This window comes from Cryptomeria japonica, chromosome 4, assembly GCF_030272615.1.
Source record: "Cryptomeria japonica chromosome 4, Sugi_1.0, whole genome shotgun sequence".
NCBI lineage: Eukaryota > Viridiplantae > Streptophyta > Pinopsida > Cupressales > Cupressaceae > Cryptomeria > Cryptomeria japonica.
In genome coordinates, this window is record NC_081408.1 from 608,919,642 (window position 1) to 609,057,245 (window position 137,604).

The 137,604-nt window shown below is 35.6% G+C and overlaps 1 protein-coding gene across 3 annotated transcripts; it reads right to left on the reverse strand.

Annotated features, from left to right (window-relative positions):
- Nucleotides 1-50,302: 50,302 nt before the first annotated feature.
- Nucleotides 50,303-101,499, reverse strand: LOC131032181 (uncharacterized). Of its 3 annotated transcripts, XR_009103392.2 has the most exons (10): nt 100,409-101,499; nt 97,353-97,444; nt 97,115-97,237; nt 96,003-96,866; nt 95,667-95,877; nt 94,565-95,584; nt 92,723-93,431; nt 92,404-92,552; nt 50,594-50,761; nt 50,303-50,511 (listed from the first exon to the last, which is right to left on the reverse strand). XR_009103392.2 is itself a non-coding variant. In XM_057963117.2 (6 exons), the coding sequence occupies exons 1-6, from the start codon at nt 100,686-100,688 to the stop codon at nt 94,710-94,712; spliced, it is 2,445 nt and encodes an 814-aa protein (XP_057819100.2). In that variant the 5' UTR covers nt 100,689-101,499; the 3' UTR covers nt 94,270-94,709. The 3 variants fall into 3 exon arrangements, 1 of the variants encoding a protein (XP_057819100.2); XR_009103393.2 differs by lacking the exons at nt 50,303-50,511; nt 50,594-50,761; nt 92,404-92,552; nt 92,723-93,431 and adding an exon at nt 94,039-94,201; XM_057963117.2 differs by lacking the exons at nt 50,303-50,511; nt 50,594-50,761; nt 92,404-92,552; nt 92,723-93,431 and having other exon boundaries at nt 94,270-95,584.
- Nucleotides 101,500-137,604: the final 36,105 nt, after the last annotated feature.

The window sequence follows — 137,604 nt, forward strand, 5'->3', positions numbered from 1 at the left end:
TGCTTTTACCCATGATGACATTGATGTACTTGTATTGATGATATACAATGTATTTTTACATGATGATATTGATGTAATTGTATTTATGATATACAATGTATTAGTATTCCAGTATATTTAGAGGTCAAATTTTGTACACGTAAATGAAATTTTGTGGTATTTTTTTTGTGAAAGAGATGTATGATTATGCGTGTTCACGATGGTCACCTCTATGTGTAATTATGATTATGATTATGTTAGATATAATATAGTTGAAGTTATAGATAATATAGTTGTTGGCACCGATGGTTCACGCCCATGACGAATAGAATGAGAATTGGGCTTTGTTGCAACCTTTCACTGAATGTCTCTGATGATTTTTGTGTCAATAAAAAACCATTGCCATAGGAAAACCACTCTGAATCTTGAAAATCCAAGATAGGATATTGTAGAGGGCCCTCACGTGACTCTTTAGGTTTGGATGGATGATTTTCAAGTGCCATGGATTCCAATAAATAGCCTGTCAAATTCTGACAATTTTTTGCACTTAAGGCACTCAAGGGTTAGTGTTGCCAAGGTATGGTACTGAGTGTTTGGTTGAGTAGGGAGGAAAATTAGGAGTATGCCTAGGGTAAAACCGCCTAACTGGACATGTTGGCACCGGTGGTTCATGCCCATGATGAACATAATGAGAATTAGGCTCCATGGCAACCTTTCATTGAATGCCTCTGATAGTTTTTGCAACAATAGAAAAATCACTACCCTGGGAAAACCATGCTTCAAATATTGAAAATACAAGATAGGTTATTGTGAGGGGCCTCACGTGACCCTTTAGGTTCAGACAGATCATTCACAAAGGCCACATATTTTGAGAAATATCCTATCAAAGTTTGACATTTTTTTGCAGTTAGGGCACTCAAGGGACAGCGTTGCTAGAGTATGGCACTTAGCGTTCGACCAAGTTGAGAAGCAAAACAGGAGTATGCCTAGGGTAAAATTGCCTAACCGAACTTGTTGGCACTAATGATTCACACCCACAATGAACAAAATGAGAATTGGGCTCTATTGCAACCTTTCATTGAATGCCTCTAACGATTTTTGCCTCAACAGAAAAATTGTTTCCTTAGGAAAATTGCTCCAAATATTGAAAACTCGAGATAGGTTATTGTAGAGGGGCCTCATGTGACCCTGTAGGTTTAGATGGATCATTCACAAGTGCCATAGATTTTAAGAAATAGTCTGTCAAAGTTTGACATTTTTTTGCGCATAGGGCACTCAAAGGACAACGTTGTTACGGTATGGCACTAGACGTTTGGTCGAGTTGAGAGAAAAAATAGAAGTATGCCTAGGTGATGCTGGAGCATCCCCAATTCTTGGCAATCTTGAATCAACCAAAAATATTTGCTTTCTATTTTGCAGTTTCAGCATTTCATTCCACATTTTCTGGCATTGGCTCACCGGATCTTAAGGAGTTGGATTTTGCTTGAGGGCTTTATCATCTTCCTTATTCCTAAACTGTAGAGCATTTGGATCATTTTCTGGCAAGTTATCGATTCCAATTTCCGAGATAGTTTTCTAGTACTGATTGCTTGGACCTATTTGCATTAGTAATCTATTGGATCCCTTCCATAGATTTCGGAGCCCTGAGCATTGATTTCAATGTTCCTTGACATGTGTTCAACCTTCCCTTTGATCTACACTTCATCCTTTGGATTTTCTAGAGGAATTTATTTGGACGAGGCCGACCTTGTTGTTTTTACACGTTAGGTCTTGTTCTTCAACATTTGATCCCTTTTTGGGCCGACTGGATCCCCTTAGATCATATAAATCATTGTAATTAACAATTAGAATGCATATGAGAGAAAAGATAGAATATAGAAGCTAGTTCAAGAGTTTTGAGGTCCCGATCGTAACCTGTTCTATAATTGAGCATGTTTTAGTACGCCAGTGAACCGGTTTCTGTAACCTGGATGTTACCGGTTGATTATAGTAAGTTTTCATGATATAATTCATTCTGTTCTTCTTTTCCTCCATCATATCCTTGTATTTTTGTTGTGCTTACTCTTGCTGACCAGTCTGGACTGATCTCTTTGAGGTCCCTCCTAACCAGTGATTGTACCACTAGGGTAAAACCACCTAACCAAATGTGTTGGCACTAATGGTTCATGCCCATGATGAAAAGAATGATAATTAAGCTTCATTGCAACCTTTCATTGAATGCCTTTGATGATTTTTGCGTCAGCAAAAAAATCATTGCCCTAGGAAAACCGCTCTGAATATTGAAAATTTGAGATAGGTTATTGTAAAGGGGTCTCACATGACCATGTAGGTTCAGATGGATCATTCACAAGTGCCGCGGATTTTGAGAAACAACTTTTCAAAGTTTGATAATGTTTTGCACTTAGGGCACTCAAGGGACAGTGTTGCTAGGGTATGGCATTAAGCATTCAGCTAAGTTGGGAAGCAAAATAGGAGTATTCTTATGGTAAAACTTCCTAACTAGACATTTTAGTACCAATGGTTTGTCACAACCCTCCTTTATCACTTTTTGATTTGATACAATCTATTATATTTTTGGTTGAACTATTGAAAATGATTGAATAAATATTATAGAAGAATAAAAATGGACACACACACACATGGAGAATATAATTATTTTTTATTTTTATTTTCCCACTCCCAATTATGGCACATGTTGTAGGAGGAATTAGAAGCTTCTAGAGGAATCTTCAATGCCTTGCACGTAACTCCCCCACTAGATTTTTAATCAATTTGCATGAGTCCACTATTGGAAAAGAATCTCATTCTTAATTAATTTCTCTAGATAGTGGAATTAAGGGATTTTTCCTAATATTGTATGCAAGTTTTCAAAAAAGGGAGTTGATTATGTTTTGAAAAAATTTCCCAAGTTTCTTTGTTGTTAGTAGTAGGATCTTCTTTGTTACTCTCATTTTCGTTGTAAGATTGTTAAGTTGTTCTTGAAGATTTCTCTCAAGTTGCAAGGAAGGATCTAAAAAGGATAGTTAGAATATTGGAGAGGATTCAACACCGAGCTTTCGTAAGCCAGGTTCTCTTCTTTTGTCATCTTTCATTTAGATATGAAAAAAAAATTGTATTATACAAAAATACAGCTTCTAGATCTTCCTTTTTATAAATTAGATTGCAAATCTTTTCTTCTTATTTAGGGATAAATATTGATAAAAGTACTTTTCATATAATGCATGTAAAAGATAGCTTTTTAATTTTCTTTAGAAAAAATATATATATATATATCAGATTTTGCTTTTGTTTTTCCAAAATTTTTAGATCTGTGCAAAAATCATATTTCCTTTATTTAAATTTCTTTTTCTGAGATTGAACTCTTCTCTGTGTGATTAAATGATAATCACTTGTGTATGAATCTTGTTCCTTATTAATCTTCTCTTAAATTCATTACTCTCGCTCTTGGATTGGAAATCTGAATGTAAATCTCATTTCTTTAATTAAATCTTACTTCCCTATGAATAATCTTACCTCTGTGCGAATACAAGTTTGATCTTCTGCATATGAAGTTATTTAAATATTTTTTTCTTTTTCCTGTGAGTAAAAATCCATTTCTCTCTCTGGATGTAGATTTTATCATAAATCTTAATTCCTTAAGAGCAGTCTTACTTCTCTGTGAACAGAAAAACGTCTGGAAATAAAATATAACTTCACTGTATCCATTATTCTCTATGGAAATAAAATATAAATCTGTCTCTGTGAATATTAGTTCCTGAAAATCTTTCTCTGAAAGCTTGTTTATCTCAGTATAATCATCTATTTTTCAGTTATCTGTACATTGCTGAAACAATTTAATCCTTTGTGTTATCTCATCCCTATGAATAATTTCTTATTCTCATTTGTTTTACATTAACATTTTTGTTACACATATATTTGTTTATATACTTCTCTCTTATGCTATCAAATAAGCTAGAGTGTAAAAAAAAAAAAGGAAATCATATATATATATATATATATATATATATATATATATATATATATATATATATATATATATATATATATATTATACTTTGCAATTATTAAACTTAACGCAAAAAAAAAAAAAAATTCAAAATAATGTGCAGTGTTATCGAGAAATTCAATGTATAGCGGTCAACCCACAGGAGGTGTAGATATGGTAACCATCGGGGCAATGGTACCCTCGACTACCCCTATGGTCACTGTCACGGTAGTGGCCGCAGGGGGAGTGGAGGGGCCCATGGTACCCCCTGAACCCTGTGGGCCTGCACCTGCAGGACCGCATGGGTGATGGGACCCGTAGTCTCCACCACACCCCCCCCCCCTCCCCCTCCCCATTAACTATTAAAAGCAAAGTTCGTTTATTATTTTTTCATGTATTTTGATTTTTTTTTTAATATTAAATTGTAAATTGGAATTTGTTAATAATTACTTTAGTTTAACTTTTAAGTTTAATTATTAATAATTGCTTTAGTTTAAATTTTAAGTTAGTAAATTTAACTTAGGAAAATTTATAAATAATTAGGATTATTGTGTAATAGATTTGTAATTTTAATTTATTGTGTATAATTGGAATCTCTCAACCCATTGAGGATTTATTGGGTTACTTGGTCGGTAATTTTAGGCTCACTTAAAACAATTAAGTCTTATTATTATGGTTTGATCCAAAATTGCCAGAAGTATAAACTAATTGCTCATTTTGAACTAGTAACGCTATAATTAATTATTCTTGTGATAGAAGTAAATATTGCTTAATTTTGTATGTAAATGACACTATTTTTGCATCATGCGCATTACTTATATATTAATTTGCATTCATTGATGAGCAAGTTGCATTTCCATCATTTTCATGCAAATTACATGTTTTAATACGTGAGTTCATAATTGTCATTATCGTGCAATTATATATTAATTAGTTTAGTTGTATGCCATCGAAGTAGTTATTTCAATTAATTAAACTTTGCAATTATGTACATTCAATTCATAATTGTTGGTGTGCGTGATGTTTTTCATAGCTTCTTAGTTAGAAAACTAAATAAAGGAAGTCGGAAAACCAAAACCTAGCAGTGTTCGGTATATACAGTGCCTCTGGGTCACGCTTATGGGTAATGTCATCATGTTGAACTACTGCACTTAACGCCTAATAAAGTTGCATCAACGATGTTTGTGGCATCGTCCCTATAAATTGTCGGGGAGTAATAAGGTACACTTGGAAGTTAAAATCCAAGGGGCGAGTAATCCCCCTTGGATCGATAATCTAATAAGATAATTCTAAAATGATCTTTCATCCGCTGAGTTAAACCATAGTAAACTCCTATAGGGATGGTTGAGTGAAATGCTTTTATGAAATTGATTTAATCTCGAAGAATTGTTGACGATTGACAATTGGTCAAGGGTGACGCTTATGATAGGTATTAGGATCTAGTTGTTTTAGGCCACAAGCAACAGGCCATCTTGAGCCTTTGCTTAAGTGCTACCACCGTGGGTAGCAACCGTAGAGAAACTGTCTGGGACATTGACCCTAGAAAGGGTTGCGTACCCACTAATTAGTTTACATCAAACCATAGAGTAGAAAATAGAACTACATACTTTACGCCTTGATCCCATGCTGAAACAGGTATGTAGGTAGTCTAGGGACAGAGTTGTCCCTAGTACTCAAGCATTTGTGGGTGGGGTCTAGGCTTGATAAGAAGAAGGATTGAGTAGAATCCTAATTTGAAAGATAAGTATAATAAAAAAGAAAAAGTAATTCAATGCATACTCAAAAGGAATCTCGTATGGATTCGCTTGACTTCCCGAGGCTTTAAGCCAAATTTTGAGGCGGAATTCAAGCTTGCATTATGTTATTTTGATTTCTCCTAAGGACAGCGACCTCGGTGCACTCCTATTAGAAGAGTGTAGTACTTAGTGAGTGACTCAGGACCCGAATGGTCCTGATGAGTCTAAGTCTCTGGCCAGAGCACCTCCTATCCCAGTTGGATAGATGCCTACCCTGTATGGGTAGATGCCTATACTATATTGGATAGATGAAATCCCCTGCTTCGTAAGGGCAAATGCATGTCCCGTATGGTTAGATGCTCATCCTAGATGGATGAATGTCTAATCCTTATGGATGGATGCCTAGAGTATGCAATTGAATCAAACACAAATGATTAAATTAAACAAAAAAAAATGGTCAAATTTTGTTGGGTTATTACATGTGGTATCAGAGCAAAGATTCAAATCTAGGCCTTGTGCTCACTTCGATTTACACAACTAAGGGAATGTTTTGTAATGGTAGAAATTAAATTTTAAAATCTTAAATCAAGAACTAACTACATAATTTAACTTTCAGGTAGAAACCCTAGAATGGCTAGAGGAAGAGGAAGAGGAAGAGGAAGGGGTAATGGAAGATGTACTACCACTAGGAGACAAAGGGAAGCTAACCATGAGGAAAATCATGAAGAAAACCATGAAGAAAACCATGAGGAAGACCATGAAGGTGATCAACATAACCCAGGGAATAACAAACATGGGGTCGAGGCTATAATCAACCTTCTAACCGAACAAAGGGATAAAATCAACTTCTTGGAACAATCAATGCGAGACCTTAGGGCATGGCAGAATGACATTGAAAATCGAAGTGGTACTGAAAATGGAAACCCTGGTAGCAATCAAGGGAATATGATGGGCAATAGAAAAGAAAATAACATATTGGAACTCTCTAAGGATTTGAAGAAAATCATCCCTCCTAAGTTTGATGGAAGGCAAATTGGTGGAGTTGAGAATTGGTTAAATGAAATGGAAAAGTACTTGAACTCAGAGAGTTTAGCAAAACAACCAAGGCCTTATGGGGTTCCTATCAACTCACAGGGGAGGCGGCTAGTTGGTGGACCAACACCAAGGAGCAAAATGGGTATAGCAGGGATACGATCACATGGGATCAATTTGTTCACCACTTCTGAAAAAGGTGGCTCCCTCAATTGTTATTTGATGAGAAGGTGACAAAAATCCATAATCTATGTCAAGGGCCCCTATCAGTCCAATAATATTGGGATAAGTTCACCAAATTTCTTAAGTACATACCAATGTACCAGAAAGATGAAGAAGGCCAAGCGAGGAAGTTCATTTTGGGACTAAATACCAACATAGGGGCAGAGGTTGACATGCATGGACCCAAAAACATGAACGAAGTACTTGAAAAGTCCCTAAGGCAAGAGAGGAAGATTCAAACACTAGCAGGGAATAACTATAATGGGAACCACTCTTTTATAAGGAAGCAAGAATTCAAGGGGAACACTAACTTCAACAAGAGTCAAAGGAATAATTCTTCCGAAAGAAGGCCACCCCCTAATCAATATCAGAGGAATGAAAATAATAATAATAACAGGGGCAATAATAACAGAGGCAACTATAATAGGAATGACCAGCAGAACAGGATAACTTATCCACCGAGGGCCAATGAAACAAGGAATGATCCCCCTAGGAATCAAGGCAGGAGGGGTCCTCCAAGTGGATGCTTTATGTGTGGAGGAAACCATTTTGCTAGAGAATGTCCCAGGATGCAAGGTTAGATTAGGGCCAACCAACCATAACAAGGGCCCCAACAAAGGATTCATGCAGCAGTTAGGAACCGAAGAGCAAGATTCCAGAATGTTCCCATGGAAACTACAGGTACACTATTTGAACAACCAATTTCAATTCTAATTGACACTAGGTCATCTGAATGTTTCATCTCACCTAAATTAGTAAGCAAATATGAATTAAAAGTTAATCAAATGGAGTCATCATGGACGGTTCAATATGGGGATAAGGCAACTAGGGAAGTAACTAAGTGTTTGTCGAGGGCAAGGGTACAATTTCCTGAGTTTGAAACAATGGTAGATCTCTATGTGGCACCCCTAGGATTATATGATGTAATTATTGGATTGAGTTGGTTAACAGATCATCAAGCTAATGCAGATTGCTATAACAAAGTTTTTGAATGCTTGGATGATGGGGGGAAAAGGGTCAAAATCAAAGGAAAGTTTAATCCCATTAATATAGAAACCATATCAGTCATGCAATCAAAGAAGGAAAGAAGAAGGGGAGGCCTAATCTATATGGTTGAAATTGATGAAGGAAAAGAGGAAAATACGCCAACCTTTGAAAATACCCCTTTCTTAAAAGAATTCAAGGATGTATTTCTAGAAGAGTTACCCGGCTTACCCTCTAAAAGGAAGTTTGACTTTTCTATTGACGTACTACCGGGAGCTGAACCAGTATCAAGGGCACCTTACCGAATGAACACAACTGAATTACAAGAGCTCAAAATGAAATTAGAGGAACTCTTAGCTAAGGGATTAATAAGGCCAAGTGTATCACCATGGGGAGTACCAGTCTTATTCGTTAAGAAGAAGGATGGAACCTTAAGACTATGCATCGACTATAAGATGTTGAACAAGGTCACAATAAAGGATAGGTATCCCTTACCTCGAATAGAGGATCTTTTTGACCAAATGAAAGGAGCATCACTTTTCTCAAAGATAGACCTCTGATCAAGATACCATCAACTCAGAATTAAGGAGGAGGATATTCCGAAGACAGCTTTCAGGACTAGATATGGGCATTATGAATTCACAGTAGTTCCTTTTGGTGTAACTAATGCCCCAGCTGCATTTATGAACCTAATGAATAGTGTACTCCATGACTACTTGGACAAATTTGTTTTGGTATTTCTGGATGACATATTGATTTACTCTAGGAATGAGGAGGAACATCTAGTACACCTACAAATTGTTTTGCAAAGGTTGAGGGAACATAAGTTATATGGGAAACTGTCAAAATGTGTCTTCTTCGAGGAAAAGATTCACTACCTTGGGCATATAATATAAAAGGAAGGAATAGCAGTTGATCCAGATAAGATAAAGGCAATAGTAGAATGGTCGATCCCTAAAAACATTTCAGAGGTAAGAAGCTTTATGGGGCTAGCAGGGTACTATAGGAGGTTTGTGGAAGGATTCTCTAAGATAGAAAACCCCATCACCTCACTACAAAGGAAGGGTAAAAGGTTTGTGTGGACAGAACAAAGTGATAAGGCATTCCAAATTTTGAAGGGGAAACTAACTTCAGCACCCATTCTAAAAGTACCAGATCAGAATGGACACTTCACAGTCGTAACTAACGCTTCTATCGAAGGTTTAGGAGGAGTACTTATCCAAGATGAAGGGGTAGTAGCTTACGAATCTAGGAAACTAAAGAGTCATGAAGCTAATTATGCTCCCCATGACTTAGAGTTAGCAGCAATTGTGCATGCCCTACATAAATGGAGACACTTCTTACTAGGGAAGCCCTTTGAGTTAAAGTCAGATAACCAAGGACTAAAGTACATCTTTACCCAACCCCACTTAAATGCTAGACAAAGAAGGTGGTTAGAGTTTCCAAGTGAATATGATTTTGAAATTGAATACATTAAGGGGAAGGAAAATAGGGTGGCAGATGCTTTAAGTAGGAGGAGACACTTGATGACTATAGCAACATTCAAAACTTCTTTCAAAAGGCAAGTAATGGATGAGCAGAGACATGACCCCTGGTATGAGCAAGTCAGATTGACTTTAGAATAAGATCCAGCCGATCCTAAGGTTGAAGGGTATATATTAGACTAAGATGGGTTGCTCAGATACAATAATAGAATCTATATTCCTAATTCAGGAGACTTAAGGGAAGTAGTCTTGTCGGAGGCTCATAATGCCCCTTACTCAGGGCACCTGGGAGTTAACAAACTTTAAGAAGATCTAAAGAAGTTATACTTTTGGCAAGGGATGAAGAATGACATAGTCAAGTATGTGGCTAAATGTTTGGAGTGTCAAAGAGTAAAGGCAGAGCATAGGCATCCAGCTAGATTATTACAGTTACGCGATGTACCTCAACACAAGTGGCAAGTTATTAGCATGGATTTTGTGCAAGGGTTGCCCATGTCACCATCTAGGCATGATACAATAACGGTGCTAATTGACAAACTCACTATGGTGGCACACTTTATACCGGGGAATCTGACGGATGATGCACCTACCTTGGCTAGGTGCTTTGTTAAGGAAATATTTAGGTTACATGGAATGCCAGAGAAAATCATATTAGATAGAGATGCTAGATTCACTTCAAGGTTTTGGACAACTCTTCAAACAGCTCTAGGAACTCAACTAAATTTTAGCACTGCATACCATCCTGAAATCGACGGTCAAACAGAAAGGACAAATCAGATTTTGGAAGACCTCCTTCGCATGTACTGCATGGACCAACAGAAGAAATGGGAAGATTACCTACCTCTGGTAGAGTTTGCTTACAATAATACATATCAAACATCTTTGGGAATGGCACCTTTCGAAGCATTGTATGGTAGGCCATGTCGAACACCTTTGAGTTGGGATAGCCTTGAAGATAGAGTAATTGTTGGACCAGATATGTTGAAGGAAATGGAAAGGAAAACCAAGGAAATTAGGCAAAGATTGAAGGAAGCCTCAGATAGGTAGAAAAGTTATGCAGACAAGAACAGGACACCAAGGGAGTTTGAGGTGGGAGAGAAAGTCTTCCTAAGAGTTAGGCCACACAAGAGTTCCATAAGGTTTGGGAAAAAGACTAAGCTTGCACCTCATTATGTTGGACCCTTTGAAGTATTGGAAAGGATTAATCCAGTTGCATACCAGTTGGCCTTACCTCCCCAGTTGAGCCGAATCCATGATGTCTTCCATGTATCTCTTCTTCAAAAGTATGTACCTAATGAGAAACATATTTTGAATTGGGATGCCTTACAGGTCCAAGAAATGGGAGGAATAATGATAGAGCCATTCAAAATCTTGGAGAGGCACCAGTGCCAATTGCGCAACAAAGAGGTTGATCAATGCAAAGTACAATGGAATCAGTATGATGAAAAGAATGCCACGTGGGAAGATACTAGGGAAATGCAACAGTTGTTCACTTTTTTGTTTTAAACTAATCATGAACTATAGACTCTTTTGGATAAATTCAATAAGTGCATCGGGACAATGCACAAATTAAGGGGGGGAGGATGTCACAACCCTCCTTTATCACTTTTTGATTCGATACAATTCTATTATATTTTTGGTTGAGCTATTGAAAATGATTGAATAAATATTATAAAAGAATAAAAAATGGACACACACACACACACATGGAGAATATAATTATTTTTATTTTTATTTTCCCACTCCCAATTATGGCACATGTTGTAGGAGGAATTAGAAGCTTCTAGAGTAATCTTCAATGCCTTCCATGTAACTCCCCCACTAGGTTTTTAATCAATTTACATGAGTCCAATATTGGAAAAGAGTCTTAGTCTTAATTAATTTCTCTAGATAGTGGAATTAAGGGATTTTTCCTATATATTGTATGCAAGTTTTGAAAACAGGGAGTTGATTATGTTTTGAAAAAATTTCCCAAGTTTCCTTGTTGTTAGTAGTAGGATCTTCTTTACTAGCCTCATTTTCGTTGTAGGATTGTTAAGTTGTTCTTGAAGATTTCTCTCAAGTTGCAAGGAAGGATCTAAAAAGGATAGTTAGAAGATTGGAGAGGATTCAACACCGAGCTTCGATAAGCCAGGTTCTCTTCTTTTGTCATCTTTCATTTACATATGAAAAAAAAAATGTATTATCAAAAAATATAGCTTCTAGATCTTCCTTTTTATAAATTAGATTGCAAATCTTTTCTTCTTATTTAGGGATAAATATTGATAAAAGTACTTTTCATATAATGCATGTAAAAGATAGCTTTTTAATTTTCTTAAGAAAAAGAATATATATATATATATCAGATCTTGCTTTTGTTTTTCCAAATTTTTTAGATCTGTGCAAAAATCATATTTCCTTTATTTAAAATTCTTTTTCTGAGATTAAACTCTTCTCTGTGTGATTAAATGATAATCACTTGTGTATGAATCTTGGTCCTTATTATTCTTCTCTTAAATTCATTACTCTCGCTCTTGGATTGGAAATTTGAATGTAAATCTCATTTCTTTAATTAAATCTTACTTCCCTGTGAATAATCTTACCTCTGTGCAAATACAAGTTTGATCTTCTGCATATGAAGTTATTTAAATATTTTTTTCTTTTTCCTGTGAGTAAAAATCCATTTCTCTCTCTGGATGTAGATTTTATCATAAATCTAAATTCCTTAAGAGCAATCTTACTTCTCTGTGAACAAAAAATGTCTGGAAATAAAATATAACTTCACTGTATCCATTATTCTCTGTAGAAATAAAATATAAATCTGTCTTTGTGAATATTAGTTCTTGAAAATCTTTCTTTGAAAGCTTGTTTATCTCAGCATAATCATCCATTTTTCAGCTATCTGTACATTGCTGAAACATTTTAATCCTCTGTGTTATCTCATCCCTATGAATAATTTCTTATTCTCATTTGTTTTACATTAACATTTATGTTACACATATATTTGTTTATATACTTCTCTCTTATGCTATCAAATAAGCTAGAATGTAAAAAAAAAAAAAAAAAAACTATATATATATAATACTTTGCAATTATTAAACTTAACGCAAAAAAATATATATTCAAAATAACGCACAGCGTTATCGAGAAATTTAATGTATAGCGGTCAATGCACTGGAGGCGGAGATACGGTAACCATCGGGGCAGTGGTACCCTCCACTACCCCTGCGGTCACTATCACGACAGTGGCCACAAGGGGAGTGGAGGGGCCCATGGTACCCCCTCAACCCTGCGGGCCTGCACCTGCAGGACCGCAGGGGTGATGGGACCCGTAGTCCCCTCCCCCCCCCCCCCCATTAACTATTAAAAGAAAAGTTTGTTTATTATTTTTTTATGTATTTTGATTTTTTTATATATATTAAATTACGAATTGGAATTTGTTAATAATTACTTTAGTTTAAATTTTAAGTTTAATTATTAATAATTGCTTTAGTTTAAATTTTAAGTTAGTAAATTTAACTTAGGAAAATTTATAAATAATTAGGATTATTGTGTAATAGATTTGTAATTTTAATTTATTCTGTATAATTGGAATCTCTCAATCCATTGAGGATTTATTGGGTTACTTGGTCAGTAATTTTAGGCTCACTTAAAACAATTAAGTCTTATTATTATGATTTGATCCAAAATTGCCAAAAGTATAAACTAATTGCTCATTTTGAACTAGTAACGCTATAATTAATTATTCTCATGATAGAAGTAAACATTGCTTAATTTTGTATGTAAATGACACTATTTTTGCATCATGCGCATTACTTATATATTAATTTGCATTCATTGATGAGAAAGTTACATTTCCATCATTTTCATGCAAATTACATGTTTTAATACGTGAGTTCATAATTGTCATTATCGTGCAATTATATATTAATTAATTTAGTTGTATGCCATCGAAGTAGTTATTTCAATTAATTAAACTTTGCAATTATGTACATTCAATTCATAACTGTTTTCAAGCATGATGTTTTTCATAGCTTCTTAGTTAGAAAACTAAATAAAGGAAGTCGGAAAACCAAAACCTAGCAGTGTTCGGTATATACAGTGCCTCTGTGTCACGCTTACGGGTAATACCGTCGTGTTGAACTACTGCACTTAATGCCTAATAAAGCTGCATCAATGATGTCTGTGGCATCGTCCCTATAAATTGTCAGGGAGTAATAAGGGACACTTGAAAGTTAAAATCCAAGGGGCAGGTAATCCCCCTTGGATTGATAATCTAATAAGATAATTCTAAAATGATCTTTCATCCGCTGAGTTAAACCATAGTAAACTCCTATAGGGATGGTTGAGGGAAATGCTTTTATGAAATTGATTTAATCTCAAAGAATTGTTGACAATTGACAATTGGCCAAGGGTGATGCTTATGATAGGTATTAGGATCTAGTTGTTTTAGGCCACAAGCAACAGGCCATCTTGAGCCTTTTCTTAAGTGCTACCACCATGGGTAGCAACCGCAAAGAAACTGTCTGGGACATTGACCCTAGAAAGGGTTGTGTACCCACTAATCAGTTTACATCAAATCATAGCGTAGAAAATAGAACTACATACTTTACGCCTTGATCCTGTACTGAAACGGGTATGTAGGCAGTCTAGGGATGGAGTTGTCCCTAGTACTCAGGCATTCATGGGTGGGGTCTAGGCTTGATAAGAAGAAGGATTGAGTAGAATCCTAATTTGAAAGATAAGTATAATAAAAAGGAAAAAGTAATTCAATGCATACTCGGAAGGAATCCCGTATGGATTCGCTTGACTTCCAGATGTTAGGATTCCCACAGATACTGAGAGGGGGAGTGAATCAGTATCTAACCGGTGAGTAGAATTTATTATCTTAAAACATGCAAAACATATTATAACAGTGTATCGGTATGCAAGAAATAATGAAATAAACAGAATTAAAAACATCCACATGAAAAGCACACCATGACACAAGGATTTAATGAGGAAACCCGGTGTGGGAAAAACCTTGGTGGGATTTGTGACCCACAATATCCACTTACTGGCCAATAAGAGAATATTACTTACAAGAGGGGCTTGCACATGCAGGAAGGCCAACTACCTAGAGCTCACTGCTCAATGGGAAGTCTCACTGACTTACAATATGGATTATACAAATCCAATATCTTGTACTGCTTTACAATAGCATCTATAATGCCTAATTTAGTATTGGTTGCTGCTTTGCTTCTTACATAAACCCTTTAACCTATATTTTGCATAATAGGTCTGCCTTAATATTTTTCCCTTTCGCTTACATCACTTTGTTAACTTACTTACAAAATTTCTACAATGATCTCTTTTATATATAAGAGTCATTTTACAACATGCCAAGTCGGCTTACAAAGTTTTTACAACAAGATATAATATAACAAAATCCTATCGGCCTCTGTGCTAGTATACTTCCTTTCTTTGTGCTAGTGTCGGTGTCCTGAGTGTCGGTGTAGAGTCTGATCATTGATGTCGGTAAACTATATTGTCGGTGTAATGCCTTGCTGGTGCCATAGGATTGTAAGGTTGCCATCAATGACAAAACCTTCAATCACCTACAATGTCTCATTGGAGTGTGCATATGCCAACACCCGAGACTTTAAGCCAAATTCTGAGGCGGAATTCAAGCTTGTATTATGTTATTTTGATTTCTCCTAAGGACGGCAACCTTGGTGCACTCCTATTAGAAGAGTGTAGTACTTAGTGATTGACTCAAGACCCGAATGGTCCCGATGAGTATAAGTCTCTGGCCAGAGCACCTCCTATCCCAATTGGATAGATGCCTACCTCGTATGGGTAGATGCCTATCCCATATTGGATAGATGAAATCCCCTGCTCTGTAAGGACAGATGCCTAACCCGTATGGTTAGATGCTCATCCTGGATGGATGAATACCTAATCCTAATGGATGGATGCCCAGAGTATGCAATTGAATCAAACACAAATGATTAAATTAAACAAAACAAAAAAAAAAATGGTCAAATTTTGTTGGGTTATGCATGGTGGGTTATTACACGGTTCATGCCCACGACGAAGAGAATTAGAATTAGGCTTTGTTGCAACCTTTCATTGAATGCCTCAAATTATTTTTGCATCAATAGAAAAATCGTTGCCCTTGAAAAACTACTCTGAATACTGAAAATTAGAGAGGTTATTGTAGAGGGGCTTCACATGACTATATAGGTTCAAATGGATCATTCATAAGTTCCACAAATTTTAAGAAATAGCATGTCAAAGTTTTATATTGTTTTGCACTTAGGGCACTCAAGGGATACCACTACTAGGGCATGGCACAAATCATTCAGATGAGTTGGGAGGCAATATAGGAGTATGCATAGGATAAAACCACCTAATTGAAGTGTTGGCACCTTTGGTTCACACCCACAACGAACAGAATGAGAATTAGGCTCTGTTGCAACGTTTCATTGAATGCCTATGATGATTTTTGCGCCAACAAAAAAATCACTGCCCTAGGAAAACCGCTTCAAATATTGAAAATCAAAGATATGTTATTGTAGAGGGACCTCACATGACCTTGTACGTTCAAACGGATCATTCTCAAGTGCCATGGATTCTGAGAAACAACCTCTCAAATTTTGACAATTTTTTGCACTCAAGACACTTAAGGGACAATGCTGCTAGGGTATGGCACTGAGCATTCGGCTAAGTTGGGAGGCAAAACAGGAGTGTCCCTAGGGTAAAAAATCCTAACCGGATGTGTAAGAACTAATGGTTTGTGCCTACGATGACTTTTTAAATTGTACAATTGCTTGTCCTCTGTCATTACTAAACATAATTAACCATACTTATTACATCCACATAAACAATGAAACTATTTTGCTCAAATATGTCAAAGTGCATAGGAGATAGCACATGAAATCAAATCCGATTTTGTTTACTTGTCATTTTTCATTACTAAGCATCCATGTTATGATTATTAACAATACCAATATGGTCATTAAATTTGTTGAAGTTGCCCAAGGAAACCAAATTTAACACTTAAGATTTAGATGGAACAAATTATATCAAATCTCAAGATTATATAATATAAAATGCTATTGTTCATTATTTAACCATTGTTCACTATTACATTCAAGATTAAAGTTTCAAAGAATGAAGACATGCACATGAGGAAAAAAGTATATTGAATCTCAACTTCTATATATGAGATTCTCAAATAATTGAAAGTGCATGTCCATATACAAAAATGGAATAAACGCCAACTCAAACAAAGTGTAGGTCCATAAATAAGTGTATCCATATGTAAAATATACATGTTGAATAGCCATTTATGTATCCCAAAATGTCTCTATCACATCCTAATCTACTAATGGATCATCAAAATCTATGCTCTTCGAAGCACTCTTTGGCTTTGAAGGATACTGCACAAGAAAAATTGAAAACCGCAATTGAGATTAGTTATATTATATAATTTGCTTTCAAAAAATTAACATCAAAATCAATATACATTGAACTATAATTGAACTCTAAAATTGAATTCTTGATTACCTCAAGTCTATGTCTTCTCCTTGGATGATCGAGAGTACTAGAATATGCATGTGGTAGAGAAGGGATGTTATCGACATTTTTCGTAGGCAACCTATATATGTTCACAAACATAAAATTGATACAAGTTAGCATACAATTATCGGTGATAGGAACATATTTACTAAACACAAAATAAAATAAACACATACCTAAGGCATCTCTTATGTTTCTTCTTTAGGTATTGTGGAAGTAGTCAACAAGGATGTGAATCCAACAATTCCCTATACATAAAAATGACAAGTATGTGAAACTATCAATCTATGTAGACATGTATAGTCATTATAAGTTCTTTAAACTCTTAATTCAATTAAATTTACATTCAATTACCTTTCCCTTGTCGATGATTGCACTTCCGGAGTTTGGATTGCATGGCACCTCAATTGCACTAGGTGTGTAAGTTAATATATAATTTAATTAATGATAATTCAAATGTCAAGCATGTATACAATAAAAAATGTAAACGACTAAGTGCAAAAATATACACTGTGTGGTTGTGAAGGCCAAATGAAATGACCAAAAGGGTGGCGTCTTGGACCTATGATATCTCCTCCTCAGACATGATTTGTTAAATAGATCATGTATATAAACATTAGTAATTAATACTCTCTTATAAATATTAGTTTAAAACAAAATGCACTATGAAATTACAAGTCTTACCACTATATTGTCATTGTATGATGAAGGTAACTCCTCGTTTGTAGCATGCAAGGAATCCCCAGGGTGTGGTCCAGTCCATGTCATCTCATCTGGTGCACCGGCCATATCATGGATCTCGTAATCAGATGTGTCAATTGGATGATCAACAGGTTGTCCAAGAGGACCTAAGCATGTGTGATTGCACATAGTGCAAATATGCAGCACACAAATATGTGGATGGGAGAAGGATGTGTCAAAACCACCCGGTCCACTACTAGCATCAAGTTCATGTGGCTAAGCTAGTGTCACAGCCAACCTAAAGGCCACTCAAAGAGTGAATAGACAATATAGTATGTGACACTACCTCTGCAATAATATCTGGAGGTTGTATTGGAGGTGGGGGAGCAATGAGAGGAGGGGGAACATATGGGCCTTGTACTGCTCAAACTTCCTCAAGTCTATCCTAGGGCATACCTCCCCCCGTGCCCTGGGAATTATGTCTGATGTCAAAGTAGTTGACATGCTTGCCTAAAACAAACTTGGCATATAATTTCTTAATAAAGTAAAATAGCACATCGAGATTGTTGCTGGGTGGTCTATCAAAACCATCAACCAACGATCCCAAAATTTATCTCGCATAGCAAGGTAAAAGCACAATGTTGTGACACTTTTATAAAGGCATTGACCAATAGAACTAAAACTATTTAACTTCAACCGCAGAAAAGTGACATTTCTAAATTAAATTTTGAAATGATGTAAACTGACCAAATGTAGAAATATTAATGAAATTTATGTTTGTTATTTTTTAAATTGTTTAGGAAAAAAATTGTTAGATTTTTTATAATTTCAAAGATAGATTTTTCATTGCTGAAAAATGTTAAAAATCAGGGGTTCTAGTCGGTGCCACACAAGAAATTGAAAATGGACTAATTTTTTTTTTCCAAGTAGAGAACATATATATGCAGTGTTAAATAAATTAAAAAAATTGATGTACATTTTTCTCGTTATAATATTTTGAAGTCCAACATAGCTAAATTTGACAGTTTTTGGTCGGCGCCACCTCTTGACTAGTAAATTTATCATTAACCAAAAACAAAAAAAATACCCTTTTCAAGAAGATTCTCTCACCTAGTGAAAAAAAAATTAATTTTTTTTAATTTTATTCAATATTTATTTTTTAATTTCGAATCAACCTCTTTTTTAACTTTAAAAAGATACTCGCTATGTTTAATTAATAAAAAATATTCAAAATTATCAAAATAGTAAAAAATAATTATATGAACGGATTTGTGACTTTGAGATCTGCAAAAGGGTATTGTTGGTTTTTTGAAAAAAAAAAAATCAAATCGATGAAAAATTAGCCAGAAGTTGAATTTGACAAAAATGCACAAAAAGTGGCCTTTTTGGTGCCACATGGCAGGCCACATAGGATAGTTCAGCCAAACTTAGTTTCAATATTTCAAAAAAAAATGATTTTTTTATGGTGGCTTTTCAACTAAGGGAGTTCGCTCGAACTCCTAGTGCCATTTCCGCACCACGGAGGCGCCACACAACCGAGGAGTAGTCCGGTTGAACTGAGTTTGGTCGGACTCATTTTGGTTGGACTACCCTTCGTTGGCCCAAAGTGTGACACAGCTACATGCTTTTCCCTACAATCATCTTAACACCATTTTATGGAAAGTTTTGGTTTTTTAACATCTATGGGTTGTCCAATGTGGATATTAACAAATAGGACAACTATTTCGGCTTTAGGTATTTCGAGGTTCTTCACCTTGCCATAGTACAAGCCATCTGCATATCATTCCTCATGGCATTGTGCTCAGCAATGATAGTTTCTACATTAGAGATTATTGACTTTAATGCAGCTAACATCGACAATAAGTGAGGGACTGTACTATATAGGCATTAGCAATGCCCCTCAACTGATCCAAAGTTTGAACAATTAATTCATGAATTGAGAGGGGGGTTAGTACCAAAGGGTTCGGTAGTTGTGGTTGTCATGGATTCTCATTGTCCTCAGCCATATTACCTCATTGAAGTTGAAAATTTATATTTAACTAAGATATTTTAAACAACAAAGTGTATTTCAAATAAAAAACCTAATTTATAACTAAAAAATCAAAAAATAAATTAAAAAATGCAAATGAATGATAAAAAAGAAGGAAATCGAAAAAAAAAATTATATCTGGTGCTTGGATTTGATGAAAAATTGTCAAAGAAATCGAATATTGGATATATTTGGATATTGGATCACTACAAGCTCCAAAACCATGGGTAAAAATGACCCACGGGTGGGCACAGTCTAGGTATATAAAATACCCACAGGTATCGGATATCCAATAACTTTTTTAGGTTTTCCATAATATATATTTAATATATTATTAATATATAATATATTATTATATATTAATATTATAATTATTATTTAATATATTATTAATATAAAATATATCATATATTATATAATATAGATCGTATATTAAATATTATATAATATAGATCGTATATTAAATATTATATAATATAGATCATATATTATATAACATATATGATTGATAACTGGGATGACCCCACAACGTAGTGGTTAGATACAAGCCTCCTACATGGGAGGTCTTGGGTTCGAGTTTTCTCAAGGCCCATGTGCCCCACACATAGGCAATGGAGAGATAAGGTGATGCTTGGGCATGGAAGACAGGATGACACAAGGAGATATAAGGGTGTTTGTGTCAAACAAATATGAGGATGAGGACCCTCAAAAATGTGGTCCCATTGGTTTATAGCTCCAGTCAAAAGTGGTTCAGCTTCGGCCCATTACCAAGCAAAAATATATATAAATATATGATTGCTAATATCGAATATCTGATATTATCGGATATCCGATATTTTTTCATGATATTCATTATTTTTTTGCTTTTTTCATGGCTGCATGTACTGACATCCAAATCAACATATATTTTTCATGTTTTTGGGCAAATGGAAAAGGCATTTTTTTCATATCGCCACTTTTTGGCCCCTTGGGATCCTACACATACCCATACACAAGGATTTCTGATAAGGGACACATTCGCTTCCTACCATATGTAACAACATCTAGGAGGCTTTCTCCCTCACTACTTAACTTGATCCATATTGATTCAATTATTGACTCATACAACTAACACTTATGCAACATGTGCTAATTACTATTTAACTAAAGGGTTCTACAATCAATCATCCCAACTCAGCAAAGTGAACTCAAGGCCCTAATGTTGAACCTAGAGCTCTTATACTAGAAGTAAGGTTCCCAACCCTTTAACTATATCTCAAACATAAATAATAACTCAATTTCACATAAATATAGAAACAGAATGAAACACCTTCAATGAAAACATGTGGCTTTGGCCAAAACACTTAAATGAATATACCGATAGATCTCGAAAAGAGATCAAGCTTCTTTTTTAGCTCATATTCAACACTCATCTTAAAAGATAAACCCAAAACACACATAGAAAAGTAAACTAATTTCCTTAACAAAATCAAATTCAAGCATAACATGCATAAGCCAAATCATAAAAATACTCCTATTCTATTCATGCAAAAGATAAACAACATGATATTTAATGCATTTCAGTTCAGCCATGATTATGTAAATGCATTATTCTTTACATCCAAAAAATGATAATTTCATGATACCTTAAAGTAAAGAAGATCTCTTCTAATAAACTTACTATATAGAAATTATGATCCACAATTACTTTAATATCAATTTCTATCATTACAAAAATAAGAAATAATTTAAATAATCATATGAATAATAATTTTCTTTATAATTTTCTTAAAAAAGACAAACTTTTATATTTTTTAACTTATTTTGATATATCTTCTAATCATAATAATAGTATAGTCTAAAGAATCAATATTACTTCTTTAAATAAGAAACCCTTACTAAAAGAGAGAGTGACCCTTTAACTCTTACTAAGACCATTTATACTCTTACATATAAACCTGTATTCCATAGAAGAATAAACTTTACAGTTATTATCAAAAAAATGTTGTGAAACGGCGCGATGGAAAGTTTGAAACAGTTCGCGCATGATTCTCCCGCCTGTTCCCCTACAGGCCCCCATGCTGGTGATCGCCCCGCTAGTTCGGATAGGGATGTTGGTCCCTCATGGGTGTTTGTGGCCATTGGGGGCCCTCACCATGAAGTTGAACGTTGTTTTGCTAGGGTTCCTTCTTCATGCAGAGGGGTTGGGAGAGGGCTTGTCCATGTCTCTTGTGTCACTTCTGTTAGCATGGATAAGGAGTCTGAACAGTAAATTGTGAATAACGTGAAGGTCTTCACGGAACATAGTGTTATCTGTAGATTGAAGGGTATCTAGCCAAGCCTCCCGAAGTTGCACAACTGGATTTCCCAGAACTAGGATCCCCTCATTTCTGGTATAGTTCACATTTTCCTTATGGCTAAAGTTTTATTTGTTGCTAAATTTGAGGATGCTAATGACAGAAGAAAAATCCTATGTGAATTTTTTTTCTATGAGAAAGATAATATGCCGTTGTTGGCCAAACCTTGGTACTCTGATTTCCCCCTTTCAGAGACATTCAACAAACTTCCGATCTGGATTAAGCTCCCTTACCTTCCTTTACACTTGTGGGTTGATTCTCTCTTTGAGGATATTGGTGATGTTATCAGGACCTTCATTATGGTGGATAATGAATCCTATGGGCTTTATCGTACTATCTTTGCTCGCATTTTGGTTGAGCTAGATGTTTCTAAGGGTCTTCCAACAGAAATTGTTATCAACTCCTCTTTTGGCAGCTAGGTCTAGACCTTGGATTATGAGGGTATTCTATTCCGGTGTCGTAGATGTTTCAAAACTAATCATGCGGAAGGGAATTGTGGGATTGAGAAGAAAAATTCTTTGGCTTCTTGGTGGTCAGGGGCCTCTCACCAACATTATACAGTTAGGAAATCTCCTAGTGATGTTGGGGTTTCTACTTTGGTTGGATCAAACTCTTTGGTGACAATGAAAGATTCTTTGGTTGTAACTAAGGATGCTTCTATGATTCATGTTGTTGTGATACCAAATGTTGTTGTCCCTTCTATTGAAAACGGATTGTTGCCTCTTACCCCACCGGGTTCTTCGTGCATTGATAGAACTTTTGTCGCTCCTGTTAGTGGTGATCCTATGTTCGCAACAATGGTACCTCTTACCTCGCTGACTGCTTCAAAGGGTGTTGGCACAACTTCTACTGGTTGTGTCTCTATGCCCACAATGGTTGTTGCTCCCTCTTCTGGCACCCTTTTTTCCACTCCGGAAAGATCGATGTTGGGCCCTTCGGATTAGTATGTTGCAGCAACTAAAGTTGAAGATGGTTGGATTACTATTAAGGGAAAGAATTCAAAGACGTCCAAGCCCTCTTTTGATATGACTCTTTGTTCCCACAAGGCCAAATGAGGGCCTTTGTAGTTGGTTGTTTGGGTTGGTTTTACTGGTCATGTTGTCTTTTGGGGCAGTCCTTGTCTTTGTTTTTGGTTGTTCTATCTAGCTGGGCTTTCAAAGCTTTATCTTTCTTTTAATCTGATGTAAAGGATTTCGGGGCCCCTTCAAAACTTGTTTTCACTTAATCAAAAAATTTACAGTTATTATCAATGTCGATATAGTAATATGAAAAAAAAAATTGAGAGAAGACTATATCCTTATATATAGCCCGTAGTCGATAGGCTTAATTTAATCTTCCTCGCATAGAATGAATAGTTAAAAATGAAGAGAAATTTGATAAATCATCTTGATTGCAAACATGCACAAAAACTATTCAAGTTTGAATTGCACTATTGCTTTTGGAGAGTTTTCTCATTGTGAAGGAATACAAGGTAAAGGCATTGGTTTCAGCATGTTATTTTTGGGTCAATGTTAAGGTGTAACTGCAAGAAGTAAATTAGCAATTAAATTAGTTTTTACTCGTATTTAATGCAAACTGTATTACTTTTAATAGTTAAGAATTCTTGTTTTTAATTTTGTCATAAACTAGCACTTGCATTCAAATGAGGTGCAATGATTATGTCATAGTAAGATATGTTTGGGAAAATATATTGTAAAATTAATTGTGATTTTTTATATTTGAAAAAGTTAACGCAATGAATATAAAAAGATAATAATAATGAACCTTGTGAGATTTTGCCAAGATCAAGAGCTCAATGAAAAGTACAAAAGAGAGACAAAATATAGGACGAGAATAAATTGTATTCTCATCAATAGATAAATGATCAATAGTTGTTCATACAATGTAGATGAGCATGCATATATAGGCAAGGCTATATGGATATGTGAGCACAAAAATATGACACGTGGCTCAATAAGAAACAAGGGTAGGTAGGAAATAGGTGTGGTAGGTAGGAGAAACAATAAAATATTCCACATGAGGTGGATCACCCACCGAAGGTGGAATTATCACTCCACAATAAGTGGATATGATAAAGTAGTAACAAGATCAACACCATAAAAGGTGGAAATTCTCCTACACACTATCCCAATGTGGCACAAACACCCAAGTGTCTCATACCCAAACTACTATGAAATGCATTTCCTAAGTAAACTTAAGTAAGGTGTAATAATATCCAAGATGAATAATTATTTACACCAACAAACCTTTATTTCACTTTTCTCATTTAATTTCTCTACTAAGAACAAAAATTCTATATATGATAATGTTATATATTCAAACTTTAAAAACCTCTAGACATAAAACATGAATATACTAAAGTAGCATTATTTATACTATACAGGTTTTTAGTACTACATATAAATTTAAATTAATGTTTACAATATACATTAAATATTGATTTGTGTATGTACATTTTGATTTTTTTAATTGTTCTTTAATAATATAAATCATTATTTGGTTTATTATGATGCCAATAGTGGCATGTTGTGATGGTTAAGTTGTTGTGTCATTGTTCTTGCCATCAAGGTTCAAGCCCCATTGGTTCATAGCTCTGGGTTAAAAGCGTTTACCCCTTATAAAAAACATTATTTATTTATTATGTATGATTTTCTTAACTCAAACATATACAATTAATTTGAAGATATGTATGAACTCTTTTTTTGTATGGTTTTTCTAAAGATGTATAATAATAAAACTAAAGAAATATAATATAAAATTACAAATAATTTAATTAGTAATATTAGTATAGTAACATTTAATATTATTAAAAATTTAAAACCTAATAATATGATGTAATTGTATTATTTTGTGTTTTATTATTATAATTATATTATAGTATACTATAAAATTGTCTCTCATCGTGAGTTGCATCCTTGTATGTGATGGAATATTTCTTCACCTCGAACGACTCTTATCAAGACAAAAGATTTTGCACTTGTGTATCGCCAAATTGCTATTAGTTTTTAGTCTTCATGTTCAAATAACAAGACTTGAAGGATTAAAAAAGTGCAAAAAATAAAATTTTATTGTAGCTCTAGTATCAATATCAATCCAAAACATGTACTGCAAACGAATTTGAAAATAAAGAGAAAATTTTGTTTTTCATTTACTTTGAAATATTTTACAAATCCATATTTATTTACATATTTAACTATCATATATAAAGTGTGTTTGTAAACACTGTCAATTCATTATCAAAATTTAACTATCAAGTTTTAACCAATTTCTTATTACTAGAGTAAATAACATATTTTAACTCTTCATATAATACATGGATGTGAGGAATGAAACCTCTATACTCTAATGGGGGGACCAACATTTTCAAGTGTTGAAATAAATTTCCTATCATTTGATTGATCATAATTTAGTTGAGGGTTTACTATCATAATAGATGAATAAAATCATAAATGTTCTACCATCTCTTCAAGTTTCTTCTCAATGACATACTTCAAATAAAAATTTTCAGTATCATAATTCTCAATATACTTTTCAAACTAGAGAAATGAACTAAAGGGCAAGCTTAATAATAGTTTTATGTATTCTTGATTACATCAATTGGGTTCATTGAATATCATCATTAAAGTCACAACTTATTGAACTCTCTCTCATCTTGATGATGGATCATGTAATGTGACTCGAAATGTGATGTTCTAAAAATATTCATACACAATTGAATCCAAAAACATAATATTGACATTCAGATGAATTGTGGAAATTTGTTGGCATGAAAAACTATATCTTTGCTATCAACTTATGAAACTTTGTCTATATATTGTTGAAATAGTTTCCTTTATTTGCATAATGAGCTAATTTGAATATTGATTTTGTTCACAAGTGTGATAGTAAATTGTTCTTGCCATAAATAGAGTCCTAACACAAAGTGGCAATTATATGACAATCCTATTAAATAAACATTGCAAGGAACAATGAATTGTTTTTAAGAAAATCATTTCATTGGGTGCTTGTAATCGATGCAGATTTCTTTGATTTTCAAGTTAATCTCTGAAAAAAATATTCTTGTCATTCAAGACTCTTTTCTAAAAATTGTATCAAACACACTTAAAAGGCTGAAGAAATAATATTGAAAGGATCTACAACACTTATCTCCATGCTGAAAAATGAACACAACATAATGAAAAGCTATAGCTGAAGATAATACCTCCACATAACATATATTATATTATATTTGTACCATAAAAGAATGTTTACAAACAGTCCACTCTATTGCATTTTAGATTAAACTATTATTATTCCCAAATTTCTTTGATCTTCCAAAACCTTTTACAAAAACTCCCAGTAACTTCCTCTTTTCTCTCAGCAATGCACCACACAAACAAGTAAAAATCCCACACCAAAAATGAGCAAACCCCACTTACAGGGAATTCACAAATCAAACAAGAACTATAAATCATTTTATAGACACATTATGGAGGGAACATAATTTTTCCACATTATTTAGAAAATTAGGTTACAGGTCGCCTTCTAATAAGTTAATCCAAAATAATAGGGACCTTTATATCAATCTTCATACATAGTGAAAGTATCCATCTAGATAACGATATAACATTTAGACTAATTCCTAGTTAAAAGTTGAGAAAGAGCTCATATTGAAATGCCCATATTTAAAACAGTGCTCATAAATGTCAAGAAGTGAGTTTGTATTTCCCCATATTTTAATAAATAAACCCATCACTAGTAATTGACTGATTACACATTAAAACTTAGACTAGCACTCAAATTCACAGGCTCAAATTGTGTTTACATTAAATAATCCTTTAGGAAACACTTTGATATTAAGATTTCATCATCAAGTGTAATATTTAAGATAAAATCATAGCAATGGTTCCTACTTCCTTATTATTTCAAGTTGTAATAAAACATTAATTATAGAAGAGCAAAACGAAGCATTAGAAATAGCACCCAGTTTCGAACTTCCACTTTATTGTGGAAAACTTGATAGTTCCCTAATTCACTTTTTCATACTCATGCTTTATGAAAAAAGAGTAAATAACTCTACATGAACTCCCCAAAATAATTTCATTGCCTCTTTCAAGTAGTCTATCAAAACAATGACGTGGACTTGAAATAATGTTCTAGAAATAATAAGCAAACTAAAAGATTCAATAAAGTTTAGGAAACCATTTGTGTTTAACACACTAGTCTATCCATAAACAAGCCTTAAACAACAATGTCAAGATTTTAATCTATACTTTAACAATGAACATTAGTGAACATGTGAAAATTGATAAGAGGGCATTGAATTGAAAAACCTAAGGGCGGAACTTAGTTCAATTGACTCAATTAATATGCTTCTAAAGGTGTGTGAGGTGTGTATCATACCCAAGCATTATCTATTGTCCTTTCAATGGATATGCATTTAGATCAAGACTCTCAAATCCTTTGTTCCTACAAGAGAAAAAATTCTGAAGTGGGCTAAGCCTCAACAGTTTTTTTGACAAAATATTGTAATTTGCTTCAAATCATCTAGAATCATTGAAAATTCTAGTTACCCTAATCATTTGCAAAACAAACAACCACCAAAATAAAAAAACTTAATCCAAAGACCACTATACCAAGCTAAATTTTTGTTTGTGATGCACATCACGTGTGCCACACAAAAGATGATTATAATTACCAATCTCAAAAACAAGAATCTTAGAAACTAAGGCACTATTTAAAATCCACAATAAACTAATTTAAATTCAAACAAATGTTAAAACCAATAAACACATCAGTATCATATTCCTAAGAAATATCCTAATTCTCTACACACACAAAAAGAAAACTTAGTATTACAAATTGTTACAACTAATTGGGTTGGTTTTATAAAATTGAAGATAATTGACAAATTGGATACCACTGGATGGGAACTAAGCTCGTTCATGAATCTCCTCCATCTCCATATAAAGTCGAAGGTATAGTTTGTTTACTTGCAGGACCCCATTTTAGTCAACCTCCTCAACAACAAAACCTAGAACACAAGGAAGAAAATATTTCACAAAGACGGAAAAAATTTCTAGCAGTGACTTTTCAACCTATAATACCTAGTGGCTAATAAGATACACTAAATTTCAATTTTATAAACAAGACTTCATTTATGAATCTATTATAGATATTGGTTATGTTCTTTATAATTTAATATTTAAATTTAAATGAATTTCTATCTATTTCAACAAGTATTAAATTTTATGGTTACGAGAGTATCAGAGCCTAATCAACTTTTCAATGAAGCATTAGTTATATCTTTGATCATGCATGCATCAGAAGATGTGTGGTTTATAGACTTTGAGATATCTTTTCACATGACTTCGCATAGAGATTGGTTCTCAAAATATGAAGAATTTGATGGTGGAAAGGTGTATCTTGATGATGATTCTCATCTAGTAGAGTGAAGAGAATTGATGGTGTATTGCATATCTTGAGTTTGGTATGAAACCTCTTTCAATGAGTAAATTGAACAATTTGGGTGTGCAAGTTGTCTTCTTGAGTGGAAGATGAAAGATGACAAGAGGATCTATGATTTTGGTTAGAGGAGTTTGAATAAGAACCATGTACAAGCTAGATGCATGCATTGTTCAGTGCAATAGTTCTTCAAATAAGTCGAAGACAAAAACTTTACATTCTTCATTCTCACTATATAGTAATTTAAAATAATTTTACATCATAAGTTTCATATGTTGTGGTAATTAGGGTTGAATAGTAATTTCGTGGAATATTAATGTTTATGATAATAAAATATAATTTTACATGTACTCCTAATGAATTAGGGAGTTTCATGTGTGGTGGTAATTAGGGTTGAATGGTAATTTCTTATAATGTTAAGGTTTATGATAATAAAAACATAATTTACATGTACTCCTAATGAATCAAGGGGTTTCATATATTGTGGTAATTAGGGTCAAACATTAATTTCTTGGAATATTAAGGCTTGTGATAATAAAGACATCTCACGGACTATTTGTTCACTTTTATTATTTAATACTTAGTTACTTTTTAACGAGTCATATATTTGAGAGGTTTTATAAAATTCATGTTGTACATTCTCACATAAACTCTCAATAATATTATTATCATTTTTTTTTTAAATGTCTTGTTATTTAATTTTTTAATATATTTTTTTGTATTAAGTATCATAGAATCACAAAGCTCATTTTTTTTGCTCATTCGAGCATCCATGTTACAAACTTGTTACTCCTTTCGAGCACCAAACTAGAAACAACAATCAAGGGTCACAACTTAGAAATCCACTTTAAACAACAATGGAAGACCAAGAGTCACAACTTAGAATTCTACACAAAGGTGTCCCTCGTGGGAATTGAACTTTGGTCTCCACATTGAGAACTCAATGCTTTAACCATCTAAGCTCAACTCCTTGGGCTTTTTAATATATTTTACAAAGATTTTAAAGAAATAAATAATGTCGTAATTGATTTTGAAAGGAATCTAGACTTTTAGTATTGTTAAAAAAATTATTATTTTTCGTAATTTTAAAATAATTTATATATGAAAAAGAATTGAAGAAATATATTACTTGTGAAATTCAATAAGTGAATAAATAGCTAGGTAATTAATGATTTAGACTTTTTAATTTTTATTGTGTTTTTTGAAATATAGAATATTACAAAATGTTGATAATAGTCACAAAGATTTCAAAAATATATAGATTAAAAGACTTCAAAATAACTAATTACAATTGATTATCCCATTTCAAATGATACTTGTGTGTTTATTACTTATTTTTCTGTATAGAAATTCAAACCCTTTGGAAACCTAGAAAAATGTCAAAACCATCTCTCATAATCACTCTGTTCAAGTTTTCAACCATTGTATGAAGGCATTCACGTGATGAATGTATTGAAGCAAAAGATGAAGAGGATCCTAAACTCTCAAAAAAAAAGTTATTACAATATATACTATTGAAAAGAATTATCCTATCATTTAGAGGCATGAGTTCTCCATAGATACAACTAAGTTCTCTACGGAAATGGCTACTCAAAGCCACCAAGTTTAGTTTTTTTATTAGTAATTGCGTTAGGTTAGTACAAATATAATAAATTTGTGTTTTTCATACTTAAGTAATTATTAAAAAGAATTATTTGAAACAATTAGAAGTAGATTTTTTTTTACATATTTTCTTCAAGTTTACATATAAAAAAAATTGTTTATAAATTATGAAAATTATTTTTTTGTACAATGATTGGTTTATAGTCTAGCTCTTATACACACAAAAAATTGGAAATCATAGTATAAATAATTTTTTTCGCAACTTTTTTAACTATTCATGTTGTTTTTAGGAATTTTTTCAACTATTAAAGTCTCCTAAACAACTCAAGACTATTGAAACGCTTAAAATGTTGGATAATTTGTCATTTTGTCATTTATTTTTTTTATTTTGTTGCATATTACCCGTCATTTACTTTGCAAACTGCCTTTTTGTTGGTACGGTTAACAACACAAAGCATTAAATGCTTTGGGAGACGCACCAAAAGCTTTATTCAGTGTTTCAACTTTGCATCATTATCTATTTGGTGGAACAAACTTGTTAAGTACCATAACCAGTCATTGGCTATTTGCTTTCCTGAACATGCCACTTATTTGTATAAGAAAGGCATTCGACATTTTAAGGATATTTGGAACTTTAAAACCCTTGAATGGGCTTTGTGGTTGAGTATCAAGAGTCAATATGGATTGAATGGAAAATATAGAGAAATTCTTATATTTGTGCAATCGTAGTTCTACTTGAGTTGTTTATTAAAATTTGTACTTCTGGTAAATTACAATTTCTTAAAAGACTGTAAGTGGTTTGCCTCATCTCATTTCAATCATCCTCCACTTAAAAGAATATATCTTAATTCCTTATCTCATTGGGAGATCCTTCCTTGTCTTAATCAAAAATGGAAGTACAAATTTAGTGCTAAAAGATGAACTAAAATGACTGCCCAAATATGGAAATCTAAAGTTGATGCAGAGACTCAATTGTGGCCTAGAAAGTCTTACATTTTAAGCTGCTCATGGGAGATAGACTAAAATGTATTACAATTTAGCTAGCTAATTGCCCCTTTTGCATGTGTATTGAAAATATTAAGCATATATTTTCGAACAATCCCTTCATTAAAAAAAATGGAATGTTGTCTTTAATATTTTTTCTACTATTTTTCGTCATAAATGGAACTAGAAAGAAGTTATATTTGGTGTTGGTTTGCATGATGATGTCATGGTTGATTCTATTCAACAAGTTATTTTGAGTCATATTTGGAAAGTCAAGTGTTTTTAGGAAACTGGTATTCTAAAGCTTTACTCTAACATAGTTTTTCAGGTTGCCTTTTTGTTGTCATAGCTTCCATATTTATCCAAAATGAATGCTTCAGCCATGGCACAGCTTCAACAAATCCAAGATACGGTGATTCAACTTCAGAATTGTTGCAATATGAACCTATGCAAAGTGTTTCGTCATGTTTCCTCTTTGTAATGGTTGTTGGCCTATTGTAATTGTTTGTAATTTGCAAGTCTTTTTCCATTTTAACCCTCATGCACGTATTGTGCCTGCAATTGTTTTTACAAGTCAATTTTTTTTTTAAGAAAGTGGATTTTTTTTAATGATATTTTTTTTGGCCAACCCAAAACCCATATTTATGAAGGCAAATATTAAAAATCCCTTCGATATGTTGCTATCGATGCAATGTTAATTTAATAGACATTTGGAAAAGTAGATGTTCTGCAGTGTTTTCTAATCACATTGTGCATCAAGAAGTAGATATTCTAAAGTTTTATTGTGACATTATGTTTCATTTTGTCTTTTCATGTTCACAATTAAAGAAGAAAACTTGCATCAAACACCTGGATGAGATAAAATGTCGATTTCTACAACTTAATGAAGGAGACATTAAATGTGTTAGACAACTATAAGACATGTGCAAATTTCAAATGCAATATGCTACTTTATTTGATGAGTTTGGTTCAGTTGTATGTAGTTGTTTATAATACAATTCTTTTATATCTGGGTATTGATAGAGTCTTGTTTGACTATGTTGTGGTTCCTTCTTTCACGTGCAGTCCCATTGGATTGCAATTTATTTCTATTGTATTTATTCCTGCTTTGATGAATACAAAGAAAATGTCAATTTAATAGCTTTTAAATCTATAAGGAAGACTTCAAATGGGGTCAAAAATAACATGTCGATTATAATTAAAACAAAGTTAAGAAAAGGGAAAAAAAAGTTATAAATCATAATATATTATTATATATTTTAAAAATATATATTATAAATTTTAAAAATATATATTATAAATTTTAGTTGAAATTATATATTTAGTTCACTTCTTTGGTTTACATAAAATTTATACTATAATTATACTTATTATTATATATTTTATTATATAATACAAATATAAGATTTTTTATCCGTAATATTAGATATATTTTTAATATAGTTAATAAAATTATATATTTAAATATATTTTGTTAGTTAATTTTATTTATGCATATAATATAATATTATAAATTAAATTTATTTTATATTTTGTGTACTATAAATTATTAAATATAATATTAGTTAAATTAATACAAGAAATTAAAAAAATATATATTTGAGAAAAATGATATGAAAATATTTTTAGTTTGGGTATGAAACCAAATTGAGAATTCCCATTTGAAGGTAATGGAATCTTCAAGCAATCCATCAAAATTAAAATCCAAATACAATACATATAACTTCAACCTACAATATATATATAATTTTAAATTATAATTATAATCACATTGACCATTTCTATTTCTAAATTATATAATTTCAACCTTATGATTTCACTTTTAAAAAGTTTTACTTATAAACTAAGAATCAACTAATTCAAACAATCATTCTTATTCTTAACATTAAAACATAATAATAGTTACAAAAAAAAAAAATCTTAGATACTTATCTTATTAGTTTTTTTTATTTGAAGAAATCATTAGAGGATTTTATCCCCACTGTAGATTAGAATGGTTCTAATAATACATTGGAGCTAGACTCTGAGTCAGAATCCAAAGACCAGCCCACTTTCCACCTCAGAGATTTCATCTTCAAGAATCTCAAGGAAACTATGTCGGAATATTTGAGAGATCTGAAAGTGGGGAGGGGGAGGATTAGCATCGGCTCTCATGTATCCATAATTGGGCTTTCATGTTTCTTCGTGGTCATAACAATAGCTTTGAGCAATGAAAAGAACACAAGTGTTCCAAGCCCCTGGGCGATCGAGCCAACCACACTAGAATGGGTTGTACAAAGCCCTTCAACTTTTCATACTTTTGAAGAACTTCCAGACTCAAAGAGACCGACTCTTCATCTCTAAGCGACACAAGGATTTGTCTCTAAGTGGCACCCGTAGAAGGCTCTTCATCTATGGTGATCTATTCTAATTATATTTGAGGAGTCCCCTATCCTCAGTAAGGTCCAATGTTGTGCTAAAGAGAAAAGGAAGAGTGGTGTGGGGAACTGTAGGGGGCTAAAGCACCTATAAGAGCAATCTCAACCTCCCACCCAAGGGTTTTGAGCTTTCTTTCTTTCTCTATAATTGTTGAGCAAAAGTGAGTTTAGTAGTGTACCCTATCTCTATCTGTTGACCTCCCAGCAAAGTAAAGGCCCTGAATTTGGTTTCCTCTCCATCAATGCCCTACCCTATTATCAACTATAGTGTCGAGGTGGGGGGCCCTACTACTATTTATAGGGTTCCCAGGGCATAAACTAAATTAGTTCTTATTTTAGCAAGTTGATTAATTAAGTTGAAGGAAGATAAAGTGACTCTCTTATCTGGGATAGTTTTGTTGCAAGGTGTGTCCTTGGTCTCCTTGTGCTATGCAGCGCAACGCTCGAGTTTGTGACATGACTTAACCGACTCTTGTGGATTCTACAAGTCTAGTGGTTGTATCGGGAATTAATAGGTTGATCTTTTGGTGCAACGGCAACCGCACTTGTAACAAGTTTGATAGTTGACCAGTCAGATTCTATGTGTAACATGCTTGTAATTAACTAATTAGGGTGGGGGGATTTTATTTCCCTAGCTTAGAATACAAAAGTGAAGCCAAATTCTAAAGAATAGGCCAATAATTTGTTACTCGTGTCAGCATTGGTTTCTATCTCCTAGCTTGCCCTACTATTTATAAGGGGAATGTGAGCACGAATTAAATGAAATGTCCTACTATTCTAAGGGCCCAATTATCGGCCTATCAAGGCTTCAAAACCCTAATATAGCTGGGGCAAATCAACTACTATAGTTAGGGTGAAGGAAAATATTTGGGTCGCTTCCATAGTCATATGAATCAGTTGCCAAACAACAATATATAGAAAGGGCAATTGTCAGCCAGATTCTATACATAACATGTCGAAATAATTAATCCACCCATCCCCTCCCCACAGAAATAGTAAAATTTTGAATTCTAGTTCCCTCAAGAATCGATCTCTTCTTCGATAATGGCAAGGTGGATTCGATACTTAACATGTTAACTATCATCCACCCATCCACCCACCCACCCACCCAACCCTGGAGGTGATAGTTGATTCTTGAATGTGTTGATTCTAGGATCATAGGGGATGTTGAACCCTAGCCCTACAACGTCAACGATCTTAGGGGCAACCAGCGGCATCTACCTAAATTTTGTAGTTCATTCTATATGTAACATGTCTTCCATAAAATAGTAGGGGTGAATTGATTCTCATAGCAGAGTGGGAGGGCCCCTACTTTAGCTAATACCAAATCTCGGCCTATTTTATGGGGTGGGGGGGGGAAGAGCCCTTAGAATAGTAGGGGTCTAGGTCATATGATTATTCTAGCAGACTACTTGAATGTTGCCTATCAATCCCCACCCTATCATTAATCAACCTACCCTCTATCATCCCATGGGGATATAGGGAGACTAGCTCAATTCTAGAACTACTTTAGAGTGCAACCTGATGCCATTTGGTGGATCCTTAGAATAGTAGGGGATTGCTTGAATTAAGAATTATAGGCTCGATTCTAGAACTATTTTAGTGTTACTCTAGCCCCCTACTATTCTTAAGGGCTAACAGGCTTCCCGAATCTACTACTCCCCTAAAATTCATCTACGGGGAGGGCTAGTATGTTCTAGTTTATTCTAACAGATTCATTAATGAACTGATAAATGAACGAATCACATGAACTTATTAATGGTCGAGGTAAATTAACTACTCGATTCTAGAAGTATTTTAGCCTTACTCTATCCCCCTATTATTCCAAAGGGCTAGTAGGCTTCTCTAATCTACTGCTTCCCTACAATTCGGCTTGGGGAGGGGGGGGGCTATCTTATCAGCGCCCTTTAGAATAGTAAGGTTTGCCCCCTACAATAATCTACTTCCCAGTGGGGGGCCAAGGGCCCATGCCCAATTCTATGGGGGTTTATTAATGAACACATTAATGAATTGATGCCATTAACAGGTTTATTAATTAGGTAGTGAGACTCCCTACTATTTTAAGGACCAGAATCATAGGGTTCCTAATTTATTACCGTTTCATTAGAATAATTAAGGCAATGAAGGGTGTTCATGCGGTTATTCTAGTATTACATCTATTACAACATTAAAACATCACCACAATATGGCACTTGTTTCATTGGTCCTGCAATATATGTTTGATCCTATATGTTTTAGCAACTATAGAGCTCTTGACAAATTTATTAAAAAACTCTATATAAATTACAATCAACACAACTATTGCACCTCCTTTGATGCAAGTGCTAGTATATCCATTGATGACATAGCAACAAATATATGAATTTGTAATTGATGGTTGGTTGTGAGAGCAAGAGCTGGAGTGAAATTGTTGGCATTTCATGAAGATTGTATCAATGAAGTATAAGTGTTGTCATTGATGTCAATTGTAACCGGTAATGGAGTTGTATTGCAACCGAACATGATGTAGAGATGCAACCAGTAGTTGAGAAGTGAAGGAAACCGATATTACTATTGTAGCAGTGAGATCAACTGGTAACCCTTACCTGTTGATATGCCAAACCCTAACCAATGGAGCTTGGTGAATCAGTTGTGTTGATCTATAATTGAATGTTGATCAGAGATAATTATGCCATGTATGCATGATGCACGTGATGAGTTTCAAGTTTTTTTGGGCACGTAGAGAACTGTTTTATCTTGGGAATGAACAAGTACATTGCATGAAGTGGAAACCGCATGATGAGTTACAAGATTCAATGAGCGGTGATCAAGGAGCGATCGAGGTTGTCTAGGACAATGTGCAGATGATTGCTATGTAATCCAACGGTCATGTCTGAATTGATTTGTTTGTAATCTCTATGAGATCTTAGGTTTTGTGATGTGTTACCGACCTATTGTTTTGTTTATAAGGTCGATGAGTTGTTTTGTAGTAGTGTTGGCAAATTTTGGTTAAGTGTCAATGTGATTGATTTTCGAACCAGAAGGAGTATCTGCAAAATGTTTGAAGGCAGATAGGAGCATGAATAGGATTTTATCAAGCAGAGTAGTGTTATTACTAGGTCAGCAAACACCCTATTGTTCTCTAACAATTACAACAGTTAAATCCCTTACCCAAGTAAGCTTTAATAGGCTTGGTTTTTTCTAAATCTTCTAACCAGGTGATCCATTAGCTTGGATTTCAAATCCTCTATCTAGGTTACTCCTAACAGGGTATTGCCTTTAACAGGGTATTGTAGTCAATCCCTTAATCGAGTGGTCCTTAACCGGATTTGTTCCTAACAGGACATTTTTGTAAAGTTTCTAACAAGGCTTGGCTCCTAACAGGGCGAACTTCAGAAGAGTTCAGAATACTTGTTGGTATTCATCTCCACCATGGTTTTTCCCATTTATGTTTCCACGTCAAAAATCATTGTGTGAAGTGGTGAATGGTTTTTGTAGTTATGTTTTGATATTGTTAATCTGTTTAACTAGTAAAGCCGATAGTTTTGATACTTAATGTAAGTACAAATCCAATAGCCAACAAGATGAGAGGGGGGGGTGAATCATACAAACTTAATCTTCCATAAAAACATCAGATTCAACCTCGATAACATATACTTCAGTAATATAACCAAAACTGCTAAACATGCAAACTCAAAAGCATATAAACATCATAAACCTCATAACACCATATTTAATGTGGAAACCCAAATAGGGAAAACCACTGTGGGATTTCGGACCCACTAAGAAATATACTCTTCTAGAGTATGCTCGGTTAAAAGCAAATCCTGTTAAAGATTACAAACACATTGCTAGATGTGACCCGGTTAAGGGATTTCCCTCAGATCTGTTAGGATCTTCACCTTGTTAGAAGTGACCTTGTTAAAGGATTTCAAACACTCAATCAGAATGTCACCTTGCTAGAGGGTTTTACAAATAAGACTGTTAAGTCCACTCGGTTAAGAGATTTTCTGTCACTTCAACAAAATAACAATAATAAAAATCTATCTGCAACTTCACATCTAAAATGCTAAAGCAGATTTTTATTTGCTCAATACAATCTAGACATAGAACTAATCTTGTCCATCTGCTGGGCTTCTATACTCTGTTATTCAAACAGGTCTTCAAGCTTCTATGCTCAGTAATCACTATGTAGCATCCCTGTGCATACATTTGCCCGCATGCATTGTTTATCAACAGTTCCCTATTTATAAACAATTCGCCAACCGGTTAATCTCCTTGATCACATTTCCCATGATCAATCATAGCCATCAAATCTTCAATCTTGTTCAGGTTCAATGTATCCTTCGATCTGAAAAACATTTTACCCCGCCTAGGAACTTGCATACATTTCTTGGAACTTGTGCAAGGGTAATGCGGTTCAATCTGCGTTGTAGATCTTCATGTCGATTTTCCTTTGCCATAGATTCTTTAACAAACTTCATGCACGGCATACCAATCATTTAATCAGTTCCAGCTCATCAGCTTCCTTCATTAAATAACGCATGTAACCATTTAATGTATTTTGTTACAGCTCGGTTACAACTCGGTAAATACTAAACTTCACTTGGTAGACATTCCGCCTTCATTAACCGATAGCGATAACCTTAGGGTTTACCGACTAGGTTCTTTGCTCGGTAACATAGTATAGTATTAACCTTACAATTTACAACATATGTATGATGTTAAAACAATCTAAACATCATGATCTCATCATTGTCTGACTCGGTAATAGTTGCCCATTGAATACCTTATTCATCCTCTTATTCATCATATTCTTTCTGTGTCTTTTACCGCCATCTTTATACTCATCAAATCATACTTCTCAAGATATGGCAACATCATACTGAATTAGAAAATCAATTTCTTGACATCAATGACAAAATAATAATATTAAGACAGTAAACATCATCATCAACAACCTTCTCAATATCCTTATTGAAATGCCAACAATCTCCCATTGTCTGTTATAATGCCAACAAAAGCCACTTAAATGTGTTAAGATGATCGGAAGTGATCTAAAAAGTGCTATTACTATTGTTAGTAAAGTGTTTTGATGTTTCAGTTATATGGTTTGATAGTTTCGGATTTGTTTCAATGTTATATTGGTATTCCAATCAACCGGTAATCTTGACAATGCAATTGAAGTTTATTGTTCAATGTTCAGTGTTGAACCGATTATTTCAGTGATTGATTTATGAGTTGGGTTTGAGTTTGGTGAAAGTTTAAGATTCTTTTCTAACTACTGATTCACCCCCCCACCCCCCCCTTCTCGATAGTTGTCTGGATCCTTATTGATTCATCATATCATTAACAACCCTATAGGGCAGTGGCAAGGGTGAGGGCAACTTCTCTGATGCAAACGATCACGACAATGAATTTGTGGCAACATCAAATCACTAGAGGGAGTGGGATATTGCAATTGCAAATGTATGGTGTTTGAAGGGGTAGGAGTTAGCATTGTTAGCTAAGTGGTGGACAAATGGGGTCACAATCTAATGGAGGATGAGGATGAGGATGAGCCGCTTCTTAATGTTTTGTTGAAAGCCCATCTACATGCTCAACTTAGTCTTCCATTGACAAGGTTGCTCCTTGCAATGGTGGAGGTTCTAGTATCTTCCTCTTCGTTGAGGACACTTTGGGTTTTCATGAGGAAGATGTTGCAATGTTACACACCAAGGAGGATGTCTCACCTGAGGAGGAAGATGAAATATTCTTTGATATTCTTTGTCACTACTCACAAGGGCAAGGTCGGCTAGGAGGATGACTCTATCGTATCTCTATCTTCTCATGTGCGTCGTTGTTTGAGGGATGGTTCAAGGGACCTAGCCCATGCTCTTTAGAGAGATTTTTTTCTATCCTCTCCCAAGTTCCCAACTAAACATCCATCGAGTGTTGGCAATTTTGAGGCTTCGAATGTGGTTGTGATTGAGCTTTGTGATCCTTCATCTCTAGAGGCGTTGAAAACCCTCCCTCTTCGAATGTGGAGTCTCCTTTTGTTGGACCTCCTATTGTTTTTGTAGTGCCCCAAACTCCTCTAAGTATTCGTAAGGAATGGAGAGAGAGAGAGAGAGAGAGAGAGAGAGAGAGAGAGAGAGAGAGAGAGAGAGAACAATTGACTGGCATGCTACCCTCAACATAACTCTTTTAAGGACATATTATCCTTCAATTATTGGCATGAAACAATTAATCAAAAGATAGTTGTTCTATCTTCCTCTCTCACAATAAATGTTTAATTTAGATTTTAAGTTGGCATTTATTTATTATAGAAATTAAAATAAAATTTAAATATAATTATTATACATTAAATAATTTATTCTGATAAGACAAATAAAAATAAAAATTAACTCTTATGTCTTTTAATTATTTTTTGTAATTCAAACATATATAATTAAAATTAAAAAAATAACTTAATATAAATTAAAGCTTAAAAGTAGTAGAAGAATTAAAATAAATTAAGAACAAGATAGAATATCTAATAAAAGATGTAACATTAAAAAATATTCTTATCAAAAGAAAAATAGTAATAAAAATCTTCAATATATAATTAATCTACAATAATAGAAATTTTAATAAACAAATAATTGAAATTAATTTTAATATTTTTTAATTATTATTTGTAATTTTATAAAAAGACAAATAATTAAAATAATTTTATAATAATAATTAATCCTTAAAATAAAAATAAAGAGGAATTAGAATAAAGCTAATTCTTTCTTTAAAAAAAAAAATGCTTTCAACTGAAGAATAAAAAATAAAAATAAAAAATTGAACATTCTAATAAAAGAATAATATTAAAAGATATTTTGATCAAAATAAGATAATAATGAAATATAGAATTTTTTATGCACATTCTTTTTCTATTTAATAATATTTAAATATAAAATTTTTATTTTTTTTATCATAAAAAACATAAATTAATATATATTTGAACATAAGGTGACATTAATTCTCTAATCTTGCATCCATCTATATTTTTAAACAATTGATTGATAATCAAAACAAATATATGAATTTCTTTGTTCGTGTGTTGTCAATGAATTAAAAAAAAGGTTAATTTGTGTCCTATATGTTCACTAAATACAAAATTTTAACTTACAAATAGCAATAATTTTGTAAGAATTTTTTTATTTATTGACAATATAACATATTCCCTTTTCTATGTGATATCCAATTCTATTGTCCTACTTGGTGAATGTGTGTTGGCACACCATGTGAGTATACTTACCACTTATAGGGGAGAGGACCCAGTAGTTGTGCAACCTAACTTCGCGCGTCTCAAAATATTTCAAATCACCTCCAATTTTTTACAGCAGCGTACTTGGCAAGTCCAAAACAGCCCCAAAAAAAGTGAGACCAATAGGGCATGCAATGCAGCTGATGTGGCATCACATGATTGGTTACTTTTCACAACAAATGATATATTTCATTCAATTATTCCTACTTGTCATCTCAACTAATGGGTCATTTCCCCTATAGACCAATGATCGAAAATCGAAAAGAGAAAAAAAAAAAGTCTCATTGAAATACTTTCCAAGGAAATCATAATACATCTCGAGAAGCCTACCAGTCGTTTGAAAGTGGAATGCTTGATATCAAAGAGCTTTTTTATTGTGAATTATGTTAATCTTATCACGAATAAAACTTTGACAAAATATAAACGTAGTTTTGCTTTCCCGTAAATTGTGAGGCTCTCGGTGCTTTATTTTATTTTCTTTCCAACCCACGATTTTGCTAGCATAAATATTTGCCTCGGAATGATTGTGTTTTTCATTGGAACCCTCTTTATTAAGGAAAATATTTCCGTCTGAGAAGCAACACCATAGAAATTGCAAAACCTTAAAAATATACCATATATGGGAGCACTATAAACTTCTCTGCATAGAAATTTCCATTTACAATGTCTACAACTTTGGGAAACATCAAACATTGAAACAATAAAAGTTCTCAAAAATAATTTAGTGTAAAGGGATTGTGCAAAAGCCCAATTGCCTTCCTCTGTTAAAACTGCAAATATAAAGAATACCTAACAACTCCAAAATAAAACGAATTAATTAACTTCATAACTCCTATGTTCTAAAATTAACTGATGCTTCCACGAAGAAATTGTTAAATAGTTATTTTTTTCCTGACCTTACAACTACAGCATCTCCAAAGAGCGTAAATTGTCGACTCTGGGCAGGATATTTATTATCTGAGCAGAATTGCCCTAAGATTTTCAATTTAGGTGACCTCCCCCAAAAGACAAGGTAAAGGACGAGTCCAGTACACACATCGATTAATTTCACTCATGGATCTTAATGAACAAAATGATGATTTTTTTGAATGTAAAAAGGATAAAGTACTTTTGATAACTCCGTAGTCATACAAAAATGTAAATATTATCTTAAGAACATTTCAAGGGAAGCATTGCCCATGATCTTCGCCTCTGGGCAGGATATTATTATCCGGACAAAATTGCCACAGATTTTCATTCGGGTGACCTCCTCAACAGAACGGAAAAGGAAAATGTTAAGTCCACTACACAAATAATTTCACCTATATATCTGTATGGATAAAATGAAAGGTGATTATTAAATGTTAAAAGGATGAACTGCATTTGATAACTGCATAGTTTTACAAAATATATGTGTTTATCTTGAAAACATTTCAAGGGAAGCATTGCCCACAATTTTCCACGTTTACAAATAAGTTTTTCAATCTAGTTATACTGAAGCCAACTGCCAAACTTTATTCATACTTCTGCTCAGAGTCTTCAGAAGCTAACCACCCTTCAGTTGACACAATGAAATGTTGATATACGTTCAAGAAGAAAACAAATTCACGCTGTTTTAAGATGTGCATTAGACATTGGCCCCATTTCCTGCTTAGTTTTCATGGCAGATTATAGGTCTGCCATCAAGATTTCCATTTGAGCAAAGTTTGCCTAAATGCAAAATCTGAACTAAAAGAATTCTAACTATTGTTGTAGTATGATGTGTATTAAACATTGTCCTGATTACCTCCTGGCTTTCCAAGCAGATAATAAGCCTATCATAAGGCTATCTATAGGAATTATGTAGCCCGACTCTTGAAGAAGCCACAAGGCTTCTTAATTCATTATTTTTGGTATGCCAAAACCTCCCAGATCGCATAGCAAACCAAAATAGCTTTGTTATGCATTTTTTTTTGTATTGAATCAAACCTGATTCTCCAAAATGATGGAACACAACCACTTTGTGCGTTCTTACCTGGAGTTTAGTATCTTAAGACATGGACTGAAAAATGTAAGTACAACCAAATAGCTTCTTTATGTACACTTTTTGTTGTTCTGAATCACCCCTAACTTTCCAAATGGAAAAGCACATCCAAATGACACTTTTCTACATAACCTTCTGAAATGACACGCTGCACCAAAATGCCTTCTTAATTCAACATATTCATTTGATATGTTGAATTAGGTTCCAAACAAGTGTCAAATTTCATAGTAAATCCAAGATCCATACTTTAGATACTGTACAAGAACAATGAATTGAAAAACTAAATACCCATAGCTTTCAGCATCAATTCCTTGTTTGGCCATCTAAAGGATAGACTGGAACTCGAAGCACACCCAAGTAATATCTTATGCATCCCTTCTGTTATGCGTATCACACATCCTGCCAAAAAAGACAAATTATAGTGAAATGTCTTCTTTTGGTACATCAAAATGGATTCCAAATCAACCTCAATTTTCATGGACATGTGATGGACCAAATCATTTGTGCTCGGTAATTATGTACAGAAAAAAACTAGATGACAATAGCTTTTAGCATCATTTTGTTATTATAAAAAAATGTTGAAGAGTTTTCTTGACACTCTATGAACCATAGCAGCATTAATCGTTTGGAGAATTAATCGGCAAATCAGAAGTATAAAAAAATTCTGAAAAAATCGGATTTACCAAAAACGTATAAATTTGCAAAAAAAAAAAAATCAGAAACTATTTTTTTTTAAATTTAAGAGCATTTCCATAGCATAGAGATATTGTAAGCAAATAAAATAGAGACTCCAAAATATGAATTATAGAAAATAGATCATATTGTTGAATACATTGCAGTTTGCACAAAATATACCATAACATATTTTAATAACTAAATGGTGATAGTTGTCAAAATGTCAATAACAATATAGTTTGCGACTTTGTACAAAATCAACCTATAAACTAAGTACAAAGTTCCAAAAAGTCAAATGTAGCCAATAACATGCTAGAGGGCAGAAGGCCCTAATGATGAAGCTCCTAAGTTAGAGCTTGTCCTAATTCATTCAACCCATTCAGGATCCATGTTGGCCTGCCCCATGATTTCAAAATCATCAGGCTCAAGCAAAGTAACATCATCATCATCAGCAATCCAATCAAACTCAGGATCTATCTCATCGAGGTCAATTGGCTCATCTTCCTCAATAGTTACTATTTTTGCCCATATAGAAATTAGTCTTTACCTTACAAGTGAAAAACACAATGAATACAGTTTCAACTATTTGCAAGTATATTTCAATATTTTTACCTTGAGCTTTCTTTAGCTTCAGGCGGAAGTTGTGGTGAACAAACACCAAGTCATTCATCTGTTGTTGTGTTAAGCGGTTGTGTTTCTTAGAATGTATGCGATCAAAAACATTCCGATTACACTCACAAGCAAATGAGCTACATGGTTGGGTCAAAATGCACACTGCCATCCACCTAAGGTTTTTGCATTCGTCACCAAAACAAGTCCACCATTGAGCTAGAAAACACATTATATGGAGATGATATTGTAAGAACATCTTAAAATCTTAACAAACTTAATGACCATTTTGGCAAAATAAAGAGACTATCAAAAGTTTATAGAGTCTACCTGGTTGGAAGGTCTTTCTACCTTCCCTGGCAGCCCTAGAAGAGAGAACCCCTAGCTTGCTTATAAATTTTCATCTCCGACATAGCTGCATTAAATTTATCCTAATTTAGAAACATTTTGTCAATGCACTTGAAGAAGCCTTGTTTGATCTCAGCATCAATATCCATAAATGGAGTCTTGTAGAATAACGATGGATTGAGAAAGTATCATGCAGCATAGAGAGAAGAGTGCATCTGTCCATCCCATCTCTCATCAATTATGTCCCACAACGTCATATACCTCTCCTTGTGATTTTCTAATCTACTCCTCATCACCTCCTTGGACCTATCCATGGCCTCATACAAATATCCCATGGGGGATTTTTCCCCATCCACTAGTTTCAAAACTTTTACTAGAGGCTTTGAAAATTCTAAAATTTGTTCAATCGATTCCCAAAAACTGGTACTCTGCCACTGCTATGCCATTTGATTGACTTGTGAAGCCAAACTCCATCCACTCAACTGAAACAAACCTTCGTCTCAATTTACTTTTTTGTTCACAGTCCTTGTAATGCAAGGAAGTGTGTTGCAAATCTTGTCACCCATGGTCGAACTAGCTCCTTAATTCATATAAAAGAGCGCATTATAGACAAAATCCTTGTGTGATTATAAATAAATTTGGTAACCTAGTGAGCCTTTTGCATCGCCTCCTTAGCCCATTCAATTTTTCCAATGTCCTCTAGGGTTAGATCAAGGCAATGTGTTGCACATGGTGTAAAAAATATAGGGGGGTATTTATCTGTCAGAAGTCTCCCAGCAACAACACAGGCAGAAGCATTGTATGTGATAAATTGAACCACATTTTGTGGCCCTACATCATTAACTACCATGTCATACAACTCGAACAATGCAACTGCAGATTTCATATATCAAATGCATCCAAATTTTTCAAAAAAATAGTGCCAATCTCACAAGAGACAAGGAAATGAGGGTTTGGTTCCTTCTATCTGTCCATCCATCTGACATAATGTTACAACCACTAACAATCCACTGTAACCAATGCTCTTTAACATCTTCAACATCTCGTATTGCATCTTTGAGCATACCAACCTTCAGTGACTCATAAGATGGGGCTTGAAACCCAGGACCTGCAATTGCAATTGCATCTACCATAGCTTGTCAATATGGAGATCTAGAAGCATGGAATGACAAACTAAAGTACCAAAAATTACCAATTGCCTTCTTTTCTTGTTCATGGACGGTTTTCTTATATCATGTACTCTCCAAAGTGGTTTGTGATCCTGGTGTAGTACTAGGCTAGAAGAAATCATTAATGTTTCCTCCACCTGTGTTTGGTCCACGTTGTAGAAGGTGCTGACCTAGATTCCCTAAAAACCCCATCTTCACCATCCTCACCCAAACGATTCATCCTAGCATCTGCAAAAGTAGAACCTATTTCAACCCCAGATCTCACCTATTTGACCTTACTCTCAGCAATCCCATCAAGAAATTGCTTTGGTTAATACGAGACATTTGCAGGGCATTGTTTGCAAATCTTGGTGTTATTTCCTCGTTCTTTTGACAAATGTCATTTGAAACGATAAATTCCACCACTGATCTCATTTAGACACCAATTGCATTTAACCTTTGTGCTACCAGCAATAGGTGTGCAATGTGTCCACACAAAGTCTTTCAAACGCAGCATTGTGATCAAGAATCAATTCTGCAAAAGCACTTTAATTCAGCCTTTCAGCATTTCAATGCCACTACATCTATACAAATTCAGCTTCCTACTTTTAAACAGGAAATTGATGATTTAGAAATTGGCTGAATACTAAACAAGAAAATGCAATGATGATTGATAAAATCATAAGAACCTGAATAAGCAGCTAGTTTCTACAGGTTTGGCTTGAAATTGTATGATTGAGAGATGAACGTATCATACTTCCATTAACAAATATTTGTTAATGAGCAACCTAGATGAATGTGAAACAATATATTTGTTTAAATAATCAATCTTATAGTATGATACATTTATACCAAGATTGGTACTTCTAGCACTATAATTCTCTTTTATAATAGGTAACCAATTTGATATTAATTCTGGTCTTTAATTAACAGAGGGTCTGATTCAAATCCCCTCAAAGATAATTGTTATGCAGTGAATCTGCTAGTACATTCTAGATGATTCTACAATACAACTTGCTTTTTAAATGACAAGGTTTATGGTTATTGATTACAGACTTACAGTTACACAGCTCCAACAAACAAAATACAAGTTAGCTCACTACCTAATGCCAACAAAACATAACAAGTCGCCTACAATAAGACATTATTAATCCAACAATCTACAATCTTAGTCTCTGTCAATTGATGGAAAATATTAGAAAAAACATATCCACTTCATCCCTCAATTTTGTTAAATAACTAAGATTACCAGCAAAACAATACAAGGCATTACCGTGAATGAAATATATTTCTTCCAGCCATTCTTTAAATAACTAAGATTACCAGTAAAGCAATACAAGGCATTACCGTGAATGAAATATATTTCTTCCAGCCATTCTAGTATTATTGACCCAATTTCACAGCTCTACACTTTGGAATTTGAATGGATGCTTAAGTCATCGCATTGGATGGATTTCAAGTTGAATGGTCTAGTTGCTTGATGGAGTAGCGGAAAAAACCCACAAACTGCAAAAGGTTATTTATTTCTTTTGTTAGGTTTTAGCCTTACAAACATACCCTTTGCTAGCCTAATAAAGACTAAAGCTCTGAAATGATTTTCTTTACAAGTCTTCCTAAAGCTCTAAAATGATCTTTGGCCCTGGATAGGCCCCCACGAATCCACAAATGAGACTCTTTTCTTTAAGGTGTCACACAGTCTTCTAAGGATATGGTTGTGTATGAGACTATTTGTGTGTATGGTAGTGTATAACACACAAACATACAGACATACACAAACATACGTATAAGACACAAACATACAGACATACACAAACATACGTATAAGACACAAACATACAGACATACACAACCATACACGAACATAAAGACATACAAACATATATTGCAAAAAAGAAAGAACAGTAAAAAAAGCTTAAGAAGCCTACCTCAACTAATTCACAGAATTTGAAATCGCTGGTGAAGCCTCTATCACGCAACCAAAAATTACTTCATATTCACTTTGACTTCGACTTCGTTCTCCTCTGCAACAAGCTGAATGAATAACCTGCTGCCGCACGATGTGATAATTAGCAAATGTCATAGACTTTTTAGGGTTTCCACGGCAGTTTTGTCTTTTGCAGGCTTTGCGAGATTTTCACCCGATTAAACATGCGTTTTTCCATGATTAAAACACGAAATAATCGTTGAAAATCAGTGAAAATCATTGACCAATTAATTCCAATTTTTGGGGGAAAAAATCGGCTCCAGTGACGATTCCCGATTAATCGGGTATGAATGCAGTTTATTGCTTCAATGCTATGAACCAATTTATATAGTCCATGCCTGTGGAATAAACTTCAATAGAATGACTATATCCTTAAACCTGGCATGACTGTGAATTCCACTTTGAGCCTACCAATGCTACTATCAACATTAGCATGCCCAGAATTTTTGGCAACGTATGTTTTAAAAACAAAGATGTTGCTTTTGCCAAAACCAATCTACCAACTAATCTTATGCATTATGTCCCTGTGAAATAAATATGACATTTGAATCAATGCCTTCTCGCTTGTGAAACCCAACATGACTGAAACTTGAAACCCATATAGGACCTTCCATGCTACCATATGCACCATCATGACCATAATTTCCAGCATCCATTCCTCCTCAGAAAATAGCAATATTGCTCTTTCTAAACATAATCCTACCAGCTTCTCAATGCATTTTGTGATTGTGAGATAAGCTTGTCAAGGCATTTTGTAATTGTGAGATAAGCTTGTCAATGGACCAGTCTTCCCAACCCACTTTGTGATTCTGAGATAAGCTTGTCAATGGCATTTTGTGATTGTGAAATAAGCTTGTCAAGGCATTTTGTGACTGAGATATGTCAATGGACCAGTCTTCCCCACCCACTTTAGGCCTCCTGCCATCTAGACCCTTACTCCCAAACACTAGCACCCGTGCACAACACTTTCCATGCACAAAGCTAAAAAAACTCAGTCCCCCTCCTGCCTTGAAAAACGAAATTGTTAGCCTCTGGGTGAGCCAAACCGACTTGGCAAACTTCAGGAGCCAGATAGAAGGCAGAATCCTGATGCCCACTATTTTGAACACCCTCTGCCCCAAATCCCTGAAAAGTACTTCTTAATATTAGGACGCACACTTAGAAATTACACCATACGAATGAATATGGGTCCTCAGCCCTGAAGTCCTGGAACTCTGAATAGCACTCAAAAGCTTGTATTTTTTGCGATCCAGGACATAAGACAACCCCCCAAGGAAATTAAAATCCTACCTCACAAAACGCCAAAACACATTATTGAAAACACTCTATTCAAAAGCATATTTCTTATGTAATCTTTTGGCATACCTGATATCAGGATGTATGAAATAGGCAGTAGAATTCAAGTACTATTTTGCATTCTTCCTCAGACCAGTGAAGAGCTAGTTGAATCCATGACATTCCCTGGATGCCTCCTGAATTGTCCTAGCACAAAGCTCAATGCTCAAGCACCTGTCAGATTTCTCCTACAAATATTATCCAGTTTGAGATTAAATGCATTCAATTTTCTCATCTCTTTCTTGATCAAATCCATCTGTGTCCTTGCTCTGAATATCAGCTTCCAGCTTGTTCAACTTCATTTCATAGGTTCTGAGCATGTGCTGACTTACATGCACCTGTGCCTCCAGTTGAGTTATTAGGTAAGGGGTCTTGTACCCATTTCTATAGCTTTTTTAAGGTCTGGGAGATTCTGAAGATGTGTAATAACTGCCATGTCTGCAGTTTGTATGGTTTAAACATCGAAGGGTGTATGCCTGATCTGTGGTTGCATATATGCAGCCTGACAGCCAGAAATGTTAGCAAGGATTCGAATCTACTTAAATGACAGATTAGAGCTATTTTCAGTCCTTTTTGAATTTTCAGAACCATTTTAGTTGAGATTTCTTGACATTGGAGGTTTTAGGCATTTAGGTATCCATCAGGAAAGTCATTGACATTAGCCAGAAACTCCATGGAGTGTAATTTACAACCCCTATGAATAGAATTGTTTTAGTGATCATCCTTTCAATCCCATCCATTGATTGTGTACTGTGGATGTATTTGCATAAAAAATTTCACCCAATGGGAAAACCTATCTACATGCAAAGTTGTCCACAGGCATGAGGGTGCCCCTAAACCCCACCACAATGTCTCCCCAACCAATCCTAGACATATCTCACTCATTCATGCAAATGGTCATAAAGCCTATGAAGCATGTTTGTCCAACCAATAATTTTTAAGCCATGAAAGCAATCTTCAAGGGAATATTTTTTTGTGCATCTTTTGATCTCCATCTCTACATAAAAAATTGTTTGGAATTGAAATGCTTCTCTCAATTCTAATACAACCTCACCCGTCATGGGCCTCTTGATAGAAAGTGCTGAGGTGCAGGCAATGGCCAACTCTACCATTTTCCACATTGCTTCATTATTATACACTTTCACTATACTAGCATATGATATGCTCTCTATGTCTCCTTTTAACAGCACTTCTCATATCTGCCATAAACAACAATTTTAAATCGTTTAGATTCCTCAGATGTAACTGATCTTGTGACATTGAGATGTTCACGTCATATAGATTACTGTTAGAATTGCCCCACTAGCAATGTAGTCTTCCACCCCAGTCAAGGGGTCTAGAAATAAAGCATGTCACCCAAATGTTCAAAACAATTCAAAAGCTTAAAACATTGCTTTTTTCTAAGTCAACATGTAGTATAACACATACACATCTTAGAAGAGATTTTTTTTTTGAAGTTTCATCTGAAGATTGCATGGATTTAAAATAGAAATTACTTTAAAGCCCAATTACTCAAGATCTACACATCCAGTTTTGCCCTTTACAAATGTGGATACATGTGTAGTTCCATCCAAACGTTCCATCTTTGACAATCCAAAAATCTGCAATATCCATTCTGACAATAAGGAGGATGTTACAGCTGTTAATGTCTCTGCATAATGACTGAGCACCAAGTGCAAATAAATTAATAATCCAATCCTGCTCAAAAACACACAAACAACATCCCCGTCAAGATCACTTTCATGGTTCCAAAATTATTGACCATTACCATCACACATACCTTGTGTTTGAGCCCCACATCATTGAGCAGTGTGGTCATTGGGTGCTTGCAGCCAAGTGTAGTCTCAAGAGTCCAATTTTAAGTTGAAAGCATTACATGCTACCTGGACACAATCTCAAGACCCTGCTCTGTTGCACAGAACCATGCCCTCTGGCAGCTGTGGCTTTCCTGCACCATCAACAAAACATCGAAAAACACTAAATCAACAGGCAATATAAATCTGAAAGGAAATTAAGAATTACATGCTAGATCAAAGAAGTTTATTTCTAAAATCCAACAAAGAAGATTGCCATGTAAAATATAGAGACCAGATTGTTTGAATGGTAGTCCTCATTTCTACCCTCATGGAAAAACTGTCCATGTACTTGCACAAAGCTCTTCCTACAATGGTAAGGAATATAAGCATAACCAGTCGCTGGATGATACTGCTCCACTTTTTCATAGCAAAAAATAGTGTTATAGACTTTCCAGTCCTTATTCAGCGAGTCGAGCAGGACAGGGGAGCAGGGTAAGTGGAAAGATGGAATCTGGGATGGTTTCCAGAAGAAAAATAGTGGGCAGGCTCCTGATGGTAACAGAGAACAGATCCTTCATTTCGCTACTGGAGCATATGACATACCACTGGGCTGAAGGAAAGAGGGAGCACAGACATTCCGCTACAATAGGAACAAGGATCAAGTAAGGATTATTGGCAGGGGAAGAGATGGGCTCCGAGAGGCGGCCCAAGATCTCAAGTTGCATGGTCTAACAGAAGACAAAAGGTATTGAATAGCAAGGCCATGGTCATACCATCAAAAAAACTCCAATTGGTTAAGAATCACTTGAAGAAATATGCCTTTTTTTGCAAAATGTTGCGGTTGATGTGCAGCAAGAGGAAAGCTTGTAAAATGTGTTGATACTTTATAGCTTCGGTAAGATAAATGATTGAATGGGAGATAAATGAAGTCTCCCATTCAATCATCTATCCCATCGATAGATAAATCCATCTCAAATGATTATTCCTTTATCTATAATTGCTCTCCTTATCCTGTTACAGTCAATTACGTTACACATGCAAACTGATCGAGTGCAAACTATTAAGACTGATAAACCGATAATGATCGGGTCTTATTCTAACCCCCCCGATTCATTATCGGGTTATCACCTTAGTAGCCACCGAGTTTATAACTATCGGGCTTAATGCATTTCACCAAATAACTAATGTTATCGGGATAAATTGATAAACCGACTAACTTATGTTATCGGGTTTAAACAGATTAATAGTAACCACCAGTTAATATTGACACCGATTGATATTGCCACCGATTATCTTCGGATTAATTATATGAATAACCGAAGTGACTTTGGTGCTTTTGTATATGTGATAAACACCGATTAAGCAATCGGTTAAGGAGGGACACGACCAAGGGGTATCTTGGTCGGTCATGTCCAAGGGACATGATCGATCAAGGTACCACTTGATCGGTTCCCTCCATGATATACACATACCCAATGATATGTTGTGGAGAAAACATAGAAAATATAAAATGTTCTCTCTCCACCTGCAGTAAACAAAAATCAGATTCATTATATTGAGAAATAACATATACTTGAAAGAAAATAACCTTGAATATAACTTGCTCCTTAAATTGAAAATTGAATAACATTAACAAAATGGTGGTCAGATAGATGGGAGGCAGATGTTAAAATTAAATCCTTACCCAGCAATTATCTCCTAGTGGAATGTTGATCAGAGGAGCTGAAAAAAACCATTATGGAAGAGTCACCATTGTTAATAAATGGAGTAGGGTTTTACCTCAAAAAAGGTAGCCTAATTTTGATCCATTAACACATAAGATGGGGAAAATTCCAGTATAGTTTAAACTTTTCAATATGCCCTCAGAGCACTGGAACAGAGAAGCACTAGAGTTGATAGGGGAAGAACTCGTATCCTTTGTGTGTCTGAATGAGAATTTTCAACAAGGGGAGCATGGCTCATATGCAAGGATCTGCATGGAGATAGATCCTAAAGGCACCTATCCTTTGGGACAAACTAGAGATCATCGCAGAGGCAGATTTCTGGAAGCAGAAGGTGGTAATAGACTCTTCCCCAAAGGTTTGTGGCAATTGCAAAGGATTAGGGTATTCACAGATTGATTGTGTCAGACCTAATGGTGCACGAACTAGAGATCATCACAGAGGCAGGTTTCTGGAAGCAGGAGGTGTAATAGAATCTTCCCCAAAGGTTTGTGGCAATTGCAAAGGAATAGGGTATTCACAGATTGATTGTGTCAGACCTCATGGTGCAGGCAATCTGAAGAAGCAAATGGTCAATCGGCAAGTAATGAAGAAGGCAGAGATCTATCTCTGGCAGTTATCAATGGGGTAGAAGGATGGGATCCAAGAGGCAGAGGCATCTCCATTACTGCCAGACCAGCTAGTTGCAGAGGACGCTTTGGATGATTCTAACGAAGGCCATAAAATCCCAAAAGGAGTAGAAGATCTTGACCCAACAAAATAACAAAGCACGAAGTTTTGAAACAGGATATTAATGAGGTAGACACATTTTTAGAGGTATGCTGTGAGTTTCTTGGATTCTTGTAATTTCCCCTTATGGGGAATGCCCTAATTTAGCCCTAAACCACAATTTCCAAATAAACAAACTGGTTTAGGAATACCTCTCACCTGTTTGAAGCCCTGTAAAACAGGTTAGAAACCATTTACAACTACAATTCAATAGACAGACTATCTTAATTAAGCATCATTAAGTTCATGGCAAAAATATTAATTTCATCATAAAGCATTTTTTAAGATGTTTGGAAGGCTCAACAACAAGAAAGCATAGGATAGGTTGACTTCGATAGGGTGTCTCAGATACTGTACCCTAGGCCCAAGAGCAGATATACAATCCCTCTTGGCCTCATGTGACCCATGCCATCCATATGAGGTGGTGTACCCAATGAGGTATCCACATCCTGTTCCCCCTCATCTTGCCATCCATTTCCCACTCCCTATGATTGGACTTCTTGTGCTGATTCAACATGATAGAGGGACAAGGTTACAACAGGGTCCCTGTAAGCCCAAAGAGGCAGTACCCTCCATACCCCTTGGCCTCATGGGACCATCTGGTCCCGACATGAGGTGGCATACCTAGGAGAGTACCCCATCACCATACCCCTCTTGTAATCCTCATTTTCTCTATCCTGGCTTGGAATATTCAATACATATGAAGGATCCAGTATTGTTCAACTTCAGACATTGTACATATAAAAAATAAACTGGAAAAAAACCATCAGTTGGATACAATATATAATCAATCATAACAGCAGTGCATTGTAATCATTAGTATGCATGTATATTGATACAGCATTTACTATGTTATGCACAGGAGACTCATACCAAACTACAATATTCAGTTGAACTGCTGAGCGTTTAGTATCTTATGAAATACCAAGTCTTGTGATTCCCTGATCCTTTCTTGAATGCTGACATGTTCCTCTTATACCCCTCCATTGGGTTTGTCGGGTGGTGACTTTCCTTCGGAGTTGTGACCGATGAGATGAAATGTGTCTACTGGATGCCAATCGCATCCCTTCAGTATCTAACCGCCTCTCTTAATTCACTCTTTTAAGTATAATTAATTTTAATCGATTTAGGGAAGGCCGCTTGTTAGGAAAAGGAAGGCGATCCATAAGGCAATCATTGTTTGCTATGCACACAGTAATGATCACGATCTGCACACCATAATAATCACAGCTTGCTCACAGTAATAATCATGATCTGCTGCTTTTACTCGGGTCAATAAGAAATTGTGAAGTCTTACTGTAGTAAGATAATTTCTTGGTTTGGATCTGCTGATTAAGGAATGAGACGCTAATTATGGCATATCAAATCAGGGGCATGACAATCCTCCAATGATCTACGAATGGGTTTGGAGAAAGCAGATTTTTGTGAGTCCGATAAAATTAATTTGGGAGGCTCAACATCAAGGTAGGAGACCTGCTGGAAGAAGGTGAATTTTGTGAAGAGGAGAGTTTTTCCACTTTGAAAGGAATAAATGGGGCCGCAGTCTTGGAGTTACCCACTTTGGTCAGAAAGAAGCTGTGGATAAAACAAAAGGATCCGATAATCTCCATATTGTGGCGACAGAGGGAGTAAAGGCAGGAAAACAAATCAAGAATAAACAACCATTGATGGGGATGCAAAGGGGTAGGTTAAGATCACTAGAATGTTGAGATCGGAGAAGGGAGTTCCCCTTCCTAGGAAGCCATGAGGCTCCTATCTTGGAATGCTAGGGACTTAAAAACCCGTAACAAAAAGTGCATGGTCAGGCACCAAATGGAGGTGTCTATGGCAAAAATCTTCACGATTTAGGAATCTAAAATGACCATTTTGGAAGTTGATTTATTTAAAAGCTAAGTTACCGGTTCCAGTTCGGATTCAAGTTCGGATTCGGGTTCGGATTCGCAGATTCGGCCAAAAAAAAAAAAAAAAGTTGGGTACGGGTACGAGTTCGTCCATACATATACATATATATATATATATATTTTAATATATATATATATGTTCAAACTTCAAACATCAAAATTATATATGTTCACAGTTCAAACATACAAATATGAAACATACAATGTAACTTTCCCATACAATGATACATAAATGATAACAGATAAATGCAAGTAGAATAGGTTGAATGCATGTTTTGATGCATGAAATGCATCGTAGAGGGGCGGATTAGGGTTTAGATGTAAAAATAAGATTAAAAAAATTGTTTTTTAATTGTTTTTAATTGCTTTCTAACCTGTGGGCCCCGTTTTTGGGAACCCACGGGCTTGGGTTCACCCGGGTCCTCTTGGGTTCACCCGGGTCCTCCTGGGTTCGCCCTGGGTCCCACCCGGGTCCTGCCCAGGCGGCTGGTTCCCTGTGGGCCCTGCGTGACAGGACCCACAGGGAACCCAGCCGCCTGGGTAGGACCCGGGTGGGACCCAGGGCGAACCAGGCTGGGACCAGGACCGGGCAGGGACCAGGACCAGGACCCAGCCAATTTAGGCAAGAACCGGTAACTGAGTTTAAAAGGAAGCTGAAAATTTGGAATACTGAGATAGTTGAATCAGGGTACTTCAAGAGGCTTGATCACATTTTGGAGACAACAGCGAGCAAGCATTGGTTGGGTTTATGGCAAGGAGCCTTTCCTCGAACTTGCAGTTTTTCTAGTAAATGTATATGCTCCTACTTCCTGCAATATGAAAAAGGAAACTTGGTGGGAAACTGAAACCTTTTTAGCCTCATTTCCAAATGAGTTGCACACAGTGGGAGGGGACTTCAACACTATTCTCCACAGACATTATAAAAGAGGAGGTGTCCAAAGGAAGTATCAGTCACAGATTGACTTTGAAGAGTTTGTGGGTAATAATCTCTTGCTGGAATTCCAAATGTCCAATGGAACTCAAACGTGGACAAATAGGAGGGATGGGCTTCAGCAATAATGCCAAAAAACTAGACAAGTTTTTCTTCAAAGGAAATTTGGGATCCTTTCCTTTCTCTTTGGAAGGCAGCATTATCCCATGTCCAGATCCAATCACTACCTGATACAACTTAATATTTTAGGGCATAAAAGGCCAATCAGATGCCCCTTCAATTCTGAAAACATGTGGATGAAAGACCCTAACTTCCTCAAGTTGATTGAGCAATGGTGGAGTGAAGCAAATCCGATGGGATCCAAGATGTTTTGCTTACTAACAAAGTTAAAACTGATCAAAAAGTAGTTGAGAGAATGGAACAAACTCCTTTGAAACAAAAAAGTGTTAGAAGAAGAGCGGAGAATGCTTAATGAAGAAGTCTTTACTTTTGGGAAGTGTTAAGAAAATAGTGTCTCAACCTTGCAATAATAAAAGGTTACTGTCGATACATGAGTGACAGTCCCCCGACTATCATTGTGAATCCTTACCATTTATCATTAGTTCATAGATCTAACAGTGCATATTTTGTGCACTTTGTTTGCCCTAGAAGGCAACCCTATTTTATGAGGTCATTGTATTACAGCTATGAGTATGATGTATTCGAAGAGTATGATAGCTATTGAGTTGTCTCCAGATCTTCGTTGGTGATGCTCATGTATGAAGTTTGCTCTGCAAGTATATTGTAATCTGTTGTTCATTTCTGAATATGGATCGGAATCTATACATCCAGAAGCGGTGGGTGGACAAGAAGCTGAAATTGTTCAATCGTCGTCTTCTAGGTCATGCTAAATGGATGGGTCTGCAAAGTTGATGGAATGTGCTTGATCAACTAGGGATACAGGGATGGGAGATGAGAGGCTCAACCTACCAAGGATTGCGGCTTTTGGAGTGTGCGGTTTTTCTCTCGAAAGGGTTTTACCCACATAAATCACTGTGTTGTGGTATGCATGTTATTTATGTTTATTTTTGTTAAGTTTTTGTGGCTGTTGTAAAGATTTGTTAATGTTTTTGCATTACCCTCCTTTCAAGGTTAGTGTAGCAAGTTGTTCCACCCCTTAACTTACTTACAGGAAGGACCGAAAAAAGTGTAAGAAAGAGAAGGAATTATTAAGGGATTATAGGTGTCAGCCAAGGAAGAAAAATTTTGAAGGCAGAAATCCAAGAAACTTGGATCGATGGAGATAAGAACTCAAAGTATTTTCACAATGCAACTAAAGTGTGTAGGGACATCAATAGAATCACAAAAAACAAGAAAGCTGATGGAGAGATCCTTGAAAGCCCTAAGGAAACAATAGATATTTTCGTAGATTTTCTTAACAATTGGGTTGGCTTTGATCTAAACATTCAACAAGAGATTTTTCAAGGCAGCCATCAATTAGTCTCAGAAGAGTAGAATGAATATTAGTCTCACGAAGGAGGAGATCAAGTTGGCTTTGAGCCAACTTCATTCGGACAAAGCACCGAACCCAAATGGGTTTCCTGCTAGTTTCTTATCAAAATTGTTGGAGTATCCTAGGAAATGATGTGGTGGCAGCGATTGAGGATTCAAGGAAATAAGGCAAGTTGATTAAAGAAATCAATAACACATTCATTTCCCTCATTCCCAAAAAAGAAAAACCTTGGTCTCTTAATGAATTATGTCCCATTTCTTTATGTAATACCATTTACAAGATAATAGCAAAACTAGTAGCAAACAAATTAAAGAGAATTCTACCAAATATTATTTCAGACTAGCAAAAAAGGTTTGTGTCGAGTAGATCAATCTTGGACAGGGTCATTATTGCTCAAGAAGCAATTCATTCCATTCAAAGAACAAAAAACAATGCATTCTGATTAAGTTGGATATTGAAAAAGCATATGACTGCGTGGAATGGCATTTCCTTTTTAAGGTGCTTGAGGCTTTTGGATTAAACAAGAATTGTTTAGAATGTATATTTAACTATATTGCTTGCCTTGGATACTTGGTACTTATAAATGGTTCCCCTGAAGGTTTTTTTGAGGTTGAGGTATCTAGAGGGCTCAGATAGGAAGAGCCTCTCTCCCTTTCTCTTCATTAGCATAGCAAGGGCATTGGGTATAACCATCACACAAGCCACTACAGGTTGCATTGGGTAACCAGCAATGTGTCAGCCATCACACAAACAATTTGCAAATGACACAATGTTATTTGGGGTGGCAAAAAAAAGCGAAGCTTTGCAATTTAAAGAGATTTTGGATTTGTATATAACAGCCTCGAGACAAGACATTAGTGAAGCCAAATTATAGTATTATTTCTTTCTCACAAACCCTCAAAAAAACAAGAAATTGTCGAATCTCTCAATTTTAAGAGAGGCCAACTACTCTACACTTACCTTGGGCTATCCCTTGTTTCTGTTTTGAGAATGGGAAAACTTCTGGAACCTCTTGGAGATAAAATCAACAATCGGTTGGCATCTTGGAAAGGGCATTATATTTCTTTCTCACAAACCTCGAAAAAACAAGAAATTGTCAAATCTCTCAATTTTAAGAGAGGCTAGCTACTCTACACTTACCTTGGGCTATCCCTTGTTGCTGGTTTGAGAATGGGAAAACTTCTGGAACCTCTTGGAGATAAAACCAACAATCGATTGGCATCTTGGAAAGGGCATTGACTGTCTTCTGCCAGAAGAATAACCAAGCTCAAGGTAGTTATTTCTGCTATTCTAATTTATCTGTTGTCTTGCCTTTCTCTTTATGCAGGAGCCAGCCAAAAAGCTAAATCAGAGTATGAGAAAATTCTTTGGTAGGGACTTCGGATCAGAGTAAGATTGGGCTCGTTGCATGGGACAAGATTTGCAAAGCGAAAGTTGCAAGGGACATTGGACTGGGAAATCTTTTAAAACAAAACAAAGCTTTAGCAGCTAATCTAATTTAAAAGATGCATACAAAGCATACTTTAAATTTGATCAAATACTTCAAAACAAATATCTGGATGGCAGCAATGCTATGATGATTCTCACTTCACGTTACTTGCCTCAAGGATCAAGGATTTGGAACTTCAAGGGAAGTTGTAGGCCTCTTATCACAGATCATTTGACTTGGGACATCCACAATGGAAAACCTGCCCTTTTTTGGGAAGATTCTTGGGGAGGCTTTCCAAGCTTGGACAGAGTCATCGAATTGGCATGGACAAAAAGATTCTCATTGTAGGTCTAGGGGTCATATTTTAGAGACTATATACAAGTAAGCATAAGGGATGGGGTCTCGTTTTGGCATTGAAAAGATTTGAGATCAATGAGGGTTGTCAACCAATGAAGTAGAACAATTGGAGGTAGTTCTTACAGAGCTATTACAATTTGAGAATGCAAGGATAGAATTGTTTGGAATGGCTCAAAAACCGAGCAATATAATGCAAAAGATGGTTACAGGGTCCTAGATAAGGACGATGCGGAAACAAGCTTTGCCTCCCAAAAGTTGGAACCTTTTCGTGGGCAGCTATGCAAAATAATATCTTCACGGCAGAAAACATTGTTAAAATGGGATACCATGGAGCACTTAGGTGTCTTCTCTGTAAATGCAATGAAGAAAATGTGAATCACCTATTGTTAGGATGCCCCTTCGCCCAGGAGTGTTGGAGATGGTTGTGAACTAAACTTGGTTGGGTGGGTGTGCTTTGCCAACAACATTCTCAACCTTTTCAAGGCTTGACCCATAATCTATAAGGCTGAAATGTTCTCGAGTTTGTGGATTATTAATCCTTCCATCCTTCAGTGAGAATTATGGAAGGAGAGAAAGTAATGTCCCTTCCTGTAATTGCCCAAAAAATAATAGTCCTATCTAAGTATAAGGAAAAATTAATTTTAACATTACCAAAATCATGTAAAGCTGTAACACTAATTATCATTTAGAAGGGTAGGCTCGCATAATAACACTTGGAGATCTGGAGTGGAGTCCTGCAAACAGGTTAGGAGGGATGAAATATATATACAGTGTTGCATACATGATTATGACCGATTCTAATAGATGTGCTAAGTAAGACATAAATTCGTTCTAAAGATTTATTCATGTAATGAACATAGGCTAGATTGGACAAGTGTGGTGCCCAAGAGACTCCCCCATCTAAGCTCAAGGGCGCACTAAGCCCACTTGACCCCACGTGGCCCATGCCATCAATAAGGTTGCCTAGCTAGTGGAGTGTCCTATCACCGTTCTCCTCCACTTGTCACACTTATCCTATGTTCCACATTTACATCTTCATTCAGTATGACAGAGGGAGGAGGATTGTCACAGTAAGGTGCCTAGGAAGTCTATACTTCACAGGCCCAAGGGTAGCACCCTTGTACCCCCTTAGCCTCATGGGACTCCCCAGTCTTAAACCATGAGGTGGCATGCCTATGAGATAACCCCATCACCGTTATCCTAACTGTAACTCCTCTCCCTACTTAGAATATGTGATTCAGGCCCAGTAGATTGATAATGACATAGTGTATTTTAAGAATATTAATCAGTATAAATATGCAGAGTGTCTACATGATGATCAGAAATATATATATGCTGTATGCGCTGTATGCAGAAACTTTATCATAACTATTGCCACAGGATTCTGTGTATGTATACAGGGATGCAAACTGTTCGTTTTTACTCACTGGATTTTGGAAGAGCTTAGTATCCTCTGTTTATTCCGATCTAGAAGTGCTTATCTTTGCTTGTTATTAATGGACGGATGGATTCTTGAAACCTTCGCTCTATTCGAAGTGCATGTGCGTTTCTTCCCTTTCTGACGTCTTTTTTCTTCTTCTATTCTTTCTGCCAAAGTTCTGAGTATTTTGTTACCTTTCTCAAGCCTGCAGCCCGATCCCATTTATATTCAAAACTCCTCCAACCAGAATGACAGTGTGAACATTATAAGGTTTCCTATTAAGCATACATATTAAGTGCATTCCTATGCATACCACCAAGAACAAAGATGTTACTGCCTGTAATTAATAGCAGTTCTGATCTGAACTGATCGATGGTGATCTTACTGGATGCTTTGATTCCTTTCCTTTATATTTCTCAATGTGAGGGAGAAGTCACACCTCTTCATCATGTATGCTCTTTGGCATGAGACACACCCTTTCACCATTAGTACTCTTTGAAAGAGTGCAACTCTTCATTATTTTTGCCCTTTGAAAGGGACACAACCTTTCACAATCAGATCTGTGCTTCTTATTTAAGTCAGATCTACACTTCTGATTCCCCAAAATTATCCCCTCTCAAATGAGGCCCTCTTCTCCCTTTTATACCTCATATTTGAGAGAGTCACAACTTATCATTTCATGCCTTTTGTCCATTCGGTAACTTAATTAAATTTTTAAGTATAATTAATTATATTATTTTATATTTTCATTTTAATTTTTTTTTTCTTCTTTTAAATTTTAATTTTATTAACAATATTTACCATTAAATTCTACGTCAAAGTGGGGACATTACAACAAGGCTTGACCCATAATCAATAAAGCTGAAATGTTCTCGAGTTTGTGGATTATTAATCCTTCCATCCTTCAATGGGAATTATGGAAGGAGAGAAACAAAAAGACTATTTCAAGAGGAGGAGATGTGTTTGCCTTCCTTTTTAAAAAATAAGAGGCAGCCATAATTGAGGTGGTGAACAAGGCTTTGGGACAATAATTCGACCTTCACTAAGTGGGACTCTAGAATGCAGAAGTCTTGGTTTGGTCTTCGCATTCCTTCCATCGTTGGTGTGGGAGGAATGGAAGCTCACTCTATGAGAGGTAGTGCTACATGGAAACCACCCATCCAAGGTTGGTATAAGCTGAACTTTTATGGGGGCTTCTATAGGCAACCCAAGGCCTTCGAGCACTAGATGCATCCTGAGAAAACAGGATGGGCAGACGATTGATAGGATGTCGATGCCTCCCAAAAGTAATAAATAACAACGCAAAATTTCAAGCCCTCATTCGCAACATTCATTTATGTGAGGAACTTAAGGTTGAGAATGTTGAAATCAAAGGGGATTCCACTCTAGTAGTGGATGTGATCAGGATCTAAATTGGAAGTTGCAGGCTCTTTTGGATATGGCCATGGAGGTCCTTTTAAACTTTAAAAACTACAGTACAAATCATGTCTACAAGGAAGCAAACATGGATGCAGACAATTTAGCCAATGCAAGGGCAGATGGAGTTAAACAAAAAGACTTGGGTTTGATCAAGTAGTGAGTGGCATCCACATTTGTGCAATACCTTGTATGGGATCTTTATGTTTGCTCAACTTCATTAATGGAGGTATTGTTCTCGGCTTGACACATGGTTGGCTGGATATGATGGTAATGTTTGCATTTATTGCCTATATGTGGAGTTATTTCAGCTTGAGAGATCCAATGCATATAGGATGTTTGCAACTACATTTATATCCAATTTGCGGGTGGCTTTGGGACCATTCTATGAGCTTCTTGTTATGGACATGCCCATTAGGTTGATTTGCCAAGTCGGTTGATGGTGTTCCTCAATGACAATACAAACCTCAAGTTGAGGTCAATCTTCATGGTGGAAGGTTGGCATTGGTAGCTATCAAGTTCGTATTGGAGAGGGAGTTCTTGCACATGGATAATAGATACATAGGTGAACTCTACATCTCCCGTTTCATAGATGCTCTTTTTTATTTGAATGCTTCAAAAGGAATGGCTTTGGCTATTGCGCAACTCTTGAATAACCAAAGTTCTTGGTGGGAGCACAGAATGTCATAGTGGCAGCTCTACCTAGAGTTGGAATATCGTGGCTAAAGGATAAACCCAGACTTCTTATTCATGGCACGGTTGTAAACTCGTATCACTTCTTGCTAGACATCGATGTTGTGGATTTGGCATCGTAGGATTAGAGCAGAGCAAGGATTTGGCTTTCTCAAAAAAGTTTTTCACTCAAACCGATGCAAAATTAGGAGTGGATGGGGAATTTCTTCGAGGTCAACTAGGTGATCGCCAATAGATTAGGCTCTTGGGACTCGAGCATACCTATTAGTTTTGCATTGACAATAATTATTAAATGAGGATAGTTTTGTCTGCAATTGTGGGACTTCTTTAGCTAGATGGGCCCTATGTGGCTATTTTTTTCAGTCTCGGGTGGTTGGGGATTACAGGTTTTTTTGGGGTCTAGCCTACGTAAGTTTGTGATGCCCTGATTCCATCAAACAATGTAGAAACCATTATTTTATCAATACAATTTACCTCTTTTACATATCATAAAAAAATCTCCAATCATAATGATTGGTATCCATATATCCTATCTCTCTCCAATAGGAATTATCTCCAAAAGTGACCAATGATGGCTCAGATGACTCCTCTAGTATTGTTAAATGAAACTTTCTTCTAGTCTTCACTAGCACATGCTTTTGGCCTCTTATTCCCCATTCATTGCTATTCAAACTTGCATGGGCACAAATATAGATACAAATACAATCATTTTTAAGACCCCCAATATGGAGATGACATTCATAAAAGACACATACACATATTTAACACAATTTTCTAGGTTAATAGAGGAGATTTCCATTACTTTAAAAGTAACATAGACAAATAATTGCTACATAAATAATTATAAGTTGATTTAACAATTTGCAATATGCAAAAAATAGTAGTGTTGCATTGGAAGATAACCCAAAAAATAGGTGGCTGAAATGCAAAAAGCATTTCATTTGTCTTGCACATTTGGTGTAGATTTTGTTTATACCCAAAAAAAAATTGCATGATTGAAGTTTTTTTTTTTAAAAACAAATCACACAATATCCAACACAGTTGGAAAATCAGCGTTTGGTCACACATGACTACGATATCTGACATGTATTAATGACATATTGGATACGGGGATACATGAGCCCGAGGAGGGGCAAAGGCAATCAAACTATTCTATTGCTATTGTTAGCAGCACAATGATTTATGGTATCTTATACACAATATCCAACACAGTTGGAAAATCAGCGTTTGGTCACACATGACTACGATATCTGACATGTATTAATGACATATTGGATATGGGGATACGTGAGCCCGAGGAGGGGCAAAGGCAATCAGACTATTCTATTGCTATTGTTAGCAGCACAATGCTTTATGGTATCTTATGTATTTCTATGCACTATCATTTTGATTCTAGGGTTCTCTATTCCTATGACTTTTTTTTGTTTATTGTTGTAACTTGTAGTCCTATTGACCTAATTTTGGGCAATAAATTAAGTTACTTTTTTCTCACTCCCAAGTTATTTTTTTCTCACTCCCAGTTTGTTGATCTCCTCCATGTATCAGCCTTTACGGTTTAAGATGACCAAAATCCATATCATGATTATAAAGGCCTGTTCCAGCAGTCTGTCTAAAAGTTCCATCAAGTCTCCTCTTTTAGCTGTATTCTTGGATAAGAGTGAACTTGTGAATGTTTCAAGCTATTATCAAATGCCCTATAATGCTATTGTTATTTGATTTATAATATTTGTTTTCCCAAAAAAAAAAAAATTGTTCATGTGTACGGTTATCTCCAAGACCAATTTCATTTCACAAAAGGGCAACATATTTCTATTTTTGTTTGATATGAAATATATGTTGTACTGATTAGTGGGGAACTGAGACCCCATTATATTCCATGAAGAAACTTAGTTTTACCTTCAGCGTCTCATGTCTTTCCTAAGTCTGCTGATGTCATTGGCCTTTTTATATATTTTCACTGCTAACTTTGATTCATTATGTACTGTAACAGACCTCCTATATCTGCAACTTTCCTTGTGCTGTGTATCTTAGTGTGAACATGTATAGGGATGCCTCCACTCTCGAAAATGAGTTTGAGAGCCACTAGATCTCTCCTTCGCAAATGCATGAGGAGTAAAGTTTAATCTGCTCAGTAAAAAGTTTATGTTGCAATTTTATAAGAGATTGGGTTAGTCATGGTAAAGGCACATGCACTACAAAAGAATCACCTTTTGGAATCCAAATTTGGGTTTGCTTGTAGATTTTAAAACAATGTAAGGTATAAATGGAAAATAATCCCCTTGCAGAAAGCTTACATAAAGGGGTCATGTAGGTCAAAATGGTGTGTCACTTGCCAACAATCTTAAGAGGTCCCATACACCTGGTGTCACTTGGCAATGACCTTAAGAAGCTACCTTTGCCCTTTAACTTCTCTTTAATTTTCCTACACCTATTAAGCTCTTCCAGCTATTCTTCTTTAGTGCCACATTCTAGAATCTATGTTGTTTCATTTACTCATTTTTGATCAATCTCACGAGAAGATTACAAGAAACTTTCCTTCCTTAAAAAACTAGCAAAGTTAGACATTGAAACTCCGCCAACCGGCAGTGGCTCAAAACCTATTATAAAACACTTGAATTGAACTTCAACTCCCACTTCAAGGCTAGCAACCTCTTTAAAGCTACCCTTACCACTGGATTTCCAGAAAAATCTATTTAAGAATACTTAGTGAGATGCATCTTCTGTCCTGCTATTTTTTATATTGAATATAATTGATTGGCCAGGGTATTTGTTCACCACTTCTTCATCTAACCATCCTTTAATCATATTGTTAGCTGGACGTATGCTAGCAGCCAGTAGTGATTTCATTATAAATAGCAATTATAGTCTGTGTAGTATAGAATTTTCTCATTGCTTGTCTTACCATATTAATAACCAAAAATCTAAATTGAATATATTAAATTTTATTAAAATTAGAAAAAACCAAAAAGACAAACCATGCAGTACAAAATTAAAAGCAAAATAATAATAAAAATATTGAGTTGTAGACTATCTCTGCCTCTCGCAGCCCTGCCATTCGACCAGTGAATCATAACTATCTATAGTCAAGAGGAGGCCAATTGAATGAATTGCAAATCTAGTTTCCTTGTAGTCTGTATTTCCACACCAGTGCTGAGCTTCCATAGCAGTGAGCAGCTACACCAGCACCATGTCTACAGCAAGCCACCACCATCACCAGTACCATGTCTGCAGTGAGCGGCCAAGAAATGGTCAACAAAAAAAACTGTCTCTAATTGAAAATGTAGGTGCCAATTGGCAACAACAAAGACTCTCTGGACAAAGATTCACACAAATCAAAACAAGCATTTGCAAGCCCCCACGAAATAACAAATCAAAAATGTTATTTAAATATATATTAATTATAAAACCTTAAGCTCTTTTCCATACAAATTTGAGGGCGAACCTGAAACTATTTTTTTATATTTTCTTACTCACACTACAAGCTAATAAAGTATGATGCATATCTAGCCTCTACAAGTCTATATGTTTCGAAAACACCTTAAAGAATGTTTTGAAGAGTGCATGTGAAGTATGGTGGTTGCAGATAAATATTTGCACATCTCTAGCATCATGAATTGAAATCAGCAAACCCTGTAACTAGGCATACAGTGGTTACATTCAAAACTACAAGAAGTGCAGCAAATATCCCTTAAGATAATGAAAATCTCCCTCCAAAAAATTCTAAAGCTACCAATACCACTTTCCTACTTGCTGGCAAGCATAATACCTTACAACAAATATTTTTGTATCTTGATTTCTAATCCACCAGTGACATGTTCATACACTATCGCTATAAAGATCTAACAGATATGCAAAACAACAATACAAGGATTTGGCATTAGAAAAAATTGCAATAATGTATTTACAATGCAAATTCGCTTAGATAGCCATAGCTACCAAGTTTGGAAATCAGGATTCATATCGGACAGTAAAAAGCTGAAAAATAAGAAATCCAGGAAAAATTTTAAAAATTCAGTTCAGGAATAAAAGGAAATGATTTCAGTGTAACCCAGTTAAGGCATGGATTTGCAGGTCAATGAAATTTTATTGTTTAAAAAAGACAATTATTTTTAAAATGTTCAGATAGGACCAAACAACACAATATGTCTAAAACTCTGCATACAACAAAATAAGGGCAAGATTTGCCAGTATTTGGTGACAAGGAAATAAATGTATTTCAGTACTTTAGGCTACCCCATGTTTGGAGGATGGGAATGGAAGAGAAAAGTTGGACATGTTTCCATGACAGGGTCACTTTTTGGCCATTATTTAGGGGGCAGCATAACATGGCTATTAGAAAATGGGAAGAATTTTAATAATATAGAGAAATTGCAAATATTCATATCATAACATTGATAAAGCATTCATCATAGACATTATAGAGGTTTAATAGATAACATTAGACATGAACCGGGATTCACATGAGAATCGATATGAAGTGCTTCCATGGAATAAAATGTTCTTAGGATATGCACAAACAAAATTATTGGAAGGGATATATAAACTTAAAACCATATGCAATAGAAAAGTCTCCAATCTGATTGGTTTACACTTACCAGCATACTCCTAGCCTGAGCTAAATGGTGCTTTGGACAAAACATAAGAGAAAAAAAAAATTCAGTTGAAGTTGCTGGCCTAAGAAACAAGAATGCAAAAATTGAAGCCTAGACTAGTATACAAACCAGAATGATTGATTTCCTTGAGAAATGGAGTCACATATATGGTAAACGATTGTAAGGTATAAATAATAAAAAAATAAAAAATAAGAGCGATGGAAACACAGTAAGCAATTTGGTGCTAGCCCAACTCCTCAACCTTTGTTAGCATTCCAACCTTTGTACCTGAGCGGAAGTATGGACATTCTTGGGCATATAGTTGAAACCAGATTTGTTTTATAGAATAAAAAATAAAGCGATATGTAAACTCTAGATGACATGCATACACAAAGTGGAAACACAAACACGATAAGAGAGTTGATTGAGAAGCAATTTTATAGACAAATATCTCCTGATATAATTTGATACCTAAATTGAATGTGGCCTAGTTGTATGTAATTGTTTTTTTCACAAAACAGCCTTGATGGGAGACTTTTTGAGATTTCCAAATAAGTGGATGTCCTCTCAAACCATTCCCAAAACATATGCTAGAATGTAGTACAAGGATCCACAAAATAATTTGAAGCCCTTTCTCCTTCAAGTATAGATTTTACTACAACGTAAACATGTATGAAACTATAGTACTAACTATTCCAAGAATCCCTTAATAATAATAACTATCTTTCCTTATATTGCTAATAAGATCATATCTAATATTAATTAAAAATGTATGTGTTTTTTTTAATTGCGTGTCAAGCTTTGCTAGGCCATAGGCATCCCTAGAACTGTCAAGGGGCACTTGGATGCCCCCTAGCTGACTCAAGAATGGCTAGCCATCCCCTCATGTCCCCTGAAGTTTCTGAAACATGTCAGAATTGTTAAAAAGGGCAAGGAAAGGGAGCGTTTCCTAGGCATCCCGGAGTCCCCAAAACATCCCCTACAAGGAACAGGGGTACTAAGGCAAGGGACATGTCCTCGAGGAGCATTAATTAGGTAACAAAAGATGTGGAGGGTAAGAATAGAATAGGGCATGGAAGCTAATAATAAAAGTTGGATCCAAAAGAGAATGCAAATGAGCATACATTTGAAACAATATAGGACCTTTTGTTCAAATTCTCAAATCAATAAAGCTCCAAACCAAATCAGCAATTTGTTGATGGTGTTTTTACGCACTATGCGACACAAAATAAAATACTAAGTATTCTATCCTCTTGAACAAAGACTCCCAAATGCTAAGCTGCATGATCAAGTGGGACGACTCCAAGGTTCTCACATGTCAAGTCTTGACATGCTCTTGGATAGACTGAGTTGTATGTGATGTGATATTGCCGGGATCACAAGGTGGCCTTAGGTTGAATACCTGAATGATTGGATGACGTTGGAACATGGAATTTGACTTGATTTCTTAAAAAAAGGGAAAAAGGGGTGAGGGTTTAGGAAACTAATCTAACTCTAAGAATGTAAGAGCAAAGGACAATATTTGGTGGAATTCAACTAAGTCTTGCTTTGACATGCTATGAACATCTCCACAAGGATAGTGCAATCTCTTAAGGATAGCTTTATGATTTTCAAATCATCACCACAAGCATAGACACCATCATGTTGATGCATATCAATGAAGGAATGATAATTGAAGTTAAGCTAAAGCTAAATATATCCAGTTGACTACGCAGGGCACTTTACAATCAGCAAAGTGTTAGTAGTATGGATATACGAATTTCACCATTGATCATACACAAAGTTCTTCCATTCATCTAAATAACATGAAAAACAAATGGAGAAGTAGAGACCATGCAAATTGTTGAATCAACATATAGAATTCACCATATCTTCAATGAAGTTTACATGCCTTTTACAACAATGTCTTGGCAACAATCTTTGCCTTCTCTTCCTACTCTAATTATTTTCTACTCTATCACCTACTCACTATTTGCCATTCACAATTAATTTTACAAATGAGACGTGGAACCTTATATAGTGCTCTCATTACAATTCAATGGCTCAGATCGATTCACAATCAATGGCCAAGATCGAAAGATAGAAACCCTAATTAGGGTTTGTTGAACCCATTACAAAGCATTTAGTGCTTGACCAATGATATATTTACATTTGATGGGACATATGTCCTTCTGTAAAAATTCAACCAATAGATGACGATGGTAGGTGCATCGAACTTTGTGCCCATGTGGTAATTATCTTCTTTGTAGGATGAGTCAGATTCACTGAATCTGGACGCCTTATCTTAGAATGATACGATTGGATAAGTGATGACTATGGGCCACCTCATCCCGTTCTTTGTAACTCATCACAAGTGTGTGAATGAATGAGGCATATCTCTTGATACTCAGTGTTTCCAAGCTCCCGATGTGATGATGAATTTGCTCAAGTTGATCTTCTAACTTTGATTAACTCTTCTGAAACTATCTCTTATCTTGACCTCTTGCATTCTTGAGGTTTCGTCTGGTCATACTGGCAATGATTCTTGGATTTCCAAAGTAAATTCAAGATTGTGAAAAATTTCCTCTTTGAGTGCTTGATGTTGATGCTACCCTTTGCCTTGATGTTGCATTTGGTGTAGACCTTGTCTTGCCCATACTTGATACTCATTGTGCCTTGAAGTGCATTGATCCTACTTCTCCTGGTGTGTTCTTTGTGAAATCCTTTCCTTAAAGCAACCTCCTTGTATCCTTCTAAGACTTGAAGTGTTGCAATGAATCATTACACTAATCACGTCCTTGGTCCTTGTCTTTGCTTAAAACGGATGGTGTCATTTCCTAGGACAGATCTTGTATTCCTCTTGATGTTGTATATGACTCCCATTCCTGCCTTGTGTGGGCTTGATGCTTGACGATCCCATCAGCTGCCTTGGACGGACTTCGTTCTATCCTAGGATGCCTTGATGAGAGTTTGTCATGCTCCGGCCATCCTGTAAGAGTTGTCCAAATTAGTTTCATGATATATATATTTGAAATCGCCTACCTAGGCTTAGAATAATAATCTCTCAAAAATCCTTAAATTCAAATTCAAACCCTAGGTGCATCCTTAGCCAAGTATGATATGATCATCATGATAATAACCAGTCCTTGTGAATGTTTAAAGATGACCGAAATAAACACATCTAAGATGAAATCCATAAATGACAAAGAAGACCAGCATTATAATAAGGTCTGGAATGACAGAACTAATCTATCTCAGACCTGCAAACAAATCTCAGATGGGCTGGTAATTGACTTTCATACAATATTGTCTCCCTCTAAGGCCAATGTTGATGTGAAATGGATAGCCTTGCTTTCAAATTCACTGTTGATAAGTGCATCCTCTTGGACTTAATTCATTGTCATTGAGCAAGATCCACCATCGCTGTCTTCATTAACAGATTTACTGACTAAATGCCTTGGAAACATTTTGCTCTCATCTCTAAAGTTGGTGGGGCGGAAACAATACCATACATACTGCCTTAAAAAGCATTTTCAATTTCCAGGTTTAAAGTTGGTGGGCCAGCATGTTAATACCTTTAAAAAAATCTTTCCTAGTCCTCACGTTAAGAGCTTGTGGGTCCATACAATGCCACAGTAGTAAAGGGGAGGGGTCAAAGGCAATTGCAATGCCTTAAAATCCATTTTAAATTTCCAAGCTAAAAGTTTGGTGGGTCCCAGCAAAAGAGTTCTTGAAAAACTTTTTAACTCTTTCATTTTAGAGTTTTGGTGAGGCTCAAGCAATACGTGGCATGATTGTGGAAGGGTTGAAGGCAATGAGTTTGGACAGGGGAGTGCGACAGGAAGGAAAAGATGAGTGTAAGGAAAAGCTACGGGGTATGAAGGTGGTAGGAGGGAGTTATAAGGGCTGCGGTGGTTGTTATAAGGAGTAAGGAAAGGTAAGGATGTAGGGATGTAAGGTGGGTGATGGGAGATGGGGAGGCATAAGGGATATGCCAAGGGAAAAGGTTAGCGAGGATAGGGGGTAGGTTAATATGGGGTTGGGGTTTAAATGATAGTGAGGGAGTATAGGATAGGTAGGATAGGGGAGTAATGGGTATGAAGGTAGGAAAGGAAGGGTAGTGGGTAAGGAAGTAAAGGGAGGTTTAGGATGAGTAGAACAAAGGAGTAAGAGGTTAGTGAAGGGCATGCTAAGGAAATAAAGGGATAAGGAAAATGGGATGAGGGTAAGAGGGTGTAGGAAGTGGTAGTTATGAGGTTAAGGGGAGGGATGTGAGATATGGGATGTAGGGATGGGAAGATGGAAGGGAATGGATATGAGGGGAGGAGTGGAAGGAGATGGAAATGGTAGGGAAGCGATCAGGCTTGGGCACCCACTAGCAATGCTGAGAGAGGCTTTATCATAAAAAGAGCGATTTATCCTGATTACATCTTAGCCACCTGGGATACTACACTTCTTCAAAGCAAAGGCTAATAGCTAAAAGACTCAAAAAACTGACCTAGAAAGCAGAAAAAAGTGGGAGTCCCCATTTGCAATGGGGCGATGTGTGAAAACGCACAAAACAATTATGCTTTGCCCTTTCAATCACACCACACTTAATAACTCTGTTATTGTAGATACATTGCCCATTTTAAATTAGAATTACAAAGTGGCTTCCAAAACTGAATAATTATTTCATAATACAGTGACATTGTTTCAAATATTTGAATTATGTTAAGAGTCCAAATGAATAAACACTACTGAATTGTCTAACAGAATCTCAACTATCAATTAAATTCAACCCAGGCTAAGCATGACTCAGAATACACTTGCAGCAAAATACTTGTATGCAGCAACAATGAGTTTTGCCGTGTTAATGGTTATAGCTGCAGGAGACATCATTTTATTTGCTTGGTTGTATTACTGTTTTATTATTTGTTCTTTTTGTATTTTGTCGATCCTTTATTTACTTCAATTTGCTGCATATGTATCGGGTTCTATGCTTGCCATCACCGACCTGAGTATTAGCTGGAAATGCGTTTTTTATTATCCATCGAGTTTCAGTTTCTTTTGCCTTGGTGGCTTGGTTACTGTATTGTATTTCTTGTAACTGTCGTCTTTAGTGATATTCACGTGAAGTGTTGAAGTATTATTTAACCTTCGCGTTATTCATTCTTGTGTTGGCTTTTCATTATTTTCGTATGCTTTACGGAATTGTTTTCAGGAGACAGATGAAGCTCAAAAGAAAGTATATATTTATTCTTATGCAGGGGTGATTTCATATACGTGTGAAGATTTATGGTTCATATCTTCTCCGGCGATTCTATTTGCTCACAGATGTGTAAAAGCTTTCAGACTGCTGTAATATTCTCAGCGGCTTCTCTTGTTTCTCAAGTGCCAGCAATCATGATTAGATGATTGATTATTAAGCTTGATAGCTCTGTATCTTAAATTTGCATCTTCAATAAAACTTGATTTTTGGTGTGGCTGGGTTTTTCGCCCTCAGGTGGAGGGTTTTCCCAGGATAAATAGTTGTTTATCTTATCTTCATAAGTTTTCCTAGTTGTAGTTATCTGATTTGTTTAGCTTTCTGGTTCTAATTTTAACATGGTATTATTAGAGCAGGTCTAAAGAAAAGATCCAGAACCAGATTGTTTAATTTTGAATTATTCCTTGCTTTATCTTAGCTTGTTTATTTCAAAGTGTCAACTATGGTGAATGGACTCAAAGTTGAAGACAGATTGGATGGTGCAGTTAATTATACTTCATGGAAGTTCAGAGTCCTCATTGTGCTTGAAAAGAATAATCTTCTTAACTACGTGAAGTCTTTTGTAGATGAACCTTTTGATGATTTTGAGAAAGCACAATGGAGAAAGAATAATTTCATGGCAAGAAAAATATTAATTGATTCTATTAAGGATCATCTGGTACCCGTTATATCCAAGATGGATTCAGCCAAAGAGATGTTTGAATGTCTTCAAAGTTTGTATGAATTCAACAGTACTAGTAGATCTCTAACGTTGAGACATCAACTCCGTCATATCAAAATGGCTAGAGATGAATCTGTTGTTTCTTTCTTAATGAAGATTATAGAATTGAAGGATCAGCTCAATGCTATTGGTGATTCTATCGAGGATAAAGACTTGGTTATGCTGGCCATGAATGGCCTTCCTCACTCTTGGGAATCTTTCATTCAAAGTATTAGTGGAAGAAATGAATTACCCAAGTTTGATTGATTGAGAGCTGATTGCATTCAAGAGGAATGCAGATTGGAGGCAAGAGGAATTGGACATAAATCTCATAATGAAGAAGATCATGTTCTTGTTGCCCATACGTCTAAAAGAAAAGTATGGAAAGGAAACTTCAAAAGGAACAGAGATAGGAATTCTGAGTCAACTCCTAAATATAAGAAAAGAAAGGATCTCTCTAGGGTACAATGCTTCAGATGTGACAAATTTGGTCATTTTGCTAGAGAATGTCCTTCCAAACCCAAGCCTCAAGCTGCTGCACAACAAATGTTGTGTTTCTCCTCATAGAGAGTCTAGTGAAAATTCAGAGGGGTTCTTATTTATTTCTGCTCTCTCCAATAATATTCCTACTGTTGAGACATGGACCAGCTAGGACTCGAACCTAGGACCTTCCATACGCTACTGGAGTGCTCTACCATTGAGCTATTGGCCCCTCTTGGACCAATCCATCATCGGTCCGGGTGTGGCTTATTTCCAACACCAACACCCCCCTTAAGCCACGCCTCTCGTGTGCTTGGGGCTCCTCGCCTGGACCTGGATCTGATACAATGTTGAGACATGGGCCAGCTAAGACTCGAACCTAGGACCTTCCATACGCTACTGGAGTGCTCTACCATTGAGCTACTAGCCCCTCTTGGACCAGTCTATCGTCGGTCCGAGTATGGCTTATTTCCAACACCAACACCTACTGACAGTGATACATAGCTTATTGATAGTGGAGCCTCCCGCCATATTACAGGTTATCGTGAGCACCTCTCTAATCTGAAAGGAAAAGACTCACTTACAAGTTATCATTGGTGATGATGCTTCTTATTCTGTGAAATGCGTTGGTTCCCCTTCTTTTCACTTAGATTCAAGTGTTCCTCTTCATTTGAGTGATGTACTGTTTGTTCCTGGAATTAGGAGGAATCTGATTTCCATTTCAGCATTGGAAGATAAAAGTTATAATGTTGCCTTTGTTAATGGAAAAGTTCTTGCATGGAAAAAGAACTCAAGCATTAAAACAACTCGTGAGATTGGTGTTCGCCATGACAGCCTTTAAACTCATCCTATTCAAGTTTTTGCACATGATTCAATAAGTTCAAGTGAACTGTGGCACAAAAGATTTGCTCATCTAAATTTCAGAACCTTGTCTTCCATGGAGAAGGTGGTAGTTGGTCTTCCAAAGCTAAATCAAGATCATGAGGGCGTATGCAAAGGATGTGCTCTAGGTAAGAACATTAAACATCCATTTCATAGTAGTGAATCTAGAGAAAAAAATGTCCTGGAGCTGATTCATTCTGATTTGTGTGGTCCTAAGTCAGTTGCGTCTTTAATTGGCTTTTGGTATTATGTTACCTTCATTGATGACTTCTCTCGTTAGTCATGGATTTATTTTCTTAAATCTAAAGAGTCTGATGAAATACTATCCATATTTATAGAATTTAAAGCTCTTGTTGAAAATTTGTCTGACAAAAGGATCAAAGTTTTAAGATCTAACAATGGAGGGGAATATACTTCTGGTTTGTTTCAAAATTTATGTATTGAAGCTGGGATTAAGAGGGAGTTTTGTGTCCCATATAATCCCCAACAAAATGGAATTGTTGAAAGAAAGAATAGGTCTATTGTTGAGGCAGCAAAGGCCATGATCCAAGATCAAGGTCTTCAAATATTTCTTTGGGCAGAAGCTTGCAAGACAATTGTTTATGTTTAGAATCATAGTCCACATCAAATTCTAGATAATATGTCACTTGAAGAAGCTTTCACAAATTCTAAACCAGATATTAGTCATCTCAGGATTTTTGGATGTCCAGTGTATATTCATATTCCAAAAGATAAGAGAACTAAGTTAGGACCTTCAGGGAAGAAAAGCATTTTTGTTGGTTATAGTGAATCATCTAAAGCATACAGAATTTACATTCCGAATCAAAAGCAAATTGAAATCAGCAGAGATGTTTCTTTTGAAGAAGATGTAGCTTGCAAAAGGTCTAAAGAATCTAATATGGAAATAGATAGAGAAGATTTTGTGCCTTTTCAAGATTTGGATATGGCTGTCTTGGATTCCCCTTCTTGCAAAAGGTCTAAAGAATCTAATATGGAAATTGATAGAGAAGATTTTGTGCCTTCTCAAGATTTGGATATGGCTGTCCCGGATTCCCCTTCAAGAATTCAGAGGGAGACTTCAGGGTTAGAAGTTTCAGTTCATCGTGTTGATCCTATAGATACTTCTGCTGGTCCAAGTTATGCTTCAGCTGATAAGAAGAGACCTTTGTGGGCCAGACATACTATGCAAGAGACTGAAAAATATGCAGCCCCGCGTGGCACTTTCAAGGAAAGTAAAAGACCTCATAAGTTTACAAGATATGTTGCTTTGACGAGTTATAATATAGCATCTGAGCCTTCAAGTTTTGAGAAGGCCTCAAAACAGCAAGTATGGAAGGATGCCATGATGGAGGAATACCAATCCATAATCAAGAATGATGTGTGGGACATAGTTCCTAGGCACAAAAGTAAATATGTTGTTTCTTCTAAGTGGTTGTTCAAAATTAAACATGCAGCTGATGGAAGTGTTGAAAAATATAAAGCTAGATTTGTAGCTAGAGGTTTTTCTCAAAAGGAAGATAAAGACTATGAGGAGACCTTTGCTCCTTTAGCTCGGTACACTTCTATCAGAACTATTATTGCTATCGCAGCTGTTAAAGGGTGGAAATTACATCAAATGGATGTAAAGACAGCATTCTTGAATGGTGTAATTGAAAAAGTTTTTTATTGAGCAGCCAGATGGCTTTGTGATTCATGAGAAAGAATCACATGTATGCAGACTGAAAAAGCCTTTGTGTGGCCTTAAGCAAGCTCCACGTGCATGGTATACAAGAATTGATCATTATTTGTTGAGCGTGAGTTTTTTCATAAATGATACAGATTATAATATCTACTTCAAGGTAATTGATGATAAAGCCTTGATTCTAGTTCTATGTGTTGATGATTTATTTCTTACTGGAGAGGACTCTCTCATTGCTAGATGTAAGAAAGAGTTAGCTTCTGAATTCGAGATGAAAGATTTTGGTTTGATGCATTATTTTCTTGGTTGAGAAGTGTGGCAAAGATCAAATGAAGTCATATTGAGTCAAGGGAAATACGCCATTGACATTTTGAAAAGATTTGGTATGTTAGATTGCAAGTCTATGACAACTCCCATGGAAGCAAATCTGAAAAAGTTACATGAGGTTGCAACTAGTTCAGATTTAGTTGATCCTTCTATGTATAGGCAATTGATTGGATTTTTGATGTATTTAGTCAATACAAGGCCTGACATATGTTATGTTGTTAACACTCTCAATCACTTTATGTGTGAGCCTAGACAGATTCATTTTGTTGCAACTAAACATATATTGAGATATGTGTATGGTACAATGAGATATGGTCTGAAATATACTTCTTGTGAAGGTCTGAAATTGCAAGGTTTTTCTGATTCAGACTGGGCAGGATGTGTACCTGACAAGAAGAGCACTTACGGTTGTTGTTTTAGCTTAGGTTCAGCTATGATTTCCTAGTGCAGCAGAAAGCAATCATGTGTGGCCCAAAGTACAGCAGCTAGAGAAGCAGTGTGGCTTCGCAAATTGCTTGCAGGATTGTTTGGACAGCCTTTGGAATCTATAGTGATTCATTGTGATAACCAGAGTTGTGTGAAGCTTTCGATTAATCCTATTTTCTATGATAGAACCAAGCATGTGGAAATAAAATATCATTACTTGAGAGATATGGTTCAAAGGAAAGCAATGGAACTCAAGTACATTTGCACAGAAGAGCAAACAACAGACATTCTTACCAAGCCACTTCCTAGAGTGAAGTTTTGTTATTTTCGAAACAAGCTTGGTATTATAGAAAATGATGCTCTTGCTGAGAGAGAATCTCAGCTTCAATGAATCTTTTATATGTTGTTAACGAGTTCTTCTCTATGAGAGAGAAGTTCGAGGTGCAATCCCTTGTAATGCACTTTTCTGTGACAGGGAAATTTGAGGTGAAAGCCCTTGAGGCTCTTTTCACTTATGGGAGTCGCCATAGTGAATGTCATGTTGAGAGACTCCATGACAACATCACATTGAGTGACTCCATGATGAGAGCTTGTGTCATTTCACTCATGGGAGTAGCCATGGTGAACATCATGTCGAGTGAATCCATGGGAGGAGCAAGCATAGGCTGAGGAGCATCTCTTCCGGTTGTTATATATAGATTCAAGGACCCTTGAATATTTGTAAATGATATCTCCTTTGCTAAGAGGGAGTGTTAAAGGTTATAGCTACAGAAGACATCATTTTATTTGCTTGGTCATATTACTGTTTTATTATTTGTTCTTTTTGTATTATGTCAATCCTTTATTTACTTCGTTTTGCTGCATATGTATCCGGTTCTATGCTTGTCGTCACCGACCTGAGTATTAGCTTGAAATGCGTTTTTTATTATCCATCAAGTTTCAGTTTCTTTTGCCTTGGTGGCTTGGTTATTGTATCGTATTTCTTGTAACTGTCATCTTTAGTGATAATCACATTAAGTGTTGAAGTATTATTTAACTTTTGCGTTATTCACTCTTGTGTTGGCTTTTCATTATTTTTGTATGCTTTCCGGGATTGTTTTTAGGAGACAGGTGAAGCTCAGAAGACAGTATATATTTATTCTTATGCAGGGGTGATTTCATATACGTGTGAAGATTTATAATTCATATCTTCTTCAGCATTTCTACTTGCTCACAGATGTGTAAAAGCTTTCAGACTGCTATAATATTCTCGGCTTCTTCTCTTGTTTCTCAAGTGCCATCAATCATGATTAGATGATTGATTATTAAGCTTGATAGCTCTGTATCTTAAATTTATATTTTCAATAAAACTTGATTTTTGGTGTGGCTGGGTTTTTCGCCCTCAGGTGGAGGGTTTTCCCAGGATAAATAGTTGTTTATCTTATCTTCATAAGTTTTCCTAGTTGTAGTTATCTGATTTTTTTAGCTTTCTGGTTCTAATTTTAACATGCTGATGTCGCATCCCCATTTTTCAGATCTGTTGCTGAGCGAGTGGTGTGGCAGTGTAAGAGTAGCAAGTTTGTAATTACTCTCAATTTTTACTTAAGAATGTTTGTGTTTGGAATAAAGAGTGCATGTAGCGAATCAGTTAGGATTGCAGTTTCTTCAAATCACAGTCAGTTAAATAAGGGAACAAGGCAGATGAATACTTCCAATTAGGATCAGTTAAATAAAAGAATGAATTTGCCAATTAACAGCCATTGATTGAGAGGGTAACTTGTCAGTCAACTACTATTGATTCAGGGAGCATGAAATATAAGCAACACTACATTCAAATCAAAATTTTGAAAACAAAATCAACTTTTTTCTCAGTCGTCTGATACTGTCACAGGAACTGGTGAAGTTTGACAATGGACCCCTTCAACCATAGCACATCAGAATATCTTGGGGATGCAAAACCTCAAGGAACAAACTGAATTTTAGAGAATCATATGGATCATCAATAGAAACCTTCAAGTGTGAATTTGTATGCATTTTGGGGCTTAAAACCCTCAAGTGTACTACATAGTAAAAAACACTACAATATCGTGCAAAGCATCCCGGATCATCAAGGCAATTGATTCCATACTACATCGTGTTTAGTATTTATAGGATATATCAGCATTTAGACATGTACATTGAGCATTCCTAGTGAGTTGTAATATTTTAGTTGCTCCCCCTTTGCATGTAGTTTAATATATTTGTGTTTGGAACAAGGACATGTGGTTAGTTAGTTAGGATTATAATTACTTCCAGTTAGGGTCAGTTATATAAGGTAATAAAGCAAATGAACACTTCCAATTAGGATCGGTTAAATAAGGGAATGGACTTGCCAATTAATTGTTGTTAATTGAAGAGGGAACTTGTCAATCAACTGCATCCATCGAGGTATGATTGCCTATGATTGAGGAAGCATAGAATATAAGTATTGTTGGGTGAGAAGAGAGGTATGCTTAAGAAATATGAAAACAAAAACCTTCCAGTTAGGGTACTTATATAAGGTAATAAAGCAAATGAACACTTCCAGTTAGGATCAATTAAATAAGGGAATGAACTTACCAGTTGTTGATTGAGGAAGGAACTTGACAACTTGTCAATCAACTTGCCATCTGTTGGTTAACAGATTGGATCTCTCAAAATTTATAAATAAATACTCCTGTTGCCCAATAGAAAACCAATGAGAACCAACAGTTGGGTAAATAATTATTGTTTTACCCTCTGCATAAAGGTACAGCTCCCTATATGATATTCAATGAATCTTGAATAAATTTAATCATGTAATTCACTTTTAACCAGAAAGCAAACAAAAGGCTTTAACATTCACTTGTCAACACAACGTGAACGCTTCATGATAGATAATGAAATTCGTATTAAGACATTAAACTTCAAATAAAGATTAACTCATAGGATGATCAAAAATATTTGAACTCTGATTGATACTTGCTCATGTCTCACAGGACAAGGGGAATCAGAATATTCAAATGCTTTCAGCTAATTTCATTCATCAAATTGATTCACAGACTTAAAATGAAAAATCAGAGAAAGGAATCCGATACATGAACACATAATTATTCCAACAGAAATCTTTATATATTCAAACTCACAGGTTTTCTAAAGCTGTATCATATATTCCATTCCATTCAAAGATGGGTATTTCACTGAAATTAACAAGTAAAACCAGTTTGTTCTCTCAATTTTTTTTACAAAATTTTTTATGGATCCCCGCCAAAACATCCATCACTAATATTTATAGCCACCAAGCTAAATTGTCTTTTTTTAGCAAATGAAACTGACCCATTAACTAAAACCAAAGTTTTAAGAAACAACCGTTCGTAACTAAAATTAACTAAACGGCCAAGAGCCGTAAATAGAGCTATAATGATAAGAACAAAAAACGGCTTAAATTGTCTCATGGGTGTGTGGTGCCACGTATATTTCACCACCCCATATGAGCCACGGAGAAGCTATGAACAACCTGGTAATGTGGGAGCCCAATGTGCAGGATGCGTTGCTTCCAAACTTCTTTGTCCATACTCACTTGCATAACTTTAATTTTATGCACTTCCAAGTGATCTGAACAAACAACTAACATAGATTCAATTCAAGCTACTCTGGTGAAGTCATCTCTGGTTAAAGACTTTGATTCTTTAACCAAGTTCATCTTTCCTTTGAAACTCTCCACCATATCTACTGTCTGTTCGATGGTCTGTCCATCTTCCTTAAGAAGTTGTACATCAATGCACTTTAAGTCTTTCTGCATCACGGCAATGAGTTCTTTCAATTCTTTCAACAGCTTAATGAATTCTTCGTGACCTTGCTTTATGATTGAATTTCTCCATTCAATATTTTCCTTGGCCACATATAGTACCTTGTCATCCAAATCTTTTACTGCCTTTTCTGCGAGAAATTTCATGACACCATATTTTTGGACATCTCTCATCTGAATCAATACTGCAGGCCGTTTGTTCCTTTCCTTTTCCCACGCCAACACCTCCGTTTCAAGCTCTTGAGTTACAATTACAGCATCCTCGTACACCTTCATCAGATTGGCGATATACCCTGTTCCTTGCTGAATTATGGATTCAAGCCACTCCTCGAAGGTTTCTGTCGTCATACGATTCCTCTGAACCTTATCCAACAAATTTTGGTTCATGGGTGATTTAGGATCAAAACTCTGAGAAACCTGTGACAGGGGTTGTGGACTGGGATGATGTATGGCATTGATGTACTCTGCCATCTGCTTAACAACCTGTTTCAACTCCCATTTGTCCTTCTCATCCTTCCATGTTCTGGATAACATTCTTTTAGTGGAGGACTCTAGGTGTTTTGCGTCAGCAACCCTTGAAGCAGTTCCTAAATCAACCTTTTCAACGGCAAAATCCTTCTCAGTAGCATTCTCTGGATCTTTGTCTGAAATCGGACTAGCCACTTCAGCGACCCAATGCCCTGTATTCTCATCTACTTCCAGCATAGCTTCTGCTTTTAGCTTCTTAGACTTAGGTGTTTTCCCGAGGCATCTACTCACCATATCCTCCATTGGTACATTGATAGGGACTACATTTCGTTTCTTACTAACTGAAGCTCCCAACCACCTTGAAACATTTGGAGATTCTTTTGCTGGCGGCGTCTAATATTCAAATGAATCCATGACAGCCAAAGTAGTTACTTGATTGGGGTTTTCCTCAGGTTGCTCCTTTTCTTTACCTGCATCTTGAGCTGCAGGGATGTTTGCTTCCGGTTCACCCATAATCACTTGCGCCTCTTCACTATCAAGAATTATGATAGTTTCTTTTCCTGAAATTTCTTTACTTTTCTTATTACTTCTGGAACGGGTGACTCAAATTGATGAGGGACCAAATAGTGATTCTTTAACTCTCCTAATTTGAACCTTCTCACTTTGTGTATCAGTGACACCTGCAATATCAACAATAATGTCAGAAGAAGAAATTGGTACAGCAGCATGAGGTTGCTCAACTAATTTCCCAGCTGAGGTAGTGGTCAATCTTATCCCAGATCTACGGTCTTTTAACCATTTTTCTGTTCTCCTTATAACATTAAAGGTTCTAGATTGAATATTTTCTTCTTCTCTCCTATCCCAGTTAATTTCAGGAATAGGTTGCTCATGAACTCTTTCATTGAACTCCGGGTCCAATACATCTTCACCTTCCTCTTCTTGTATTCCTGCTATATTCATTGACAATTTCGAAGTAATGATTTGCCGTATAGTGAACCTTGACCATAATCTTCTCTGGACTTCAAATTCATCACGGCAATCTTCCCAATAGTCTTCTAACTGGGGTATATGTGAAAAGTTCACATCAACATTTAGGTGTTTCATTGCATATTCTTTGCTGTCAAACCCCTGCCGAGCAACATAAGGCTGCAAATTCATTTTCTTGAGCTCCACTTCTAAGTTCAATGCATCAAAAACAGTTTTGCAACTATAATATCCAAGTTCAACTGGGAAAATTGCTTCAGACTCACTTTTCATCCCTAACTTCTTATCAACATGAGCTAACTGTCTGCAAACTTCTAAGAGTACATAGCTATCGAGAGCATATCTGGGCAATTTGAAAGGTTCATCTTCAAAACCACCAATTCTAATATAAGTAAATCTAGGAAATTGAATAAAACAACTCCCATATGTATCGACCAACTTTAATGCTTCAGGTGACATTCTATTATTCAAATTTCCCTGCAGTTCAAAAGTTAATCTTGCCACAAAGACATCATTCCATCTCAAGAAGTTTTCTGTGTACCTCTATATCTGCAAATGTGGATAGAACTCATAGACCTTCCTTCCATCAACCCAAGGTTCTTGATATAATCCTGGCCATTCTCTAATACAGGCTAAAATATAAAACAGGTAGGAAGTCATATGAAAACCAGCCATTCCAACAAAATTACTCAAACCATTGTGCAATCTCTCAGCAATTACTTGTGCCCAGTCAAGGTATTTCTCACCAGTTAATAATACCTGAATGTAAAAATACATCCAATCTTCCCAATAGAAGGCATGTAAATTCCCCTTAAGCCTATTTAAAAGAATCACAATATCTCTTACTTCTGTAATAAAATGCTCTCTTGTCAAGGGTTTAGGCAACCTAGAACCTCCCTTCTGTATTTTAAAGGAGCCAGTTTCTAGCAATGACGCTCCGATAAACAGTTTTCTTCTCAGAGAAAAATGCATATGAGGTTCCTATGGACCAATCTTCATACGGCTCTTTGTGAGGAATTCCAATTTCAGCCATTACTGTTTCTTTATCAATCCGCACTAGCATGTCTCCATTATTGGCCCTAATACACCTATTACTAGCATCATATCTGTTCATGCATGCATATACTAATTCTGGGCAAGGAGCGGCAATTGGGAATGTGGCGGCCTCAACCAAACCACTGTGAACTATCTTTTCCATCATGGAATTGGCTTCTGGGTTCTTAGCCCTTTCTAGAAAATTATCTAACTCATTTTGAACGAAGGTTGTATCATCTAATTCTGGGAGGGTACTAATCAAACATGATGTTCGACCCAATTTTGGAAGAGTCGGTCTCATTTTTGCTTAAAATTGCATCAATCAGACAGATTCAACTCCGAGGCAAAGAATTACACTTTTCCAATTTCAGAACTAAAACAGAGCAGGGGGGAATAAGCAATTGAACTCACTTGTTTTCACCATCAAACTGTGTAACCCTCGAAAAAACTGAGCTAAATTACCTTCCGCGTCTCTACTCTTCGCCAGCGGCAACAATAATTATCTTACCTGAGAAGCATCATATTTAAGGACGGAAAACACTGAAAAGTACCAAAACATGCTTCGTCCCAGCTCATTTATCCGTGTAAAACCCCTCATGATTTGATATAGTTCTGACATGCTCATTAACAATTTCACACAGTCGACATGCTTTCTCATGATTGTTTTCCATAATTAAAATTTGAAAACACGAAAAACAAGGAATATTCTGTTTCCATCGCGCCGCCTTTTCTTCCTAAACACTATCGGGCTGATTTGAAACACCGCTTTGAACCTTGAGCTATTTTAAAAGAAGTTCATTGGTTCAAAGTTTAATGACAAAAGATCAACATTTGCGAACGGGCAGAAAGAGACAAAAGGAACATTCAATGACACGGGAATGAACATTGAACCTTGAACCATTTCAAAAAAAGGTTCAATGGTTCAAGTTCAAAGCGACCACAAGACTAGCACTAAAGAGACAGCCGCAAAACACAAGACAAAAGACCGATTGAACCTTGAACCGGAAAGGTTCAAAGTTCAAGTTCAACAACTATGCTAATGAAGACTTAGAACTTAATGGATCGCATTTCCTTTGAACCCGAATTTTGAACTTTATAAAAGGTTCAACCAATGAGTACGAAACTCGATTGATGAAGACTTAAGCTCTGCGAAAATGATAACCCTTATTTTTGATGGGCTATAAGCGAAAAAAAATAGGGGGTGACACCATCCACAGAGATATGAGTGCCTATGATTGAAGAAGCATGGAATATAAGTAGCATTGGGGAAGAAAAGAAGTAAGCTTCACAAATATGAAAGAAAAAACCAACTTTATTCTCAGGCTTGCAATATTGTTACAACAGTTGGTATTGTTTAGAGATTGAACTATTCAAGTGTAGCAAATCAAATCATCTTGGTGCCAGAAACCCTCAAAACAACAAGCCAAATTTCACTGTATCATCTACAACATCAATAGAACTCTTTACACATGTATCTGTATACATTGTTGGGGACAAAACCCTCACGTGTGGTATGTGGTGCAGAACAATAGCAAAACTCTGCAAAGCATCCAAGATCAGCTGGGCAATAAGTTTACATACTGCCATATGTTTAGCATATATGGGAACTATACCATGGTGCAATGCTTTACAGTGGGCTGCACAGCATTCAAATTTATTTTTTAATCCTCTGGCTCACAGCTCTTCTGCACTTCTATCAGGAAAAGGTGTTTTAAAATGTTAAGGGTAATTATCTTTATATAGTTTTTTGTTTATTAAGAGATAAGATAGCCACCTAAGAGTTTTTGTGAACACGTACTGTTATTACAATCATTCTTGCTGCCACTGTAGGTTATGCCTCTTGACTTAATAAGGGAACTAGATCACAATATCTCATTGCCTATCACAAGCAAGTTTTTGAAGATCCTAAACTTTTTTGTCGTTAGTTTAAGAATGGAAAATTCTGGTCAGTAAATAGTCCTAATCAGTTGTTTCTCTGGAATTACACTGACAAAAACATAATTAAGATAATTGTGGCAATGCCATATAGGCAGGCAAGCAACAATCACAGGTTTGAAGAATATTGGTTTTAACTATTTCCAAAGATTGATTCAAAGTATAAACAGTGAGAATTGACAACAGGGACAAACATCAAAACTTCCAAGTTCCAAGATGACTAAATGACCTGAAATTCAAGTGTAGAAAGAACAAGCCAAAAATCGTAAATTTCAAGCCTCAAATATGTCACAAATTTAGAAAAAAACTAAACAGCAAATAGTTTTCACAGGGAAACCTGATTTCCATGGGATCCTCATCGTCAATGTTGCATGCTTCAGGTGGCAAGCATACTCAGGAATTTACGGGGCACAATTTTGCCAAGGAAACGAAGAGAATTAAGATCAAAAGTTGCCATCTTGTGAACGAATATGTGCTGACCAAAAAAAAGGTTATTTAAGCAATTTTCATGCAGGAAGACATAGGGTTCTCAAAGCTAGAAGTTATAACAAGGGAAACTGTGCATTTGAGCTCCGATGAGAACCAGTGCCACTAGGACCGCCTGCCAACAACCATTGTGGCCTTGTGCAGTTTTTATGTCCCATAAGGATCTCCTCAAATGTAAATCTGGTTTTTCTTCTGCATACCATCATTTCTATTGTTCTTGCAAACTTTCTTCATTTCCATTGTTGCACACAGTTCACAGACTCAAACTCAGAGTACACAGGAAGCCAAAAATTTCCTACTCAACAAAACTCTAAAACTTGCACATAATTATTTAAACAAAAATAAATTATTAAAAATATTTTTATTGTATACAATAATATATAGCTACATAATGCATCAACTAAGTTTAGTTGGGATAGGGGGCGGCGCTCCCAATGGGATTCAGGGGTAGCACCCCTTGCAGGGTTTGGGGGCAGCCCTTTGCCACCAAGCCCTGATGAGGACCTTCAAATCCACACAAACTTTCATGGTGCACACAATTTTCATTATTTTTTAAAGGCAAAAAAAATACTTACAAAGCAAAAAAAAAGTTTTTGGAGTGTTTAACCCACATTTTTCCTGTGTTTTTAACAGATTGCTAGCAACGTGGGTCAAGTCGTCGGCCTCCTGAGTTTTCTAGAAGTGTTCATAAAACTAAACACAAACTCCCAACAAATTTATCCTGCGACTTCTCAAAAGCAAGAAAAAACTTGCAAGTACTCAGCAACTCAGCAAATTTGCAATTTATGATTTCACATACAAAGTACATGCCACTTGAACACCCCCGTGTTGTAAATATGTACACAAGTTAATGTAATGAACCTTTGCTGTACCTGCCTCGCCTTCCTGATAATTAGGGCCCGATCTATCCACCAAAGGTTGGATTTAGAGCCACAAAAGGAAATTACGATTTCCTGCAACATTTAGATATTTTATTTTATATGTTAGCAGTAATATTAGATCAGTGGCATAATTATTGCAGCACAAAATACATACACAACCCATTCTAGATTTTGAGAATTTTCCATGTTGGCTGGGCTACCCATCCAGACCCATCCCATCTCTTAGGGCTAATAGGGCCACCTGAGGATGGGCCCAGCATACCCCTGGCTTGCACTCATTATCTTGAATGTACTAACAAACAGAGGATATCAGGAAGATAACAAATGCATACAGAAAACATAGGTTCATGACTATATTACTTGGTTAACATTTATCCATTATATATAAATTTGTAGGGATTAATTCATTATATTTGTGCCTAGTTGCAGAAACATGACTATCATTAATTAGCATTCCTTTCTTTACTTATTTGTTGTGTCTGAGAATGAATAAATTATTTTTATTCTTCTATCTGTCACTAAAGTATTTTAATGCAGCATACTAAACCTGATATTGCAGGTTACCTATCTGGTGTGAAGATTAAGTTCATTTTACCCTTTTGCACATGACAAATGTGCTTAGTTCATTTGGCAAGACATTTTTTAGGCATGGAACCGATTTAGCAATTAATCTAGGCCACTAGTTAAACTATATTCATTACTGTTATATGAGGAATGAAAGCAGATTTAATACAACTTGCACAAAGACATACTTCATCATTTCGACATTTAAGCGGATTGCCCTGGGGACATACCAGTCTGCTGGCGATGGGGAGGGATACTTACTAGGCGCTGGTCCTTCATCGCTGGGAAGAACCAGCACCTAGCCCTTTCACATCGTTTGCTGACTGATACATTCCTCGGGCAGTCCTCATGGTTGTGTAGGCATCATAAATTATGAAAACTGAAATAAATATTATTACTGAGTAATGAAGTTGCCTGCTGGATGCTTCTCCTTGCCCTTCTCTCCTTGTCACCTCCTCTTCCATGTTTCCTTGGGGTATTGGTTTATACCTCTTTGAAACCACGCAATTCCCCTTGAAACATGGCATCTATTCCGGAGGTGGCTTGGGAATGGACGCATCCTTTCATTACTCCCACTAGTTAAAATAAAACGTATTTTAAGCGGTAAAAATAATTCATGTATTGAAAATATATATATTTACGTACATGTATTGTTTAATGTTTCTAATCATTGTTTGTTGTCTACATGGGAATGACAGTTAATCTCAATAGTTAGCTTTGATTTGGACATTTATAGAAGAAATAGTTTGTTTAAGATATTAATTTCAATCACAAACCGACCGATTGCAAATCAAAGACCCTACAACTTTGCAACATTTTGCACTTTAATGTTGTGAAGAAAAGGAAATATGTAAGGATTAAAAGAGAACTACTATCAATGATAAAAATGTCTATTGAATTCATGGTTACAAGACTTTGACTCGGTAAGACGATTTTGTCCAGGCTCAACAATTAGAAAAAGTCATGAAATATATAGATTTTAAGGGATTTAAATATTTTTTCATGCACCCTTTAATAAATAAACTTTAAAGAGATAATAAACTAATCAAATAGAAGCTACTTTTATCACATATACAAGTATACATTGATCACATGAGTATGAAAGTGGATTTTAGCTAAAGAAAATACAACATTTTTAAATATATATGTTGTCAAGTGTTTAAGGTTTACAAAACTCATGTATTATTATACCCATGGCATACAAGAAAAAATCACAATACGGAGTCATAAGCTATGGTAGAAAAGAGCTTGAATCTCTCTCAGCCCAACATTACTAGCTGTATGTGGAGTTGTGCTTGTATCTTAGAGAAATCTGCAAATGCTGCTATAGCCTTATAAAGGATAACTTAGGATTAGGGTTTGACTTAGCAAACAAGAAGTATAAATGTAATTTAATTTCTAGGAATTTAATTGGGAAGAAGACAAAAATGAAAAATGTTGCCTTGCATCCAGCATGTCCAGAAAAGACTTACATTTCTTTGTTTTTTAAGATCAAAGCAAGCATTTGGAAGTTAGCACCCCCAAAGGGGTTGAGGGGGAGTGCCCCTTGTGGGGATCTAGAGGCAACATCGCCAGCAAGGTCAAGGGGACACTCCCCTTTTTGGGGTTCTAGAGATAACACTCATAGTGGGGTCAAGGTGTGGTCTAGGGGTCTAGAGATAACACTCATTTCTTTGTTTTTCAAGATCAAAGCAAGCATTTGGAAGTAGCACCCCTCCCCAAAGGGGTCAAGGGGGAGTGACCCTTGTGGGGATCTAGAGGCAAAATCGCCAGCAAGGTCAGGGGGGCACTACCCCTTTTGGGGGTCTAGTGATAACACTCATAGTGGGTGGGGTCAAGGTGTGATCTAGGGGCAAAGCCTCCACCACCAAGCCCATATCAAAGCCTTTGAGACCACACAAACTGTCATGGGACATGCCATTTTTCATTGTTTTATCATTGTTAACCATCCTCCTAACGTCCTCTAAACCCAAAAGTCCTCCAAACACTTTCAAAACACTTGAATTTCATGCTTTTATGCTTGATCATTTTCATATTTTTTATGCCTGTTTCCCTCATTTTCATAAACAACCAATTCTACCCATCAAGACTTGGTAGGTCCAAAAGAGTGTCCTAACTAGCCAAGTACCCAAGTCATGAAACCTTGGGACCCGTTTTTCTCTGCCCTGCATCAAGGCTTGCGGAGTCTTGGCTATTCTAGGCAAGTTTTGTAACCATAATGGGATCTGATGCATCCAAACTTTTTTGGGTTAGACTATTTGACAAATTTATTGATATTAGAAAGAAATGTAACCAATCACAACAAATGGGCCAAATCTTTATGCAGATTGAAGAATCCAAGTCAAATGCTGGCATACCTAATACTTCATAAGTTCATATGTTAGTATCATATGAACTTATGAAGTATTAGGTATGCCATTATAAAGAGCAATGCATGTACCAGAGCTATATCTATACAGCAAAGAAGAGCACGAAGAAAAGAGTAATAAGCATTCAGGAAAGAATAAAGAGTATGTAAACAGTTAATAAAGACCTGACTTGTGAGGATAAAGAGTAATAAGCATTCAGGAAAGAATAAAGAGTATGTAAACAGTTAATAAAGACCTGACTTGTGAGGATAACCAGAGGATTGTGATACATCAAGCTTGTCGCATGTAATTTTTTGTGTATTTGACTAAATCATAAATAATCAGTACACAATCTGTTCGTTCATCCTCTTTCGACCTTATTATTTTTGAGCTAGGTTACCGGGTTTGGTGCTCACAGCACCGATAAGGGTCCTGGTTCGAGCTGGGTCCCATTCGTGTCTGGGTTAGGTTTGCATCAGCAGTCTTTATTAGTTACCATCAATAATATCGCATCAGCAAATGTCAGCAATATATAATTAATTGCACTCCAGTCTAACTATGAACCCATCGTATTAGTTGCCATCGATGATTAATTATTGACTGCTGATAATTTTAGATATGGATAGCAGCATAATTATTGACTGCTGTTAACTTTATGGATAGCAGCATAATTAATTGCACTCCAGTCTAACTATGAGCCCATCATATTTCATGGGATATAGTTGCCGTCGATGCAGTTTCTGAAGGAAGGTCTATGAACAGCAAAGCCTTCGATAATTCATTGGGTTTATTAATTTTAAACTTCAAAGTTATATAAATTCATAATTCATTGATTTATATAAATATATTAATAATATATGTTATTATATAACATATTATAATATATTATATATATTATCTTATAAAATATTATTATATAAGATAATATATAATAATATGATATAATATATATTAAATTATATTATATAATAATTGTTTTTCTATATATAATTTTTATATTGTTTTTATACTAACAAACCCATACCATACCCCTTTTCAAAATTTTGTCGAACTGGTGAACCGGGTTCTTGAACCCTTTTTCAAAAATTTGTCGAACCACTGAACTTCTCGAACCCAAACCGGTCCCCGAACCCGAACTGGTAACTTAGTTTTTGAGCAAAGCTTTTGCACATCATTTTTTGCATAGTTTAAAAACTCGTGGACTCACCACGAAATCGAGAGTCCAGTGGCCCCACGAGTTGACTCGCCAGGACTCGTGGCAAGTCTTTTGCTTGGACTCGCGAGTCTCTTGACAAAACTCGTGCAACCCAAAAAACACGTCAAAAATTATCTAAATCTTTTTTTTTCAGGTCAGTCTCATTCTCTTCATCAGAATATATACCTGAAATATAAGTACTTTAAGTTATATTTCATGTATATATTGGCAGGATGTTTGAGAGTGGTTTCAGATCTCTAGGATTTATAATGCAAATTCTAGGTTTAAGAAGATCTTTTAAATTTTCAGACTTAGTCAAATTTCAGTAATCAGTAGGCTCTTATTAGCAGTAGGCTAAAAGATCTTTTAAATTTTCAGACAGTCAAATTTCAGTAATCAGTAGGCTCCTATTAGCATTCTCTCGCCCTCTCTATCTCACTCACTTTATCTGCCCCGAATTTTAGACCTATCTATCTCCCTATCACTCTTCCTCTATCCCCTCTCTCTACCACTCTCAATCTCAGTCTCTCCTCTCTCCACCAAGATCTAGACCTATCATTACATGTAATTTTGTAGACATTTATAAACTTATGCTGCTATTATACATTTTAAAGTTTGAAACTATGAGTATGAATGATGAAATTTCAAATATTGAGTGTTTGGAGATCATATGACATGTGTAATGTTTCAATTATGGCTCTTATGTTCTCTAAATGCATTAATTTGTTTATGTTTTTTTGTAAAACTATGGTTTTTTTTTTTGGCCGAGTCTGTGGCGAGTTCAAGTTTTAAAACTTTGATTTTTTGTCAGTAGATGATAACTGACTTCTCCAATTTAATCAGAATCATAGTTACCAGAAACTACAGTTTACAAACAAGGACCATATCACTGTCTTCCGTACCCACCATTACCTGTCCATATCCTTATTCATTTACTTGTATCTCCTAATTTTTATGGTGACCCCATCCCGCACCAGTCACATACCCCCATATGTCTATAGCCATCTATGTTCAGAATGTATTAAAGACTCCTAAATGGATTTAGAACCCTGAATCTGGAAGTCTGCCCCCATTGCTTGTACCCAGAACTTGCTAGAAGCATGCATTCCACATACAGTTTGTTGGTCACAGAATTGTAAGGACCAAAGGTGTCCACTTCCATCAGCAGCAGGAGAGATTGTGCACGGATAGCATTTTGATAGCACCAAAATATTTTTTTGGTTGTAAATTGTAATTTTCTGACAACACCTTGATTCAACATCTCGCCATTAAAAGCATATTAGGCTATAATAAAGTCCACAGTTGTGAGTTGAATACCTGGAAGACGGCATTGGGTATAGCAAGAAAATTTAAGATGTGTGCACAATAATTGCAGAAAATAAAAACAAGTGATAATTGAAAAAATATCACACAGCACAAAAAAAATGGAAGATGTGTCGCAGTAATTGCGAAAAGCTTTGGATGTAACAAGAAGATGAAAAGTGTGTGCCTCATTGTACTAAGTTGATATTGAAACTAACAAAAAACCTTCTCATTCAAAATTCCAGCTCTCAAGAACTATCATGGAGAATCCAAGTGTAAGTGTGGTTTCAGTTGAAATGTTGCACTATAAACTTTATAAAGGTGATAATATGTAAACAAAACATGGGCATGATTAGTAACAACAACATGCACCTGATTGTATGCTAAGTTCAAAGAAGACTGGAATTAAAACTCCAATCATTATGATAGTCCGTTCCCTTCTCCTAATATTGTCAAGTCCTTGCATTTCAGCACAAAGAATTTGACCACACTTCCCATGGAAAGTCATCAGATAAACAGTCCTGCAAAAGAAAAGAAAAAATCCATGCAGGCAAAGAAAAACAGATGCTTCACTGTGCCAACTAAAGAAGAACACTACATCAAGATCTTTTACTTTAAATGAACTAAATTGCCTCAGATCAATGTATATTTAGAAGAGAAGCTAAATAAGGGAAATATTCAGATAACATACCTAATTTTCAATGGAACTGACACTGGAAAGCTATGACATTCATTATGTTCTCCAGCCTCCCTAACTCTTGCAGAAGACAGTATTGCAGTTGAAACTCTAAACTAAGATTCATACAAGAAATCATCATTGCATAGAGATCATCGACAAATGTAATGTAACTCCAGCATAATTGAAACAGCAGAATACACCAAATTTCAACCAAGAGCGTGCCCAACAGTAAAGCCCTCACAACCCATTGAAGTCTAACAAAACCTATAGATTCCCTGGCAGAATTTTGATAATATCTTTAACTAAATTTCTTGTCAAGTTACCCAGGATAGTAGAGACCAAAATACAGACTTTCTCTACACAAGGATAAGATTGATACATAGTAAGCTTGCTTCATCATAGTCTTCTGTTTCTCTACACAAGGATAAGATTGATACATAGTAGGCTTGCTTCATCATAGTCTTCTGTTTATCTACACAAGGATAAGATTGATACAAAGTAAGCTTGCTTCATCATAGTCTTCTGTGTGCCTGGACTCTGGCACAATCCAATGCCGCCAAATGGCAATCATGTTGAAAAGGCTTTGAAATTTTGAATGTCCTTGAGCAGGTATCACAGAGCATAACCTATAAATTTCAAACATAATTTGTACAGCTATGCGCTAGACCATGTTCAAAGCAACACCGACATTGAAGTTCCCATATTCATCAGAGATTGCAACCTGCACAATTTCTCTCACAAATATAAACATGATAATGACATTTAAACATGAAAGCCTGAAAAAATCAACATGAAGGTGATAATATAGAAAGCCTGTAGAAAGCAACAGAATTCAGTATTTACAATGAAATCCTCAAGAACTATATCTGAGATATTACTATTGGGTATGGAGACAAGATGAAATAATATAAGGTATTTTACAAGACAAACAAATTTGGCTATGCCAAGTTTACATTTAAAATTACTTAATCTTATCTTTCATCATACTGCGTGCCGGACCAGATAATCTTTAAAAATTACCATCTTAAGATAGTATCTACAAAGAGCTTTGGAACTAACATCAGAAAGAAAACTTGCATGCCTAGAAACAGCAAACTGAATATAAGATAGTATCTACAAAGAGCTTTGGAACTAACATCAGAAAGAAAACTTGCATGCCTAGAAACAGCAAACTGAATATTAGATAGTATCTACAAAGAGCTTTGGAACTAACATCAGAAAGAAAACTTGCATGCCTAGAAACAGCAAACTGAATATACTTGTTCGTAGTCACATGTTCCAAATAGAAGATGCTTTTTTTATCTTCATAGATAACTTAATCAAGAATATGAATAATATGATCTTTATATTCCAAGTTCATCTCTCTCAAAAAAAAAATACAGGTTGCAGAATAGAATTTGAGAAAATAGCATCAAGAAAACACACTTTCCATAATAAAACTTAGTCCTTGTCCTGCCCAGGTAGCATTTCACTAACAAATCGCAGGCTTCACTGCAGAAACCCAGGTATTATTAGTGCAAGAAATTTTTACTTTCCATCCTACAAGATTTGAATTCCAATTAGAAAGTGCAAATTGCACCTCAGAAGTCAATCAATGATATTATTGTACAAGAGTGAATGTATAAAGTACATGTTGCATATGTGTAAGTGCAACACAGAGGGAGCATTAATAGCTTTAGCATGTTACATCTTGATGACTACAAAACTGCACATGAATATGCATGAATAACCAACAAGCTTCTCCCTCTGCACTTAAATGGATTTTCCAAATTACAAGATGCAGCTATTCATCATTACATGTCAACAGAACAAGATTGACAATGCCAGTCTAGTTTACAGAGGCAGTCATCGAACCTTAGAAAGCAACTCCGGAGTGCTCTTTAAAATCTCTTCTCGCTCCCAGAATGTTATCTGGCCTGCCATGCTTTCCAGCTTTCAGTGGATAAAAGAAATTCTATCGACTTAATTAATATTACAAGGCCATCAGCAACACAATCAATCACCTTGACATCACAAGGTTAGCAACGGGCATTGAACTTATGAAGAGAGTGTCACTTAAAGATGAACCATGAGTGGGCTTCAGATTATCATGCCCTTTCTTCAAGGTTTTCACATCAACTATTTCTTCCTGTCTTTCTGGCATATCTTCAGAGCTTTCTAACAGTGGTTCCCTGCCATTGCTTATGTCAGGTTTATCTACCAACTTTCTTATCCGTTTTGACTCCTCTCCACAACAAGTTGTGGATCTTGATAATAAAGTAGAGTCTCCAGCACGTTGTCGCTTCCTAGATGATTTCCATCTTAAGCCACCACGCAACCTAGTCTTAGGTGGACAACAAATTTCTTTCTTGTTGCTCTCCAGGTTCATAGGGCTCCCCTGTTTTATAGTGCCATCTACACTGTCCTTTGGTGATGAGATCAACATCCTAGAAGCATCCAAATTGCAAAAACATTCATGCAAATCCATGTTCTTACACACTGAAGCATTGACAAGATTATCATGATCACCACATGCATAATCGGACAATAATTCTTCTTTCACATCCACTGTCACAGTAGTCTCTTCATCCTTCTGAGCATTTTGTGCCATTTCTAACTTCCTTGATTCTCTTGCTGCAACTTGAGAAATTATACATAGTTTCCTATCTGATAAGTCAGCCAGATCTTGTAACTCACCTGAATATACATACGCAGAAAAATTATCACTCAATAGAGATGAACACAAACCCACAATGTCAAGTCCCTGTCTGCTGTCAGATAAAACCAGTTTTGTAGCCAGATCTGCATTCTTTTTCAAATCAATCCACTGGTTATCTGCCCACTCTCGCGAAGGCCGCAAATCACACTTCTTGAATATTGAAGACACATTTTCACCTAAAATTTAAAAAGATATGTTATTAACTCACAAATGTACTCCAATAAAACCAAAACTACCAGAATGAAGCAGAATGCATACCAGGAAAGAATACATGCAATTCATCAGTCAGTTCCTTGTCCATAACTACAACTCCTTCCCACCAGCCATCATTCCACCAAGCATCTACTGCAGTTCCAACTTCAAAATTGCCAAGTATATTTTCAGGTGGGCAAGGCCGAATGGTAGGACGGCCAGTTAGTCTCATACCCAGCTTATCTGGAATGGCTATTCTACAAGAAGGAACCCATTCCTACAATAACAAAAATAGAATAGGATAAAACTAATGAGTTCACCAAAGTATAAGATGATCTGATGCCCATAATAATAATTATGGCCAAAATAAAAACTTCTATAATAAAAAAACATGAAGCTAACCTGTAGATTGCCACTCCCATCTTCATTCAGCACATCTTTGTACAAAACCTTAATTCGATGAGGAACCTTTTTTATTATTGTGCATCTAAACCAACAACCTCTGATGCCACTGTCTTGACAGAGCAATTCAATCTTCTCACCAATATCAAAGGACTTGAATTGCTGCTCACATGCACTATCTATTTTCCTGCTTTCACTGAGGCCCAATGAAGAGTATCTTTTTTCAGATATGCATTTGTCTAAATCTCTGTCTGCTCCACCATCCATTACTTGTCTATATATGTTTCCTGACTTGACTTTATTTTTTTCTCCTGGTTTTCTCCCATAGACACGATCAGAAGCACCAAGACGCTTTCGGGTACATCTATTTTTTCTTGGATATTTATGTAGTGCTCTCCCAGAGGCGGTATCTTCATCCAGATCAAAGCTGTCACTAAGCTCCTGTTTAGAATAATCTTGCAGATCAGCCAAATCAATACTTTTAAGGATTCTTTGATGCCAATAACCTTGCATCTCATTTAGGCTAAAAGACTTGATCCCCTCGTTATCAAACTGTCTAAAGCAGACATGAATTTGACCCATTGCCTGAGGTGGGAATTTCGCCAAACATTTCTCATAGTGCTCAGGAGTAAGTATTGTAGCCTGACCATCAACACATTCAACACTTAGAACTTGACGAAATGGGGTGATGAAAACTTCTGCCTCACGAGCTTGTGGAGGGGGGATAGGTCCATTCACTTCATTAGTTCGGTGAAACCAGCGGACCCTGACTTTCTTCTGTGCTTTCTTGTCTTCATACATATCTTCCAAATATGCTATATGATGAACTTTTTCTTCAGCCATGACATAGACATAATTATTAACCTGATAGCCAGATACAACAGAGACATTACATTGTATGCAAATCGAATTTTCCTCAAGCACTACACCAATGTCCAATGAGCAAAATTTCAACATACATAACAAAGAAGCAGTTCTTGTGTGCCATAATCATCAGCATATAAGCCAAATTTATTGTAAACTTATTAACTGCATAACTTGTATCATCACAGAAAACACCATTGCCAAAACATGTTCAAACTTCAACAAAACACTTCAAGGTAACTCCTTACCGAAATTGTAATGCCACTTCGCCGAAAGGACTCATAATGCCTCAAGCGCTTTCTACAAGTCCAAGAAGAACCTAGCCATGTAATACCCTTGCTGGTTGCTCTGATCTTCCTCGAAAATTTATCCTGCAAACCATGTCACTCACATCAGCACCTTCAAGAGAAAGGAGTACAACATAGCACTTCTGTAAGCAAAAACTTGTAACGTTACAATAAAAGCATACAATTTCTTAGCTGCTACCTTGTAATTATTAACACAGCTGTCCAGCTCATCCACTTCTTCCTCATTTGAAAGATCAGTGTCTGAGGTTCGCGACGCCTCATGCTTGAATTCTGAAAAGAATCAGGAAAAAATAAATAAATTTTCCCTCCTTCACAAACAATTATAAAGAGAGAACCTATTATAATCCAAATAGGCATCAAAACATGAGAATTTAATACAATCCAAATGGCAGCAGCCATGAGAGCTATTATAATCTAAATGGCATCAAGCCATGAGAACATGAAACATAAAAATGGCATTAATAATCAAACTGTGTAGTTTGTGCTAGGGGAGTCTTAACTGAAAAGTAGTTGCAAGAGAAAAGCACATGCAATGTCTATTCAAGGCATATAGAAAACAATCGTACAAACCAAAAAAAAAATGCAATTACAAAACTGCAAACTTACAAATCTTTGAAGCAACACAGTACAACCATTTGAATGGGCAGTCAAAATCATCTATACATACAATATGCTTGAACACTAAGAAACTGCATCCAATCTATAACTTAACAGTCACAAAATACAAATTGCAGTATCTAGAAATATATTTGCATGTAGCTCTGTCAGACTGACTCTAGAAAGAAGCCAATGAACAAACTTAAATAGACCTGAAAACCTACTAAGTTTAAGAACATGCTGAAATAGACTACAAATAGAAACATCTTTGCAACAATTCTTTATATTCATTTTTGGAAATTCAAATAAATGTATGTATAGAAGGAAATATCAAAGTCGTAATTAGACTACCATAATAGATGACAGAACAAAAAGCATGTTTACGTCCACTCATAGGGTGCATTTTATCGACTCTCTAGATCCATGCAATTGCAGAATCCCACAAGTATAATGCATGGATGAGTACAAAAGAGACCACAAACTTGCATAGGCAAGTCAAATATATTTGTCACAACAACATATGACGATACTGCTATGATAAATCGTCATCTATAGCCCACATCAGAGTTGAAATGCCTAGAAGAGAATTTGCAAGGCCTAAAACATGCAAGATGAATAATCTACTTCCCTTTACTACAGACAAATATAAATACAGTAATTGCAAAACTGTACCATAATATCATATTAGAGAAATCTATGTCCATATGCTGCATTGTCTTTCCAATAGCACAGATCAGAAAGACAATCTAGTAGCATCCACAAACCAGTGGATTTATTGAATATTACAAAACCTAACAATAATTTACCTTAAAATTGAGATCAACAACATTGATACGTAGAGAACCATCTTCACTAGAAAAGTGAAAACTTCGATTCCATCTGTGCAGTGAAAAGCACCAATGTGTAGCCTGATTTTTAATGTTCAACATAAACAGATAATAAAGTGATCTACACGAGTAGGTCTTCTTATTCGATCTTTACCAGACTCATTGACAAATCACTTAAACATAGTGGGGTATGATCCCAGTCAAATGTGCTGAGAAAGTCCACAAACAGTTTGCTGTCACAACGTTGCTACAAACACTCTTCCACAACAAAAAAGTAAAATACTTCAGAACAAAAGCCAATCCTATTATACTTCAAAATATTGATAGATCTAAATCATAGTTATCTGTGGCTTATGATTACTTTGTTTCAATCTGAAGTCTTATTTGAGATGACATATAACCTGACTACATGGAAGACTGTTGCTTTAGAAAGCAAATGAACAAACATACTTTATGATGACTCTGAATATTTTGCTAAGAAAATTGACGTTTACTAAAATTTCCATAGGTCCCAACCGAAATTGCCTGTAGCTTGCACTTATCATGTTCAATCTAAAGTCCTGTTTGAGATGACATATAACCTGGCTAGACGGTAAAGTGTCACTTTATAAGGCAAATGAAACATTTTATGACGACTGTGAGTATTTACTAAAAGAATTAACATTAAGAACATAGGACTTGGTTAGAAACAGTTTCAGGATATGCATCGATCTGAGACAGTTATGTCTTACATCCTCTGATTCTTTAGTAATAGCCTTTATGTGCTCTGTATTTCTGAGCTGCTTAACAATCCATTACCAAGTAACACTTAACAGCTACAAAACACGACACGAAATGCACATAAAATCTAATAACACTAAAACTGCCATTAACCTTGCTGTGCAGGCATAGGGTAAGGACAAAAAAACTGCACCCGGCAGGTGTGACAGATACCTGAGATTCTTGGAAATTTACAATATCATCCTTAGAATCCTCCTCCATCGAAAGATCTGAAGGAAAGAAGGTCATTTCAGAAGAGACAAGAATAGGAACTGTGGCACCTCAGAAACAGATTGACTGCTTTCTTCTCTAAACAGAATACAACTAGAGTTTTGCACGTTCATCCAAAGCAGTGGTGTTACACCTGCTTGAGGAGCCTATGAAGGCTACAAGGACCACCTCCACATCCCCTTTTGTACAGAATCCGGTCATATTACACTGTGAACCAGTGACATCAACAGCCACACAGGTTGCAAAATAGAAACGGCGGCATCAACAAATGCCGCAAAAAAACACATGACGGTAACCACAAGGGTTGAAAACAAACACATTGGGGCAACCACAAAGGTTGTGAAGAAATATATGGCTGCTGAGAGAGTCTCCCAAACATTTCATTAAAATGCTTAAAAGTTAAAAAGAAAATGAAGAAATCGGAGCAGCTTGCCCAAGCTTGATGATGTAAAACTTTTTAGCAGAAAACAGAGAAAACGCTACGTAAGCGACAAATAAAAAATAGACGTGGGCAGTAGATAATCCTACAGTCATAACATTTGACAGAAGGTTCCAACGGTTAGGTACGACACCGATTTTCCTGGCTTGAGCAGAAGTTTACATCAAAAATACATGCAGGAAGCGAATAGCTTCACAAATATGACAAATTTTCCATCATTTCACATTTTAAACGAGTAAGAACTCAAGGGTTAGCGAAAATCTGAGAAAAACTAGTCAAAATATCGTCAGGCATACAACCAAAACGCTAGCTATCTGATGCACCTTCCACACAAACCAGTGCAAACGTAGGAAGAAATATTGAAAGGGGAGCGGTAAATACTCGTTGCGTAATCGCCCTTTGAAAGCAAGGATGTCAGCCAGTCCACAACTTCTCTTCTCGATCTCCATTTGAACGAAGAGTTGGAGGGCTTGGCCAGGCCAGGAAGATCAAGGAACTCCTGTGATACGACGTAGACCATATGCCTCAGGCTCCTCTCCGTGCCTTCAACCGCCAAAACCGAATGCCCGCTCTGATCTTTAAGATAATAGTGCACAATACGGCTGCCGCGGTCGTGGGAAACGAATTGCTCCTCCCACTCCACAAATCGCTTGGCGCCCATGGTTTTCTGAACGGCTTTTCAAACACCTTACAATACTTTTGCATAATAACTATCCAGCACTTGAAAGTTCAACAGCTCAAAGTTCTTCCTATAAAATGTCTCTGCACACCTTCTTAAATTCCCTAATGACAACAATCCTTTACTGTATGTTTCCCACAGCTGCCGCATCCTTTATACGCATTAAAATCAGAGGTTTCCTACAAACCTATCGTCAAACATTCTGGCATTCTGCCCATCATCTACACCAATCACTTAAATAGCTCTGCACACCCTTCTGAGGCCTCGAACCAGAGGATCCTCCATGAAACCGCTCGCCTAATAAGCTGTTCAAATACAGCAAGGCAGAAGAAAACCTGAAGGGCTTAATACCATGAAAAAAACCCGGGCAACTCCTCTGCAAACAAATAGGCGCCGGTTTGGCCGAAAAACTCATCGATCGAAAGCCCGAAAAAGGCTCAATTCGCCACAGCATAAAACAGTGATCAAAATCGAGAATTTTGCTGTTGAACAGACCGATTTATTACTAATCCAAGCCTGCGTCCACAAAATAATAGCCTTATAAACAGCCTCTGCCCATGGACGAACAGAATGCAATGAGCCACAATATACTTCACCCGGGGGTAAATCGCAAGAAATATAACCCCGGTTTTAACATCCAATTTTTAACTTTTCAACCACGGGCTTTTACTCCATCATTGACACGCGGCGCAAATCCGCCGGTGCTCATCTCAACAAAGGTGGAAATCCAAATTTAGGGCTACATGACAGTCAAATTCACCGAAATGCGAGCGAAATAACAGGGTAAACGCTTCTTACTTTACTCGTGATATGAGAGAGCCCTTAAAAACAATAAATAAGTCAAAAAAAAAAATTAAGATTTTAATCACTAATAAATAATAAAATAAACATTTTAATCAATAATAAATAAATAAGTTAAAAAAAGCGCGCGGACTTCAAACCAGCTCCATTCCGCATTAATCTCCGACGTTATCCGGGGGCTAAAAACTCTACCGGTCGGTCACTTGGCCGACCCTCTCGCCGGTCAAATTACACCAAATGAAACTCAAATTCGCGCGAAATGAAACAACACCCACAGAACGGACTCGAAACAAAATTAAATCGAAAAAATACTTCCCCCAAATCCCGTCGAGTCGGACTCCAAACAAGATTTAAATCAAGAACAATGACACACAAATGACACGAGTACTCAACTCAACCGCATTTGTTGTTTCCCATCGTCTGTCAGCTTTCTCCAATATCAACAGTTAAACATCGCAGTTTTAGCGTCAATTGCCGGTAAATTTCCTCAGCCCTTGCTCACATGAAAACCCGTACATTTAATCGAAAATAGCAAATTCTCAGCGCAGGGACAATCTTCTTTAATAGCAAAAAACACAGATAAGCCTTTGATTTTGGCGTCAGCTAAGGTTCCTGACAAAATCAGAAATCTGGCGACCTTTTATTTCGTGATTAAGTGCAGCTCCGTCAATTGAACAAGCGTCCCTTAAAATTAAAGAAAGGTGCAGCCCTAATATTCCCGGCAATTCACGTTGTCGTCAAATTTTTGAGCCTTATGTTTGTTTTCTTCCCCTTCTTCTGACCTGTTCTTCTCCACAGAAACCAGATGTAATGAAGCGGCGGGTCCCATTCCCATCCATCTGTCTGATTATCAGGTTAACTAAACAATTGGATTGAACAGATTTTAAATGGTAAACACTTAATCTGCCTCGATTTTCGATTTCGCTTGTTTAAGAAATTAGGTTGAAAAGTTCATCAAAATAACTCAATCACAATTCCTGACTGATCAAATATTTTTAGGGTTTGTAAACAATTCTTTAATATTTGGTTGGTTTGTGTCGCTTGCCTTTATCGACAGCAGCTATCAGACTGCCACTTGTATATCATATCGTACACGACTTGCACATCGTACATAACCCGTCCAAAAGTGCATAGGAGAGATCTCGACTACGTTTACTACCTAATATTGTTTTTTTAATTCTGTTTTATAATTTTTATATTTTTATTAGGTATTAATTTAGTGATGTGGTGAGTAAAGTTTTAAAAAAAAAAATTTATATAAATAATAGATTTAATTTTGTTAAGGGTTGAGGGGTTTCTATTCAATCAAAAAAATTATATAAATAATCTGTTTTATTTTGTTAAAGGTTGAGAGGTTTCTATTCAATCAAAAAATTATATAAATAATTAATTTTATTTTGTTAAGGGTTGAGGGGTTTCTATTCAATCAAATAATTAACTTTTTTAAGAATTAAGAATTAAAAGATATCTATTTCACCAAGTTGGTTTTGTTTCTTTAAAGTGCTAACTAATTTATTTAAGAGTCAAGGATTAAGGGATATCTTTCTATCAAGTTGGTCTCGTTTGCTTTTAGTGGCATAGGTGTGTATTCAATAAGATTTTATTCTTGGTGGACTCTATCAATCATTCTACTTCAGTCATATATCAAGGACCACTTTGACATTTTTAAAGTTTTCAATATACTTTTATAGTAGAATAAAAATTCTTTTATAAATCTAGGCTAGTTGAATAAATGCATGGAATTGAATAACAATTACTTGTGTTCAAATAAATTAGGTGAGAATTGGTAATTTAATAAATGAGTATTAAAACACGAGGGATAGGGCAATTCACTTCAATGATTACTGTAGACGTATAAAAATGACCATATTCCTAAATGCATATTTTATGTTCATTTCTCTATTTAATTAAATCCAATTTAATTAAATTATCCACATTCCTCTATTTTATTAAGTAAATTACTCAATTTATTTAAATAAAATTCATTATACCATTTAATGAATAAATCATTTTATTCAATTAAATCCCTTCTATCCACTTTTAATTAAATTCAAATTTAATTAAATAGTTATCCTAAATTGAATAAATCTAATTTATTTAATTTCTCCAAATTACAACCAAATTGAATTAAATTACTTTATTTCAATTAAATCCTATTATCCCTCCATCCACTTGCAAAATCCCAAACCCCTTTCTAAATCCCTTCTAGAATCTTCTAATCGCTTCTAATTAGCCTAAACCATCTTCTAGACTTTGTCACATTCCTAAGCCAAAGAGAAGTCACTTGTCAAACCTCCAAGTCTTTGATAACCATTAAAGGCTTTCAACCTTCAACCACTTGATTCCTCAAAGTCTCCAATAACCATTAAAGGCTTCAAACCCCAACCACTTAAAACCCCAAAGTCTCCAATAACCATTAACGGTTAACTCAAACCCTCTTACATGGTTAAAATATTTGTTTTAACTCAACCTTCACCCAACCCAAGAGTCTCATCAAGCCTTTAATGCTTTGACCATGATTATCTCTTAATCATTTGCACAAAGGTTTATCCTTGGATTAACTCTTAATCCAATGGGTAATCTTAACTTAAGCTTAACCCTTATCTCTAGATAACCCTAAGGTCTTCTCGGGCATTTAATGCCTCCAACCCCTTCTCTCAACCCAACCCTATGTTGACACTTGTCACCATTTCATTGATGACAATTGTAAACATGGATCCCCAGCTTTTAAACTCAGCCCTTGATTAAACCATTTAATCTTGACCATCCATTGCCCTATTTTTGCTATAAATAGAGCTCTCATTCCTCCATTTTGATCATCCTTCAAATTTGTAATATCACACTTATGCTCAAATACATTCAAGCTTCTATATCATTTTTATGCTCATCATTTAGCCTCTCTTTGTCTAAATATGCATGTTTAGAATACTTTCTTTGTCATTTAGCTCAATCATAGACTAAATATATCATGTTAGGATAGTATTTCTACTGACCTTGTCATCTTATCATCTACTTTATTGCATTTCTAGAATCATGCATAGCTTAGAATGCATTTCATTCTAAAATCTATCAAAACATCCCTCGTTCTTGTATTTGCCATCCCTAAACCATTTTGCTCAGTGATCTGAGAGCAAAAACATTGGTTTGAGGGACATTGTGAGATAGAGAAACATGGGACCCACCTTGGGAAGCTGAGTAATACTTTGTTACTCCATAGCTTGCACCAAGAAGTCCTGTGTGTGTGTGGACTAGTATTTAACAATATTTTCACATATTAAATTTTATTAACCCACTTTTCCCGCATACAATTACTATGAGGAAAATGTTAATGTTGTATAGAAATTAGTTGTCTCAAAAAAAAAAATTTGTAGTTTAATCACTATCACGCGTTTTGAATAATTGTCGAACTCTCTTTGGAACAAACTTAAGGTAATCAAGGATGACCTAATGCGTGTGAGTAACCTACAACATATGAAATGAATATAGCTTATTGTTGATTTATGCAACTTGTGCCACCTTAAATTTGTGATAGCTAGCAATATTTAGACATACCTTGAGGAAGTTGTTCTCCTCAATCAACCCTCTTAATAGACTAGCTTCATGGCCTTAGGTGAATATTAAAGATAGCACTTTCAAACATGCAAGTATCCTAGATGTGAATATCAATGTAGATATGCACGTTTTGGTACTTTTAAGAGAATTGCACTTCATGCTCATTCAAAATAATGGTCTCTTTTCTTCACGAACATTTTTTGTGTGTCCTACATATCAACTAGCGTCACTTTATGGAGTTCACATATTTTATTTTATTTTGGTGTAATTTGTAGTACCCCTCCCTTGATCAGACTTTTTCGATACTTATTTTGTCCATTGTTGACTTTTCAATGGTTATTGTGGATACACTAAGTGGTGATATTTTTATTCAGATATCATGCTATGTTGGATTATGTTTTGATTTGAGATTCAGTGAATGTTGTTTATGCTTTATTTTCTTATGGATGATTAGATGTTAATTTTATTATGTGTTATTGACCATGGACTAACACATTTACCTTATGTATGAGTTGCATCATTTGTCTATCTTCATGTATGTGTGGCATTTGTATGGGGTGCGAGAAGACGACTTCCCATCACTCACTTCAATGAGACACGGAAAGTCACGATTATCCTTCACCGGTGTGTTTACCCTATATATATGGTTTGGTGATACAGGAATTGCAGGTACAAGGTACTGACTTCACCTGGTTCCATAGGTCTGAGCAAACCTAATTAATCTGATGGAAGTGGAGGAGATAGTCTTAAGGCCCTAGATATTATCCCTAGCCTTACTCGATAGTGAACATTGTTAATCGTATGTCAACTTTCCCAATGTTGGCATGCGGGGTGTGTCTTTACTTTGTTCGGTTGAGTTTGTGTGTTATGCATTTTGTGACTTTATTAATTCTCTTATAGCAATCTTTAATGAGAAATTAATTATTAATACCTTATGGTTATTAATAATTAACGAGTATTGTTTTTATAAATTAAATTAAGAATAAAGTATTATAGGCACCTTTTTATAGTTAAATGGATAAATCAAGCATTATTGATTGATTGAATAAATTAATTGTTTAAAAATTATCATCTAGAAGATTATATTTTGTGTCTTGTTTATTTGTAAAAAAAAGTCATTTTTCTTACTTTTGGTAACTAAAATATCTATTGACTTTTTGGTGCGCGAGGACTTTAAATTCAAATTAAAAATTTAAATATTCTAATTTTTGAGAAAAACATTTCATTTAATTTTTGCATTTTAGAAAAGGAGAAATTTCTCAAGGAAAAGAATATTGCCCTAAAAGATATTTCTGGGCAAAATCCTTTATATTTGGGAATTTCTTTAGATTATGGAGTCTTTTCTTTTTGGAAAATTTTTCTCTCTGCGTTTGAAAGTGATTAGTGATTTTGCTGGAGGAGTTGAAAAATTTGTGAAAGTTTTGATTTGGTGGAGAGCTTTGGGATTCATCTTCAAATTTCTTCCAGGAATAACTTGTAAGGTTTGATTTTAAACTTTTGTTTTAGAATTTATTGTTGATAATGAACTCTCTATGATCTGTTTTGTGTGCTATGAGGAATTTACCATAGAATTTTGTAGAAGAAGAAAAGGGTTTGTATTTTATTTTGGCAATGGAAATTCTTTGTTTTTGTTTGTTTCAATACCTCCATGAGAGTCTCAAAAAAAAAAAAAATATTATTAAACCTGGGTTTGGGAATCTTTAATTTCAAATTTTATGCTTGTTGTGAATGGGAAAAATTTGGAATCTACTATGGTTGCAAATAAAGTTTATTTTATCAGAAGAAATTATTGTTTTCTTGGTGTTTGTATACAACTGGGTTTTGTCTAAATTTATTTTTTTAAAATTATGTTCAAGATGAAAGCAAAGTATGTTTTATTAATTTTAAAACTTGGGGTTATGTTGTTGAAATTTTTATGATTTTAACAGTGTTGTGAATCTTTTTTTTTTGTTTGTTATTGATTAATTTTATTTTTTTTAAATACATAAAAAAAATTGTGGGTGTCCCACTATGGCTACCCCATAGTCGTGGGAACCCTGACTATGGGCAGCCACGTTGTGGCCCATCCACAGTCTGTGGACCCACACTATGGGTTCTAGTCCGTGGGTAGCCCATGTCTATGGGGTGGAACCCACAGCGTGGGCCCACATACCTTCCCCTGCTCCGTGGCAAGTAATTTTTTTTTTTTTTATTTTTATTTTTTTTAATATATATAACTCTATGTGTGTGTGTGTGTTTTAAATCGAAACTTTGAAATGATAGAAAACCTTGGTCAACATAAACTTGATGAAAAACAAATCTTTATTCTGAAATAATTGGTGGTGTTTGTTTGTTTGGCTTCGTAGTTAAGTCATCGTGCAAATTGATTGGTATATGTTGATTTAGACCTTTTCATGCTTTACCCCTATGTGGTTATGTCTCGTGGGTAGACCGTATTGTCTAGTTGGCTAAACCTAGATGAAAGGGTTTGAATGACCAAGTGTATTTCTTCAGTAGTATTTGAACTCCCTATGTTTGATTGGCTTTTGTGTTTTGCCTTGAAGTTCTTTTGGGAATTTTGTAGTGTCATAAGGAAGAGTGGCTTTCGAGTGGGGGTTGGGCCTAAAGAGGCTAACGGGATAACCCCTCGAAAGTTGGATAATTAAGTGATAACCTAACAATATATTAGGGGTTTGGGTAGCTTAAACATTAATTAAGATTAATTGTACCCCGCTCATGGTTAAGTGCTTGTACAGACTCAAAATGCAATGGGAAGGCCTGGAATAGCAAACCAACAACCTTGTCCTCACGAAAGGTTTGTTGGGTCCGCATGAGACTTGGATGGGGTCAAGGGTTTGAGAGAGGCTACCAGGATAACCCAAGATGGGGGTTGGGGCCTATGGAGATCTACCAGGATAACCATTCCAAACTATGCGATGACACTCTTCCCTTATGTTCATTGATGTGTAGACTTGTTGATGTCACCTGGAGTATTATTGTGAAGTCATATCTTTGTGTGTGTATGTTTTTTAGGTTACCTGATGTCATAATTAGACCATGTGTGCATTCTTGTAGTTTGCTAGTGGGTCTTATTGCTATCTCCTAGCATGGTGGGGTGGTTTTTTTTGAGCCACATGGTCACGTGGTAGTGCCACTTTCCATCGGGTATACGTTCCTTCTTGCGAGAGTTGGCTTCATAGGTATTCCAATTGCTCTTTTGGATTTGAGTACCTCGTATTTTCCAATTGGATCCTATTTGTTCTTCTTGGATCATTCTTGTAGTTCTTGGACCTTATATGGTCAGTTGTATCAATTGGTTATGTATGCCTACATGGCAAGTTGTATTTTGATGTAATCCTTATGTACTCTTTGAGACTTGGTGTTTAAAGTGCAATGTAATATTATGAAGAACTTCTAATGTTAAATACAATGTATTATGATGAGACTTAGATGGTGGGATTTATATCTTTAAATTGGAATCATTGATGTAATGTAAATAAAGGTATTATCATGAATGAAGCATAGAAATGTTAATGATATCACATGCAAATGTATGAATCAATCTTTGTTTAGTGTAATTAAGTTTGTAATGGTTAAATATATCTTGAGTGGATTAATAAACCTTAAGTAATGATTAGTTTAATTAAGTAATCCACGTTGGGAAACCCTTTAGGAGTTTAAGTTAAGTCTTTTGTTTGTGCAATTTTAAATGCAATATCTATCTTAATGCATCTTTTAGTTTATAAATGTTTTAAAAAAAAATATTTCCACTCTTTTTCTAGTGTTTTAATTTTATCCTCTAGGGTTTCTTGGTGGGGTGTTACAAATGGTATTAGAGCCCAAGTTTCAACACTGGGTACTCTGGTTTCATATGAGCCCATCTAACTAGACCAATTGTTAAGTCTTAGTGCATGTGTCTTCCTTATTGTAGATCTATTTTTTTGTTCTTGTGGTGTTGTTAGGATCATGGCTGGTAAGGGTAAAGGTCATGGTCGTGACCGTGATCGTGGTTGAGGTAGAGGTCATGGTCGCAGGGCAGGCCATCAGAATCCTTCACCTCAGCATACTTATGAGAGTGTTGAGGCAGAGCAGCTTCAGTCAATTCACTAGAGTGAGCATAGGGATGTGAGTCAACATAGTGAGTAGCCTACTATTCGGTGGGTTCTTGAGAGGGAAGAGTTGTTTCAAATGTTTCAGGAGGTTTTGGCTTGACTACGCCCTAGACCTGAGGTTGAGCAGCAGGGTAATATGCAGTTCAGGGAATCTCACCAGCACGAGCATGTGGATAGAGAGAGGGAGAGGTCCCCTAGGAGGAGAGAGTATGCAGTTGACCAGGAGGTAGTAGTTGTTGGTCACATGAGGGATTTATTGAGATCTTGCCCTCCTACTTTTGATGGTTCAGGCAATGGAGTAGAGGCCTAGACCTGGCTTATAGATTTGGATCAATGTTTTGCCATGCATTCGTATGGCAGTAACACCAAGGCGAGATGCATCATCATGCATCTCAGAGCTTTTGCTTCCACCTTGTGGAGACTTGAGGAGCAGAAGATCAATGTGGATATAGGTTCAACATCATGGGAGTTATTTCTAGAGAGGTTCAAGGCTCGCTTCCTTTCAGTTCAATGGAGGTAATGTCGAGCAGACAAGTTCCATGAGTTGCACCAATTGGGGATGATTGTAGAGCAATATGAGCACATATTTTGTGAGCTCAAGCAGTATGTCGATATAGGGAACGAGGAGGTGATGTTGGTACAACACTTCATGAGGGGTTTGAATGACCATATTAGTGGAGGAGTACAGGTGTTTGAGCCGACATCTATAGAGTTACTTATAGTGAAAGCTCAGCTAGTGGAGTAGAATCTATCCCATGCACTTGATGGTCAACCTGGGGTTCAGATTGGTAGTGCAACATTCGGAGGATCTAGGGCTAGAGGTGGTCAATCTTAGGCTGTTGTACCATTTAGGAGTTTTCAGACACTCGCCAAGGATGGTCAGCAGTAGCAGCAACATCAGAAGTTCCAACCTAGGCTGAAGCAGTTTTAGAGTCATTGTGGGGGTAATCCTCAGTTTAGGAAGGACAAGAATTGGCAGTGAGCTAAGCAGAGTTTTCCAGGACAGTCCTCACAGAGTGTTTCTCAAGCCCCTAGTAGGGGTAGCTTTCAGCAATCCAGTGAGCTGACTAGAGGTAGAGGACCCGACATAGGAGCATGTTTCTCCTGTAGTCAGTATGGTCACATAGTTGCGCATTGTCCTCAGAGATCACATCAAATAGCTAGTCAGAGATCATCAGCTTTAGAGCCTACTATTGGGGATGTTGGTCGATCTCATACAGTTTTTACAGTGGTTGATAACCGCCAGGCAGAGCATCAAGGCATTGTGATTGAGACCACAAGTGTGTTGGTGGTATATCTATTTAAGTACTATTTGATTCAAGTGCTTCTAATTTCTTTATAGCTTCTTCCATTGTGGAGCGATGTGGGCTCACGTCTATTAGACAGGCGGATAGATGGAAAGTAGAGTTGGCTACCAATTTTCGTGTGGTCATAGATTCCTTCATTCATAGGTGTGAGTTGGACCTAGGATCCTTTGCTACCATAGTTGACCTTCGAGTCATTCCTTTGGGGTCTTATGGCATTTTGTTGGGGATGGATTGGTTAGCATCACACGGTGCTAGTGTGCACTATTGTCAGAAGACAATAGAGTGTTTAGATGACCATGGTAGGAAAGTGGAGATAGTTGGGATTCATAGACCGATATCCCTCTATATGATCTTCGCTATGCAGCTTAAGCAGTGTATGCATAAGGGGTGCCAGTTTTTTGTAGTTTCTCTTAAGGACTTGGATGAGGAGAGAAGTCTGGAAGTCACTTTTTATAGTCTCCCTCTTCTTCGAGAGTATGTCGATGTGTTCCCTAGTGATATTCTCGGTATGCCTTCGAAGCGAGATATAGACTTTCGCATTGACTTAGTTCCTGGAGCGAAACCTATCTCGAGAGAACCATATCGAATGACCACTCAGGAGTTGAGTGAGTTGAAGTTGTAGATGGAGGAATTGTTGGCCAAGGGGTTCATTTGTCCTAGTGTTTCTCCTTGGGGTTCGCCAGTTATCTTCACGAAGAAGAAGGATGGTTCCCTTCAGTTATGCTTTGACTACCAACAGTTGAATAAGGTCACCATCAAGAATCAATATCCATTGCCTCATATAGATGATCTCTTTGATCAAGTAAAGGGAGCCAAGGTGTTCTCTAAGATCGATTTGAAATCTAGGTATTATCAACTGTGTATCCATGATGCAGACATTCATAGGATGACCTTTTGTACCCGTTATGGTCACTATGAGTTCACGGTGATGCCATTTGGGTTGCTAAATGCACCTTTAGTATTCTTGAGCCTCATGAATGAGGTTTTCTCCACCTATTTTGATCGATTTGTCCTTGTGTTCTTGGATGATATTTTGATTTACTCTAGAACCATGGAGGAGCATGAGGACCATTTGAGACAAGTATTGCAGTGTTTGAGGGAGAATCGGCTTCATGCGAACTAGGCTAAGTGTGATTTCTTCCAATCTGAGGTGAATTATCTCGATCATGTGGTTTCGGGGGAAGGTGTATCTGTGGATCCTTCCAAGATCCAAGCCATTGTAGATTGGCCAACGCCGACTAATGTTTTTTAGGTTCGGGGTTTCATGGGCTTGGTCAGATACTACCATTGTTTTGTTCAGAGTTTTTCCCAGATAGGTCACCCGATCACTTCTCTTCAGAGGAAAGAGAATAATTATGTTTGGTGAGAGCAGTGTGAGGCAGCCTTTCGTACTCTAAAGGAACTCCTCGTTAGTGCATTGATTTTGGCAGTTCTTGATCCATCCAGAGATTTCATGGTTTGCATAGATGTCTCTCTAGAAGGCATAGGAGCAGTGCTTATGCAGGATGGTCGCGTGCTAGCCTACGAGTCTCACAAACTCAAGGACCACGAGCTAAACTATCTCATTCATGACTTAGAGTTGGCAACTGTAGTTCATGTTTTAGTTAGGTGGCGATATTTTCTATTAGGGCATCGGTTTGAGTTGCATACTAATCACTGTAGCTTGCAATATATTTTTACTCAGCCAAACTTGAATGCTCAAAAGCAGAGATGGATGGAATTCCTCTATGAATATTATTTTGAGGTTTGATATATTCAAGGGAAAGAGAATTTAGTGGCAAATGCTTTGAGTCGTAGACGGCATGAGGTTGCAACTTTGTCCCTTGGGGTGGATTTGAGAGAGAGAATCCTTGGGATTCTTCCATAGGACACCTAGTATCAAGAGGTTAGAGTCGTGACTGAGACTAGAAGACCATTAAAGGGCAGATATTCTGGATATAACCTTGAGGAAGATGGTCTTCTTCAACATCTTGGTTAGATCTATGTACCTCTATTGAATGGACTTCATACTTTGATCATGACTGAGGCCCATCGTGCACCTTACTCGACACTGTTGATTTTAGGTAATAAGATGTTAATCTAGTTACTTAAATTATAAACAGACTGAGAAAAAGCTAAAATAATAATAAAAGCACACAACACAAGACACAAGTACCCTGGGAAAACCTCCCTCTTGGAGGAAAAACCCAACATCAAAGATTTAGGTCAGTTCCTTATTTATAAGCAGATTACAAGAATCAGATTACTTATCTGATTGAGTGCCAATCTAGGGCATACTGAACCTAGTATGTGCAGCAATAGTGTGTCATCAAAGAGAGCAAAATATCGACACCACTTGAGGAGGGAGATCACTAAAGTATAGCGCACCACCTTGCCCAACAAGTTGTCCAATGGATTCACTCAAGGATGAAGATATGGATCGCTTTCTACCATGTCAGATTCGCTGACTGTTCTTGCATAAGGCTGACTGCACTTGATGATAATGATTGATGTGTAGAATGAATCTTGATTATATACAAGATTCATGTTCAAGTCTTCTAAGTCGGCCTTAACCAATTCCCTTTATTTTACATATTTTACTTTGTACTTTGGTGCCCAATTCAGGGCCTAGATAACTTGCAACTTGTGACACGTTTCCTGTTTGGGGCCCAGCCCTATGAAATGCTTAACCACACATTACATTTGGGCCCAGCCCTATAAACATAAATTGCTTAATCTACACGTTACATTTAGGCCCAGCCATATTAGGCGTAAAATCGCTTAACCTTATTACAATAAGATAATATTTTAATTGCCACAAGGCAACATTAAAATATGATTCGAACTAGCTGACCATTTCAACAGGCACATCCTAGTGTTAAGAAGATGCACACAGATCTGAGACATATATATCATTGGGCTGGCATGAAATGTGACATTGCTGATTTTGTGTCGAAGTGTTTGGAGTGTCAACAAGTTAAGCCTGAGCATCAACACCCTGCAGGGCTTTTACAACCTAATTTGGTATCGGATTGGAAATGGGACATCATTTTCATGGATTTCATAGTAGGGTCGTCAGTTTCTTCGCGTTGTCACAATACCATCATGTTCATTATTGATAGATTGACCAAAGTTGCTCATTTTGTCCCTATACGATCTTCTTATACAACAACAGTGGTGGCCTGAGTTTTCATGGAAGATGTGTGAGGTTGCATGGGATTCCTAGGCGAATCATCTCAAATAGGGATCTTGTCTTTACACCAGCATTGTGGACCTCACTTCAGCATGCTTTAGGGACCCAGTTGAACTTTAGTTCAACTTATCAACCAGAGACCGATGGTTAGACTGAGCGTGTGAATCAGGTTTTGGAGGACATGCTTTGCATGTATGTTATGGACCAGCACTCGCGTTGGGAGGACTATCTTTATCTTCTGGAGTTTGCTTATAATAATGGATATCATATCTCCATAGGCATGTCTCCTTTCTAGGCATTGTATGGTCATCCTTGTCGTACTCCTTTGAGTTGGGATCAGTTGGAGGAGAGGGTGTGTATAGGTTCGGATATGCTTTGAGAGATGGAGCAGCAGGTTGAGCGGATTCGTGAGCATTTGGTAGCAGCGTAGGATAGGCAAAAGAATTATGTTGATGCTCACAGAGTGGATCATTAGATTTATGCTAGAGACCGAGTATTCTCGAGAGTGTGTCTACAAAAGAGTCTGATTCGTTATGGAAAGGGTTCTAAGTTGGCGCCTCGCTTTGTTGGCCCTTTTGAGATCCTTGAGAGGATAGTTATTGTTGCCTACCATCTTGCCTTGCCACCGAGCCTGTCCCACATCCATGATAGCTTTCATGTTTCCATTCTTAGACCATATCATCCTGATGTGACCCATGTTCTTGATTGGAATGCATTACAGGTCGAGGACGGGCAACCTTCCATCGAGCCCATGCGCATTCTTCAACGTCGAGGTTTGACCCTCAGGGGTTGTACCATCTACCAGGTAAGGGTCCTATGGGACCCAAATGATGAGACCTCAGCTACGTGTGAGGATGTAGCGAAGATGAGAGAGTTTTATCCATATCTGTTTTAGGCTTCTAGGAGTAAGCCTAGTTTGGGGGGGGAGGATGTAGTACCCCTCCCTCGATCAGACTTTTTCGATACTTATTTTGACCATGGTTGACTTTTAAGTGGTTATTATGGATACACTGTGGTGATGTTTTTATTCAGATATTATGCTATGTTGGATTATGCTTTGATTTGAGATTCAGTGAATGTTGTTTATGCTTTATTTCCTTACGGATGATTAGATGTTAATTTTATTATGTCTTATTGACCATGGACTAACACATTTACCTTATGTATGAGTTGCATCATTTATTTGTATTCATGTATGTGTGGCATTTGTATGGGGTGCGAGGAGATGATTTTCCATCACTCACTTCGGTGAGACACAGAAAGTCATGATTCTCCTTCACTGGTGTGTTTACCGTGTTTGTATATATACATATGTGTGTGTGTGTGTGGTTCGGTGATACAAGAATTGCAGGTAAAAGGTATTGACTTCACCTAGTTCCATAGGTCTGAGCATACCTAATTAATCTGATGGAAGTGGAGGAGATAGTCTTAAGGCCCTAAATATCATCCCTAGCCTTGCTCGATAGTGAGCATTGTTAGTCGTTTGTCAATCTTCCCAATGTTGCTATGCGGGTCGTGTCTTTACTTTGTTCGGTTGAGTTTGTGTGTTATGCATTTTGTGACTTTATTAATTCTCTTCTAGCGTTATTTAATGAGAAAATAATTATTAATACCTTATGGTTATTAATAATTAATGAGTATTGCTTTTATAAATTAAATTAAGAATAAAGTATTAGAGGCACCTTTTTATAGTTAAATAGATAAATCAAACATTCTTGGTTGATTGAATAAATTAATTGTTTAAAAATTATCATCTAGAAGATTTAATTTTGTGTCTTGTTTATTTGTAAAAAAAAGTGATTTTTCTTACTTTTGGTAATTAAAATATCTATTGACTTTTTTGTGTGTGAGGAATTTAAATTCAAATTAAAAATTTAAATATTTTAATTTTGGAGAAAAGCATTTCATTTAATTTTTGCATTTTAGAAAAGGGGAAATTTCTCAAGGAAAATAATTTTGCCCTAAAAGATATTTTTGGGCAAAATAATTTATATTTGAGAATTTCTCCAGATTATGGAGTCTTTTCTTTTTGGAAAATTTTCCTCTCTGTGTTTGAAAGTGATTTTGCTGGAGGAGTTGAAAAAATTGTGAAAGGTTTGATTTGGTGGAGAGCTTTGAGATTCATCTTCAAATTTCTTCCAGGAATAGCTTGTAAGGTTGGATTTTATATTTCAGTTTTAGAATTTTTATTGTTGATAATGAACTCTCTGTGATTTCTTTTGTGTGCTATGTTTTGTAGAGGAATTTACTATAGAATTTTGTAGAAGAAGAAAAGGGTTTAAATTTTATTTTGGCAATGGAAATTCTCTGTTTTGTTTGTTTCAATACCTCCATCAGAGTCTAAAAAAAAATAAAAATTATTAAACCTGGGTTTGGGAATCTTTAATTTCAAATTTTATGCTTGTTGTGAATGGGAAAAATTTGGAATGTGCTATGGTTGCAGATAAAGTTTATTTTATCAAAAGAAATTATTGTTTGCTTTTTGTTTGTATATAGCTAGGTTTTGTCTAAATTTATTTTTTAAAAATTATGTTCGAGATGAAAGCAAAGTATGTTTTATTAATTTTAAAACCTGGGTTTATATTGTTGAATTTTTTATGATTTTAATAGTGATGTGAATCTATTTTATTTTGTTGTTATTAATTAGTTTATATATATATATATATATATAAAATTGTGGGTGCCCCACTGTGGGAGCCGCAACTAGGGCTTCCCCACAATCATGGGAACCCACGGTTGTGGGCAGCCACGTTGTGGCCCACCCACAATCAGTGGGTAGCCCACGGTTGTGGGGTGGAACCCACAGCATTGGCCCACAGACCTTCCCTGCTTCGTGGCAAGTAAATTAATTTTATTTTTTTAATTTAGCTATATATATATATATATTGGGAAAATAAGAAATATGGAAAATTTCATTTTATAAACTATCAAATTTTAAATATGTGTGTGTGTGTGTGTGTAATCGACGAAGAAGACTGGCCCCATAGATCTATCTATAGGGCGGATATAAGGGCCCGTTCCTTCTGATCATCTGTATGTAACATGCCCGCTTATGCTAGCAGGTTAATTCATTAAGGGGAATGGGTCTCGAGAATTGCCGGTGGGAAGAGGAGTAGGAAGGGGTGGGTGGGGAGTATGGATAATTTCGTTTTATAAACTATCAAATTTTATATATATATATATTTGTGTGTGTGTGTGTGTGTGTGTGTGTGTGTGTGTGTGTGTGTGATTATATATACATGTATATATGACTCAAAATTATCTATTGTTGTTTTAGAGAATATTGATTGGAAGTTTTATTGAATTTGAGAAATTTATTGTTTTCGAAAACTATTGAAATATTGTTTTAAATCGAAACTTTGAAATGATAGAAAACCTCGGTCAACATAAACTTGATGAAAAACAAATCTTTATTATGAAATAATTGATGGTGTTTGTTTATTTGGCTTCGTAGTTAAGTCATTGTGCAAATTGATTGGTATATGTTGATTTAGACCGTTTCATGCTTTACCCCTTTGTGGTTATGTCTCGTGGGTAGACCGTATTGTCCAGTTGGCTAAACCTAGATGAAAGGGTTTGAATGACCAAGTGTATTTCTTCAGTAGTATTTGAACTCCCTATGTTTGATTGGCTTTTGTGTTTTGCCTTGGAGTTCTTTTGGGAATTTTGTAGTGTCATAAGGAAGAGTGGCTTTCGAGTGGCAGTTGCACCCAAAGAGGCTAGCAAGATAACCCTTTGAAAGTTGGATAATTAAGTGATAACCTAACAACATATTAGGTGTTTGGGTAAATTAAACATTAATTAAGATTAATTGTGCCCCGCTCATGGTTGAGTGCTTGTACAGACTCAGGACGCATTGGGAATGTTGGGAATGGAAAACTAACAACCTTGTCCTCACGAAAGCTTTGCTGGGTCCGCATGAGACTTGGATGGGGCTGGAGGTTCAAGAGAGGCTACCAGGATAACCCAAGATGGGGGTCAGGGCCTATGGAGGCTTGTCAGGATAACCATTTCAAGCTATGCGATGACACTATTCCCTTATGTTTGTTGATGTGTAGAGTCGTTGATGTCACCTGGAATATTATTGTGAAGTCATATCTTTGTGTGTGTATGTTTTTGAGGTTACCTGATGACATGATTAGACCATGTGTGCGTTATTGTAGTTTGCTAGTGGGTCTTATTACTATCTCCTAGCACGGTGGGGTGGTTCTTTTTGAGCCACATGGTCGGGTGGTAGTGCCACTTTCCATCGGGTGTTCGTTCCTTCTTGCAAGAGTCAACTTCATAGGTGTTCCAATTGCTCTTTTGGATTCGAGTACCTCATATTTTCGAGTTGGATCCTATTTGATCTTCTTGAATCATTCTTGTAGTTATTGGACCTTATATGGTTAGTTGTATCAATTGGTTATGTATGCCTACATGGCAAGTTGTATTTTGATGTAATCATTATGTACTCTTTGAGACGTGGTGTTTAAAGTGCAATGTAATATTATGAAGATCTTTTTAATGTTAAATGCAATGTATTATAATGAGAATTAGATGGTAGGATTTATATCTTTAAATTGGTTTCATTGATGTAATGTAATTAAAGGTATTATCATGAATGAAGCATAGAAATGTTAATGATATCACATGCAAATGTATGAATCAATCTTTGTTTGGTGTAATTAAGTTTGTAATGGTTAAATATATCTTGAGTGGTTTAATAGACCTTAAGTAATGATTAGATTAATTAAGTTATCCATGTTGGGAAACCCTTTAGGAGTTTAAGTTAAGTCTTTCGTTTGTGCAATTTTAAATGCAATATTTATCGTAATGCATCTTTTAATTTAGAAATGTTTTTAAAAAAAAAAAATTCACTCTTTTTCTAGTGTTTTAGTTTTATCCTTTAGGGTTTCTTGGCGGGGTGTTACATGATTACCTTTTAATTTGCAAGTGACAATATCAATTATTCTTGCATAAGCTTATACATTATTGGCAATTAAGTGCTTTTGATGTGGGAATTTTGATTTTTAATGCACAAATTTTGAATTTTTGGAGGTTTGTTATTCATGAAATAAAAGCACTTGATAAATCACTTTGGAACCATTTGATCTTTTCCTAGATCAACAACCAACACATTGTGTTTAAGTTGTCAATCGAACAACTTGAAATCAATGCACTATTATCTAAGAGTGTCCATATTAGCAAAGTGGAACCCTTGCCTATATACATAAAAGGTAAAGAACAAGTCACATCAACCTAAACACATGGCAAATTACACACCATGATTCCCCACTATTAGTCAAAGTAATGGACATGTTTTCTTCTAGTGGACCCTCATTAATGGGAAGAAAGGGAATAAACTACGCATGTGTCACGTAACAAGTTTTTACACTAAAAAATTATCAATCTAATAATGGAATACATTTGCATCATTATCTAGTAGCATACATGTTTTCTATTGCAAGGTTCTCAACTTCACATCTTCATATAACAAAGGTACATAGAAAAAGCAACACAAAACTATGCAATCTTCTCCAAGATCATCAATCAATGCATGATATAAAAATTGCCAGTCTAACAAATTTATATCATTGCTTTGTTGGCCTTTGCCACTAGACCAATATATAAATAAATCTAATGTTATAGTTAGACAAAATGTCTCCGTAATAATCTCGATGGATTATCTTTTCCAAATATTGTTTAGATTTATAAATGTTAATTAACAATTACAAAAGTCTTTCCATATTTTATAAATGTATTACATAACTTTTTTCGTCTTTCCAATGCAACTAGATTACAAAAATATGTGTTGCAATAGTACTCGTAAATAATAGCATGCACAACAACAACAACAGTGAACTGGAAATATCATATGGAAACCACTATAGCAACTATAGAATTACATAAACTTATAATAACTAAATCTACAACTTGTAATGTCCCCACTTTGAAATATAATTTAATAATAATAATAAATAAATAATTAAAATCTAAAAGAATATAATTAAATTTTAATTAAGTTAATGAATAGTAAAAGACATGAAATGGAAAGTTGTCTCCCTCAAACATTAGATATAAAAGGGAGAAGAGTACCTCATTTGAGGAGGATAATTGGAATCACAAGTGAAAAAATGATTTAAATAAAAAGTGCATATCTGTTTGTGAAAGGTTACAACCCTTTCAAAAGGGCAGAAGTAATGAAGAGTTGCACTCTTTCAAAGGGTGCTAATGGTGAAAGGGTGTGTCTCTTGCCAAAAGGACATCCATAATGAAGAGTTGTGACTCTCCCTCACATTGGAGGATATAAAGTGGAGAAGTTTTCATTTGAGAAGGTAAGATCCCTGGAATAGAACTAAATATCTGAAGCATTAGAAGCAGAATTAGGAGCAAACCTAAATCAAAATTATAAGAAAATCTGGAAGAAGAATATAAACATTTATTTGTAATGACCCCTACTAGGTTTAGGCTTGTTTTAACCATAATTAACCTATTCCAATGTAGTTATGACTTAAACTAAATTGATTAGAAGACAATTATATCTTATTATGAATCAAATCAGCGATATTCCATTAAATTATTAATAAGTAACTTGCTCATCTATCATACATCCATAATTCTTAATGCAAGTGCCAAACTTTGTTACTACTTCAGTTTTAAGGAAGAAGAGGATGTGAATATTACCCAAGCACTTAGATACCAAATACAATAGGTTCCCTCAAAGTTTACAGATCCAAGCCCTTACCCTATCTTGGGACCCTCTCCCTCAAGGTTCTCGAAATGTGGATCCCCACCCTCTCTTGGGAATCACCTTATTGTCTAGATTTAGACTACCCCTCTTGGAAACATCTCATTCCCATCTTCTTAAATATTGACAGTAATAACATGATTTAGACTATAAGTATGCTAACTTCTCGTGTATTATGAATATATGTAAAATTAAGTATGACTGTCATACATATTGCAGTCTATATTAATATTATTATTAAATTCTGCATAAGAACATTATCAGACAGCATACATATTAAGCACATCCTCATGCATACCACCAAGAGCAAGGATGTTACTGCCTGTAACTTATAAATCGTTTTGATATGATTTGATCTGATCTAATTGATGGTGATCTTCTGGATCCTTTTAATTCCTTTCCTTTATATCTCTCAATGTGAGGGAGAGGTTGCACCTCTTCATCATGCATGCCCTTTGGCAAGAGACACACCCATTCACCATTAGCACCCTTTAAAAGAGGGCAACTCTTCATTATTTATGTCATTTGAAAGGGACACGACCTTTCATAATCAGATCTACACTTCTTATTTAAATCAGTTCTGCACTTCTGATTTTCAAATTGTCCCTTTCTCAAATGAGGTTCTCTTCTCCCTTTTATATCTTATTGTTGAAGGAGTCACAACTTTTCCTTCCATGTCTTTTGACCATTCATCAACTTAATTAAATTTAATTAATTATATTTAATTATATTCTTTTATATTTTAATTTAATTTTTTAATTTTTTTTCTTTTGTATTTTGATTTTATTATTATTATTATTAAAATTATATTTCAAAGTAGGGACATTACAGTCCGCCCCTCCCAAATTTGTTTGTCCTCAAGCAATGTCGATTTTAATTTTCTCAAACTAAGTCATCTACCAATATGAATAAAAAACATAGAGCATACACGTGAAAAACACGAAGCATACACATGGATATTTGCAAACACGAAGCATACACGTATTGTCAAATTTCTTCTTCTTAACTAGAATGATTCATTGATTCATCTTTACCATGCAAGATGGCAAGATCATAGCTCCGATATCATTTGTAATGTTCCCTACTAGGTTTAGGCTTGTTTTAACCATAATTAACCTATTCCAATGTACTCATGACTTAAACTAAATTGACTAGGAGACAATTCTATCTTAATATGAATCAAATCAATGATATTCCATTAATTTATTAATAAGTAACTTGCTCATCTATCATAGATCCATAATTCTTAATGCAAGTGTCAAACTTTGTCACTACATGAGTTTCAAGGAAGAAGAGGATGTGAATGTTACCCATGCACTTAGATACCAAATACAATAGGTTCCTTCAAAGTTTACAGATCCAAGCCTTTACCCTATCTTGGGGCCTTGTCCCTCAAGGTTCTCGGAACGCTGACCCCCACCCTCTCTTGGGAATCACCTTATTGTCTAGATTTAGACTGCCCCTCTTGGAAACATCTCGTTCCCATCTTCTTAAATACTGACAGTAATAACATTATTTAGAGTATAAGTATGCTAACTTCTCGTGTATTATGAATATATGTAAAATTAAGTATGACTGTCATACATAGTGCAGTCTATATTAATATTTAGTATTAAAATCTGCATAAGAATATTATCAAGTAGCATCCATATTAAGCGCATCCTCATGCATACCACAAAGAGCAAGGATGTTACTGCTTGTAACTTATAAACAGTTCTAATATGATTTAATCTGATCTAATCGATGGTGATCTCTTGGATCCTTTTAATTCCTTTCCTTTATATCTTTTAATGTGAGGGAGATGTCACACCTCTTCATCATGTATGCCCTTTGGCAAGAGACACACCATTTCACCATTAGCACCCTTTGAAAGAGTGCAACTCTTCATTATTTCTGCCATTTGAAAGGGACACAACCTTTCATAATCAGATCTGCACTTCTTATTTAAATCAGATCCGCACTTCTGATTTTCAAATTGTCCCCCTCTCAAATGAGGTTCTCTTCTCCCTTTTATATCTTATTGTTGAAGGCGTCACTTTTCCTTCCATGTCTTTTGACCATTCATCAACTTAATTAAATTTAATTATATTCTTTTATATTTTAATTTAATTTTTATTCTTTTGTATTTTTATTTTAATATTATTATTAAAAATATATTTCAAAGTAGGGACATTACATTATTAAAGAGATCATAACACAAATACAAATCTGCAAACAATAATAAAGTAGGCATCGAAGGAAAAGAAAAGGAAATATTAAATCAATAACCAGAGAATCATACCTGATGGAATAGAAAGGATTCACACACACACACACACACACACACACACACACACACACACACACACACACACACACACACACACACACACACACACACACACACACACACACACACACACACACACACACACACACACACACACACACACATGAGTATAGGCAACAAAACAGATTGATATAAACAACAAACTTGTGCGTTTAAAGGGAAACAACATCAAATTGAATTTGTCCAAATTACCACAACAGACTGAAAATAGATAACCTGCAATAATTCTACGAGTATATTGGGCAAGATTTAGTGTCTTCCCAAAAGGGTACATTACAAGTGGTATCAGAGCATGATCTTGCCAGCCTATAGGGTAAGGATAAATCGATTATGCATTCTAATCAATGAGAAGGGATATATTAACTCTGTCCAAAATATAGCAACGACTAAATGACAATGGTAAGACAATATGAGAGATTGTTAAACACACGTGTATTTTTTGAAAAAGACAATCAAGTATCTAATATATACACTAGATTTATTGAGAATATTATAGAGATCTAAGGTGAAGTATATGAAGGGTTGGTAACAAACTTTTGAGAATTCATTGTGGATACTTTATGGCAATCTTATGATCAGATTATGGAAGGCTTTATAACAAATTTGTGGAAGAGATTTGTTGTGAATTATGGAATAATAATTGGCCCAAGAGATGGTGTTGGTCCTGGTTGGATGCTCTTGCCTCTTGTGGATAAAGTGAATTAGCCCAAGAGATGGTTCTAGTCCTGGTTGGATGCTCCTGCCTCTTGTGGATAAAGTGAATTGGCCCAAGAGATGATTATGGTCTTGGTTGGACGCTCCTGCCTCTTGTGGATAAAGTGAATTGGCCCAAGAGATGATTATGGTCTTGGTTGGATGCTCTTGCCTCTTGTTGATAAAGTGAATTGGCCCAAGAGATGGTTTTGGTCCTGGTTGGACGGTCCTGCCTCTTATGGATAAAGTGAACTGGCCCAAGAGATGGTTTTGGTCCTAGTTGGACACTCCTGCCTCTTGTGGATAAAGTGATTTGGCCCAAGAGATGGTTCTAGTCCTGGTTGGATGCTCTTGCCTCTTGTGGATAAAGTGAATTGGCCCAAGAGATGGTCCTGGTCTTGGTTGGACGTTCGTGCCTCTTGTGGATTAGTTACTCTGAGAGATGGTTCTAGTCCTGATTAGACGCTCCTGCCTCTTGTGGGTAAAATGATAGATTGATTGGCCCAAGGGATGGATTTGGTCTTGGTTGGATGTTCCTGCTTCTTGTGGACTAAGTAAACTATATCTACATGTGTATGCTTGTACCTAAGTATATACATGTGTCTACTTTGTGTATACTTCATGTTTTCATGTCTATGCTCTGTGTCTTATGTGTATACTCTAGTTGGGAATATCTACTACATGAATATTTATGATTACTGATTTCTATCATTGTGAATTCTATTTTTTGTTGACCTAGAAAGATGAGTTTATTTAGAAAAAAAGATATTGCAATTAAGGTCTTAAATATGTGTCATACTTCTAATCCTCTTCTCAATGAATGAGGATTTTTGTTTGTATCAAGGAAACAACCAAACACAGTTGTTATGATTGCGATTGATGAGAGAGAACTTGTCTTGATATTACAAATCTGAGAGAACTTATCTTAAGATTACAAATCTTCAAGGGTTAGTTAGGAATCCTTGCATTGGGAAACCTTGTTAAATTGATCATTGCTTGAGGACAAGCAACCTTGAGTGGGGTGGACCGTAATATCCCCTTTGAAATATATTTTAATAATAATAAAAAAAATTTAATATAAATGAATATAATTAAATTTTAATTAAGTGAATGAATAGTCAAAGACATGAAATGAAAAGTTGTGACTCCCTCAAACATGAGATATAAAAGGGGTAAGAGAACCTCATTTGAGGAGGATAATTGGAATCACAAGTGAAAAAGTGATTTAAATAAAAAGTGCAGATCTGATTGTGAAAGGTTGTGACCCTTTCAAAAGGGCAGATGTAATGAAGAATTGCACTCTTTCAAAGGGTGCTAATGGTGAAAGGGTGTGTCTCTTGCCAAAAGGGCATCCATAATGAAGAGTTGTGACTCTCCCTCACCTTGGAGGATATAAAGTGGAGAAGTTTTCATTTAAGAAGGAAAGATCCATGGAATAGAACTAAATATCTGAAGCATTAGAAGAAAAATTAGGAGCAAACGTAAATCAGAATTATAAGAAAATATGGAAGAATAATATGAACATTTATTAAAGAGATCAAAAAATAAATACAAATTTACAAACAATAATAAAGCATGCAACGAAGGAAAAGAAAAGGAAATATTAAATCAATAACCAGATAATCAAACCTGATGAAATAGAAAGGATTCACACACACACACATATGAGTATAGGTAGCGAAACAGATTGATATAAACAACAAAAAAGGAAATATTAAATCAATAACTAGAGAATCAAACCTGATGGAATAGAAAGGATTCACACACACACACACACACACACACACACACACACACACACACACACACACACACACACACACACACACACACACACACACACACACACACACACACACACACACACACACACACACACACACACACACACACACACACACACACACACACACACACATAATATGAGTATAGGTAGCGGAACAGATTGATATAAACAACAGACTCGTGCATTTAAAGAGGGAAACAACATCGAATTGAATTTGTCCAAATTACCACAACAAACTAAAAATAGATGACCTGCAATAATTCTACAAGTATATTGGGCAAGATTTAGTGTCTTCCCAAAAGGGGACATTACACAACTCATGAAGCATATTCACGACTTCTAGATGCGATTGTTACATAAAATCAAAGGAGATTAATCATTCAATCCTTTAAAATAAAAGGGTGTTCATTCTCTAATCCCTACAACTCTAAGGTTTTTCGTTATCTAATCTCCTACAACTCCAAATGTTTTCATCCTCAAATCTAATTGTTTGAACACATGGCTTGGAACAAGTAAATAAGGGTTATTGGATGTAGAATGAATCCTTAGAAGAATATGTCCACTACTTAAATAGAGATAAATGGTTGGAAATAAATCCAACCTAAAGGAATGGCTTAAATTTATATTCACCACTTGCATTAATTGTTTTCTCCTTTTACCACTCAAATTTTAAATTCACCTTTACTCGTATAGGTTGGGGATTATAAAATTATCTTACTTGTCACACTTTTGTATAGTTCATAAACTCGTGAACTTTGTGACATTTAGAACTTCCATCCCTTTTTGTCTCTTCTTTACTTCTCTTTGCTTCTTCTCTTCCTTTCTTTCACCTTGTCACAATTTTTATCCTTCTATGAACCTTATCAAATCTTCACATAGTTTACAAATTCACAAAAGATGCAACATCACAATCTAGGAGGCTTCTTCTCTTTGTCACTTTTTTTTCACCAACTCACAAACTTTGTGAAAGCACAACCTTGTTGTACTTCATGAGAGGAAGTTGAGTTCGGAATAATGCTTCCAACATTGATCAAAACAAGAGAATGAATGCAAAAAAATATTTGCAAACCCTTAACTACTATAGTTTAGATGCACATTAAACTTAAATTATAGATTAAAGAACAATATAAATCATAACACCATATTTGTGTGGGAAACCCTTATGCAAAAAAACCCACACTTTTTGCATTCATTCTCTTGATTTGACCAGTATTGGAAGCGTTGTTCTATACTCAAATTCCTTTCATAAATATGGTTTTGATGCACATTAAACCTAAATTATATATTAAAGAATAATACAAACCATAACACCATATTTATGTAGGAAACCCTTATGGGAAAAAACCCACACTCCAAAATAGAGAGTTCAATTGTATTGCCAGCAACAACAATTATGATATAATGCATAAAGCCAATGCTCTACAAGAGTAATTACAACAATAAAGAATTTTGGAGCAATTCTAGCAGCATAATAGCGTCTAAAAAAAATCAACATATCATACAAAACAAGTTCTAAAGAACCAAGTTTTATAGAGCTCAAACATGAAGAGGAGGAACCCATAGTTTCGAAAACCGTGTTCAATGCCTAGGTATTGATATGGTATCCAAAGCAATAAATTATCATTAACAATCTACACATTGCACATAGCAATTTCCAAAACTAACTGCCTCTTCATAACGGTCAACTTTCCACATGTAAGTCACCTTCTACATAGCAATTGATAAAACCAAGAATAGGCATTTCCCTTTGCATAAAGCTACCTATCAAATATAAACTTCAAACAATAACTATTAGCTACTAAAATTAACTCCTAACTCTTACAATGGACAAGTTGTTGTCACAGTTCTAATAAGAAACTATCATAAACTTGACATAGAAACACATGACGCTTGCCACCTAAAATATAGATCATCCAAGGTGGGCACCAAATTGCTAGAAAATAGGAGCTTTCTCATAGTCATCACTTGTCGTGCATAGGGTGTCACCTCACCAAAAGGTCCCACAAAGTGACATGAAAAAAGGAAGTTATCAACTTACGATATAAACAATATATGCATCAAATAATTAAATAATTCATCATCCTTAGGACTCTAAGGTTGAGACACCTTAATCCCAACATTCTGCCACTTGTCGAAGACTTGCCAAAATTCAATTGCATCAACTGATTATGGCCCCAAGTCCCATGAAATCAAAACAACATCTAAAATTCTCTATGCTCATTAGCTTTGTTAATGCATCTACAACATTCACCAAAATATCAACCTTCTCCAACTTCACCCTTCCATCTTCTACCGTGTCATGAATAAAATGAAACTGTACATCAATATGCTTTGTTTTAAAGCATAGAAGGTTGGATTCTTTGCCAAACAAATGTCACTTTGACTGTCACAACAGATAATAATTTATCATGCATCAAAACCAACGTCTGAACACAATTGTATAATCCAAATGGCTTATTTACTAGCATGAGTAGCTACCATGTACTCTACTTCTATAGTGGATAAATTCTATAGCTTGTTTCTTACTCAGCCAATTGATAGCACCACTGAACATTGTAAACACATAACCATTGGTGGATTTTCTATTGTCAATATCAACTTCCCAATCTAAATCCACATATTCATGAATGCAAACTAAATGTCAAGGTCTTGTAGGATAACCTTGAAAACACAATGAATACTCAAATGTACTCGGTAAATATCTGAACACTCTCTTCACAACATCCTAATCCACTTATCCAAGTGTAATGGTGAAAATATTAGGATTTCCACCACAAGAAGGATGAAAACCACTAATATTTACTTGTAGACCATTACATTAGGAAAAGATAGGAACTAGATAGATCTAAATCCGATAGATCTAGATTCTGATATGATTCCAGGGGTTTAAGTGTGCCTCTTCTTTCCCTCGAGTTGAATTAATTTGTTGAAGATGCTGAAATTAGGGCAAATAAATTGAAATTGAAGTAATTATACATGAATAATGAGCTAAAGTTGTCAAATCAAGCCATGAACCTGGATATGAGGATTGTAAGAGTATTCAAACCTATTCTTAGAAGGAGCTCCTAATTTGTTGAGACTGGGATGGTGGTCGCTTTGGTCCTCCACACTTTTTGCGCTCCAATGAGGGATTGATTTGTCACTGTAAATAAAGCCAATTTTGAAGATCACAACTCCATACTTGTTTTTACGCACACTAGAGAAGGGAAATAGGTTGGGAATAGGGGTTTTCTTAAGTCAAACACTGGCTTAGGAATTAACCTTGAATGAAATTTATCACAAAAATTGAAATAAATAATGGAAAGATATACCTCAGATATGCAATGACTAATAATGATGTTTTGCTTCTTGAATGTAATCACATATGTTGTATGAAATGACATGAACATGAGAAAACCCTAATCACACACACATGCTTGCATATAAATGTTGTAATTTGTTCCACAATGGCTGAATGAAGGAAATGCGGCCTTGAAGATCTTTGGAAATGCTTGATGATGAAACACTTCAATGCTTGAATGCTTGATTTCTTGAATATGAAAGACTTAGAATTCTTAAGATGAAATTAAGTTGTTCAAATGCATTATATGAGGATCTAGGACAATTTACCAATTAGGCCGACCTCCAATGATCACATAGAGCCACCAAATTCATGTCACGCCAGAGAGATGGGTCACACCCTCCTCTTAAAAATTGGGTCCCATTGAGGGGGACTAGGGCGCTAGGCGCTCTTGTCTTTCTTAATCAGGGACCTTAAATTGGCCCCAAGGAGAAGGACATATCCCTAGAGGATCATTTAGTAAGTTTATGTGGCATAAAAGTTGGAGTTAAGACATTGAATGGACCCGGAGAGGAGATGAGGGAGAGCCATGTTAAAGTAGGGGCACAAACATGAGGTGTAAATTGACCTGGTGACAATTTATAATGCTACACCAAGATTAGCCATAAATTAACTAAGGACTCTTGCTACTTGGGTAATGTTTGGTCTTGTATAGACCGTACAATACATCAAATTGCGTACAACACTTGCATAAGGAACTTTGGTCATGTCCTTCATCTCAGTAGGAGATTTTTGACAATCCTCAACTAATAATTTTGTTCCTTGTAAAATAGGAACTACCAAGGATTTTCAAGCTAACATGTTTAATCTCTCCAACACTGAGTTCAAATACTTTGGCTCAACTAAAGCTTTCTATTAGCTCATCTCTTTTGATCTCCATCCAGAAAAGGTACCTAGTTGCACCTAGATCTTTTATTTCATAATGTGTTAATAACTAAGATTTCGAGTCAAAAATCATGTTTTTGTCATTCCCAATAAATAACATATCATCTACACATAAAACAATAACGAGAATGTGACCATTATTAGATTTGATATAAACATAATGGTCAAATTTCAAAATTGGAAACCCCAAATTTGACACATAGGTATTCAAATTTTGGTACCACATTCTAGGAGACTATTTTAGACCTTACATATTTCTTCAGCTTACAAACAAAATTTTCTTTTCCTCTGACCACAAAATGCTCTAGTTGTTACATATCAATTTCTTCCTCCAAGTCACCATGAAGGAATGTTGTCTCCACATCAAGTTGTTGCATGCGGTAACATGAATCAAATGCAAGTTGTCTTGGTTATAGGAGATAATGTTTTGCCATAATCAATTCCCTCCACTTGAGAATACCCCTTCACAACCAACTATTCTTTATGCTTTTCAACATTATCATCAAGACCCAAATTCTTCTTGAACAACCATTTGCATCCAACATGATTATGTCTATAAAGAAAAAGGTACTCAATCCCAAGTTTTATTATTCTTTAACGCAACCATCTCTCAGTCCATGGATTTCGTCCAGGAATCAACATCATGCATACCCATAACCTCTTTAATAGTCTTATATTAATTAGTGTTAGCAATTAAAGAAAAAACATAACTAGAATCTAATAATGAATGCCCAAACCTTTCTAGTTGCTGCCTAACATGTGTAGAACTCCTTAATTGTTGAGGTTGAGGCTCTTCCTCTTCTTCACATATTTCAGAGCTTCTTGAGATCTCCTCATCATAAAGTCCAATAAGAGTTCAAAGTTCATCTTTCATCGGAGTAGGTGGGATTTGAACTACCTCCTTAAACCTCTTCTTTCTATGGTTGCAATTCAATAATGGAAGTTTTCATCACTTTGAAAATGACACTTCTACTATAGAGAACCTTCTTTGCTATTGGATCCCAAAGCTTGTAACCCTTCTCACCAACACCATAGTCGATGAAGATACACTTACAACTTTGTTCTCCAATTTTGATATTTTCTCACTTGGCACATGTGCATATGCCTTACAACCAAATAGTATGAGATGTCCCATCAAAGACTCTTCACCAAACCACACCTTCATGGGTGTCTTATCAACATTGTCAATGTAGGACATTTATTGATTAGATAAGACGTAGTGGCTACAACTTCAACCCAAAAATTTTGTTCAAGGCCAACACCACTCAACATACTCCTATTCATCTCCATCAAAGTTATATTCATCCTCTCTATAACTCTATTTTGTTGTGAGGTGTATGAAGTAGTTTTGTGTCTCTCAATCTTGTGCTCTTTATAGAACTTGTCGAATTTGTCAAACAAAACTCATGCCATTGTTAGTCCTCAAATATGTTATTTTTTTACCAATTTGATATTCAACCAAGTATTTAAAATCCTTAAACCAACTAAAAAATTCATATTTACTCCTAAGGAAATATATAAATGTCCTGCTATAATCATCTATGAATGAAACAAAATATACAAATTTCATGACAAAGGGACATTAACAAGACCAAACACATTTGCATGAATATAATCCAAAACCCCATAAGACATGAGAACTGGAATAAAATGAAACATAGTGTTTCTTTCCATACACACAATATTCACAAAAGACAAACTTGAGATTACAATCATCAAGGTATCCAATAAGACTCTTAATTTTTAGGGCTTTAAGACCCTTCTCACCAATATGGTTGAGTCTCTAGTGTCGAAACATTATTTTATCCACTAGAAGCTTCATTTCCAAAGTATTGGCACCTTTAGGTACCCAAAAAGAACAACCATCAGATGTAGAAACAACAATTTTCTTCTCTACTCAATCTGATTGTGAGGATGAAGAATCCAAAGATCTCTTCTTCTATATATCACAATAATTATTACATTGAATAGTGTATGCATCTAGATTGTATAGAGTGTCAAAGCAAAAACCCTCAGCCAACACCATAGCTCCTTTTTTCATCTTGCATCCTCCACTCGAGAATGCAACTTGCACACTTGCACCATTCAGATTGCCCATTGAAACAAGGTTTCATGTTGAACCAGGGATATGCAATACACCATCAATCCCCTTCACTCTACCATTAGTTAATCAAATTTTGACTCTTCCAGAACCAATAATCTTTTATGAGAGTCGTCACCAAGATACACCTTTCCACCATCAAACTCTTCATACTCCATGAACCAACCTCCATGAGAGGTCATGGGAAAAGATGCTCCTAAATAAATCAACCACACATCTTTCGATTCACATGTTTTGCCAAGGTTCTGACAAATGCATCATAGTCATCCTAAACGAATTTATCTAAATCAGAGTCAAAGGCAAATTTCTTGTTTTTCTTTTTCTCATCCTCCTTACATTCTTTATGAAAATGATCAATCTTGTTGTGGTTCCAACATTTTGCCTTGGACTTCTTTCTAGAGACTTGGATCTCCCAAGGAATGTAGATTTAGACTTCTTGTTGTTATTCTTGCCTTCCTCCATTAATCTACCTTGAGCAACTTTGGCCTCCTTAGCAATCTTAGAAGATTTTCTTCATATTTCTTTAGACAATAGTGAAGCAACCACATCATCCATTTTGAAAGTGGTTGTAGTACTTTTAGTAATCATTACTTGGTAATCCCATGAGTTTGACAAAGAACATAGTATACTTTTAGTAATCATTACTTGGTAATCCCATGAGTTTGACAAAGAACATAGTACAAGTATGCAACAATCCTCATCCTCAATCTTCACACCAAAAGAACCCAACCGAGCAACAATCATGTCGAACACATTGAGACAATCTGCAATGAGTCCTCCTTCCTCCATCTTTACAAAATACTTCTTCTTTTTCAAGAATAACTTATTTACCAAGTATTTACCCTAATAAATATATCCAAATTTCTTCCAAAGTTCAATTGCAGTCTTCTCTTAATGGACATTAAGGGGTATTAAATCATCTAAATGAAGTCTTATCAGACCCTTAGCTTTTTGATCCATAATATCCCAATCAGCTTGTGTTGTAGCAACAGGTTTTGTTGTACATGTCACAACCCATAGATCTATATCCACAAGCATATTTTCTATTTTAAATTTCTAAAGTTTAAAGTTGCCTCAATTAAACTTCCCCATCTCAAATCTATTGGATGTACGTGTCATCTTACAATCGAAACAAGGTTATGAACAAAAACTCTACAAAAATCCCATTGAATATAGATTAACACAAAAAAAAAACCCTTCTACCTAGCAAAGATAATGAAGCTAGTCAGGATCTAATACCAGCTAAAAGGAAGTTGAGTGTGGAACTATGCTTTGAACACTTATTAAATTAGGAGAGTGAATGCAAAACACTAACTATTACAATTTAGAAGCACATTAAACAAATTACAAATTAAATAATAATGTGAACCATTACAAAATAAATAATAATCCGAACCATAACACTATATTTATGTGGGAAAATCCTTACAGGAAAAAAAACTCACACTCCAAAACAAAGAGCTTAATTGTATTACCAACAACAATAGTTATAATATAACGTAAAAAAATAATTATAATATAATGCTCAAAGCCAATCCTCTATAGGAGTAATTACAACAATAGAGAACTCTAGAGAAATTCTAGTGGCATAACAAAGTCTCAAAAAAACATCAACTTGTCATACAAAACACTATAAGGCACATAGTATTTATAGATCTCCAACATGAAGAGGATGCACCCATGGTTTCCAAAACCATCTCCAATGCCTTGGTAGTAAAGTGGTGTCCAAAACAATAAGCTATCATTAACAAGACATGTTGCACATAACAATTTTCAAAACTAAAACTTGCCTCTTCATAAACAATCAACTCTCTACATGCAATTCATCTTCTACATAGCAATGGTTAAAATCAAGAATAGGTGTTTCCCTTGGAACAAAGTCACTTGTCAAATATGAACTCAACAATAAATTTTAGCTACTAAAATTAACTCTTTATGACTCTTACAACATGTAAGTTGTTGTCATAATCATAATAGAAAATTGTCATACTTCCCAACATAGCAACACATGACACTTGTCACCTAAAAGATACGTCCTTCAAGGTGGGTGCCAACTTCCTATAAAATAGGTTGCCATAGTCATCACTTGTCATGTAGGATGCCACCTTGCTAACAGGTCCCACAAAGTGACATGACAAAATAAAGTTAGCAATTGAGGATATAAACAATATATGCATCAAATAATTAAATAAATCATCATTGTTAGGACTCCAAAGTTGATACACCTTAATCCAAAGACTTCACACAATTCACTAACCCATCAACTTTGTAACAAAACAAAAACTTGTCACATTTTCACACAGCTCACTAACTCGTAGACTTTGCAATGATCAAAACCTTGTCATATTGTTGCACAATTCACTAACTCACAAAATTTGTGATAGCTTAAACCTTGTCACATTTTCACACAATTCACTAACTTCTAAATTTTTCAACAATCAAAACCTCATCACATTTTGGCATAGTTCACTAACTCATAAACCTTGTAAAAATTTAAATTTGTCAACATTCTCTTATTTTCCTTCCTCATCTTCTCAAATTAGAAAATTTCAAGATTTTGGTAAATTCACAAGTAAAAATAAAAATAAAATTTTCCTAGTTTTTTAATATCTTAACCCACAAAAAAATAGGGAACAAGCAAATATTACATCCATTTTGTGAAGGTAAGAAAGGGGTTGTTGAGTAACCACATTCACGATGAAGAAAGTTCCAATCTAATAGGTCTCCTATATTGTGGTATTATGTCATGTCCCTTTTTCAAAATTTCTAAAAATAGAAACTTACTAAAAATAGTAAGTCAACAGTTTCAAAAATAGTAAATCAGGACCTCTAGATAAATCGATGAATATTGTCCTTCATGGTTAAATGATCAAATCATATTTATTATTAAATTGATAGATAAGATTTGATATTTATTTGGAGGGAAAATATGGCTTGAAAAAATTAGAAAGCACATTTTGGAATGATAAGTGGCATTTGGTAACTTTTGATAAAATGGGCATGTGGCAAGTTGCAACTAGTAAATGTAGGAGGTGAAAGGAAAGTGGAGGAGGAGTTATATTCTTGGAAATATAAAGAATCTTCTCTCTTGGTTGTGAGTTATGGGTTCCCAAATTAGAAACTTAAGATTTCTCAATAAAACATGAATTTGGGCTTCATTTGGCATCATTCTTGTTGCAGATTTCACCAAGCTTTTGCTTGTTTCTTCAGTGGCTGATAAACCAGTGGAGAAGGAGAATTTTGGACATGATGTTCATGGTTTCCAAGGTGATCTAAGGATGGGAGTCAGAGGATTACCAGGTGTTCTAAGGATAGGAGTCAAGGAATACCATTGAATAATCTCATTTTCGAGATTATTGTAGACACCTAAAATTGTCCTCTTTAATTAAATAAATATTTTTATTTATTTAAATTATCTTTTTCCTAAATTAAATAAAAACTTTTATTTATTTAATTGGCCCCTTCCTCAATTAAATAAGTCTTTATTTATTTAATTAATTTATTAGCTTTTTCCTCTATGACACATGTTACTTATCTTTTAAATTCTCCTTTACTTACCCACTTCATTATTTTATTTATTCTTCTACCTACCCTTTAATCCTAGCCGACCATTTATTTATTTTATCTCTTGATCTCATCCCTCCATTTTCTAAAGCGTCTTCTATATAAGAGGATACTTCCTTCATTATCAACCCTAATCAACGCGTCTATCAAGCTTTCTTGTGATCAAGCGACTTCAACCACAATTCGTTCTTTGTTGAGCTCTTGTGCACACATAAAATCTAAGAGCAAATATATCAAACAAGATCAATGAAGATTGAAACCCTACTTGACATGTGAATGGTAATATTGTTTTATTTTGTTGATTTGCATGTTCTTAGGTATCTCTATTGGTGTGTGGTGGATGTTTGGTTGTAGAACTAGGGTTTATTGTGGTTTTACAATAGTTTATCATCATAATTTTTTACCGTATATAATTATCATTGTGCTGAATAGTTGAGGTTTTCTTGATTTTTTCAGTTTGCATGTGTTGCAGAATTTAATGGTAGCATTAAGGTCATAGTTTTCTTATGTTTTCATGATATATTGTTATTAGTAAATTTGGCTTGAGGTTTAATGAGTTTATCCTAAAGATTTGTGAGCTTGCAGTACATTTCAAGATTCATATTTGTTCACTATTTTGGTTTTACTTGTAGTAGAAATGATGCAAGAGCATCCTTGGTTCTTGGCAATCTTGCATCAACCAAAAAAATTATATTTTAGTTTGTTTTACATTTAGTTTAGCTTTACAGTTTCAACATTATATTCTGCAATTTGCTGCATTTGTTCACCGGATCTTGTGGAGTTAGATTTTGTTCACAGATATGTTCATCTAACTTATCCTAGGTCCATGGCTCATTTGGATATTTTTTTGTCAAGTTATCGCTTCCAGAATGTGGGATAGTTTTCTGACTTGTGCATCAGAGCCACTTGGACCTATTTGCTAATGGAGAATCTTGCAGATTATTTTCATTGCTTGCGGAGCCTAATTTCGTATCCTCCAATGTTCCTTGGTTCGTGGCCGACCTTCCCCTGGGTCCGCATATCATTCTATGTTGTTTCCAGAGGAATTATTTTGGCGGAGGTCGACTGATGCAACCATAACCGATAAAACCCTCAAAGAGAATTGTAGACACCTAAAATTGTCATGTCTAATTAAATAAATATTTTATTTATTTAATTATCTAAGCCTAATTCTTTTATTAATTAAATAAATCCACATTTATTTAATTAAATTCATTTATCTTCTTCTAGCCTTATTTCTCATTTAAATAAATACCTTTATTTATTTAAATTATCATTTTTCTAAATTAAATAAATATCTTATTTATTTAATTGATCTCACTCCTTCTATTAATTAAATAAATCTTTATTTATTTAATTAATTCATTAACCTTTTCTACCCATGACACATGTCATTCATCTCTTAATTCATACACTACCTACCCTCTCATTATTTTCTTATTTTCTTTACCTACCCTCTAATCATAGCCGACCATTTATCTTTTACACCTCTCAATCTTATCCCTCCATTTCATATGGCGTCTTCTATATAAGAGGATACTTCCTTCATTATCAACCCTAATAAATCTATGCATCCTCACTATGCATTCAACCTCGTTGACTACTTGACTACACTACGTTTTTGAACATAGGCGATCCTACTTGTAACCACATTTCCGTTCTTTGTTGAGCTCTTGTGCACACATAAAATCTGAGAGCAAATATATCAAGCAAGATCAATGGAGATAGGAAGAATGGAGATCCAAACTCTATTGGACATGTGATGGTATAATCTTTGTGATTTCATTTGATTTGCATTGTCTTAGGTAATCTTCATATGTTATGGTGGATCTTTGTTGTTGTTAGGCTAGGGTTTTGTGGTTGAATCTATTTAGTCTTTCAATATTGTTAATCGATTTTCACCATATAAATTTTGGCATGCCCCGTGGGACATGTATTTTTGTTAGATCTGTGTTTTTTGCAGATTTTTCTAACCCTATATTGTTGTTTTGTAAAACAATTTGGAGAATAATCTTGTGCAACTAGGGTTTTGGACACAAAACCAAGATCTTGAAGAGATTTGAACATATCTCACAAACGGCTTGGAAATTTTGCACCAAATTTTTTTTGTAAGTTGAAGAAAGTATCAGGAGCTCTCAATCCAAAATTCAAAATTTTTGGAGCACATTTTCATTTTCTATGAATTTGTTATGATTTTTAATAAAAAATTAATTTTGAGAGCAAATGAGAGAATTTTTTGGATTTTCTTACATTTTTGGAAATATCTCATAATTATACACAGGATTTTTTCTTTGTGATTTTAATTTTGATGCAAAATATTTCCCTAAAAATTAGATCTTTAAAAATTAGGGTTTTTCCTTATTTTGATTAGATCTCACAAATGACTTCGAATTTTGGCATCAATTTTTTTTGTGTATGTCAGGAAAAGTATCAGAAGGATTCAATAAAAATTTCAGATTTTTTGGATCAAAATTTCATTTTATATGAATTTTTTATGAGTTTTCATAAAAAATTAATTTTGAGAGCAAATTAGTGAATTTTTTGGAT

Bases quoted from the DNA above. Each gene is read 5' to 3' on its own strand.
- LOC131032181 (XM_057963117.2), bottom strand. From the start codon at position 100,688: ATGGGCGCCAAGCGATTTGTGGAGTGGGAGGAGCAATTCGTTTCCCAC. The intron at 97,445-100,408 runs GTATTTACCGCT...GATTCTTTTCAG, and splicing joins AAAGGGCGATTACGCAACGA to AATTCAAGCATGAGGCGTCG. The intron at 96,867-97,114 runs GTAAGGAGTTAC...TCTGGCTATCAG, and splicing joins GAAGTGGCATTACAATTTCG to GTTAATAATTATGTCTATGT.